At 45.5% G+C, this 144179-nt stretch overlaps 1 pseudogene; it reads right to left on the minus strand.

Annotated features, from left to right (window-relative positions):
* Window positions 1-35963: 35963 nt before the first annotated feature.
* Window positions 35964-96304, minus strand: LOC147708452 (uncharacterized; annotated as a pseudogene).
* Between the last annotated feature and the right edge of the window lie 47875 nt (window positions 96305-144179).

Here is a 144179-nt window from a genome sequence, read left to right on the forward strand (position 1 = left end):
TTACTGTGTTTAGCTGGACATCCTTTGGCCTCAAACATCAGCTTTTCTTGCGCTGCACACAATTCCCCCCCCACGCCACTTTACCAGTCCTGGGGATGTTGGAGCTTTCCAGTTAGCAGCAATGTCACTTTTGTCCACCATTATGGCGGTAGTCAGGTATTGTTTATCTGCCCGAAAACCATCTAACCTAGCTGTGAATTTCAAAAGTATGTGCAGGGGGCTATGCAGGACCTCCCAGCCCAGGATCTCTGTGAGCTCTATTTCTATGGAATGCGCATGATGCATTAGGTCTCATACCTGCGCTGTGGAGGCACTTGAGTGTTAGGTAGGCAGGGTGCAAATAATAGATCTGATCCAGACGGAGCCTGGCTGAAGTAGTGACAGTTTTGGGGGCCATCAGTGCATCTCTCCAGTCTTCATCTTCAAGCGGTCCTATCCATTCTTCCCATTGATTTCTTAACTGGCCAACTGTGTTTGGAGTTGAAGGAACCAAAATATTAGACTAATGGACTATACTCACCAATAGCCCATATACCATATACATAAATAATAAGTCAGTCAGCAATGGAGAAGTTTCAATCGTTTATTCTGCAGATATAGGCCCTGACAGGGGAGCCTCAGTCTACACGACCCTTGGAGGTGCGCAGAGGAGACTGACTACATACAAAAAGGGCAACGTATATATACATTTCACACATAGCACAATGTCACCTTACTTGGAAAGATACAACTTGTCAGTGAGCCAGCAGGAAGACCCATATAAGGCACAATTGATTGCTAGTAGCTGGGCCTAAGCTATTCCGGGGGTAGGTCAGTAAGGTGCCTCCCTGTCTATCTGTAGCTCGGGGAGTACAGGAACGGGCTCTGCTAGAATGTGAGCATCCCACAAAAGGGGCAGGTGTGACCTTGGGTTCCCCGAGCTACAAACTAGCGAGTGGAGCAGACAGCTAAGTCTGCCATAGTGGTTTCGTGCAGAAATCATAATCACATGATTTCAGGGAAACAGTACTTGACATGGAGAAACGAAACAAGATGGCTACGGTCATACCAATAGGTTTAAGCAGCGCTACAGTGAATCATTCCTTACTACAATAATACAATGTGAATGGTGCACAGACATAATATCGAGTCCAAAATATCGATTGGACATAATATCGAGTATTTAATATCGACTGGACAAAATATCGACAGGACAGAATATAGATAACAAAAATATCATTTTTAAGGTAAGTGAAGTAATATCGACTGTTAAAGATATAGATAGTTAAAATATCGAAGTATATATTATAGATAGTTAAAAATATCGATTTTTTAATAATATATAATTTTTTATAGTGTATTTTTATGTTATAATATGTGTGAAAAGTGTGTATTTCTGTTATAAATAATTTTATTTAATGAATTTTGTTTTTATAATTATTGCGTAATTTAATTCTGTAGCGGGTTGTGGGTTTATAGGGGAATAGGGTGGGAAGTAATTTAATTATAATTAATTAAATATGTAAATTTATTTATTGATAGTAATTTGTAATTAATTGTTAATTAATTTATATGTGTTAATTAATTTAATTGGAATTGGAAAATAATTATTATAAATTGATTAATTGGTAATTATGTAAATTTTACTAATTTAATTCTGTAGCGGGTTGTGGGTTTATAGGGGAATAGGGTGGGAAGTAATTTAATGATAATTAATTAAATATGTAAATGTATTTGTTGATAGTAATTAGTAATTAATTGTTAATTAAATTATATTTGTTAATTAATTTAATTATAATTGTTAAATAATTTTTATTAATTGATTAATTGGTAATTATGTAAATTTTACTAATTTAATTTCTGTAGCGGGTTGTGGGTTTATAGGGGAATAGGGTGGGAAGTAATTTATAATTAATTAATTAAATAATACAATTAATTTTAAAAAATGTATTTGGAAATAATTGTAAAATAATTTTTAATTATTGAATAATTAATTGTTAATGTTTAATTAATTTGTATTAATAGGTGATTAATAGAAATAATTATTGTTAATTAGTAATTTGAAAATATTAATTATTATATTAGATAACATTTTTATTTATTTTTAATTAATGATTAATAGATATTCATTTTTAGATTTTTGAATAATATATGAAATATTTACTTTCCCTAATGTTGTATTCTCTGGAGTGGGAATAGTAATTTTAACCCCTATGCTATCAAACGCTTTCCCTACTGTTGCATCCACTGGAGTTGGAATAGTAATTTTTACCCCTACGCTATCCAACGCTTTCCCTACTGTTGCACTCTTTGGAGTGGGAATAGCAATTTTAACCCCTACGCTATCCAACACTTTCCCTACTGTTGCACCCACTGGAGTGGGAATAGTAATTTTAACCCCTACGCTATCCAACGCTTTCCCTACTGTTGCACCCACTGGAGTGGGAATAGTAATTTTAACCCCTACGCTATCCAACGCTTTCCCTACTGTTGCACCCACTGGAGTGTGAATAGTAATTTTAACCCCTACGCTATCCAACGCTTTCCCTACTGTTGCACTCTTTGGAGTGGGAATAGTAATTTTTACCCCTACGCTATCCAACGCTTTCCCTACTGTTGCACCCACTGGAGTGGGAATAGTAATTTTAACCCTTACGCTATCCAACGCTTTCCCTACTGTTGCACCCACTGGAGTGGGAATAGTAATTTTAACCCCTACGCTATCCAACGCTTTCCCTACTGTTGCACCCACTGGAGTGGGAATAGTACATTTTACCTCTACGCTATCCAACGTTTTCCCTATTGTTGCACCCACTGGAGTGGGAATAGTAATTTAAACCCCTACGCTATCCAACCCTTTCCCTACTGTTGCACTCACTGGAGTGGGAATAGTAATTTTAACCCCTACGCTATCCAACGCTTTCCCTACTGTTGCACTCTTTGGAGTGGGAATAGTAATTTTTACCTCTATGCTAGCCAACGCTTTCCCTACTGTTGCACCCACTGGAGTGGGAATAGTAATTTTAACCCCTTCGCTATCCAATGCTTACCCTATGTTTGCACTCTTTGGAGTGGCAATAGTAATTTTTACACTTTTGTTATTGTACGTTAATAATATTGGCTATTATTTAATTATTATGTGTTACTATATATATATGTTTTAAGAAATATGAATTAAAAACATTTTTTTTTACTTTCATTAATTATTTAATTATTATAAGTTCATTTAAGTATTTTTAAGTATATTTTAGTAATTTTTAATATTAATTTATTTTAACATTGTTTTTAGTAAAGTCGATATTTTTGTAAACTATATTTTTGTAAACGATATTTTTAACTCGATATTTTTGTACTTACCTGTTTGTAGATAGAAACTCGATATTTTGTCAGTCGATATTTTGTCAACGATATTCTTGAAGGTCGATACTCTGTCTCTCGATATTATTTCAGTGATCCAATGTGAATAATGCTATGCTAACGTGCGGTTATAAGGTTATATTTTATATATTAGGCCAATAACATGTATTCATTGTATTTATATCCCATCAGACGGCCCTTTCGGCCTACTATAGCCAATATAACTAGGTTTATTCTACAAACACTCCCTCATCAATCTGCATAAGATCTGAGACCTCCTTCTGGATCATCTGTTTGTCGACTTTAACCTGTTGAGAAATTTTCGAGGCGGATGTTATTCTAGCTGCACAGAAAGAACAGCAAGCTGGGCCACAATGGAGACACAGGCAGCAAGTAAATATGACTCCAAAGGCTCCAGCAATAATCATGAATATCTTACAACCCCAGGTAGATAAAAGACCCCAGAACCATCCACTATGGGACCAAGTACCATTGTCGACATGGGCTTCACTAGCTAACCGGTGTAGTTTCTGGATTGCAAGGTGTATGGTAGGTGCTGAACCAGGAAAGAAAACACAACAAGAGCTGCCGATGAGCGGCAGGCTCCACCCCTATCTGCTAGGATGACATCAAGAACCATTCGGTTCTGGAGCGAAACGAGCCTCGTAGCCTGAAGCTCAACAGTGAAATTGGTCAGAATCCCAGCTGTGGTCTGAACCACGTTTTCCACTATTCTGGACAGGCGTCGTATACTTCGACTATTAAAAATCGGTCCCCAAAAGGGAGTGAGACCTTTGGAAATATCTTCAAACTGTTTCAAGGAGGTGTCAGTCTGATCAGTACTATCAGTATCGAAACTCCTAACGCTTCTATTAGATTCTATCTCTCGTCTAGCTAGTTGATGCGTCTTATGATAATTAGATGGGGCAAGATAGACTGGGGGGGTAAAGAAATGAGAGGTAGGACCGCCCTGCCCATCCCCGGGGAAGCCATGTATATGCGTTTTCACCGCATACAAAATATACGTTTGGGGGAATAATCACAGGAGGAGTACTGAATGTATGCAAAATTTAAGTATAATTACATTTACTGCACCCTACCTTAATATGACCTCGTCCCTGTATGCAAAAGGGGGAAGTACTATTTATAATTGGAAATGGCAAAGCTTTTTCATTAGTAATATTCTGTTCTTTAAAATGCTGAAAATACATGGTGGAGTTGAAAATTTTGAAATCCTGCATTTCCTCCTGTAGCCAGGTAGCATTCTAATTTTCAGTGTATACATTCATACAAGCCTTTGGATCCAAGGATCCTTCTCCTCCATTCCCCTCAGCATCAAATCCTTGGTGCCGCTCTATATATTTCAGAATGGCCTCATAGTCCTTTTCAGTATAAATCTTGGGGTCAGCTATATAATGGGAATACATGAATGACAATATCTGAAACCAGGCTTCACAGCTAGCTAAGTGGGACAAGGGCAGGGAAATGAATAATTCATGCTGATGCATTACTGACGGAAGTAACCCGCAGACCCAACAATTTGTCTTGTTGGTAGTGCTATGGGTCTGATGTAACATTTCAATAAAAACATTTTTTGTATAAGTCTCTCTGTGTCTAGCCTTATGTGGAGGTAAGGAAAAAAAGAGATGTTCTTCTGGGGCATGGGTAGTTCCTAACAGTTTCTGTACAGGATGCTGAAATTCTCGATACACAAATACACACATTAAAAGTACTGTAATCACAACAATAAAAGCAACGAATGTCACCTTCACTCTGGTGGTCCATCCGGAAAACGAGTACGTATTATCAATATACTGCCGAGGGGCAATTGGTCATTCATCCTCCATGACAAATCGGGCAAATGGAAACATGCTCTCTATAAGTCCAATTTCTAACTCGGATCCTCTCTAAAAGTCCAAAAACTAATCTTTGTATCCACAAAGCAAGCACACCACCAGAGGGTTCTTCTTTCCCCTGAGGGATCTTCTTCCTGTGTCCGTTAGAGCCTCACAGGAAGACTCCTATCGTAACAAGCTTTATATTCCAGTGGTACGACCGCGGCCCTTAACTCAGTCTTTCTTTCTGAACAGAGCTATTTAACACAGTGTTCCAAGCTCTCAACGGGTTTAGTCCAGTGTCTCGCTCAGTACCCCAGTAATTCTATCCGACGTTTCTCAACTCAAGTCTCTGTCTAGCTCCTACCATTGGAGGCTGGGGTACCGTGCTGTTTTCGGGGCCGCAGATCGTATTTACAACGGCCAGGTTGCTCTTGGTCAGAAAACAATTCAGCTGTACGGGCATCTGAGGCGTTCAAAACTTGTGGAGCCTCGAGAATGACAGCCTCTGTCGGTTGAGCTGTCTCGCTTTCACCTGTGGGCAACACCTCACTCGGTTGCCCTACTTCTTGGGCATCTGAAAAAGGCACAAAGCTTTGAACCTGCTCTCCTTCCTGGCTCGGAATTCCTTCTCGGTTTTGTAGATCAAACGGAAAAGGAAGCGGAAGACGTTTCAGATGGCTGACGTGGATCCAGTGCTTTCGTCCATGCACTTTCACCGCCGTTCTCGTAGCCAGGAGGGTCTGATATGGCTCAGACCACCTGGGCTCCAAACTCGATTTCCGTTGGTAGTTCTTCACCAGTACCCACTGGCCAGATTCCAATCGATGTCCAGGACCCTCCGGTAGTGGCTGCAATGTGTCCGATACCTGTTGATGAATAGAACACAAATCTTTAGTCAAGGCGTACAAGTAATCTGTCATTAGAGGATAATCAATATCTCTAAAGGATCGGGGTCTGGGGACTCCCCACACATTGGCGGGCCTGCCAAAAATCACCTCGTAAGGTGACAATACAGTTCTGGTGTGAGGGGCGGTTCTTAGAGACAACAATGCCAATGGGAGTGCGTCAGGCCAATTCAATCCAGTACTCTCACAGATTTTAGTCATTTTTAATTTCAGAGTACCATTATATTTTTCAACTAATCCAGCCGACTGGGGGTGTCTGGCGGCATGGAACTTCTGTTTTATTTGCAATCCTTTACAAATGCTCTGTACTAGCTGAGCATTAAAATGAGGCCCGTTGTCGGACCATATGACACGGGGCAAACAATATCTGGGCAGATATTCCTTCACCAGGGCTTTGGCAGTTGCAACTGCAGTGGCTTCTTTAGTAGGGTAGGCTTCAACCCATTTGCTAAAAGCACATACCACCACCAAAACATATTTTAAATTATTTACCCTTTCCATCTGAATGTAATTAATTTGTATTACTTCAAAAGGCAAGGACGGTGGGGAAAAATTCCCGCTCAAAACAGATTCTCTACCTCCAGGGTTGTGGCGCAGACACACCGGACAATATTTTACTATATGTGATTCAGTTTTGGAAATGTTTGAGTTGTTCCATACTGGGTCTAATATGGCACAAATACCTTTCGCGCCTATGTGGGCTGGTCCATGGGCCATTGTCACTACAGCATATACTAACGCATTGGGCAGTAACCATCGCTGTTTTTCAGATAGATCTATCCAACAATCATTCTTATCTAGTTTTCCTACTTCCTGTTCCCATCTCTGTACTTCATCTATTGTGGCATCCTTCTGAAGTTCTCTCACACTTTCAATAGTATTATCAAACAGGGATGTTTCTGCTACCCATTGGGCCGATGTGCTAGGGAACATGGGGTTCATTTTAGTCTGGGCTGTTTCTTTCGCTACTGCGTCAGCAAAAGCGTTCCCCTTTCCGGTTGAATCAACAACTTTTTTATGGGCACTGCACTTAATAATGGCCACTTTCTCTGGTAATGTCAAAGCAAATAACAATCGGTCAATTAAGGGGCCATGTTGGATTTTCTGGCCATGTATGGTAAAGACACCCCTCTCCCTCCACAGCCTCCCAAAACTATGGGCAACGCCAAAGGCGTACTGGCTGTCCGTAAAAATGTTCACCCTCAGCCCTTAACTCAATTCACATGCTCTTAACAAGGCTATTAGTTCAGCTGCCTGGGCTGAGTGATAGGAGATACTTGCGGTCTCTAGCACCGTCTTTAATGTCGTGATAGCATAAGCAGCTGTTGCAGCGCCATCTGGTAACTTAAAGCAGGAGCCATCCACATACAACTGTCCTTGAGGTTCAGATAAAGGGATGTCAGTAAGATCTACACGTCCCTTTGTTTCTTCTTCTTTTCTAAATATACTATCATGGACATCGTCCTCTTCGTCATTTGAATGGAGAGGTAGTAATGTGGCTGGATTCAGAGTGGCACATCTTTTAATCGTAATATGAGGTGCAAACAAGGTCAGCTCGTACCCTGTTAATCTAGCACTTGTAAGGTGCTGGGCCTTAGTTCTGTTCAAAAGAATGTCCACAGCATGCGGTACCATGACTGTGAGGTCTGTATTCAAAACTTTCCCCTCTGATTGCTGGATAGCCACCGCTACTGCAGCCGTGGCCCTCAGGCAACTCAGAAGGGCTTGTGCAACATTATCCAAGACTGCTGAAAATAATGCACAGGGTCTCTGTTTCCTACCAAAACCCTGTGTTAACACTGAACACGAACAACCGCCCACCTCGTGCACATAAAGTGAAAAAGGCTTTTGGTAATCTGGAGTACCCAAGACAGGTGCAGAACAAAGAGCAGACTTTAAAGAATCAAAGGCTTCTTGACATTCATCCGTCCAGGGTAAGGGTTCATGCACATCTTTGATTGTCAAATGCAACAAGGGTTTAGAAAGAAGTGAATAATTAGGAATCCACTGGCGACAGTAAGAGGTTATGCCAAGAAAAGCACGAACATCACGTTGAGTACGAGGGACAGACATGTTAGTAATTACAGATATTCGCTCTGGAGTCAATCGTCTCCCCGCTTTCGACAGTAAGTGGCCGAGGTAGGTCACTTCCTGTCGAGAATACTGGAATTTGGAAAGGGATACTTTATTACCCTTTTTAGCCAAATGATTTAACAAATGAACCGTGGCCTCCTTACAGCCTTCCTCTGTATCGGAGACCACCAGAATATCATCCACGTACTGGATGATCGTATTCCCAGGAGGCAAACTTAATTCATCGAGGACTGCTTTCAAAGCTTGACTATAAATGCTAGGACTTTCTGTATAGCCTTAAGGGGCGGGTGTAAATCTGAAGCTTTGGCCAGCCAATGAGAATCCGAAGATATGTCTGCTATCAGGGTGAATTGGAATGCTAAAGAAAGCATTCTTTAAATCGATCACCGAAAAATACTGAGCTGTAGGGGGAATCATTGTTAGAATAGCAGTAATATCAGGTACTACCGGATATTGTGGAACTACGATTTTATTGTCTGCTCCAAGGCCAATTTCAAAACGATATGTATTTTTATAATCCGGGGCACAGTCAATTGGTGTCTTCTTCAGGATCAATAAAATCGGGCTGTTACAAACATTAGCAGCTGTCTCTTCCACCACCCCCTTCTGAATGAGGTCACGAATAATGTGCAACAAGGCCTGTTCACCTTCTGGTGAAATTTTATACTGCGGAATGCGGGGCAGCTGGACATTAGGTTTCAAGGTTATTGACACAGGGGCTATTCTTAACAGGCCAACATCGGTATCTCCAGTAGCCCATAGTGTCTGAGGAATCGTTGAGAATTCAGGGGGAAGGCTGTCATTTTTGGCAAAATATTGGGCTGCATTCGGGGGTGGTTTCTGCATCGTCAAATAGACACCATCGGGGGAACAATACATTTGTGCATGTAACTTTTTCAAAATGTCAAGACCCAAAAGGTTTTCTCCACAATTTGAAGTTAACAGAAAAGGTGAATGTATAGAAATGGGACCTACAGTGAAGGGCAGAGGTTTAAAAACGGAGCTTACCACAGGTATTCCAGAGAATCCCACTGATAAGTAATTTTGGCCAGACAGAGCAGCCCCTGGGACCAGTGTATGGGCAACTGAACTATTCATTGCCCCAGTATCCACTAGAAATTTTCCCGATGTTCCCAACAGTTCCCCTTGTACATAAGGTCCCTCCTGGTCAACTGGTACTGCAAAATGTCCCCCGCTCTGTCCTTGGCTGTCTCATGCATAAACCTGTTTGTCGTACCCATCATCCCTGTAATTTTCGTTGTAGTACTGTCTGGCTTGGGGGTTGTCAAAATAATTTTTTCGAGAATCCTCACGGTGCATCTCTTCTCTTCTCATACTATTACGGTCTATATTCCCTCGACCCCTTCCTCGTCCTCTATTACCCCCATACTTGGCCAGCCACCGAGGGCAGTCTGCCTTCCAGTGCCTTTCCTGTTTGCAATAGGAACATTGATTTATGCCAATGATCGGGGGACCTCCTCCACCTCTTCCTGCCATTGCTCTCCTCTGGAATGAGCCACGCCCTCCCCGTCCTGAGTTCTGTCCTCTGCTAACCTGCTGCAACAGACCCCTAATCTTTAAGTTCTTTGTCTTCTTTTCTGACTTTTCTTTACTTTCATTCTCTCGATGTTCATAATATTGGGCCATACTAAGAATCACTGATGGCACAGCCGTAGTCCATGTGCTCTCTGCTGCCTGGAGACGGGACATAACTTCAGGAAGCAAATTCGTAACAAACCTATTCACAAACAACCGTATCCCACTTTCCGTGGATAGGTCTTGCCCACTAAAATCTATAAAGACTTTCTCAAACCTGGTAAAGAAATCTGACACGCTTTCATCCTTCTTCTGTCTACAGGCGGTCAATTTGTCCCAGTCAACTTTTCTAGGAGTGAGGAGAGTTTGTATATATGTAATAATCTTAGCCGGCACGGCTAGTACCTCGTCTCTTGGTTTTTCTCCAGGTTTTCGTTCTTTGTCCCAGGTTTTCAATTGGTCCCATGTCCTTCCCAACTCGGGGCATGGTCCGTGTCATGTATTTGTCTCCAAATATCTACCGGGATCAAAAGGCCAAAGAACAGCTCAATATCAGGTATTGTCATGATAGCAGAATTGGCGGCCTCAGTCAATTCCTTATAGTAAGCAGTGGGATTTTTACGGGGGTCAGGAAGCTAAGCTTTTAGCATAAGGACCTCGCTTCGTTTCCAAGGGGTATAAACCCATTGTTCCTGAAGCCTAGCGTCCACTCTAGCCCTAGTCACATGGCCACCGTCATCCTTTAATTCAGGGAGTTCAGGATGAAAGAGGGGATGCACCTCTCTCATGGGGTGCTGCACTCCCAATCAGCGCACTTCCGGTGCATTCATTCGCGATACTGCACCAGAGTTGCTACGTTCTGATATAGTTCATCAGCTTGCAATTGGAATTTAAAAGCTCGATCTTTTATATCGCGCAGTATCTGAGGGGGTATTCCCTCCTCGAAACACTGCTCCCATAGTGAAATCAATCGGATTGCCATATTCTCCAACGCCAGTTGCAGTGCAACTGGTTCAAAGTCTTTCATGGTACTCCAAATGTTCTCCAAGGTGTAAATGGAGTTCCACATCCACTGGGATGCCTGAATCACTATGGCCTTCCTTTCTTCCGTACCCAATGACGACCTAGTGTAGACTCGCTGATCACTCAAGTCCGGTCTAAGGCGTTTGGGTGTGGTATCTAGACAAGTCGAATATCAGGGGTCTATAGCTGCTAGAGTCGGAGGGGAGAGAAATACAGGGTGCAAAAGGGAAGGGACAGCCGCGTCCGGCTGTAGAGATATCAAAGGTGAGGTAGTTGGTCGAATAGTGGGAGGGGGGAGTAACGCACTTCATACTGATCCATCAGCAGGGGCCGTGGCAGCCGTTACCGGTGCTCCCGCGACCGATGCTGTTCCTATTTGACCCGTCCATAGCAAAGGCACGGCTGGGTACAATCCTTGTGGGGCATAAGGAGGGGGTGGTCGGGCTTCCAATAAATCCTCAATCTCATCTCCTGTCTCTAGTCGAGTCACATAACTTTTATCAGTCTCTAAGAGAAACTGCCTATCCATTTGTGCGATATTTTCTTCCACTTTTCCTTTATCATAAGCTATAGCTTTCTGGGTGACTGTCTGTCCTGATTTAAGTTTTCCCAATTTCTCTTCTCTTATCCGTCATCATTTTGCCTCCTTCAACCATTAGTTCAAGGAGTCAAACATTGACTGACGGCTTTTCTTCATAAACAGTTTACTTTGGATGTAATTAATCTTTTTCTCATCAAACGACCCCGTTAGAGGCCATTGCAAATCGGAATTATCTTTGGTGTACTTATTCCAAATCGTATTAAACAAAATTGGTGTAAGACCTTGTTTCACATACACATATCAAAACTGGGGCAGCCCTCGGGAGGGGCAGGCTGTCTTTCTTCCAGCCGTTTATTTTGCCGACAGCAGCACCCAAAACATATTTTACTAAAACAAGACATTATTGTAATGTTCGCACAATACTACTCATAAAACTCCAACACCATTCACATTCGGACGCGTCCTCTTCACCACTCACACTCTCATATTCTCGTATTTTCTCGCAATAAAGTGCTGTAAAGCGTCGCAAGGCAATAACTATTTCAGTACTGAATACTTATTCCATGCAGATGACATGTCTTCAGAACGAACAAAGCCCGTAGACTCCTGTTCGGGGAACCGATTCAACAGAATTCCAGACCAACAAAATTCAACAACAAAAGGAACAGTCGCTAGACTGCTTTGAGATCACCTGATAGGCGAACCACGAATCCTGCTCTGGTTGGGCCGGGCGTCTGGACACGCAGCTCCAGAACCCTAGCTTACCCAGTTGCTCTCAGGGCTTTCCCGAAGAGGATTCGGCTGAGCGAGTAACTCAGTACCCCGCTAAGGCATCAGGTGTAATCTCAAATTTTCACCAAATAAGTCTGTGAGGCGGCTGCCCACACAGCCACTTCGATGCAACGTCAGACCCTCAGATTCCCTTGTGGTCCGGCTTTCCCGGCCACCTTCAGAATGCAGTTAACCGCTACCGAGAAAAACACTTCTTCCAAGCGTTTCTTATCCGCATACAATCAGAAATTCACTCACCTGGTACACTCAGGTCGATTGTGGATTCTCCACTGCCGACTCCTAGACAGGCCGACACAGTCTGTTCTACTCTCGGGTTAAGCCCGTAGGACTCCGGCGTAGGGTCTTCAGCAGCTGGGAGGGATACTGGGCTCGAGAGTGGAATTTCTTGTTTTCATACCACAAAACGGGTGTTTCAAATCAGGATTCTCTTTCCGTCCACCCACTCGGCCAGAACTCCTCCCTGTCCCGTCTACTCCTGTTTACAGGAGGGGACGACCCTATCGCGGAGTCCCGGCGGAGTCGCCAACTGAAGGAACCAAAATATTAGACTAATGGACTATACTCACCAATAGCCCATATACCATATACATAAATAATAAGTCAGTCGGCAATGGAGAAGGTTCAATCGTTTATTGTGCAGATATAGGCCCTGACAGGGGAGCCTCAGTCTACACGACCCTCGGAGGTGCGCAGAGGAGACTGACTACATACAAACAGGGCAAAGCATATATACGTTTCACACATAACACAATGTCAGATTACTTGGAAAGATACAACTTGTCAGTGAGCCAGCAGGAAGACCCATATAAGGCACAATTGTTTGCTAGTAGCTGGGCCTAAGCTATTCAAGGGGGAAGGTCAGTAAGGTGCCTCCCTGTCTATCTGTAGCTCGGGGAGTACAGGAACGGGCTCTGCTAGAATGTGCGCATCCCACAAGAAGGGCAGGTGTGACCTTGGGTTCCCCGAGCTACAAACTAGAGAGTGGAGCAGACAGCTAAGTCTGCCATCGTGGTTTCGTGCAGAAAGCCTAATCACGTGATTTCAGGGAAACAGTACTTGACATGGAGAAATGAAACAAGATGGCTCCGGTCATACCAATAGGTTTAAGCAGCACTACAGTGAATCATTCCATACTACAATAATACAATGTGAATAATGCTATGCTAACGTGCGGTTATAAAGTTATATTGTATATATTAGGCCAATAACATGTATTCATCGTATTTATGTTCCATCAGAGTGAGGGAGCGATAGATACGTGAGACACCTCCCTTCCCCAAGTTACCTGCCATGGTTTGCACCTCAGGGGGACTGGGCTCTCGGATCGATCTCCCTTGTGATATGTGTGTTTGGAAGGCGTGACGCAGCCGCAAATATTTGTAAAATTGTGAGGGATGTAGGGAGTAACAGGTTTGCAAGTCTTGGAAAGTGCGAATATGGTCACTCGCACACACGTCTCCAAGTTGAGAGATGCCAATGAGGCCCCATGCCGGTAATCCCTCTAATCTGCTGACTTCACGAAGCCAAGTTCCCTGCTAAAGTGGGGAGTATTGGGTCGGTTTATTCTTCCAGTGGGTGTGATGCAGGGAGGCACGCAAAACCAGGAGGACCAACTGCATCACAGTTGGCAAAGGTTTGGGGATCGAACTCCCATACATCATCGCCTGGGTCTTAGGTAGACCCAGGTTACCCAGTTCCACTCTGAATGCTGGGTCTGACCAGCCACTATTGAATCAATCATGAAGCGTAAGTAAGCGGGTTGCCAGGTAGACGAGGTACAGGTTGGTCATGCCCCCATCAAAGGGTGGAATCCTTCATCGGGACAGGGCTAGTAGGGGTTGCCGCCCACCCCAGAGGAATTTGGTGATCAGGCTGTCAAGCTCTCTGAACCAAGTGCGCGGGAATTGAAACGGAGTGTTCTGGATCATGTAAAGTAACCAGGGGAGTATCATCATTTTAAAAAGGGCAATTCTTCCCAGCGGATTGAGTGGTAGCTTCTGCCATTTGTGGAGGTCATCTCGGGCTTTCTTCACCAGTGGAGAGACATTGAGGGACCACCCAAATTCCCAGATTTTTTAGAACTGCCTTCTGATAGGTATTGAGTATTGCCAGTCAAAGCAGTCCCTTGACAGGTGAAGGGGGACAAGCACAGATTTACTCGGGTTGAGCTTCAGGCCGGAGACCCGTCCAGAGAGGCGTATTGCCTTGAGGCAGTGGGGACTGGATTGGGCCAGTTCAGCTAGAAAAATCAAAACATCATCCTCATATAATGCGATTTTGTCTTCATCAGAAATTGGCCATCTCCAGCCTTGAATGTGGTCATCCGCGCATATAATGCCTGCTATTGGCTCCATCGCCAGGGCAAAAAGGAGGGGCGAGGGGGGGGCAACCCTGCCTTGTGCCCCTCCTAATGGAAAACACGTCTGAGAGTGCCCCATTGACTAGTACTCGTGCCTGTGTGCTGGAGTATAACACCTTTTTTAGTTTACATAAGTGTTGGCCCATGCCCATCTTACTCAAAACATCCTCAAAATAACTCCAGTCTATTGCATTGAATGCCTTCTGAAAGTGTATAAGAAGCAGTGCTAAATAAGGGGTCAGCAACCAGTGATGCACAAGTGCTAAATGGAGACGTCTGAGGCACTGTCTGGTCCCACAAGAAGGCATGAATCCACATTGGTCGGGGCGGACCGATTTGGAAAGATAAGGCCTCTGCCTTTGGGCTAGGATCGAGGTGAATATGTTAACCTCCATATTTATGAGGGAGATTGGACGATATTCAGCACAATTTGCGGAGGGAGGTTGTGTTTTTAGGATTACTACAATAGTTTCTGGTAGGAATGAGCCACTGTCTGCTGCTTCAGTGTATACATCTAGTAGATGTGGAACCAGTTTCACCCTATAGGCAGCTAGTACTCCTGTGGGAGACCGTCGGGCCCGGGGTTTTACCTGATGTGGAGCAGGAAATAGCGCTGTGGATTTCTTTTCGGGTGATAGGAAGATCAAGGTCTTTCACCTCAGCTTGGTTAAGGTAAGGGAGGCAAAGGTGTTTTTGGGTGAGTAAATCTGAGAGAGAAAGTTCAGGGCGTTGCATGGAATAGAGTTCAAAATAATAAGTGGCGAAGGCCTGGGCTATCATTGAGGGTACGCGATGAGTGGCACCCTCCAGGTCTGTGATCTCTGGGATGATACATTTGGCCATTGGATATGTAGCTAAGCAGTGTAGAAGTTTCCCATTCTTATCCCCCATCCATATACCCTGGCAATAGCGGATCGCCACCATAGGTTAAAGTTCTCCATGGATGTTTTTTTGATTTTTTTATGCAAGTGCATTAGTTGGTTCTCCTGTACATCGTCTGGCTGTAGAGTTGTCCGGCTTTCAAGGAGAGTTGCTTGGGCCTCTAAGAGAGTGATTCGAGAGTCCTGAGCTTGGCGTTTGAGTTGACCCTTGGTGAAGCCACGGTTAGTACCTTTACCTGCTTCCCATAAGGTACCTGGGGAGGGGACTGAGTTGCAGTTAGTAAGGAAGTATGCTTGAAGCTCTGTACCTATGGCTTTATTAAGGTCTTTGTCTTGGAGGAACCACACATTAGTTCTCCACATTGAGCAAAGTATATCAGGGGGGTCTCCCACCCTCAGGAACACAGGCGAGTGCTCAGAAATGCCTCAAGAGAGGATGTAATGTGTCCGACTTTCTAGCAATCTAGTGCAAGCATGAATATATAGTCAATCGGTGCCTATGTGTGGTGCGCAGCGGACATGTGGGTATATTCTTTAGTCTGGGGAGGGCCATATTCGCCATGTATCACAGATACCGAGGGTGCTCACCCTGTTGGTGAGAAGTCGTGCCTGAGCGGATCTTGTTTGTGGAAACAGAACCCATGATGTCAAGGTCCAGATGTACAACTGCATTAAAATCACCCCCAACTATCATCATCTCTGGGGTTAGTGAGGCGATGAGGTCTGTGGTGCCCTGTAAGGTTGAGGTAAGTAGTGATGGAAGTTAGTATATGGAGAGCAGATTGAGGGTATTCCCAGTATAGACCCTTGAAGCGCTGTGAAACACCCCTGAGGGTCGTTAGTGGCCACTGTGAGCATAAAGGGAAGGCTGTGTCACATGAGGATTGCCAAGCCCCATGAATCCCTGGTGATATCCGAGTGCCACGCTCTGTCATAGCCATAGCATGATAGAAAAGGGCAGTTATTGCCCATGAGATGTGTTTCTTGGAGCAATATTATGTCTGATGCTTGGGATTGGGCATATCGTAGGACTGCGGTTCATTTAACCCTGTCCTAGAGTCCATTGACATCCCATGATAGTACGCGGAGTGCAACTCCGCTGTTACAAATGGTTGTCATGGTGGATAAGGGGTCAGGTGGCGCCTGAGAAGCAGGCACCAGGTGTATAGCCGTCTATGTTGTGTGCAGGTCTTAGAAGCTTGGGTCTCATTCTAGGTCGCTGTTAGTGTCCGGGATCATCCTGGTGTTGAGTGAAATTGCTGTTGTGGTGATTACAATGCAACAAGTGAAACTCGGGACAACGGTCCCCCTCGCAACCCTATCCACCCCACCATACACTTCGAGAACAGAAGCACCTGTTGTCCCAAACAAGCAAAAAAGAGAAAGAACCAAACCAAACACGTGGGTGCGGGTTTGGATGGAGTGGACACATCCTTACATAAGGATTGTGTTACTACAATGGGAAAAAGTTATACATTACGGTAGCAGTCATCTTTCAGACAATGCACCATCTATACATCTCTGAGAAGATCATTTTAGATGTGTCGGACAAGTCAGAGTCCACGGAAACCAGGTGTGAAGCCTCGGGGGAGACATCTCCGGGGTGAGAGCCAGCCACAACATTGGATCTTCCCGGGGATCGGGAGCTGTTTGGTGGTGCATGGTCTTTAGGATATACTCTGGGGCTGATAGGTGACTCTGATCATGCTCAGAGTATTTCTCGCCCCTTCTGGGTGCACGTGCGTCTTCCACTTGGTTTGAATGATGTCGCTTGGGTGTCTCTGTTCCGTGCCCTGGCAGAGGGAGCCGGTGTATGTGCCCTCAGCGGTCGCTCTTCAGTCAACCAAGTCCAAGCCGCCTCTGGAGAGTGAAAGAAGATGGATTTATTTTGGAACACCACCTAGAGGTGAGCCGGGAAGCGCATTCAAAATTGAAGGTTCAAGGCACGCAACTTTTGTTTCACTTCAACCAATGATTGTCTTTGTGTTTTAACCTCCTGTGTGTAATCTGGAAAAATCATTATAGGCTGTTGTTGGTATAACTGGGATTTTTGGGTGCGCGCCTCAGTATGGATAAAGTCTCTATCTTTGAAGATGAGGATCCTGGCGATAATGGGTCTGTGTGGTGCTCCAGGTGGGGGTCTCGGGGCTAGAGAGCATTGACCGCGCTCGACCGCAAACCAAGTGGATAGGAAGTCTCAGGGCATCCAGGATATTATCCATCGTTTGATAAAGTTGCTGATTGGACCCTGCTACGACCCCTATGGGAATTCCACCAGGTGGAGGTTGTTACGTCTCAAGCAATTTTCTGCATCCTCTGCACTGCTGTGCAGTTCCTTGGTGGGGTGTGCAGGCAAGCAACCTGTTCCTTCAGTTGGCTTTCATCATCTTCGACCATGGAAATGTGAGATTCAGCATCTGTGATACGAGTAGTCGATTTGCGTAGGTCTTGCAGGATGAGAGCCATATTGACTTGGACCTCGCCAATCTTGTTTTCAACAGAGGTTTGTGAGGTGCTGATTACCTGCAAAATGGTGTTGAGGTCTGCCACAGCGGGCATGGTGTCTTTGTAGTTCCGCTCGTTGCTCTGGGATCATTGGTCTTAAATTGGTCCATCTTAGTCTGTGTAGGAGGAGGATCAGGGCCTCTATCCTTCACCTTTAAAAACAGCACGGCATGTACTGTGGTCACAGACAGTTTCAGGCCATCACTCGGTGGAACCAAAGGGCCCAAGGGAGAATTGAGTCTTGGTGTATCCCCACGTTGGCACAGGAGTCCTCTTGTTGCATTTAGAGACTACTAGTGAAGGGGTGAGAAGGCTTGTGAGTCTATAGCTCCCTGCGGTTCACCTCTGTTTGGGACCACTGATCGTACGATGGTTGGGCATGGACAGCTGTTCCAAGTAGTAAGGCACAGGTCAGCTTGGGGTTGGCTCTCCTCCAGGATTCAGCAGTGCATACTGACCGAGAGACGCTCCCGAGCATATATGGAGGTCCTTGACTCAGGTGCAGGCCACTGCTGCCCCCGTCGCACCTTTTTATTTGTCCAGTATTTTAACACAGGAGAGACAGCGAGAGAGGTATTCTCAATTGTGCAGAGTGACAGGTAGCAGGGAGTCACACTCTTCACGGGTGAAAGCCTTGGTTACCTGGAAAGGGAGGAGAGGAAGGGAAGAAACCCTGCTTCCCTCAGGCCAAATCCCCTGAAAGCCACCGGAGGATGATGACAGGCGGGTAGGTTACTGCAATGATTTTCACACTATCTGTGGGAAACACCATGGATCTTGTGGCAGGATATGCCCATAGCCAGACGCATCGACTTCCAGCAAGCTACGGAGAAACCCCTCTCCAAGTATTTGGTTTGCAAGCTGCGCCGGGGTCCCCCACAGCACTGACAGTTCTCTTCATGTTACTCCTTTCACCTCAGCGTCAATTGTGCAGCTGCACACCAGCTCCAATGGGCCGCTCCAGCTGTCCCGGCCGGGCAGCAGAGGTGAAGTCACCCCGGCCGGAGGCCAGTCACAGGCACTTGCAGTAGGCTTAGGTGCTCTCAGCAGGCCACCTCAGCGCGGGTCCATCCCACGATCCGAGTGCGCCCCGGCAGGCAGTCCTCAGACTCCTAAAACCATCAGTCCCTTGAGGTCTGGGCCTTTGTTAAGTCAGACCATGTGTGAGTCCTGCAGTGCTCTGTTGGTGCACCGAGTGTAGGTGGGTCTGGGATCCACTCCGGCCCCATCAGTCGCTAGGTGCTGCAATATGGGAGGGCCCCAAGGGGCCCAGATACCTCTGACCATGGCCGCTGCTCACCCTCACCTCCACCGTGCCCAGAGACAGCTTACAGATTTCAGTGCCTCCGAAATCCCGCATCCAGTGGTTTCGACAACGCCTCAGTCCACGAGCGCCAGCTCTCATTCAGCATTCGAGGACCCGTTTTACCGGTCTCACCGCCATCTTGGGTAGGTTACGACCTGTCGTGTTTGGATGATAGTGCTGGCTTCCAGTGGACGCACAGCTCACCTGAACTGCCGTTATTAGTGTATATGAGTTTCACTAGGCATGGGGTTATATAAGTCGCAACGATGGATAAGGATTGCTGGGGGGATGACGGGGGATCCGGAGCACTCTCTTAGAGTGAGACCGCTATCTTGTGGCTCCAAGCCATGCCCCTCCAGACCATTGTTAACACCATACATGGCAAATACTTTCAACATTAGATATAGAAAAAATCCGCCCTTTGCATTTCATTCTTGATTTTTTTCTATTAGGCAGAGAAATGGAAATATTAATTCAGCAGTTTTTAGTTATAAAATATAACATTCATGTACAATAAATTTACACAGACAGAAGATCAACATAACAACACAAATTGAGGCACAAAACATGCACAACCGACAAGCTTTTGGGTGGAAAGCAAAGATGTACTAAAAAAAACGATTTACCAACATTGATTTCATTTTTAATTGAAAGATAAATAATATAGCATAAATGTAAACATTAAAATATACATACCATAAGAATAACAAGCATTGGCATAGCAAATAGGTCTCGCTTTTGGGACCTTATATGTATTTAGTTATGCAGCACAATATCCTTGGTGCAATAACATCAGCTGTTGCATGGCTAAAAACTTATAAGGTCCCAAAGGAGAGACCTATTGGCTATGTCATTGCTTGTTTTCATTTGTAAACCCCATATTACATCTCATATGGAAACCAGTGTTACAGTTTTGTAGATGAATTAGGCATCTAGCTTCTAGTTTTATGTGAGCTACCTTCTCGGTATCAAAAAGAATCACAGGGAGATTGCTTTTATTCTTTGTGCTCTATGAATTTTTGTTTTTAAGTGTTCAATATTTTGCTACAATTTGAATGAAATATATATTTCTATGGATACTACTGTTCATCTCTTGATACTTTTTTACACTGGTATTACTATTTGCTGTGCCTAAACAAATAATACGACAAAATCTTACTAAGAATAAATATGCTGTTATCAACAACAACAATAAAACTGATAAAATAGCAAGATTATTATTATTAATATTATTTTTGTTAGTAGTATTAGAAGAATGACAAAAACAATGCTCAGAAAAATTCAGCTCAAAAATAGTCGGTATGGTTTTTGTAAGGCTTATGCCATACTTTTACAAATGCAATCGTTCACACAATTATCCCGTTGATTATTTTAAAATGATGCACCAATGCTTGTATTAACAAAATAACAACTTTATATAAAATGCTATATTTATTTTGCTCTGGCACTCACTTTTGATACCCCTGTTATGAATGTCTAGGGCTGCACATGTACCACACTATGAACCCACCTTGACTGTAAAACGGTTCAAAACGTTTGCTGGTTATCTCATAAAATAAACACATTAAATAGAAACCTTAACTGATAGCAGTGACATGCGCACTGAAAGCAGCCGGTTACTATTTCATTATCAACACCCATCTGCGATATAACTGAAGGTTGTCTGCAACTTCGGTATTAGCATGCTTGAGATCCACATGGACCTGACCTCTTTTGAGAGGATGCTATTGTAAACATTTCCAAAATTGAATTACTCTCTATAAATTAAATTAGGTTTTCGGGAATGCAACGTCCTTCTTGTATCACGAGAGGAAGCATCAATTATTAGGAGCAGCGTGTCAGATATGGTTTTGCTAAACAAGATAAAACAGGAACGAATACAGCACATGCCTGTGTGCATAAAGAGGGGTGCCTCATGGGCAACAGAGGTGTGTGTGTGTGTGTGTGTGTGCGTGCAAGAGAGAGATGCCGACTTAGAAATGGGGGAACAAGGTTTCAGTCTCGGTATGGGATCAGCATCCAGTGATCCTGGGCATATCTCTTAATCTCAATATGCTAATAAAATAGGAAAGAAAAACGAATGTGACCTTGTGTAGTGCTCATGTAAAGCTTCAGGAGAAGTCTGCCTATATAAAACCACAAAAAAGGGGGAATGTGAGAAACGGCTAGTAATTAGTAAAAGAAAGAAGGAGAGCATGAGGGTGAGGAGGAGGAGATGAAGGAAATACCCAGCAGGGTGGAAGATTATGGAGAGATACAGACTAGGGAAGGAAGGAGGGAAAACAAGAGACGGACGAAATGTAAAGATTATTTTTCCAGTTTTCATATAGCACAAATCGACCCGAATGTGTTGGAGCGCTTTACACGAGCAGCAGTTAGGTTGCATGTGAACAGTACACATTAATTGTTTGGTAGGTACGGGGAGATTACGGTGTTTGCCCAGAATCCCAGGATGTGCACCAGCCCCTAAGTCGGCAGCTCTGGCGGTTAGTGCCTGAGAGAGAAATTTGGCTGAGAAAGAAAAAGGATTCCGAGAGTCAAATACTACTCAGACAGCTCGAAAGAGACTATGCATGCATGGGGCTGAGGAAGAATTGTGCTGCGGTCAACAACTCAGGGTCGCGTGGTGACTCGAATGCTCTGCGGTGATGTCATTATCATAGAACCCTCTTGCATCACTATGGAATTGCGTGTGGGACCAATTGGCGTGTTGTAGAGGTGGCGACAGGCAGTTTTTGTTATCTGGAAGGCGCACTCGGTTTCTCATAATGTGCTCGAATAAGCTTGAAGACAGCCTTTCTAAAATGTCTGCCCGCTGCTTCTCTGTGCCAGTCTTTTGCCCCTGCCTCTTGCCCCTGCCTCAACAGATCCCCAAACAATAGCAACGCTACACAAGCATTATCAACAAGCGTAGGCGCCTCGCGTGGCAGCAGGGGGGAGGAGGGGGCGACTGCGTGATTCACTTTCGGAAGTGATAATTGCTACCATATGGTGGCGCTCGCTCCTGCAAGTGAATCACCACACGTGCATGCATTGCCATTGAAGACAATGGAATGCGTGCACGTTTTTGGCTGAAAAGCCGAAGCCATTGCTAAAAGTCTTTTTGCCTAGGCAGCGCATGAGCGCTGTATAGGCGAGACTAAAAAAATGACTGAGGAAAGTAGTTCACATTTCATGTACAAAAGCAAAACAAATAAATAAAAACTTACCCCAGGGATAACATGGTGAGAAAATATTGTTAATTAAGCACAAATATGTTAAAGTGGCAAAGCTTGGTTTCTACTCTTTATATTTAAACAATAATATTAAACAATGAACAGTCATTTTAAAATTGTAAACCTTTAATCAGTATCAACAAATAAAGACCAGACACACATAATAAGTACACAAACCCAAAAGAAGGAAAAATGAAAAAGTGTTCAAATCATTTTAGATTATTACAAAAAGTACATAAGAGCAATCAAATGTGGTTTGTAAAGAACTAGAACAAGAATGCAGAAAAATGTGTCATTCTGGTTTAGCTTTAAAAGTAGAAAAAAAGGTTATTGGGTGCCAATCATGGTCACTTTTCGTTCTGAAATGTGGTATGCCAACCGATCTTTAAGAGTGATAAACTTCTCTATAGTACACTTTTTAAAGTCTGCAATGTCTCTGGTAAGTTCCTTTTTTATGGACAACATGGCCAATGCATTCAGAAGAATCAATCATAGTATTCCTTAAGAATGTTTTTGTTCTCTTCAGAGTTGAAAAACACTGCTCAGACTGCTGTGGTCATAGGTGTGGTGATTGTAATCTTCTACAGATTCATAGTCTCTGAACATGGTTCTTGTAGATTGTTTTTAACAAATAAACCAAATGAAAGAATGCCCCTACTAGCTCTTTAAAATTCAGGCCTCTCATATATGATTGATAGTTCAGAGTTCAATTTTTCTTTGTTTGAATGGAAGTATTTCATTTGGAAATTATCTGTTATGTCTGTCAAAGTGGTCACTTTGGAGTAACACTTACAAGATGTTTGGCAATTCAAAGCATTTTTGGCGTGGACAATGATAGTATCACAAACTTCCTTAGCAACTTGGACTAAGACCTTTATTTCAATTCTGTGGCTTGAAAACACAGATTATACTGGCAGTCTGCTATCTAGATTGTCAATGGTTTCCCTGACATAGATAATGCGGCTGACAAAATCTGTTGTTGCTCTTTGTGTATATAAAGCATCTATGTTGCGCTTTTGTAGTTGGTCGTAAAAAATATCCACATGGGTCATTATGTCATGAAATAAAAAAAGGACGAAAAGAAACTCTTTGTCTTCCAATGTTCTGATGAATCCATGGGCTTTGTTTACAGCAATAGATTCAAAATGACCGCTACTTTCAGTTGTCTTAATGCATTTTTTCAAGTCTTCTCTGTAATTGTAGATCATATTGACAGTGTATTCATCGAAATTCCAGGGAGTTGAGGCCCCTTTTGGGAGTCCTCTACAAACTATATCCTGGAGAACTTCAGTTCTCTTTGGAGATGGAGAGAAAAATGCAGGAAAGGCACTTAAAATAGCAAACCTTTTTTTTCTTTTGAGTTTGTTGATACTGCTTGCTCCATAATCAAATTTAGTTGCTGAGTATAGTAATGCACATAATGTGCATTGGGTAAACATCTCTAACTTTTTTCTCGACTCCACCAGAGGCTCCACTCATCACACTAGCACCGTCCTAGCATTGAGCAATAACAATTGTTATTTACAACTGGTCTCTGGGAAAACATATTTCCTAAAACAAAGTTGTAGCAATTGTGTGAGAAGAATAACATTTTAGAAGATTGAAACAATATAATCTCTCAGCACTTTTATTGTTGGCATCAACATACTGGAAAACCAGTATAGACTGAGGTTGTGCGGATACATCGGTAATGTCATCTGTCTGAATGGCCACAAATTCAGTGCTTTTGTAACTACTGTATTAAGATGTCTCTTGTTACTTCCAGTATTCATGCGCTTGTTCTGGATAGTTTTGCAAGTGCTTTAAATTTTTTTGCGGATTTCAAGCGAGTGTCCATTGCACAGTCTAAGCTTGCAACAAAATCAACTGAGTTTACAACTCTGATGCGGACCACTAGACCATGCACATCCAGGTATGGAGTTTGTTGCTCCCAGAGTGACTAATATAATGCCCTGCGCATACAGTGTAATGATAGGCTTAGGCAAATAGATGCTTTACCATGGTAAGGATGTTTATTCTGTACAGTTTGATAATAACAATAACTGCTTTGCTTACTTTATTCAGTATATTATTCGCAGCACACTGGCTTCATATTAGACATACATTACTTGCAATAAGAATGTTGTGAACTTTCTTTGTGTCCTGCCTAATATTGACGATGGACATGTATGAGTGAGTCAGCAAATGAAAGGTGATGATCTGTTTCCATTGTTCTCTAGGGGACCAGAGTGTTGTGCGTCTAGTTTGACAAAATTACCCATTCCATTGGGACGTTAGGAGTTCAGGTAAAGCACTGTGAGCTAGCTAAGAATTTGGATTTGACATGTACACACTTGTGCACATACACATACACACACGCACACACACACATACGCGTACACACATGCACAGACTCAGGTAGCGGCACACAGAGAGACGCACAGACCTACAAACAACATAGACATGTAAACATGCACACATACACAGACAGTGACACACGGAGACATTCCAATATCTGTGCTATAAAAATTGCAACACCCTAGCACAGCATAAAGACAAAACTTCATACTTGCATCTGTACTGCAGTTGGGCAGAGTCTGGACAGGAGTCAGGTTGGTTTGAATTGTATAAATAGCTGCAGCAAATACCAGTGGGCTTCCAAATGCTGGCTGCAAGCCTGTCAAGGCTATAAAAAGCCCCCCCTGCTGCTTCCACTCCATGCCAGCAAATATTTAATGACAGTGAAGAGTGTCTGAGAACCACGTAGAGTTGACCCATAGTGAAGAGTACATCCCCCCATAGGCAACATCATTTCACGTAACTGTCATGTCACAAACGAATGAAGGAGGGGCGCCTATTATGGGCCATATGTATCATCATGCCAATTTGCGATTTCTAAATAGCGATTTTTAAGGAATCGCTATTTAGAAATCGCAAAATGGTATGTATGTAGGAAATCGCTTCTTTTTAGCGATTCCTTAACATTCCTAAATTGCGATTAGCAAATTGCTAATCGCAAATTTCTCATTCATTTCTATGGGATAGGAGGCCCATAGGAATGAAGGGGAAATTTGCGATTAGCAATTTACTAATCGCAATTTAGGAATATTTTCAAGGGTGCAGGGGTGTCACAAGAACACCCTGCTGCACCCCTGAAAATGACATGTGTGGGCATATGGCGCACATACATGCCCTAAGGGCATGTATGAGCGTCATATGCCACCTTTGGATTTTAAATAAATTGCTTTTTCAGAAGAATTCGCAACTTACCACCAACTTGAAGTTGGTGGTAATTTGCGATTCCTTAGGGGCTTTTTTGCATTAATTTTTATTTGATACATTGCATTTAAGGAATCGCTAAATTTGCGATTCCTTAAGTGCAATCGCAAAATAAGGAATGGCAAATTTTGCTGCAAAAATGTTTCATACATTCCATTTAGCAAATTAGCATTCGCAAAGGCCGAAATTCACAGAATTTCGGCCTTTGTGAATGCTAATTTGCTTGATACATGTGGCCCTGTGTGTCTAGAGCACAAGCTGGACACATGTGGAGGTAGCAATGCGAGGACTGGCGGCAGCCTGCCAAGGCTAGGACAGCCAATAAACTTTTAAAAACAAGATCACATCAAGCCAGCATTGAAAACACTTCACAGCTTCCCAGTAAATGCAAGGATCACAATCAGTGTTTCTTTACTCCTCTCAAAGCCTAGGGAAATCCCCAGAGTACCGACACTGTCCAGGCACCCACTACTCACCAACCAGTAACACCAAAGCTGAATAATCTATCACTCGATATCATTTACTCGCAGGTGTTTTGATCACTAAATGTATCTGGGCATACAGCCATAACTGTAAATTTACCTGGTTCGCCGTTATAGAAGACAACTTAACATACAACTAATAACAGGCCATATTATCAAGAAAGGGCGATACATTATCACCGCTTTTATCGGCAGGAAAGTGCAGATAAAGCGGCGATAATGGGCTTGATAATATGCCCTTGTGAATTCCCATAGAAGCCCAGGTTAACACCAGAACCTGGGCTTCTATGGGAATTCACAAAGGCATATTATAAAGCCCATTATCGCCGCTTTAGCGACAGTTTCCTGCGATAAAAACAGTGATAATGTATCGCCCTTTCTTGATAATATGGCCCAACGTTTTTAAAGAAGCAATGTGAGTTTACAGCAGCCTTTAAAAAACACTTAACAGTGAGAACATAATGCACACTTCAGATCAATGCCCAGAAAAAAGACCTCAAATCCAGCACTTTTGGTACATTAGAACAGCATGTGTCAGAGTCAGAATCTGTCTGGTTGGCCAGGCAGCCTGCAGACATCTGTTTCACCTTCATAAGGGCTGATGGAGCGGTATGGCTCGTTGACTCAAGAACTATAGAGGCGGAACGCGAGGTATGCCAGGCAACCTTCAGGGCTTTGCAGCACACTGTAGGAAGCAAACACTTTCACTACTCACTCAGGCAATGGCTTTTATCATGAGTTTTGCAAACGGTCTGCCAGAGAAAATGATTTGGATGAGTCAAATCTTGGTTACGTTTCCTGACATTTCACTTGAAAGCTGAGTCTGTGAAAAGCTGATGAGATTATGTAAAAAACAGCAAACTGTGCTTTTTTGCTGTGACAGAAAAAAATCGTGTATTTCAGAAATCTCCATTTGATTTCCCATTCTAAGGTGACAGTACAAAAATGAATTAATGATGAACGTGCCTAGGTTAGCCGTGCGTGAAATAATGTTATGTCAAACGCCCGTACTGCACGATGAATAGATATATGTGATGCTCTGATGAAATTATGTTTATTATTCATGATATTTATTATAATGTATTGCCATTCATCTTAAAATGTAAACTTTGTAGCAAGGCGTGTGTAAGGAGACCATATGTTTGTTTACACTGACACGTAAACACTGCAGAAAGCAACAGGAGAAAATATAACTCTTCACTATGAATGGGACCTGACGATCAAGGATGGTACTTTTATTTATTTATTTTATTTTGAAGGTTTTATAGAGCGCGAACAAGATCCTTGCAGATATCAGAGCGCTTTACATTGGATACCGAGGACTTCACTGTCGCTTCAGTTGGAGTGGTTACTAAGGTGGAGGTTACACTTTTCCAGAACACTAGATACCAGTTAGATAGGGGTCTCCAACCTGTTCTATAACAAGAGCTGCTTATGTTCAATGAAAATCATCCAGAGCTACTAATATCACGAGCGCTTTACTAGGGACCACTTCACACAAGACTGAATTAGTGGCCACCCACCAATTTCAATTTATAATCTTTATTCGGTTCTTTAAAAAGACACCATAAAAGCACAGATACAATATGTATACACAAAATTAAAAAACGCCGTAAGTGATATTCAGTTTAAAAAGTATAAATGTTAAAATTTTATGTACTTGAGGAGAGGGCCAGGGATTTTTAAAGGATTTAAATGTTCAAATACGTTAGGGGCCAATATCTCTGGTGTTCCTCAGTCTTGTTGCGATTCGAATGAAGTTTATCGTGCAAAATAGGGTGTAAGCGTCCTCAGCTTCCTGTAGGAATCTCAGCGCCAGTTTCGCGTGCTTGAATTTTAGCTCTTTCAGGATTCCCACCAGGAACTTGCGTCTTGGTGTCGTGTAAAATGGACACAGTAAAACAAAATGAAGGGTATCCTGCGGAGATCTAAGATCGCAGCCGCAGGTACCCTTCTCCTCCACTGTATGGGTAAACCCAGATGGCACTGCAAGGATGTGGTGTAACATGTTAATTCTGAATCGGGTCATGAGGTAGCGATCCTGCGCATTGTACATGACCCTCAGGTAAGGTTCCATGCCTTGCTTCGGTGTGAGTTCGTTGTAAGAGAGATTGGTGGTTTTATACTTCTCTTTTTCTGCCCTGGTTGTCTTCAGCTGTGTGAGGAAAAGTTTTTTGACCAAGGTTTTACACTCCGAGGTTAGAGAGTCGGGAGATAGGAAGTATTTAGAACAGCCTATCTCTGTTAGCGACTCCTTGACAAATTTCAGCCAGGGGATTGCGTGGCCTTTGTCTCTTTTGAGGCAATCCTCAATGATTTGTCTGGTTAGGGCCGCCTCGGGGTTGGTCCATACTTTCACCCATGCCAAAAGGGGTTTGGTTTTGATTTTGTCCTCTAGAAAGGGTTCTCCCAGCTCTTCGTGTATAATGTAGGCCGAAACACTCTGTGGGACTTTTAATATTCTTCGTAAGAATTTGTTTTCTTCCGTCTGGAGTGACTGTGCTTTTTTACCCAGGAAGCCCCACACTTCTGCCCCGTAACTTACTTTCGCACAGCAGATGGATCTGTATAAGGTCAGAATTTGTTCCGGGGACCATTTCCCTAGTCTCTGCCCATACCCCATGATAGCTCCTACTGCAGCCGCCAGTTTTGTAGAATGTTTTTCAATCAGGGGTTTGAACGATAGGTCGTGATCGAATAACACCCCCAGATATGTAAAAGACTTGACCTGGTCTATTTTGTGTGACCCGATGTTATATGTAAAAGTTCCTTTTGTGGGTTTCCCTGCTGTCATAATATAGGACTTTTCCAGGTTTGTTGCCAGGTCCAATTTGTCCATGAATTTGACAAACCCGTCAATTAGTTTTTGCAGGCCCAAAGGTGTTCTAGAGAGCAAAACCGCGTCATCGGCGTAGAGTAGTACGGGTACAGCTCGATGACCGATTTGGGGTGAGTCAACTTTAAGCTTAAGGAGGTCCTGTTCCAGTGCGTTAATGTAAATGGAGAAGAGGAATGGAGCAAGGATGCATCCCTGCCTTACTCCACTGTTGCAGATGAAGGGATCGGTCTTTTTACCTTCCTGGCTATATCTTACGCTTGCTGAGGTGTTCCGGTGGAGATTTTGTAAGGTGTCAACTAGTGATTGATCCGCTCCTAGTTCCTTTAGCATAGCCCAGAGCTTTCTCCTGTTTACACGATCGAAGGCCGCTGAGAGGTCCATAAACCCCATGTGTATTGACCCCCTCCCGGCGATGGTATATTTTGCAATCAGGAGGTATAAATTTAGGCATTGGTCGGTGGTAGATCTGCCTTTCCTGAAGCCGTATTGGATTTCGGAGAGGATTTGTTGCTCCTCTGCCCAGTCTTGCAATCTCGATAAGATGACTCGGCCCAGTACCTTGGCTGTCACGTCGATGAGAGAGATGGGTCGGTAACATTGGGGGTCATCTCGGTTGCCTTATTCTGTAAATGGGGACTATGGTCGCCGTTGACCAGGACTGGGGGAGGCCTGCCTCCACTGCCTCGTTTAGCACCCTCGTAAGTAACGGAGCCCATAGTTCTTGTCTACTTAGGAATAGGTCTGGTGGAATTCCGTCCGGGCCCGGCGCTTTATTTTTGCTGAGTCCGGTTATTCCTAGTTCGACCTCTTTTAAGGTGAAGTTTAGCTTAGCAGGCTGATGGGCCTCCGCTAGCTCCTCCTGGGGTGCCTGGTTTGAATGGTTATATAGGCTCTGAAAATGTTTCTGCCATTGCTCCGGCAAGATGGTTTTCATAATTTTTGGAGCCCCTTGGTCCTGGAAGCAGGGAGCATTGATCACTTTCCAGAAGGCAATAGAGTCTTTTCTTTCTGCGGCGTCCCTTAGGTCTTCCCAAGCCTGGTTTTGTATACTTTGTTTTCGTGCCTTCACGGCTTTTTTGTATTCGGCTCTGTTCCTTGCCACCTTCGTTTTATCCCTTGGTTGGGCATGGAGACTATCCTTCAGGTTTTTCAGCGCCTTTGTGCAATTTGAGTCAAACCAGCGGGGGTTTAGGGGTGTTTTATTATTAGCTCCTTTGGTTTGTAGGGAGTTATTTACAACCTGCGCGATTTCTTCGAATGCCTTCACCACCGCACCTCCGGTTACGCAGGGGTCAAGACATTTATCGATTGCTGCTGAGGCTTCGAGTAAGAGTTTTTTATAAAAGCTATTCCCATCAATTTTGGCCCATTTAATTCTTCTTCCCTGGTCCACTGCTCTTTCCAAGATGGCAGGTCTCTTTTGGGATGAAAAAACAAAACCTTCCATTTTAATAATCACCGGGTTGTGATCACTGAAGCTGCTGGCCTCTATGGTGATTGTGCTGATACTTCTTTTTAATTTAGGAGAGACTAGTGCAAAGTCGATGTAAGAGTGACAACCTCTGCCTTTGAATGTTGGAGTTAATTCTCCTTTCTCGTTTAAGATGACAAGGTCCAGAGTTTGGGTAAGGTTGTGCCTTTTCATTAGTCTTTCTAGATCCCAGCCCTCTGTTGAGTGGGTGAAGTGTGGGCCTTTCATGATCGTGCATTTTGACCAGTCGTTATTAAAGGGTATCAGGTTTTCACAGAGGTGACAGTTAAAATCTCCCATTAGAATTAAACTCGTGAGATTTGGTGTCTTAGATAAAAAGTTCAAACAATTTTCTAATTCTTTTATGGCTACGCCCTTCTCCGTTATAGCCGGTGCATTATACCAGTTCATTAGCAGGAATGTTAAACTTGGTGAGGTGAACCTTAGTACTTGGAGGTTGCGTGTGACCCATTTGGTGTTGGACCAGGTGCCCTTGATATCTAAATTAACATAGACCGCGAGCCCCCCACTTGCTCTCCCCGAGGTAGCTTTTTGTGCAGGGACAAAAAAGCTTTTATAGCCCTCCAGGCTGTAATCATGCAGTTCAGTGGCCCAGGTCTCTTGGAGGCATAGGATGTGAAATTTACTTATGTAGCTGAGCCAGTCCTGAGATGCAAACTTGGTCGCTAGCCCTGCGATGTTCCAGGTAGCTATTAGTAGGTTATCATGATTCATGACCTTGGGTGTGCTTTTTTTCTACGCCTGGCAAAGGGTTTGGTTGTTTACCCATTGCAGGTACGGCGCCCCGGCTTGATTGCGGCCCGTGGGGGGTGGCGATTCTTCTGTCGGGATTTGTCCCCTCCCCTTTACCCCGGGTGATGTTTGGTGGTGTGCTCCTGCCTCCTGTGGTATGCACAGGTCCCGAAACATCAATTTGTCCCTGGGCTGCTCCTTCTTCTATCCCTAGTGGTGGGAGACTTGGCTCCTTCCTGTTTTTGATCTTTGGTGGAAAACGGTCCATTCTCTGTCAGTCCACCCCTTCGAGTGTGCTGAACCTGTTCCAATGGGCGTACTGCATTATTGAGGAGTCATAGGTAGGGAATACAGGGTTTGGCCTTTGCCATTGAGGTGGGCCATATTGGAAACCCAGGTGCGGTGTTCTATTGTGGCCAATATTCTGCCTCGGCCTTTGAGGTGCAAGGGGGTAGAAATAGGATAGATGGACCGGGTGAATTTGTGATCGGGTGTAACTCGGGGCGGCGTTGCAGATGAAGTTAACAGCTGCCATGTCTCTAAAGTTCACCGTAATGATATCCCCTGCGATGGTCTTGGTACCTTTGCCGATCCACTCGCCCCTTCTCACTGAAAGGATTTCCCCGTAGATGTTTGGGGGCAGGGGCCTATGTATTTGCAGCCACTGTGCACATTTGTTTTTTAATTCGATTTGTGATTCCCTTTGGCCTTCCTTCAAAGGAGGAACTCCTGTAAGGACAACTACAAATGGCAATGCCTCAGGTGGAAGATTAATTGTCCTGAAGCGTGTTGCGGTTTTCTTTTCATTGGTGGTTGTCGCGGTGGGAATCCGGGAGGACTTAGGGTCCACCTTCGGGGTTAGGGCCTTATTTTCTTCTAACGTTTGTGGGGATCCCGGTGGAGGTTTATTGTTGCCGGTAGGTGTTTGCTTTTTATTTTTGCCTGCTTGTGGGGTGGAGGCGACCTTCTGTTTTTCCTTTACTCCTTTCTGCGTGACACTGGTGTTGTTGGTGTTGTTGGGCTTGGTCCCCCCATTGGTTGCTAAAGAGACCTTATCTTTTGGTAAGCTTGTTGTTGTAGGGTCCTTTGGTTTTGTCGAGTCCCGTTCCTGCACAGGATGGGTTTTCGGGCTGATCCCCTTGTTGTTAACCAGTGATGTTAGTCTATCTATTTTTGCTATGAGGGGTTTTAACAGCACCGTGATGGAATGCTCCAGGTCAGTTTTAAGATCCGCCACCATGTTGGTTATCCAGCATGGTATTCCGGGTGTAGGTGGGTTGATGGGCGTGATCAGGTTGTGGTTACTGGACTTTACATGACCTTTTTTCCTCCCTTGTTTGTGGCCTTCCCTGTGCGGCGTTTTCTCCTCGGGGAGTACGTCTATATCATTAATGTTTGTTTGAGTGCTTGGTTGTGCGCCAGGTCTGTCCCTGCTGATTTCAGCGGGCGCCTGGGCACAAGGGAGGTCAGCAAAAGATGGTGGGGTTAGGGGCCGGCTAGTGTAGGTCTCCTCTGCCAAGTCTTCGGAGGCTTCTGATAGGTTAATCAGTGATTCCTGAGTATCTTGGATGATAGTTACAGGTGGTAGGGACATTCTTCTCTCTGTATTAGCTATGGCATCGGAAACCGCCCCTATGGTCTGTTTGAGCATTTTATCGATGGCAGTTAGGGTCGGTAAAGGGGGAGGATGAACCGATTTGGCTTTTGTGCTCGATCTTAGGGTAGGCATCCTGGTCTTCTTAGCAGTTTTCCTCATTGCAAGGGGTACTGTGTTGGGGAGTAACGGCCGGATGTGGCTTGTATCGATGGAAATAGCCAGTGGCCAGGCTAGGTGCCGTGAGACTGTTAGCGACGACTTTTAAGAGGGCAATTTTTAGGGGGCTGGCCCAGCCCGGCCACTTCTGGCCCCTGAGGGCCACAGAGGGCCCGCCCTTTGCCCGGGCTTCGCTCGGCGTCCCGCTCGCGTCCCGCTACGCGTTCCCACCCTATGTTTGTAGAGGGTGTTGCAGCCGGGGGCGTGGCTTGCTGGGGGCGCGGCCGTGCACACCTGTGCAGCGCGGGGACTCCTGGTCTATGGAGTCCCTGCCTCACGCGCCCCCAGTTACCTTGCTCAGTTCTTAGTTCCTCCCGGGTGATGAATGCTGGGTGAAGACCTGCAGCCTCGACCCCACGCCTTAGCGCCGCGCAGCGGCACCCGCGAAGCGGGTGCTGCAAGATGTTAGCGCAGGGCTCAGGCGGTCAATCCCTCCTGGGACACGGGGAGGCCGCAGGGACGAGTGGCAGATCCCAGATCAAGGCGTCGGCGAAGTCGGCGTTCTCGGCGTTCTGAAAGGGTTTACTCAAGTAAGTCGATCCCACTGCACACTGTGAGGTTCCGCTCTTTAACAGAGCTTGGACGGCCGGGGGCGTGGCTTGCTGGGGGCGCGGCCGTGCACACCTGTGCAGCGCGGGGACTCCTGGTCTATGGAGTCCCTGCCTCACGCGCCCCCAGTTACCTTGCTCAGTTCTTAGTTCCTCCCGGGTGATGAATGCTGGGTGAAGACCTGCAGCCTCGACCCCACGCCTTAGCGCCGCGCAGCGGCACCCGCGAAGCGGGTGCTGCAAGATGTTAGCGCAGGGCTCAGGCGGTCAATCCCTCCTGGGACACGGGGAGGCCGCAGGGACGAGTGGCAGATCCCAGATCTTGGCGTCGGCGAAGTCGGCGTTCTCGGCGTTCTGAAAGGGTTTACTCAAGTAAGTCAATCCCACTGCACACTGTGAGGTTCCGCTCTTTAACAGAGCTTGGACGGCCGGGGGCGTGGCTTGCTGGGGGCGCGGCCGTGCACACCTGTGCAGCGCGGGGACTCCTGGTCTATGGAGTCCCTGCCTCACGCGCCCCCAGTTACCTTGCTCAGTTCTTAGTTCCTCCCGGGTGATGAATGCTGGGTGAAGACCTGCAGCCTCGACCCCACGCCTTAGCGCCGCGCAGCGGCACCCGCGAAGCGGGTGCTGCAAGATGTTAGCGCAGGGCTCAGGCGGTCAATCCCTCCTGGGACACGGGGAGGCCGCAGGGACGAGTGGCAGATCCCAGATCAAGGCGTCGGCGAAGTCGGCGTTCTCGGCGTTCTGAAAGGGTTTACTCAAGTAAGTCGATCCCACTGCACACTGTGAGGTTCCGCTCTTTAACAGAGCTTGGACAGCCGGGGGCGTGGCTTGCTGGGGGCGCGGCCGTGCACACCTGTGCAGCGCGGGGACTCCTGGTCTATGGAGTCCCTGCCTCACGCGCCCCCAGTTACCTTTGCTCAGTTCTTAGTTCCTCCCGGGTGATGAATGCTGGGTGAAGACCTGCAGCCTCGACCCCACGCCTTAGCGCCGCGTAGCGGCACCCGCGAAGCGGGTGCTGCAAGATGTTAGCGCAGGGCTCAGGCGGTCAATCCCTCCTGGGACACGGGGAGGCCGCAGGGACGAGTGGCAGATCCCAGATCAAGGCGTCGGCGAAGTCGGCGTTCTCGGCGTTCTGAAAGGGTTTACTCAAGTAAGTCGAGCCACCCACCATATGGTAGATTACCAGCAGTGATCACACTAGTGCATCAGGCATGGTAGTCCGCAGCAATGCAAAAAAAATGTTGCCAATGTGGAATGAGGAATTAATTCAACAATGCAAAACCTTCCAATTAAGTAGGCAGGGCTACACCCTATAGAGCTACTTAAAGGTAGCTGGAGAGCTACCAGTAGCTCACAATCTACTTTTTGGAGAAGCCAGAGTTAGATACTACTTGGTCTGTGTCTAGGTCAACATTGCGGGTTGGCCATAAGCACCGCTCAATATCAAAGCATACAAAACAACTTTCATGGTTTCATGTCATTAGAACAAATGATTCAGTCCGAGCTACTGCCTGTTCTGACCCACCCGGTACCAAAGGCATTTGTGATCAGATTAACTCAATGGTACTGGATGAACTCTCCAAAGACCCTCTTGCTTGCCAATAATTTTACCCATTGCAATGTTAGCCCTCATAAAACTGCTGCTCTATAACCATGTCATCAAAAACAATCGCCCCTTCCCTGAAAAGTAACATTGTGCTGTGGAACACTTTTCCAAGACAAACACTAAATGTTAAATATGAGCCGCCGCCATGAAAACTGCAGCAAAAGGTTTAGAAATAGGTCACACAGATGTATTTCTGTTGGCCCTTAGGCTTAGTACAAAAGAACAGCATCTCAACTCTGTTCAAGACCACAGACACTTGAATAACACATTTTATGCACATTTTGAGACTTTAAGTAATCGAGTTTTAACCAAGAAGACCATGTTTGCCCATGTGGTTGAAAAAGATTATTAGCTGGATATTTCATTACTGGGATAATCTTTTTTCAATTGTGTCCCACACTGTACCTACACTTAAAAGTTTCAGAATTGACCACCCCACCCTGAAAATCACTATATTAGCTTCAGTAAATTGCGCCATCCTTTCAGACTGGCAAAGATACACTGAAACCCCTCCTCCAGAGGTAAGAATGCATAATTAATAGTTTATAAGACCAACATAACAAGATGTATTTATATATCACTGCCACTTCATACAACTTGTTCATGGACTTCATACCACTTGTGCGTGCACTCCATTGAACATTTGTATACGCTTTAAAAAAATGTAAATATTAGCTGTTGCTTTCGTCCAGTGCTCTGGTAATCCGTCTACAGACCTAGGAAGCATGAAATACTGAACTTCAAGGGCCGGAGAGACCTGTTGCTGGAGCCCTGTATCGATCAGTGAAACCAGGAGCCATCCTTATTAAAAACCCTTTTAGGGCACACACATTTACCCGTCCAGATGCTACGGTTATGTCTATAGATGGCGGACTCCTGGGGCTACCAAAAAGCTAACCTCCATCTGGTGTGCAGACGATGCCAAAGAGGCGTTACCTCTAGGGGTGGGGTGCTGCTGGCCTGTGCTACCAACCTCGCCCTCATTGTCTCCCTCCTCCTCGACCCTCTGCACTTCATATTTGGCCCCACTATCCTCCACTCAAACACCTCAGTGGGTTCAGGCATCCGTGTTGCCCAGTCCTTGTCAACTCTCTGCTCTTTTCCTGCCCTCTGCACCTCCTCTGCCCTTTGCTATTTGGCTTCCCATGCATCTTTAACCCTGTGTACCTCCTCTGCATCTCGTGTTTCGTCTCCTCTCCATGCCTCTTCTACCCTCTATGGCTCCTCTGTTCTCTGTGCCTCTTCTGCCCTCTGTACCTCTTCTCCCCCGTGCCTCCTCTACCTTATGTGCCTCCTCTGCCCTTTGCCCTTCCTCTGCCTTGCATGCGTCCTCTGCTCTCTGATACTCTCTTGCCTTATGCTCCTCTTCTGCCCTCTTGGCCTCTGGACTAATACACCCCTTTTATAGTCTGCCTTCCTCTGCCCACTTCACCTCTTGTACCTCTTCTACCCCTTTCCCATCCTTCTCTACCTGTGCCTCTCCAATTCTTTGCCTGCCCTCATTTTCATGGACATGAGGCCAGGATGACGGCCAGCATGATGAACAAGAAGGGCACAGCAAAGTAAGACTCCCGCGTTGATAGTATTTACGTTTATATTGTGACATTTGTAAATGACACACCTGGAGTTGGTACATATTTTTGCTTGTTTGGCACATATTTTGAGTGGCACATCAGCTGGGCATAAGTGAAGTACACATGGCAAATGAAGCAAGAGCAAATGTATTTCTTCGAGAGATTGATCCCTATTTATTCAGTCCTATTGATGGGCACTTCCCACGGCGAATTAGCCAGTCTACTCATGGATATGAATGTTTATTCTTGCAGAATTTGACACGTATTGACATCCTTTGGATTGATTATATAGAATACTCTTGGATTGTACAGATATAAATTGGATACAGGGTCCCTTGAACATATTTCGCGCCATAGGAAGTAAGCCCACCATTGGCATTGATCCGTGGAATGTTGCAATTTTAGATCAAGGAGATCATGTGTGATACATTGTGCCCCATGCTTCATTCTATACTTTTCTTTTGGCCCTCGCAGATCTTGACCTTGAACACATCTAATACCCTAAGGTACAGCACACCTCCCGGGTCTATTCTTCATGGGAGGTTGTTTGATTCACGTGTGATCAGGAATCATAGACATTTACAAGTTATAGCCATAATTATATTTCACAACACTATAGGGGCATTACAACTACAGATGGTGTAATTTATTTATATTTCAAAAATATGTTACCATGTGTATTTTAAAACTAGGCATGCTTTGACACAGAACAGAGGGTCTTGAAACCTATGAGTTCATTGGTGTATGTTGCTAAAAAGTGCACTAAAGGGGTACATTATGCAATGATTATCTTGCAAAGGGCAAAATTATTGGCCTGCTTTGAGTTCTATGAATTCATGAATGTTTTGTGTATTACACAATTGTTTTTTGTATTACTTTTAGCCCATGAGGAAGCCGAAGGGATGTTGCCCCCAAGGAATGAAATACGTTGGCAAAAAGGAGTGGAAAAAATAAAAACACTAAAGAAGAAACAAAGTCTATATCATTGCTTGTAACTTACCTAATTGTACTATACTGTGACTTGAGTTGGGAATGTGTGTGTTTCAAATATTGCGAATAATGCAAAAGCATAGAATGCATTGCAATGAATTCTGTGTTAATTAGTACTAAAGCTCCAGATGAACTAGTTGCCATTTTGTACACTACTGCACTTATCTTTTAAATCTTTTCATCATTTAACATGTTCCCCACTGGTGGTATCACTGCTCCAAATATATGTCCTGTTAATGAAACGCCGCTTCCTGCATTTCACTTATGTCAATGGGGTGGTGTCAGATTTAATTCTTCTATACTATTGAAATGATGCATCTTTGGAATTAATAGCATGCCCCTTCCCAGTCAGCATGTAACAGGAAATAAAAATGTTGTCCACAAATGTAACATACCCTAGGAATAACATCCTCAGCTCCCTGAAAAATTTGCGAAGTTCCTCCCAATAACTTGAAGGTGTGGTCACAACTGCTAATGTCTACATGGCTTGTTTGCTTTTTTGCACATCTCTTGCAAAAGCAAACTTTCCCTTGGAAATAAAATCCAAGTTTTGGATATCTTTCTAAATTAATTTTCCTCTTTTTTTTACACACATTTTCTAATACATTTCCCTTTGATCAATATTCTTTTTCATGTTCATGTATCTTTCTTCTGACATCATGATGTATATGCCTGTTCTTCATTAGAGAAGTTAAATTTCTTTTGTAAGCTTCTACAATGTTCATGGTAAATGGGCGAATAAATAATACCAAGCAGCGTACATCATTGTTCTTTGTGGGTGTAAAACATACTTTCCCTTAAAGGTACTAGTGACAGCACTAAATCATAATTGGAGTAGAAATATTCAAAATGTTACACACTATTTGCGAAAAAGTGCCATGTTACTTGCTCTGGTATGCCCCCACTTTTTCCTGAACTGCTGATGTGCTTTGACTGAGTGTGCCCTGTGTTCCTGCCAACCAGGTACCCAGGGCCTGTGTTCCTTCCCTAAAAAGCTGTGTTGAAACTAAAACCCAGTTGGCATCTCTGGCCACCTGTCAGCCCCTAGTAAATGGTACCCTAGGTACCCAGGGCATGGTGACCAGAGAAGATCCCTGAGGACTGCAGCACTTATTGTGCCACCCTCAGGGGCCCTGTACCCTGACACCCACACACTGCCTTTGCAGAATGAGTGTCTAAGTACAGAATGAAACAAAGAGTCGACATGGCATACAACCCTGTGTGCCATGGCCACAGAACCCACTTCCCTGGCATACTTCAGTCACCCCTTTAGCCGGGGGGCCTATGCCAGAGGTGTGGGCACAGGTGCATGAGTCCTGTGCCCCTACAGTACCCTGGGCCATTCCTGGGCACTGTAAGTGCAGTGATGCTTTTAAGAGTATATGGTGCTGGGAGGTTGTCATTACGAACTCCACAGCACCATAATGGCTACACTGAAGACTGACAAGTTTGGTACCAAGCTTCTCAGCACATTAAACCCGCACTAATGCCAGTGTGGGATTTAATGTAAAATGCACCAGAGGGCATCTTAGAGATGCCCCCTGAAAACCTAACCTACAATCCACATCTGGGCTGAGTGGCTGCAGAGGCTGCCACACAGCAGACATGTTGCTGGACCCCTGGGTGGAGAGCCGCCCTCTCTCCTGGGCCTCCAACAATGCACATCCTGGGTGAGGTGCTAGGTCTCCTCCCCCAGGATGGACAGGGGGAAGCTTCAAAGGCATGCCGCCTCTGTGAGCTTCTCCAGATCATTTGCTGTACCCAGCAACTGGCCTCCACCAGTCCTGACCCCCCACTCTGGCTGGACGAATGGCGGGAAAAACTACGTCAGGAAGGGGGAGTGCCAGTCTGGCCCAACTCCATCCCTCAGGTGGGGGAGACGAGGTGAAGCACGACCCTGGTTTCCGGCCATCTTGAAGATGGGGAGCCCTGCCCAATCACAGCTAGGATCCTACCCCCCTCTCACATGAGAGGAGCTGGCTAGGGGGTTTACCCACCCCAGGACAGGGACTTATTGGTCCCTACCCTTGCCCTACATGTAACGCCCCCACATTCAGTATTTAGGGGCTCCCTGAACCTTCCTTCCTCAGATCTTGTACCAAAAGAAGAAAGAAGATCTAGAAGAAGAAGACCCACCGCGCAGCTGCTAACAACAGGACGATAACAAGTGACTTGGCCCCAGCCCTACCTGCCTGTCTATCCTGGAACCTGCTCCTGCCTAAATCCTGGCGACTCCTGCGGACAGCAACCTTGGGACACCCAGAGGACCTGCCTGACTTGACCCGCTTAAAGACTTGGACGCCCATCAACAGAAGCTCTGCTGCAACAACCCCACTGGTGCCTGACAGGAAGCCCCGGACCAGCCCACTCCGCACCCGATGAGCCCGGCCCGTGCCTGAATGATCAAAGACCACAAGGACATCCCCCTGGCAACTGGGACCAGAAGTCCAGTGCCCAAAGACCCTCCTCGATGAACCAGACGATGCCTGCAGACTCAGAACCAGTTGCCCCCCCAACCGCAACCAGCTGAGGGTAAGCTTTTTCGACACCCAAAGACACCCCTGCACCCGGTGCCCTTCAGCCCCCTGTGCCTCCCTTTGGGGTACCTACCTGTGCTCCAAGATCTCAACTTAACTCTTGACCTGCTGGTTGCCCCTGGAGAGTCTCTGCCCCCGAACCTGCAGCCTTTGTTCCCTTTTTACCTTTTCCAATGGATAACATTGAGTGCCCGGCGGCTCAAAGCACCCTGCACCCAGCCGCCTGAGTACCGCTGGCTGTACGACCTTTGACCTATACCGCCTCTCCCTTTGACCTGAGCAGGTGACCAGGAGCCCAGCTCCCACTGCCGTGTGGCCTGCTAGCCAGCAGCCACCAACTGGAGGCCCTCTGACACCCCTTGGATAACATTGGGCCTAACTACCTCTGCACCCGGCCACTCCTGCGCCGCTGAGGGTGAACCAACTGTACCTACCTGACCCTGGGGCACCCCTGAGTCTATGCCCAGAACCACAACTTCACCAGTCGAGTACTCACCAGGAAACCGGTAACTCACTTACCTGACATTGAATAACCTTGACTGGTTTTGACTCGAAAAATCTTCGAAGTGTCTACTTTTGAAAACTTAAAATATTCATATTAAATCATCTGAATACCGAATTCTGGAATACTCACCTGTGATCAGGAGAGGAGCCAGTACTGTACCTTGTAGCCCAGTACTGAACCACAAAAGTAATCCCTAGCAGGTTTACTAATAACTTGTATTTTCTCCATAGGAATCCATTGTCTGCTTTTCTATGACATTTCTTCTAAGTGTCTACTTTTAAAACTAGAAATGATCTTTAAAAATCATACTAAATACTGAAACATAATGACCTGTTTTAAGTTGAGACCCCAGTGCTGGCCCCAGGAGTCCAGTACTGGATTACAAAAGTAACAAGATCAAACTTTACCTGCAACCTGAATTTTCTCCCATTGGATAACATTGCCAGATTTCTGTTGAAAAGTTTCCAAGTGTGAACTTTTAAAATAGCTTTTTATTCCAGAAAAATCACTGCAATACCTAAATCGTTTTTCCTAAACTGTTTCAAGCTTAGACCCCATGATTGAATCTAGGAGCCAGTCCTGCAATTACCAAAGTAATCTACAAAGTAATCAACTGTGTTTATACAAGAACATCCATTGAGCTTAATGCTAAATTGTGTGTAGAATTGTGTTGCCTACTGCAACCCCTGTACATATTGTGTTTACAAAGTTTATTACCTTTCTGCAAAGTACTCACCTGAGACCCCTCTTATTGAGAACAGTATATTTTGATGCCTATTGGTTCTAGAAATAAAACAAATATATATTTGATATAAAAATAATTGGCCTGGAGTTCAGTCTTTGAGTGTGTGAAACCTTTTGCTGACTGAGTGTGTACAACAAATGCATTACACTGTCCTCTGGTACTGCCTTACTGCTCGACCAAGCTACCACTTTAGAGAGTAAGGTCACACATGGCTTTAACCACTGTTATACCTCTGGGGTTTGTGGACTCTATACACACTGTACCTTATTCTGGTCCAGTATATATAGAGCCACTTTCTCACATTGGTGGATCAGCGGCGGGATACAAACTTGCTTTTGTTGGACTACTTGGTTACCATCTGATCACACGATAGAACTCATAAATTGCCTTTAGAATTCTAAAATTGTTTTTTCCAAAATACTAAAGGTCTGATAGGGCCTTGCGTAAGTCCCATTAGAATTCCAGAAAAATAAAAATCACTATAGTTAGGGTAGAGGGTTAGAACTGTCAAGGTAGAATATCTCAACACAACCCAGCTGTTAGTGAAGATAACATGGACCTGGCTGAGGAGCTCGACCTCACACCTTACTTGCACTTGAATTTCAAGGAATTGAGTTCTGTGTGTAAACTTAAAAATATAGTCATGGGCCTGCGTCCAACCAAAAAAGGGCTCCAGGAGCTCCTGGCTGAGTATGCAAAAGGCCACCCTTCTGAACAGGGTGACACCAAGTCAGAGGAAGAAGAGGAGGAGGAGGATAATACCAACCCCCCCATCTCCAGGGAAGTAAGGGTCTCTACACCTTTAACTCCAAGAGTCAGCTTCCTGGGAGCCTGGGTACCACACAGGTGGACTAGGCCCCAGAGAACACATTGGGGAGAGCTCCAATGAAGAGGACAACTTTTTAGCAAAGTTGGCCAAGAGATTAGACCTGGAGTACAGACTCCTGGCTCTAGGGAAAGAAAGGAAAGAGATGGGCTTAGCCCCCATCTCTGGTGGCAGCAATACCAATAATAAAGATAAAGAGCAATCTTATGATCCCAAAATTTGAGGAAGGTGATGATATCACCAAGTGGTTCATACCCTTTTGAGAAGGCTTGTGATATCAGAAGACTAAGGAAACCTCTCTGTGGGGCACTCCTGTGAGAACTGTTCTCTGGTAACTGCAGAGACAGGCTTCTGACCATCTCTGGGCCAGATGCAGAGTCTTATGACCTCATGAAGAAAACTCTGATAGAGGGATTTGGACTCACTACTGAGGAGTACAGAATTAGGTTCAGGGGCTCACAAAACCCAGACCCAATCCTGGATAGATTTTGTAGACTACTTAGTAAAGACACTAGATGGTTGGTTAACTGGACACAATGTGCATGATTTTACTGGACTTTATAATTTGTTTATGAAGGAACACATTTTGAGTAATTGCACAGTTGCATCAGCATTTGGTAGACCTAGGTCTTCTTTCTCCCCAAGAATTGGGAAATAAGGCAGACCATTGGGTCAAGACTAGGGTGATAAGGACAGCCACTGGGGGTGACCAAAAGAAGGTGGTTACAAAACCTCCCCAGGGGAAAGGTGGTGAGAATCCCCAAGATAAAAATTATGAGTCTTCCAAAGGGCCCCAAAAACCTGTCCAGGTGGGTGAGTCCCAACCTGCTCCATATGTGCCTCAGCCCTATAGGGGGAGGAACTTTGATCCTAACAAGGCCTATTGTAACAACTGTAAAATGTTGGGACATTTAACTGTAGACAAAAACTGCCCCTACAATAAAGCCCCTAATGCAGCCAATACAGCTACTCCAGGGACAGTAAATCTACAGATGGGATCAGAGGAGTGCCCAGAGCAAATCTGGGAATACAATCAAGCTAGTCTAGTCTCCTTGGGGGAAATGGAGTTTGCCAATGTAGCTGGTTGGCCACCCAACTGTAACAAGTATCTGAAATACCCCTCCATTAATGGGACTAGAGTAGAAGCCCTGAGGGATACAGGTGCCAGCATCACTATGGTAAAGGAAAAGCTGGTTTCCCCAGCACAATACTTGGTTGGGAAAACTTACCCAGTCACCAATGCTGACATCATTACCACCCAACGTCCTCTGGCGACATTAGGTTGGGGGTAGGTTACTGGCCTGAAACTGGTAGTGGTCTCTCCACAATTGCCAGCTGACTGTCTGCTTGGAAATGACCTGGAAACCTCAGCCTGGGCTGAGGTGGAACAAGTAACCCATGCAGCCATGCTGGGTATCCCTAGACTGGTGTGTGTGCAAACCAGAGCACAGAGCAAAAAGAAGGGTGAACAAGTAGGTTTGGAGCCTGAAAGTATGGCCCAACCAACCAAGAGAAAAAGCAAGAAGACTGGGGAGCCAGCTTCTACATAGCAAGCCTCTCAGGACCCCTCTCCCTGGGAGAGGACTTGGAAACCCTAGAGGGAACTGAGCCCATGGAGCTTGAGCCTTACCAGGTTGGACTCCTGGGCCCATGGGGACCCACTAGGGAAGAGCTGTGCCAGGGTCAGCGAGACTGCCCCAGTCTTGAAAGCCTGAGGCAGCAAGCTGTTTCAGAAGCACAGAGAGATGTCAGTGGTACCCACAGAGCTTATTGGGAAGAGGGATTATTGTATGCTGAGGCAATAAACCCCAATCTTGGAGCTACCAGTAGGGTGGTAGTGCCACAGACGTACAGGGAGTTCCTCCTAACTTTAGTTTATGACATCCCCGTTACTGGACATCTGGGGTAAACCAAAACTTGGGAAAGGCTAGTTAGCTACTGGCCCCAGGTGAACCAAAAGGTGAATGAGTTTGTGAACTCCTGTGTTCCCTGTCAGGCCAGTGGCAAGACAGGTGAAAAACCACAGGCCTCCCTGATACCACTGCCAGTGGTGGGGGTACCCTTTGAAAGGATAGGTGTGGACATTGTGGGTCCACTTGAGCCTCCCACAGCCTCAGGGAACAAATTCATTCCAGTAGTAGTGGATCATTCTACTAGGTACCCTGATGCAATTCCCCTTAGGGTTACTACAGCTCCTGCAGTAGCCAAGGCCCTCCTGGGTGTCTTCACAAGGGTAGGGTTTCCTAAGGAGGTGGTTTCAGACAGATGTACCAACTTCATGTCTGCTTACCTGAAACACATGTGGAAGGAGTGTGGGGTGCAGTACAAGTTTACTACCCCATACCACCTACAAACCAATGGTCTTGTGGAAAGGTTCAACAAGACATTGAAAGGTATGATCATGGGTCTCCCTGTAAAAACTCAAAGGGAGATGGGATGTCCTGTTTCCATGCCTGCTTTTTTGCTTATAGGGAGGTGCCACAGAAGGGAGTGGGGTTTTCACTCTTTGGACTTCTGTTTGATCATCCTGTAAGGTGACCACTTTGTCTGGTGAAAGAGGGTTGGGAGAGGCCTCTCCAAGAACCCAAGCATGACATTGTGGACTATGTGCGTGGCCTAATGTCCAGAATGGCTGAGTACATGGACAAGGCATCCAAGAATCTTGAGGCCAGCCAGGAGCTGGAGAAGCACTGGTATGACCAAAAAGCTGTCATGGTTGACTTTCAACCTGGACAACAGGTGTGAGTTTTGGAGCCAGTGGCTCCAAGGGATCTCCAAGACAGATGGAGTGTCCCTTACCCTATCCTGGATAAAAAGAGTGAGGTCACTTACTTAGTGGACCTAGGCACCAGCAGGACACCCAAAAGGGTTATCCATGTGAAATACCTTAAACTCTACAATGACAGGGCTAACCTCACCATGCTGATGGTGACTGATGAGGAACAGGAAGCAGGGAGTGAACCTCTCCCTGATCTCCTTTCTTCAAGCCCAAAATATGGGTCTGTGGATGGAATGGTCTTTTCAGACACCCTCTCTCCTCAACAGCAGGCTGACTGCAAGCAAGTCCTGTAGAAGTTTGCTAGCATCTTTTCCTTGACCCCTGGTCTGACCAGCTGGTGTACCCATGATGTGGACACTGGGGACAGTAACCCTGTCAAAAACAAACTCTATTGACAGTCAGACCAATCAAGGAAAGCATCAAAACTGAAGTCAGCAAGATGTTGGAGCTAGGGGTGATTGAACCCTCTGAGAGCCCCTGGGCTAGCTCAGTGATTCTGGTCCCCAAACCTCACCAACAGGGTGGAAAGAGAGAGACAAGGTTCTGTGTGGACTATAAAGGGCTCAACTTTGTCACCAAGACAGATGCTCACCCCATTCCAAGAGCAGATGAGTTGATAGACAAGCTAGGGGCAGCCAAATTCCTCAGTACCTTTGACATAACTGCAGGGTACTGGCAGATTGGAATGGCAAAGAAAAGACAGCATTCTCCACCCCTGATGGGCACTATCAGTTCACTGTAATACCTTTTGGGTTAAAGAATGCCCCTGCCACCTTCCAGAGGTTGGTGAACCAAGTCCTGACTGGATTGGAGTCCTTTAGTGCAGCTTATCTTGATGATATTGCTGTCTTTAGCTCTACCTGGCAGGATCACCTGATCCACCTTGGGAAGGTTCTACAAGCCCTGCAATCTGCAGGACTGACTATCAAGGTATCCAAATGCCAGATAGGGCCGGGCACTGTGGTGTACTTGGGCCACCTTGTTGGTGGAGGCCAGGTCCAACCCTTACAGCCCAAGATCCAGTGCATCCTGGACTGGGCAGCTCCAACCACCCAGACCCAAGTCAGGGCATTCCTTGGCTTGCCTGGATACTACAGGAAGTTTGTGAAAGGAAATGGGTCCATTGTGACTCCCCTCACAGAACTCACATCCAATAACATGCCCAAGAAAGTAAACTGGACTGGTAGCTACCAAAAGGCTTTTGACACCCCGAAAGAAGCAATGTGCTCAGCACCCATTCTAAAAGCACCAGACTACTCCAAGCAGTTCATAGTGCAGACTGATGCCTCAGAGCTGGGGATAGGAGCAGTCTTCTCCCAGATCAATGAGGAAGACCAAGACCAATCTGTTGCTTTTATAAGCAGGAGGCTACTCCCCAGAGAGCAGCGTTGGAGTGCCATTGAGAGGGATGCCTTTGCTGTGGTTTGGTCCCTGAAGAAGTTGAGGCCCTACTTGTTTGGAACTTACTTCCTGGTTCAAACTGACCACAAACCTCTCAGATGGCTAATGCAGATGAAAGGGGAAAATCCCAAACTATTGAGATGGTCCATCTCCCTACAGGGTATGGACTTTGAAGTGGAACACTGACCAGGCACTGCACATGCCAGTTCAGATGGACTTTCCAGGTTCTTCCACTTAGACAATGAAGACTCCCTAGGGCAAGGTTAGTCTCATCACCTTTCGTTTGGGGTGGGAGGGTTGTGTGAGAAAGTACCACCTTTCTTGCACTGGTATGCCCCCACTTTTTTCTGAACTGCTGATGTGCTTTGCCTGAGTGTGCCCTGGGCTCCTGCCAACCAGGTACCCAGGGCCTGTGTTCCTTCTCTAAAAAGCTGTATTGAAACTAAAACCCAATTCGCCTCCATGGCCACCTGTCAGCCCCTAGTAAATGGTACCCTAGGTGCCAAGGGCATGGTCACCAGAGAAGACCCCTGAGGACTGCAGCACTTATTGTGCCACCCTCAGGGGCCCTGCACCATGACACCCACACACTGACTTTGCATGCTGAGTGTCTAAGTACAGAACTAAACAAAGAGTCGACATGGCATACAACCCTGTGTGCCATGCCCACAGAACCCACTGCCCTGGCATACTTCAGTCACCCCTCTAGCTGGGTGCCCTATGCCAGAGGTGTGGGAACAGGTGCATGAGCCCTGTGCCCCTACAGTACCCAGGGCCATTCCTGGGCACTGTAAGTGCAGTGATGTCATTAAGAGTATATGGTGCTGGGAGGTTGTCATTACGAACTCCACAGCGCCATAATGGCTGCACTGAAGACTGACAAGTTTGGTACCAAACTTCTCTGCACATTAAACCCGCACTGATGCCAATGTGGGATTTATTGTAAAATGCACCAGAGGGCATCTTAGAGATGCCCCCTGAAAACCTAACCTACAATCCACGTCTGGGCTGAGTGGTTGCAGAGTCTGCCACACAGCAGACATGTTTCTGGGCTCCTGGTTGGAGAGCCCCCCTGCTCTCCTCGGCCAGCAACAATGCACATCCCAGGTGAGGTGCAACGTCTCCTCCCCCAGGATAGGCGGGGGAAGCTTCAAAGGCATGCCGCCTCTGTGAGATTCTCCAGACCATTTGCTGTACCCAGCAACTGGCCCCCACCAGTCCTGACCCCCACTCTGGCGGGGAAACTGGCGGGAAAAACTACGTCAGTAAGGGGGGTGTGCCAGTGTGTGCCAACCCCACCCCTCAGGTGGGGAGACGAGGTGAAGCACGGCCCTGGGCTCCGGCCATCTTGAAGATGGGGAGCCCTACCCAATCATAGCTAGGATCCTGCCCCCTCCCACAGGAGAGGAGCAGGCTAGAGGGTGTACCCACCCCAGTACAGGGACCTATTGGTCCCTGCCCTTGCCCTACCTGTAACTCCACTAAGTTCAGTATTTAGGGGCTCCCTGAACCTTCCTTCCTCAGATCCCGATACCAAAAAAAGAAAGAAGATCAAGAAGAAGAAGACCCGCTGTGCAGCTGCTAACAGGCCCTACTGGCCTGTCGATCCTGGAACCTGCTCCTGCCTAAATCCTGTGGCGTCTGTGGACAGCAACCTTGGGACACCCAGAGGACCTGCCTGCCTTGACCCTCTTAAAGACTGGGACTCCCATCAGCAGAGGCTCTGCTGCAACAACCCCCCTGGTGCCAGACAGGAAGCCTAAGACCAGCCCACTCTGCACCCGCTGAGCCCGGCCAGTGCCCGAGTGATCCAAGACCACGAGGACGTCCCCCCGGTGACTGGGCCACGAAGTCCAGTGCCCAAAGACCCTCCTCGACGAACCAGATGACGCCTGCAGCCTCAGAACCAGGGGCCCCCCAACTGCGACCAGCTGAGGGTAAGCTTTTCTGACACCCAAAGACACCCCTGCACCCGGTGCCCTACAGCCCCCTGTGTCTCCCTTTGGGGTACCTACCTGTGCTCCAAGATCCCAACTTACCTCTCGACGTGCTGGTCACCAGTGGAGAGTCTCCGCCCCGAGCCTGCAGCCTTTGTTCCCTTTTTACCTTTTCCATTGGATAACATTGAGCGCCCGACGACTCAAAAGCACCCTGCACCCAGCCGCCCGAGTACCGCTGGCTGTGCCACCTTTGTCCTATCCTGCTTCCCCCTTTGCCCTGAGCAAGTGACCAGGAGCCCAGCTCCCACTGCCCTGTGGCCTGCTTGCCAGCAGCAACCAAACGGAGGCCCCCTGACCCCCCTTGGATAACATTGGGCCTAACTACCTCTGCACCCGGCCGCCCCTGCGCCGCTGAGGGTGAACCAACTGTACCTACCTGATCCTGGGGGACCCCTGAGTCTATTCCCAGAACCACAACTTCACCAGTCGAGTACTCACCAGGAAACCGGTAACTCACTTAACTGCCATTGAATAACCTTGACTGGTTTTGACTCGAAAAATCTTCGGTCTACTTTTGAAAACTTAAAATATTCATATTAAATCATCCGAATTCCGAATTCCAAAATACTCACCTGTGATCAGGAGAGGAGCCAGTACTGTACCTCGTAGCTCAGAATTGAACAGCAAAAGTAATCCTTAGCGGGTTTACTAGTAACTTGTATTTTCTCCATAGGCATCCATTGTCTGCTTTTCTATGAAATTTCTTTTAAGTGTCTACTTTTGAAAAACTAGAAATATTCTTTAAAAATCATACAAATACTGAAACATATTTACTTACCTGTTTTAAGTTGAGACCCCAGTGCTGGCCCCAGGAGCCAAGTACTGGATTACAAAAGTAACGAGATCGTACTTTACCTGCCACCTGAATTTTCTCCCGTTGGATAACATTGGCAGATTTCTGTTGAAAAGTTTTTAAGTGTGAACTTTTACAATAGCTTTTTATTCCTGAAAAATCACTGCAATACCTAAAACGTTTTTGCTAAACTGTTTCCAGCTTAGACCCCAGGACTGAATCTAGGAGCCAGTCCTGGAATTACCAAATTCATCTACAAAGTAATCAACTGAAAATCCATTGAGCTCAATGCTAAATTGTGTGTAGAATTGTGTTGCGTACTGCAACCCCTGTACCTATTGTGTTTACAAAGTTTATTACCTTTCTGCAAAGTACTCACCTGAGACCTCTCATATTGAGAACAGTATATTTTGATGCATGTTGGTTCTAGAAATAAAACAACTATATCTTTGATATAAAAACAATTGGCCTGTAGTTCAGTCTTTGAGTGTGTGAAACCTTTTGATGACTGAGTGCGCACAACAAATGCTTTACACTGACCTCTGGTACTGCCTTACTGCTCAACCAAGCTACCACTTTAGAGAGTGAGGTCACACCTGGCTTTAACCTTTGTTATACCTCTGGGGTTTGCGGACTCTATATACACTGTACCTTATTCTGGTTCAGTATATATATAGAGCCACTTTCTCACACTATTAATTAATGAAAGCCAAATACTACATGAAATGTCATAAGATAAAGGTAGGTTATAGTAGGTGACTTCTTTTGAAATGGAAGATGGCAGATGTGCACAACTATAACAATCCTTAACATCTAAAGTAGTTGTGTATTCCTACACTAATCTAGAATAAACATTAGTAGAGTAATCCTCTCCCTTATAATTTCTACCGTTTTGAGTAGAAGAGTAATCTCTAAAATTCTGTGCATAATCATTAGTAATGTTAAGTCTATATGTTTCGGTATCGGGTGTCAAATAAAACCCTTTTAGTATTATTGATATGATAACTCTCACTATGCAAATCACACACATCAGGCATTTACAATGCCTTTTAAGGCAGCACATTCTTCTGTCTGAGTCCATAGTTTAATTTATGTTCCTTTTTTCTCCTTTTCTTCTGGACGGGTCCCTGTCAGATTGTCCTTTACCCAACTCCGTGTTCTTCTAGTATGTTATCCCAATTCTTTTGTAACTTTTATCTAAGGCCTAGGTTAGTCTTTTGTAAAATAATTCACTAAAATAATAAACATCTAATAGACACAGATCAGTTTTGCTCTTGTTTCATTGAACTCTTTCCCTTACTTTTTGTATATTTTTCTGAGTTATAGTCTATTTTTTTCTCAAGGAGGTACTAACAATTCAGGGTGTTCCCAATGCTGGGTTCACATAATATGACTGTTCAGTAGCTGAATATATTCTGCAAGGAATTTGACTTCTCTTTTATCATCCTCTGTTTCACTTTCTTCAGGCATTGTTTCTGGAATACAGGCAATCAATGAAGTCTTTTTGATGTCCTTTTTTCTTGAATTTCTTGGCCATTCGGGTTTTCAGCACTGTCTTTTAGCTTCAGAGCTTGTCTCTTCAGTTGCGTTTAGTTTTTTTCTGATTTTTCTGTCAGCCTCTATGATTTCCTCATTGGAGACTTGGAGCTCATTGCGATGGTGGGCGGACTTGGTCCACCCGCCACCGTAGCGTTGATTGAGTCTAACCGCCATGCGTGCAGCGGTCCCGCATATACAATTATGATGGGACCGCCACCGCTGCGGTCGTATTCAGCACCTTTAACCCCTTCCCTGCTCATGACGAGCTCAACTCGTCATGCAGTACACTGGTCGTGTGCTTATGACGAGCTGAGCTCGTCATGAAACAATGGCAGGAGGGATTTTCCAGCACAGGAGAAAAATCTCCCTAGCAGCCAAGGTGTTAATGTTGCGGCGGTGGCTGCTGGCAGCAGCACCACCTTGATGTGAAGAAGAGCATGTTGTGCATTTCACTGCACTATGTGGCAGGCACTACACTATGCCTGCCACTTGGTGGTGTGAAATGTAGGGGGGTACCTCCCTAGAGCACCCACACCACCCCCAACACAAGGGGGACCACAACGGGCTCCTAAAGACATTCTCTGCCAGCCTTTCAATGGCTGTTCAACTGCCACGGAAATGCTGCCTTCAGCTGGCATCATAATTGTGCCGGCAGAGCATGCTAGGCTCCGCCACCATTGTGAGCATGCTGACCGCTCCACCTGTGAATCGTGATAATTGCTACTGGCGGAAAAGCGACGGACAGACTTTCCGACTGCTGCAATACCCACCACCATCATAATGTGGTGGGGGTAAATCTCATGACGATGGCAGAATGATGGCTACTGCCGGCCCGGCGGTGGCTCTTTTTCCGCCATCGTATTGAGCTGCTTGGATCCTACTTTGAAATATATTTGAAACTTGTACTTGTCTTTTGTCTTCACCCCTTACTTTTTCCTATCCTTCTGTCCTTTGTGCTTTTTGTTCGCCTGCCTTCTCTCTTGCAGGTGCCACAGGATGATCAGGTCTCTCCACTGGAGTTGCAAAAAATTGTGCTCTTTTATTCTGGATTGCTCACTCTCCGTGTATGTGAGGCATGAATCTGGTATGGGACTCCAGCACATTTAACACCAATCTTTATCATAAGCAGAATTTAGTTGGGGTCTTTCCATCTGTGTTTGCAACAAGTTTTCCAAACGTGCTTCTTGATCATGACCCAATCTTCAGGATTGAGGTCGTGGCACTGTTCATGATGAGGATTTGTGTAGCAGCTGACATCTGATGAGAAACAGAACAAAGCACATCAGCGAGGGCTTTGCAGTAATGCATTATCATAAAAACAGTGATTTTCACCAAGGCATTTGTTGGAAAAGCAGGCAAATTCATGGCTCTCCCCCTAGAATTGAATGTGGAGATAACCCAGTGTTTCGATCTCGAATTTTCGGACACTCATAAATACCAATGGCAATGCATCTGGCCATTTCAAGGAAGCACAAACCTTTACCAATCTGGACTTTATTGTTCCATTCATCTACTCAACTATGCTTCATGCTTTTGGTCTGTAAATCCAGTGTAATGTTTGATCAATTTGTAAAGAAGCACATATCATGTTCATGACTTCATTGTTGAATTGCATTCTTTGATCTGACTCAGGAAGAACTGGCATTCTGGGCTTAGAGATGACTTCCTGCAGTAACAGTTTAGCTACAGTGAGACTGTCATTTGTTCTCATTAGTTAGACTTCCACCTACAGAGAGAATACACAGATAAACACAAGGATACATCTCAGCCCATTTTGGACAGGCATTTTGATGAAACCCATGTGTAACCTGTTAAAGGGACAACTTGATCTCACTAAGTGTGTGCTTCTGACTGGCAACCTTTTCCCTACATTCAGCTTTTGACATGAGACACATCTTCAGAAATTTTCCTCAGCAATTATTCAGAATTGTGGATTGGACCAAATTTGTCTGAAAAGCCTTACCATTAGATCTCTCCCTAAATGTGTATGCCCATGATAATACCTGGTCATCGGAAACAACAAGATGTCTGGCAACCCTGCTCTCTCATCTTTGAATATGCAAATGCCATTTGCATGTTTGGTACAACCTGCTTTGATCCACCCATATTGATCAGTTTCTGTTACAGTTTCTTGCACTCCCTTTAGTTCTTCTCAAGTGTCAGTTATTTCCATCATCATTGCAAAAGCATATTCTTCATCAGTTCCATAGGTAAAAACCATCATTTACTGTAAAACCTCCATTGATTTAGCATGCTAGCAATGCACAGTACCTATATACTGAGCCAGTGTATCTCTTGCCTACGACAACATATCCACTGCCTGTTTGATGTCCCGGACACTTGACAACAGAAATCAGTTTCAATCAATCAATCAATCAATCAATCAATCAATCATAGCATTTGTATAGCGCGCTACTCACCCGGAAGGGTCTCAAGGCGCTGGGGGGGGGGGGGGTCTGCTACTGTTCGAGGAGCCAGGTCTTGAGTTGCTTCCTGAAGGAGAGGTGGTCCTGGGTCAGTCGGAGGTGGATGGGGAGGGAGTTCCCTGTCTTGGCTGCCAGGTAGGAGAAGGATCTTCCTCCGGTGGTAGCTCTGCGGATGCGTGGAACAGCCGAGAGGGCGAGTCTGGCAGATCGTAGCAGGCGGGTGGGAATGTGGAAGGTCAGGCGGTTGTTGAGGTACCTGGGGCCCAGGTCGTGGAGAGCCTTGTGTGCATGGGTGAGGAGTCTGAACGTGATCCTCTTGCTGACGGGGAGCCAGGGCAGGTCTCTCAGGTGCCCGGAGATGTGGCTGTGTCGAGGGATGTCCAGGATGCGTTGTGCGGAGGCGTTCTGGATGCGTTGGAGTCTTTTCTGAAGTTTGGCTGTGGTTCCGGCGTAGAGGGTGTTTAAGTAGTCCAGTCGGCTGGTGACGAGTGCCTGGGTGACCGTCTTCCTGGTTTCATTGGGGATCCACCGGAAGATCTTATGGAGCATACGCAGGGTGTTGAAGCATGACGAAGAGACAGCGTTGACTTGTCTGATCATCGAGAGGGAGGAGTCCAGGATGAAGCCAAGGTTACGTGCGTGGTCCGTTGGCTTGGGAGCGGTGCCCAGGGCAGGGGGCCACCAGGAGTCGTCCCAGGCGGAGGGCGATGATCCCAGGATGAGGACTTCCGTCTTGTCTGATTTCAGCTTCAAGCGGCTGTTCTTCATCCACTCAGCGACGTCTTTCATCCCTTCATGTAGGCTGGTTTTGGCGGTGGCGGGGTCGTTCGTGAGGGAGAGGATCAGCTGGGTGTCGTCGGTGTAGGAGATGATGTTGAGGTTGTGTTGGCGTGCGATGGCTGTGAGGGGGCTCATGTAGACAATGAAGAGGGTGGGGCTGAGTGATGGTCCTTGTGGAACGCTGCAGATGACTTCGGTGGCCTCGGATCTGAACGGGGGCAGGCGGACCCTCTGGGTTCTTCCGGTGAGGAACGAGATGATCCATTCCAGTGCCTTCTCTTGGATTCCGGTGTTGTTGAGGCATTGCACTAGGGTGCGGTGGCAGACCGTGTCGAACGCTGCGGAGAGGTCCAGGAGGATGAGGGCCGCTGTTTCCCCGTTGTCAAGCAGGGATCTGATGTCGTCTGGGGCTGCGATGAGGGCGGGCTCGGTGCTGTGGTTGGCTCGGAAGCCGGACTGCGAGTGGTCGAGGGATCCGTTCGTCTCGAGGAAGGCGGCAAGCTGACTGTTGACGGTCTTCTCGATTACCTTGGCCGGAAAAGGGAGGAGCGAGATGGGACGTTAGTTATTGAGGTCGGTGGGGTCCGCTGTTGGTTTCTTCAGGAAGGCTCTGAGCTCGGCGGGCTTCCAGCTCTCCGGGAAGGTGGCGGTGGTGAAGGAGGTGTTGATGATGTCCCGGAGTTGGGGTGCGATGATGGAGTCGGCTTTGTTGAAGATGTGGTGGGGTCAGGGGTCGGTTGGTGATCCGGAGTGGATGGTTTTCATCACGCGGGTGGTGTCTTCGGTGCTGACCGGAGTCCAGGCGCAGAGGGTGGTGGTGGGGGGCATTGGCTCGGTGGTTGGGTGCGTGGTCTAAGCACCGAAGCTGTTGTGTATGTCGGCGATCTTGCTGTGGAAGAACGAGGCGAGTGAGTCGCAGAGGTCTTGCGAGGGAGTGATGTCGTTGTTTCCGGCGCTGTTGGAGAGCTCTTTGACGATGCTGAAGAGTTCCTTGCTATTGTGGGCGTTGTTGTCCAGTCATTCCTTGAATGTTGTCTTCTTGGTGGTGCGGATCAGCTGGTGGTGTTTGCGGGGGGAGTGCTTGAGGGCAGTCATGTTGTCTGTGGTCTGGTTGTTGCTCCAGGCTTTCTCGAGGGTGCGGCAGTTCTTCTTGGAGTTCTTGAGTTCGTCGGTGAACCAGGAGGCTTTCTTGCTGCCGGGTCTGCTGGTGGGGGTCTTCAGTGGTGCGAGGTTGTCTGCGCAGTTGGTGATCCACTGTGTGAGGTTGCTGGCTGCTTCGTTGGGGTCCGTTGCGCTGGCGGGAGGGTTCTGGCTGAGGCTGGTGGTGAGTTGGTTGGCGGTGATCTTGTTCCAGCTCCTGCGAGGAACCTGTTGCGGGTGGTGGTGGGTCGTGGTTCTTCTGAAGCTGAAGTGGACGCAGCTGTGGTCCTTCTAATGAAGTCTGGTGGAGTGGCTGAAGGAGATGTGCTTGCTGGAGGAGAAGACGGGGACAAGCGTGTGGCCGGCATAGTGGGTGGGGGTGTTCACCAGTTGCTTGAGTCCGAGGTTGGCGAGGTTGTCCAGCAGGGTGGTGGAGTTGGTGACGTTGTTGTTCTCCAGGTGGAAGTTGAAGTCCCCTAGGAGGATGTAGTCAGTGGAGGGGAGGGCGTGCTGGCTGATGAAGTCTGCGATGTCTTCACTGAATTGTGTGCGTGGTCCCGGGGTTCTGTAGATGAGGGTGCCTCTGAGGGTCGTCTTGGGGTCGGTGTGTATCTGGAAGTGGAGGTGTTCAGCGGCGGTGAGGGTGTTGTCTGAGTTGGTCGTGATGTGGATGGTGTTCTTGTGTACGATGGCGATGCCTCCTCCGGTCTGGTTGACGCGGTCCCTCCTGGTGATCTTGTACCCGTCCGGGATGGCGATGTCGGGGGCTGAGGAGGCGTTCATCCAGGTTTCCGTGAGGAACGCGACATCTGGTGAGGTTGTGTCGAGGAGGTTCCAGAGTTCCACGGCGTGTCTGTGGACAGAGCGGGTGTTGAGCAAAATGCACTTGAGGTGGTTGTTGCTGGTGCTTGGCTTTGCGGGTGCGGTGCAGGTTCGGAAGCAGGTGAAGCGGCAGGCTTTGCAGGTAAAGGGTCTGTGGATGCGTTTCGGGGTGGCTCGGTAGCAGGCAGGGTTCTGGCCGGCATTGAGTGCGTTGAGGGTGGCGGCGTCGTAGGTCCATCAGGTGGTCATGCATCGGTGGGGGCCAGGGGTCCTGGCGCTGGGCGCGGGCCAGGCGCGGACGGGCACAGACGGGCTTACCTGTGGCGCGCCTTCGGGGCACAATCGGCGTGCCCGCTGCGCGTGCTCGCTGCGCGTGCACGCAAACTCTGCCATAAGTGGAGAGTGGGGGGGCGGGAGGAGGGAGGAGCAGCTGGGAGGTGGGAGCGGGGTGGCGAATGGGAGAGGGTCGAGGGAACAGAAGGGGAGGAGGCAGGGCCACGGGGGAGCAGTGGCAGGGAGCAGGGTGTAACAGCGGGGAAAGGGGCTAGAAGCGCTAGAGCAGGAGGACAAAATCAGGGGCACAGGCACAAGTACGAAATCACAAGACAGGGTGCTAAATGCAGAGGACACAATCAGGAGCACAGCAGTAGAAGAGATACAGTGGAAAAAAAGGCAACTACGATGACCTAATTGCAGAGGACACAATCAGGGGCACCCCAGCACAGGAAACACGGCGGGAAAAAGGCGGCAAATATGAGCGGTGGTGGCAGCAGGGGGACCGGGTGACTTCAGCAGGAGCCAGGCAGCGGGTTGAGCGACCGGCGCTGACGAGGTCAGGCTAGGTCACAGCTCCCCGTCGCCCGACCGCTGCCTTAAGTGCCCAGTGGGAGGGAGGAGCAGCTGGGAGGTGGGAGCGGGGTGGCGAATGGGAGAGGGTCGAGGGAACAGAAGGGAAGGGGGCGGGCTGTGGGGGAGCAGCGGCAGGGAGCGGGGTGTAACAGCGGGGAAAGGGGCTAGAAGCGCTAGAGCAGGAGGACAAAATCAGGGGCACAGGCACAAGTACGAAATCACAAGGCAGGGGGCTAAATACAGAGGACACAATCAGGGGCACAGCAGTAGAAGAGATACAGTGGAAAAAAGGCAACTACGATGACCAAATTGCAGAGGACACAATCAGGGGCACCGCAGCACAGGAAACACGGCGGGAAAAAGGCGGCAAATATGAGCGGCGGTGGCAGCAGGGGGACCGGGTGACTTCAGCAGGAGCCACGCGGCGGGTTGAGCGACCGGCGCTGACGAGGTCAGGCTAGGCATAGTTTCCATGGAGACAGAAATACTTTTTGGGCTCAAGTGGCTGACGGGGCTGCTTGATGTCAAGACTGCCAGACCCCCAATCTGTTCTTTTTGTATCCATTGTGTCTCTTGGACATCCTTCCCCCTGGGTGAGTAAACCTCCCAGGCAGTTCCCAGGGATCAGAAAGACTACTTGGGCTGTGGTTGTATGGGAATGTGACCTCCTGCCAGTACGGGCTATCCCCATTCATTCAGGGGTGACTCCTCCGCTATGGCAGAGGAGTGTTGCCCCACAGCTTTTAAGCCCTGCAAAGAAGAGAAACATAAAATGATAATAACTTTAACTTATTATCATTTTATGCTTCTTGATGTGTTCTGCTGCTTTGTGGGTGGGCGGGTGTGCCGGGATGTTCTGCTCATGGAGCATGGCAGTGGCCGAGTGGTTTGCTCACTCCTAAGTGTGCAATGACAGTTTGGTAACTAGTCATGTGCACTTCCCTGTTCTCCATGCAGTATGCATTACTGTTCTGACCGACTTTTTCGGCCCTCCTTAGAGGGAGAATGATTGAAAGTGACTCCAGCCTATTACCCTCCTAGTGCAGGGATTAGAACTATAAACAGTGTCTATTCATAAAGCACAGTAGTGCATTTTCGTACCCTTTTCGTTAGATCAGGGCTTATAAACTTAAGTTAGGGGATAGATTCATTAGTATTAGTGATAATCCGTCCTTTTGCAAGAGTGTTAGTATACCTTCTATGGAGTTAAGCTTATTTCGGGCATGTAGGCCTCAAACGGGAGAGACTCCATCTTGCTTTCTGCCCGGCAGCTTGAGAGGCTTCTAGGTCAAGTGTAATGTTTTAGTTTCGAAGTGTTGTTCGCTTGGAGAGAACCGGTTCAGGCTGGCCCTTATCGAAAGACTGTATTTTTCTCCACTCCGAAGACACAACTTCAGGCCGGCCGGCTGGGAACGTGTCCTTGGTACGGGGAGGTACAAGAATTTGGTGGGCAGCAGGTTACTGGCCGTAACTTTCCATGAAAGGACAAGCTTCCATATTAGCGAAAGTGTTAGGCAGTGAGTCAGTCAGTCTGTAGGCGGCAGCTAGCCGTTAGCATCTATGCCATTAATTATTTCTAGGCAGACAGTCGCCATTTTGAAGTCTGAGAAAGCTCATGAAACTGAGACTCTCTGAGAAAGACTGAAGGAGAAGGAGAAGTAGCGCAGAGCGCTCAGAGACAGAGAGAGAGAGACAGCAGCTAATAACGAGGAAGGTTCCAGTGACTTGGAGGAAAGCAGAGGAGACAGAGCATAGCGATGCAGACGTGTACTCGTGACTGCTAAGGTGTGATTCCGAGACGGGCCAAGGCACAGACAAGACGGGAACCTAGATGACTGCTGAACCCAGACTCCACATTACTAAGGTGATGCCGACCCTTTCCCCTATAGTGTGCACATTCTAACCTTTCACTTTTCTTTGCAGAATATATGTTATCGTATAGTATTGTGTTTATAATCATTGTAATAAAATACCCCAGTTCTTAGTGAACCGACATGTGCCTTGTATTCTTGTTCAATCAGGGTAACCTGGTCTTCTAGTCAGACATTGTTTGCATGAACGGATGTGAATCCCGGTCAGGTAAGAGGTGACTGAATAATGAGGGAGAGAGGGAACGTTTGATGCCAAGAGCAGAAGGTACATATTTTAATTTGGAAAGCCGTGCTAACTCCTATTATTGTAGTATCATCCCGAGTAGACAATGAGAGATTTCTTCCACAGGTGTTCATAGGAAAGTGATCGTCGTTGGTACGCGGCGTTAAAGAGAGCACCGGAGATAGACGGTGTGTAGATCCGCCGGATTGTGGATCATGTTGTAAGTGAGTGAGCACCGGAGGGAGACGGTGTATAGATCCGCCGGATTGTGGATCATGTTGTAAGTGAGCGAGCACCGGGAGGATACGGTATGTAGGTCCGCCGGATTGTGGACCGGATAAACAGAGAGAGAGCACTGGAGCTGCAGCCCAGTGTGTAGACACGCCGGATTGCGTGTCGAGTGAGCACTGAGGGAGATCAGTGTGTAAGGGTATATAATCAGACCTGCCCCAGGGTAGATTAGTCTGGGCCTAAGTGGCCGTGAGACTAGTTGGTATGAATAGGATATTGTAGAAAACCTATGCATGTTTATTGCTATTTTCCCCATCCTTAGGTACGAGATGTACATACATATATCTATACCCATTGTAAATACGTTCTAAGGAGGGAGGTGATTACGTTCCGACTGGGTTAGAGGGGCTCCTAGGAGCTGATTCCATCTGGTCCGAGAATCCGGTCGTTACATCTGGCGTCACGAACTGTTTATGAAGCCTGTATGCGCTGTATTGTTTTGATCTTGTTGGTTTGCGCTCGGCTCGTACGTATCTTATTTGTTGATAATTGTGTATATATTTTTTGTGTGTCAAAATGTTTTCGCGTAAATCGAAATCTACTTTCAAATTGCCTGTTGAAATTCCCGGCTGGGAATCGACGCCTTACGAGGCCTTGGCCCGTGAGTGGGCCGATTCTACTGGTTTGAGTGAGAATTGGACTTCTTGTTTGGAACAGGCGGAGCCTGCTGATGTGGTTTCTTGCTTGCAAAAAGCTCCAGTAGTGAAGGGTGATGAACTTCCTATTTTAGGACGCAGAGGTTGGATTGTGCTGACTGCATACAGAATGCTTCATGAGAAATTTGTTAAATTGCAGAAGCGGTTTGTGGATATGGAAGAGAAATTTGTTGAAGTGCAGAATGCGCATACTCTTTTGCGATGTCAGAATAAATTGCTTGCCGACAAACTTGAGACTTATCAGACTATAGCCGAAAGGGCTGCAGTGCGCATTGCGAAATACAAATACAAACACCGTCGTGGTCGTGTTTCTACACGGAAAGTACGTCTGGTCGTGGCGAAAGCCGGACTGGATTGGAACCCCGATGAGTGGGATGGTAATATCTGGGATTCGAATGATTCTGACTCCTCGGCTGAGGAGGGTGACAAGCGCGAGTATTCTCGCTCTGGACGTGACTGTAAATCTGCTTCTTGTGACAAAGACGATGTTTCTAGCGACCGTGGTCGCTCTTCCCGTTCTGATGACGTATCTCGTCCTGATTGTTCCTTTGGATCTAAGGATCGGGCTTCTTCGGAGGCTCTTCCGGAGGTTTCTGCTCACCCGGTCTTTTCGATGCAAATTGCAACAGGCTCCTGGTATGCCGAATGGTATCCATTTGGATAGTATTGAAGATTTTACTCAACAGGAGGTTAGTGACATTTTACAACGATTTCGACAACGGCCTGGTGAGGCTTTGCTTACGTGGATGGTGCGCCTTTATGAATTAGGTGCTGCAGGTATCATGTTGGATGCAGGTGATTGTTTACGATTTTGCTCTTTGAGTTCCGATTCTACTGTACAAGATCATTTTCGGAATTATAATGGTGCTGGCCAAATTAGTCTACTCCAGCTTGCAAATGATGGCTGTAACCATAAATATCCTACTGAATCTGATTGGCCTGTCAATGACAAGCCGTGGTACACTTTGCGCGATGCGTCGCAACGTTTGAAAGAGGAAGTGATGAAGACTGCGATTTTTCTCAGTACTTCTGACAGGTTGTTTGATGGTCTATTAACATCTTCTGTGCGCAATCGCATTATCCGTTCTTCCCCTGTTGCTTATAAGCAGGTTATGATGACTTTGTTAATCAATCAGACTGGCAATCCTTTGTCTATGGTGCTTGAATCTGTTCGTCAGCTTGGTGAGTTGGGTGAATGGTTTAAACCTGAGAGACAGTCCAGACCCGAAGCTCGTACTCCTGGTGAGCATAAATTCTCTAGACGTGATATGTTTCTTGCACTATTGGCTGATGGTGTGAAAAGGGAGGACATTGACGGTGAGCCTAATAATCGCTTATGGGATATTTTTCGTAAGCGTGGTTTGGATCGGAAGGAGGGTGCCCGTCGTGTGCGAAAGAATGATTGTGACCGTGGTTATTCTGATGACAGTGGTGATGAGAGGCGTCGTGTGGATTCTGATCGCCGTGATGACCGGCGCTATGAACGTGATGTGTCCCCTCGTCGTGAAAAAGTGAGAGCGAGAGAGGGGGAAAAAGAAAGGGGGAGAGATGATCGTGTTTCCAACAGATATAGAGATGAAAGGGATTATTCCCCTGAGTTGAGGAGAAGGGAGGATCGTCACAGGCTTTCTGATCGTAATTCACAGTACTATGAAAATGACAAAAATCCATTTCGTAATGGAGATGGATATGAACAGGACATTCTGATACCCAAGAAACCTGAGAGTATTTATCCTGATTTGTCTTGGTTGACAGAACGCAGTAAAAATGACTAGGAAATAGGTCAAGCTCCAGTACGCAGGTGGGCTCACAGAGACAACAGACCCTATGTAGATATTGAAATCTTTTGGAAACATCGTAATATCCAAAGGGCCCGAGCATTGGTAGATACAGGAGCGGAGGCCACTTTAATTCATGGTAAATCAAAGAAATTTAAAGGAAAATTTTTCACAATTACTGGTTTAGGTGGAAAAGAGACCCCCGCAGTGCAAACTACACTTGAGATGAAAATAGGTAGAATTCCCCGTAAAGAATATTCTGTGTTAGTTGTACCGCTTTCAGAGTATATAATTGGAATTGATATTTTGAAAGGAATGACTTTGCATTTGGATGATGGTTGTTATCAATTTGGAAATAAGCACTACATATCGTCCAGACCCGTACGGGTTGGTCGTTTACGGATGCCCCCCATAAAAATTCCCCAGGCTACAAAAGTGGTTTCTCAGAAACAATATCGTATTCCAGGTGGTCATGAAGAAATCAGTGCCACAATACAGGATTTGGTTGACGCAGGAGTTATAACTCTGGTTACTTCTGCCTGGAATAATCCCGTTTGGCCTGTGCGCAAGAGTGATAATTCTTGGCGCATGACTGTTGATTATCGAGAATTAAACATACACACACCCCGTTTGACTGTTGCAGTACCAGACATTGTTACTTTAATTCAAAGAATTCAAAAGCATCCAGGTACATGGTATGCGTCTATTGATATTGCTAATGCTTTCTTTTCAATTCCGATTGCCCCCGAGTGTCAGGAACAATTCAGTTTTACCTGGAATGGGCGTCAAATGACGTTTAGAAGTCTTCCTCAAGGTTATGTACATAGTCCTACGATCTGTCACCGGCTGGTGGCGGAACATTTGTCCGAAGTAACTGTACACCCGCACATTCAAGTGTGCCATGAATATTGATGACATTTTAATTCAAGGTGAGACACCAGATCAGGTCCAGACCCAATTAGATCAGATCCTTGACTGCTTACGTGAAAAAGGTTGGGAAATTAATCCTGATAAGTTACAAGGTCCATCCCAAAATGTCAAATTTTTAGGCATCAATTGGCATGAAGGTCACAGAGAAGTGATCCCGCAGGTTAAACGAAAAATGTTAGACTTTGCAGTTCCGAGGAATAGAAAAGAAGCTCAGAGTTTCATTTGGGTTGTTTGGTTTTTGGCGTCAACACATTCCCCATTTGAGTCAGATATTGGCTCCTTTATATCGAGTCACTCACAAAAAGAATGTGTTTGAATGGGGTGAACCACAACAGAATGCATTTAATTTGGCGAAAGAAGCGATTCAATACGCCTTGGATCTGTGGCCTGTGGGTGAGGGTGATGTGGATTTGAATGTGTCTGTACAAGGTCTGTATACGAATTGGAGTTTGTGGCAAAAGCAGGGCAGACAAAAGGTGCCATTAGGTTTTTGGACTAAAAAATTACCTGAGGCTGGTGAGCGTTATACACCTTTTGAGAAACAGTTGCTTGCATGTTATTGGGCTCTGGTGGATACCGAGCAATTGACTTTAGGTCATGCTGTGATTTTGAGACCTGAAATTCCTATCATGCAGTGGGTTTTGAGTTCGCCGAAATCTCATCGAATTGGACATGCTCAAGAGGCGAGTGTGATTAAATGGAAATGGTACATTCAGGACAGGGCACGTGTGGGTCCGAAAGGTGTGGCAGTATTACATGAGCGAGTGGCGCAGGCGCCATCGAACGAGACTGGAAGTGATTGCTCCGTACCTGTAGTCCAGGAATCTCCTGTCAAGTGGGGTAAGCCATTTGATGATTTGTCCGCGGAGGACAGAGAACATGTGTGGTTTATGGATGGTTCAGCGAGGTTCATTGGAGGGAAGCGACATTGGAAGGCAGTGTCCTATAACCCGATCACACAGAAATTGCTGAGTACAACTGGTGAAGGAAAGAGTAGTCAATATGCTGAATTATATGCAGTTTACCAAGTTTTGAAACAGGAGTTACCTGGCACATGTCATATTTTCACTGATTCCTGGTCCACAGCTAACGGACTGGCGGTATGGTTGCCAACATGGCATTCTCATAATTGAGAATTGCATTCAAAAGAATTGTGGGGTAAAGAATTATGGCAAGAAATTTGGGAAATGCTCCCGCAGAGTACTGTGACAATCTTTCATGTGGATGCTCATACCCCAATAGACTCCCTTGACAAATTCTTTCATAACATTGCAGATGAGAAATCTAAAATTGCTGAGGCAGTGGTGGACATGCAAGATTCTGATTTGGCGGGATTGGCGAAAGGGCCCACCAGAAAGCAGGACATTTTGGAGAGAAAGCCACTAGCAGGTGGGCTGCCGATCGAGGAATTTATATTCCCTTAAATTACATTAAAGATATCATTCTGCATTGTCCCATCTGTCAACATTCTAGAAAGCGGAAAGTACCACACATTGTTAAAGGCCATTTACATCGAGGAAAATTGCCCACTCAGATTTGGCAAATTGATTATATTGGCCCGCTCCCTATGAGCAAAAATTGTCAATATGTTTGTACAGCTGTTGATACCTATAGTGGCCTTTTAGTGGCCTTCCCCTGCAAACAAGCTACCCAAATCAATACCATTAAAACATTGGAATTAATCATATTATATTATGGTGTTCCATTTCAAATTCAATCTGACAATGCATCCCATTTCCGTGGAAGATTGGTGCAGGAATTTTGTGTGGAGAATAATATTGAATGGGTGTTTCACATTCCTTATTATCCACAGGCATCAGGCCTGATTGAACGAATGAATGGTTTGCTAAAGGAACAACTGCGAAAGTTAACTGATGAACATTACAAAAACTGGAGGGATTTTTTACTCAAAGCATTGTTGATCCTGAATAATCGTCCCTTGTTGCATGCTGAATCTCCTTTGATGCGTTTGTTTCCTCCAAATGTTGATGCAAAGCCTAACACCATTGGTAATACTGTAATGTACTGGGAAATTACCCCCGGAGCTTTGGCTCCATGCAGAGCAACCCCAGGTTCCGCAGGCTTGGACCTGCATGCCATGAATGATACTATTCTTAAAAGCAAAGATCGAATAATTGTTGAAACAGGCGTTGGTATCTGTATACCGGCTGGAAGTTTTGGACTGATTGCCCCTAGATCGGGCCTTGCCTTAAAAGGTGTTCAAGTTCTCGGAGGAGTGATTGACAGTGATTATCAGGGAGAGATTAAGGTTCTCCTGCTGAACAGCAGTGAGGTTGATTTATCGATTCAAAAAACTGACCGTATTGCTCAATTGCTAATTATGCCTGTTTTCAGTGGTGAGATTCAGAAAGGCATTGCCCCAACTTTGCTAACTGTGCGAGGCCAAAAAGGCTTCGGCTCTACAGACAACCCTGGAGCGAAAATATGGGTACAATCGCCTAAACATCCCCCTGAACAGGCTGAAATTATTGCAACCGGTCATGACAATACCATTTTGGTGATGAGACCAGGGAAAGATGGCTGGGAAGCTGTCCCGTCTGACAAATGTTATTTACGAGAATGAATAATGCCTGTATGTGATTTTCTTTCAGATCATTCTCTGGACTGCTGCTGCAGGATGTGCCGGCGTTGGACTCCTTTTGGTCTGCTACGCCGGGAGAGAAGAGAACCCACAGACTTCGGTTGATTGGAGAACCCGAGTTCCGCGTTCCTTCGCTGCGTGGGATTCCTCGTCGAACTTTTGGACCACCCTGGCTAAGCGGGTTACTAATTCCCCGCATTTTTGTCTGACCCCTATGCGTTCTGTAACTGACATCTTAGCGACCTGCTTGGTTGCTGTCCCTGCCTCCATTGAAACTTTGAAGCATATTTTTAATATATCAAGTGCCCGACCCAATATTGTTCTGGGCGATTTTGCGGCCCATGAATTTTGTCCTTTATGTACTGTTCTCTCTGAGTCAATTCCTCCAATTCATTCCCAGATCACCACCTATAACATCACGCAGGGTGATTTATGCTTTTTCTTGACTTGTGATCCTAAAGCAATTACTGAATGTGTAAAATTGAAGTTGAAAGCCGCCACTTCTTTTTCGGCTCATGAACGTTTGCTATGTTTACGAAGACCCCCGAATTCATGTGTTTCTGTTAAAAATAACATGACTTGCAAACGTATATTGGTTGCTCCTAGCCATTACCGTACAATGCTATTACCCTCTGGTTGGTTATTTTCCTGCGGGAATTCCTCCTGGCCCTATATTCCTGCAAATATTTCCGGAGGTCCATGTGCCATCACCAGACTGAGTTTATTAATGTTTTCTTCACATCCCAGTACCGATTCCCGTGTAGTCCGTGATTCTATGATGTTACATGAGGACTGTGATTCTTCCCTGCATCTTTATTCCAAATCTGAATATCTTAGTTTAGCCATCTCCATTATTGGTGTCCCGGCGTTGGCAGTTTACAACGCCAAGTCTATTGGGAAAATGGCTTGCTGGATGTTGAAATCGATTAACCAAACTTCTACTATTTTATCTGACATGTTATTAGATGCCCAGGGTGAACGCAGAGCAATTCTGCAGAACCGCTCTGCCATTGACTACTTTCTGTTAAAGCATGGACACGATTGTTCTGACTTTGAGGGTCTTTGCTGTTTTAATTTGTCAGACCACTCCAAATCAATCCAAGCCCATATTGACAAACTTCACGACTTGACTGCAGAGCTTAGAAAACATATTGATCAGGGTTGGTTTGACTGGCTCTTCAATTGGTTACCTGACCTACATTCTCTACGACAGATATTAGGGGGTATTGTGATTTCTATTTATATTTTAGTAGCCATTTGATGCTTTATTCAGTGTATTCCTTCTCTACTTCAATATTGTAGATTTGGCAAAAGGAATAGATCAGTTAGTTTTGTCTCCTATTATTCTTCCACAGATGTTAGTTCCATATAGAACATGGTTAACAGACTGGAGTCAAGGGTGAAGTGTTCTGACCGACTTTTTCGGCCCTCCTTAGAGGGAGAATGATTGAAAGTGACTCCAGCCTATTACCCTCCTAGTGCAGGGATTAGAACTATAAACAGGGCCTATTCATAAAGCACAGTAGTGCATTTTCGTACCCTTTTCGTTAGATCAGGGCTTATAAACTTAAGTTAGGGGATAGATTCATTAGTATTAGTGATAATCCGTCCTTTTGCAAGAGTGTTAGTATACCTTCTATGGAGTTATGCTTATTTCGGGCCTTGTAGGCCTCAAACGGGAGAGACTCCATCTTGCTTTCTGCCCGGCAGCTTGAGAGGCTTCTAGGTCAAGTGTAATGTTTTAGTTTCGAAGTGTTGTTCGCTTGGAGAGAACCGGTTCAGGCTGGCCCTTATCGAAAGACTGTATTTTTCTCCACTCCGAAGACACAACTTCAGGCCGGCCGGCTGGGAACGTGTCCTTGGTACGGGGAGGTACAAGAATTTGGTGGGCGGCAGGTTACTGGCCGTAACTTTCCATGAAAGGACAAGCTTCCATATTAGCGAAAGTGTTAGGCAGTGAGTCAGTCAGTCTGTAGGCGGCAGCTAGCCGTTAGCATCTATGCCATTAATTATTTCTAGGCAGACAGTCGCCATTTTGAAGTCTGAGAAAGCTCATGAAACTGAGACTCTCTGAGAAAGACTGAAGGAGAAGGAGAAGTAGCGCAGAGCGCTCAGAGACAGAGAGAGAGAGACAGCAGCTAATAACGAGGAAGGTTCCAGTGACTTGGAGGAAAGCAGAGGAGACAGAGCATAGCGGTGCAGACGTGTACTCGTGACTGCTAAGGTGTGATTCCGAGACGGGCCAAGGCACAGACAAGACGGGAACCTAGATGACTGCTGAACCCAGACTCCACATTACTAAGGTGATGCCGACCCTTTCCCCTATAGTGTGCACATTCTAACCTTTCACTTTTCTTTGCAGAATATATGTTATCGTATAGTATTGTGTTTATAATCATTGTAATAAAATACCCCAGTTCTTAGTGAACCGACATGTGCCTTGTATTCTTGTTCAATCAGGGTAACCTGGTCTTCTAGTCAGACATTGTTTGCATGAACGGATGTGAATCCCGGTCAGGTAAGAGGTGACTGAATAATGAGGGAGAGAGGGAACGTTTGATGCCAAGAGCAGAAGGTACATATTTTAATTTGGAAAGCCGTGCTAACTCCTATTATTGTAGTATCATCCCGAGAAGACAATGAGAGATTTCTTCCACAGGTGTTCATAGGAAAGTGATCGTCGTTGGTACGCGGCGTTAATGAGAGCACCGGAGATAGACGGTGTGTAGATCCGCCGGATTGTGGATCATGTTGTAAGTGAGTGAGCACCGGAGGGAGACGGTGTATAGATCCGCCGGATTGTGGATCATGTTGTAAGTGAGCGAGCACCGGGAGGATACGGTGTGTAGGGCCGCCGGATTGTGGACCGGATAAACAGAGAGAGAGCACTGGAGCTGCAGCCCAGTGCGTAGACACGCCGGATTGCGTGTCGAGTGAGCACTGAGGGAGATCAGTGTGTAAGGGTATATAATCAGACCTGCCCCAGGGTAGATTAGTCTGGGCCTAAGTGGCCGTGAGACTAGTTGGTATGAATAGGATATTGTAGAAAACCTATGCATGTTTATTGCTATTTTCCCCATCCTTAGGTACGAGATGTACATACATATATCTATACCCATTGTAAATACGTTCTAAGGAGGGAGGTGATTACGTTCCGACTGGGTTAGAGGGGCTCCTAGGAGCTGATTCCATCTGGTCCGAGAATCCGGTCGTTACAATTACACACTCCAGCCTCTGGCTGAGCACCATGTCAGGGCACTCAGACCAATCACAATGCTGTATTGCAGCTTTGTCATTGGCTCAGTGGAGGGAGCCTGGCTGCCTGCTTCCTGTTACTGAAGCCCCTCGCCCACCACCTCACCGCGAGCCATCCCGTCTGCCGCTGCATTCATTAAGCACAATTATATATTTGGTGTCAAGTGAGATTGCTCAACTCCTTATTTAAGCAGATTGGTAATCAACCCTCAACCAGCCACCAATCACTTGCTTCTTTGATGGTCCTTAAACAGGGATCCACTAGGGGTAGGTACCATGAGAAAGGAAAGAGTTTCCTATTTCCAACAGTAGCTCTCTCATTCAATTTAGTGTTCAGGTGGCTGAGCTGTGCCTCTGACTGATTAAACTGAAAGTATCCAGATGGGGTGCTGATCATCATAAAAAAGCCTTGGGCTGCAGGAAGAGCTCTTTCTTTGCAACCTGAGTTGTGGCGCTGAAAAGAGAATCCCTCTGTTGCAAGCACCAGAGTGATTCCATGCTCTGGGTGCAAAGGGTATTGCACTTTAGAGGGAGTATGAAGGATGTCGATGTTATGCCCTCAACCCTTTAGAGGTTAAGAATTGAATGTCACAATGGGCCTTATCAAACTACTAATTTTCATGGAGAGATTTTCATCACTATTTTAAGTGTGTTGGGTCGGATCACAAAATATTTTTCATTGGTGCTAACACATTTACTTGGTGGTGGGTGAGGAAGTGCTTGGTGCTACCACCTTTCACCTCACTGCCATACTTTGAAAGCTGATTAATGGAGATGGTAGTGTGCTAAGAGAAGGTTTGTGCATATTGGGATGGATTTTTCCTGTGGTCGTGATTTGCTGTATTATTTTTTGGCTGTTTTTTCTTTGCTGCATTTTTGTGCTGTATTATTGTGTTGCACTGAGTTTGTTGTGTTCTTTTTTTCTGGATTGCTCACACTCCGTGTATGTGAGGCATGAATCTGGTTTAGGACTCCAGTACATTTAACACTAGTCTTAATCATAAGCAGAATTTCTTTAGGGTCTTTCCATCTGGGTTCGCAACAAGCCTTCCAAACGTGCTTCTTGATCATGACTCAATCCCCAGGATTGAGGTTGTCGCACTGTTCATGATGGGGATTTGTGTAGCAGCTGACACCTGATGAGAAACAGAACAAAGCACATCATTGTTGATGTTATGCCCTCAACTTTTTTGAGGTTAAGCAATTGAATGTCACAATAGGCCTTATCAATCTACTAATTTTCATGGAGATATTTTCATCACTATTTTAGGTGTGTTGGGTCAGATCACAAAACATTTTTCATTGGTGCTAACACATATACACATATACTTGGTGGTTGGTGAGGAAGTGCTTGGTGCTACCACCTTTCACCTCACAGCCTTACTTTGAAAGCTGAAAAATTGAGGTGGTAGTGTGCGAAGAGAAGGTTTGTGCATATTGGGATGGATTTTTCCTGTGGTCGTGATTTGCTGTATTATTTGTTAGCTGTTTTTCTTTGCTGCTTTTTTGTTCTGTGTTGTTGTGTTGCACTGTGTTGTGTTGTATTCTGTTTTTGTGTTCTGATCTGCTATTTTTTGTGTTGTTGATATTCTGCTTTGTGTTATGTCATTGTGCTGTGTTCTTTTGTCTATCTTATAGATATCAACAAAAGCTGCTACATTTTTACTCCAAAACAGCACATTTCTGTAAAGGTCAATGGACAAAGAAACATTATCACTGTCTAAGATTGAAATTCTGTTGAAGACATCTTTTTTAAATTAACGCGTCCAGTGTTCACCTCAAGTGATGCATCTGAATAATAATAAGTAATAATCTAGATGGGGTGAATAATTACTTTGTTGACTTTGTAAGGGAAATAGAAAGATCAACATTTTCCCTCTTTCTCACTACCAATGCGATATAAAATATTCAAGAGGTGACTGAATTTGCCTACATATGAACTACTCTTACAAGGGTAATACATTGGGGTCTGTGAAGGTTTGGTTAAACAAATAGTTTTGAGTAGTTCCAGTTTATTCATCTGCATATAATTTGTGGAGTTTCCTACTTTTCCTTAACCAATGCCAGAGCAGGGTTTTGCCAGCTGGCCCTAAAACTACATTTATTTTTCTCACACATATTGTGAAACTGTCTAGTCTGTAACGCTCAAACATTGTATACTGTACTGCATAGTATACTTTGCTTAGTATTTCCTCGTGAGTGAGTCAAGCTCTGCTATGCTCAGATAAAAAAGCATTAAGCATGCTGTGAGACTGTGTTGTGCCGCAGTAATTTTGGTAATTGTGTAATTAATTATATTTGTGTGTGATACTTTTTATAGGTGTAAAGGGTGGGAAGGGTGGGAAGTAAATTATTTTTAATTGATGAAATAATTATTAGTTGCTAATTAATTTTAAATAATAATTGGTAATTAATTATGTTAATTGTGTAATAACTTTTATGTGTGTGTTCTGGTGTTCATAGCCATAAATGGTGAGAAGTAACTTGTGTTTAATTAATAAATATAGTTGTTAATTAATGTTAATTATTTGATGTTTATTTTGGGTAAATGTTTATTTTTGTGTTTTGTTTTTACTTTTAAAGGGGTAAAGAATGAGTATTTAAATAGAATTTAGTTATTTAATTATTAGTTGTTTTATAGTAATATTCTTTCTTTAAAAATTAATATGTAATTGTGTTTTTTTAATAAGATGTTTTCTTTATTTATTATTTATTACGTTTATTATGGCCATAAATGTCATTAAAAATGTTGAAGTGATTTGTTATTGGTGTGGTGTTATAGGGTACGAAATAAAATAAATGCATTTATGTTTTAAATAGTTTTTTGTTTATTAATATTTTCTACTTTTAAATAATTATTGTTATAAATGTATTTATTAATTTACTTTATATATTACTTGTAGGTTTTTGTAATATGTAATTAATATTATAATTTGTGTTCTTTTAATATATTTAATAGATTAAAATTTATATTATTTAAATATTGTTTTTTATTTTGATGAATTTATATATTTTGTAATATTCTTTGGTTTTTTCAACTGTTTAAGTGTTATAAGAAGTTTTTGTTACTCTGCTATCCAGCACTTTCCCTAATGTTACACTCACTGGAGTGGGAATAGTAACTTTTACCTATTCGCTATCCAGCAGTTTCCCTTCTGTTGGATTCACTGGAGTGGAAATAGTAATTTATACCCCTCCACTATCCAGCCCTTTCCCTAATGTTGCACTTACTGTAGTGGGAATAGTAAGTTTTACCACTCTGCTATCCAACACATTCCCTACTGTTGCACTCACTGAAGTGGGAATAAAATCATTTACTCCTCCGCCATCCAACACTTATCCTACTGTTGTATTCAGTGGAGGGGAGAAGTAATTTTTTCCCCTCTGCTATCCAACACTTTCTCTACTGTTGCATTCTTTGTAGTGGTAATAGTAATTTTTACCCCTCCACTATCCAATACTCTCCCTACTATTGCACTCACTGAAGTGGGAATATACATTTTTGCCCCTCCGCTGTTCAACACTTTTCCTATTGTTGCACTCTATGAAGCGGGAGTAGTAATTTTCACCCTTTCACTATCCAACATTTTCTCTACTGTTGCACTCACTGGAGTTGGAATGGTAAATTGAATCCCTCTACCATCCAACATTTTCCCTACTGTTGCACTCACTGGAATTGGAATAGTAATTTTTACCTCTCTGCTATCCAACAATTTCCCTACTGTTGCACTCTTTGGAGTGGGAATAGCAATTTTTCCCCCTACGCTATCCAACACTTTCTCTACTGTTGCTATCGGCGAGGTAAGAATAGTCATTTTGACCCCTTTGTTATTCAACACTTTCCCTACTGTTGCTCTTATTGCAGTAGAAAATGTTAGTTTACATTTTTTAACTAGTTTAATGTTTACATTTATTATAGAATGTTTTTTATTTAACTTTTTTGACATATATATATTTTATTTTTATATCATTTTAAAGTTTAACAATTAAGTAAAGATAATAGTTAATAAATTATTTTTAAGTAAATATATGTATATGTATAAATGATTATGTTTGTGTGTTTATATTTTTTTAAGTGAGTTTATTTGTTATATTCAGTTAAAATATATATTATATGTAATTGATTTCGGTATTTTTTTTATTATTTAATACATTTAATATATATTATTGTATTGTATATATTTTTTTTATCGATCTTTTTTACACCTATATTGTTTAAACAATATTTTTGAGTCATTCATTTTGTACTTACCTATTAATGTATGGGAGTTGATATTTTTGCAGTCAATATTTTTTAACCGATATTTAGAACATTAATGTTTGTCACTGGCATCAAGAAGAGGGTGCAAGTTTACCATGGTGACCTTAAATGGACAATGAGTTTGAGATGATTTTGGGTAACTGCATTGGTTACAATGAGGCTGATAAATCCATGCATGTTTCTAAGAGCCTGAATGCCCTCTTGACCATCTCGATGGACCTTGGTAAAGTTAGGCATGGATGATGTTGGGCCTATGTATGATTTGCTTGCAAACATGAGGTGTGCCTTGATGGTAGTGGATTATTTTTCAAAGTGGATGGAATGCAAATTAATGAGGAAGCCTGCCATGCATTCCATCATTGAATTCCTATCCAATGTATTCAGGAGGAAGGGTGTTCCCCAGGATTTGGTTATTGACAATTGGGTGCAATTTAAGTCCTGCGCCATGCAGACATTTCGAAATTCTTTTGGTATCAAGCATTTTTCAGTCGCATTGTATAGCCTACAAGGCAGTGGAATAGTAGAAAGGGTAAACAGGTTATTAAAAGATAGCATTCAGGTTGCATTTGTCTACTGGAAAGAAGGTCATGAATTTAGTTCAGGACAGGTTGTGGACTCATTGCAACACTACACACTCTTCAACTTAGGTATCTCTGTTTTTGTTGCTCAGAGGTAGGCATTCCTCATGCAAATGGTCACCCAATTGGGTCATGGATAAAACAGCTGCCACTGAGAGATTGCCTGACCTGAAAGACGTACATCGCAAGGTGACAGAAGTTCAGAAGAAGAACATGGGAAGGTATGGAAAGGTATATTATTTTGGAATAGAGTGAGGGATGTACAGTTTAAGGCAGGAGATGTTGTGAAGATTAGGAGACCTCATGGTCAAAAGAGAAACCGTTGAAAGATTTTTCCTGCTATGTGGGTGGTGAAGTCTTCCAATCATCCACTTTTAGGGAGAATGGATGGTCTGTGGGAGTTGGATGGTGCTTTCACAAGGAACCCCGCTGGAGATCATGCTTTCACAGGAGAATCTGCTAGAAGCACAAGGGATTTTGTGGATTGGTGGATTGGGAACAAGTGTGTACCTAACAATTCGGATGCAGAACAAGTTGTGAGGTTGGGCTGCCTAGTTGTTGGAGTGGAGATAGGGGTGCTGTTATCCTAGCAGGTGGTGAGGACACGAACACCACTCCTGATGAGAGTATGATTGGAAATACTCATGTTATTCATTGTCCGGTTCCCATTTCCTTAAGAAGGATGAGCGGAAGGGTCACACATTGTCCCAAACACTTGCAGCACTATGTTCTGAACGAATGCATTCAAGATCTTATCCTATTAATTTTGCCAAATATTGAAGTATTATTTCACAATTATTGTTGTCATAACATTACAGGACCTTGACTATGTCCTCCGCCATGTTGTTACATCATTTACAATCCTATTTTGTTTTAGTTTAGGTTTTCAATTTTTGTTTGTTACTTTTAAGGGGAAAGATGTGTATTGCATCCTATATTTGAATGTTCACTCTGGTTTGCTGGTTTACTGGTTGAGTGTTCCAGATCTTGACAGTTGCTGCGGGATCTGGAACAGTCAACAGGGATCAATGTGTGCTGTCTGTTATTTTTATCTAATACCCTTCTTTACAAGTTTATGTCTTTCTGACTGTGTTATTTGATATAACAAGGACTTTAACGATATTTTGAAAACAAATCACCTCAACTAAGGCGGCCCCTAGCAGACTCAAAAGCTTCATTATATTTAATTAAATGGGAAGTGTAGCTGACATGATCAAGGTACAATAACATTAGGTGTATATGTGTGTCTTTTTTTGCCCTTGTGCTATTGAAACAATGTACTACATGAACCTAAAGTAAAATAACACGATGGTAGGCATTAGAAGGCCCCATAATATAAACATCTCAAAACGATGTACAAAATTAAGAGTAATCTGAAAATATAAGTACAATGCGTAATAAAAAAGGATGCAGAAATCAAACAGTCGATTGAAAATAGTAAAACATTCTGAGGTAACTTTAGAATATGTGAAAACAGTAACAAGGGGTTGCAGCTGTTTTGCTCAATCTGCAAAATAGATGCCAACATTAGAGAACAAATACTCCAAACAACTATTTCAATTATGAAGAGGGTTAAGATGAAATATTGCTATTCATTGTTCATTTTAGATTTTGAATAAACATTGTTGAAAGCCTTTTGTAAGGCCAGAATGTGTCATTGTTGATCTACCTCGCAAAAAAGATAATCACAGTCTAAATTGTTCTGTAGAGATGTTTTTGGCACTGATGACTGCAAATGTATCCTCATGAAGTACAAGTCACCCAGGTGCACTGTGGTCCAGGCAAATTGTTAATGTAGAAACCACCTCCACTTGTAAACAGGAGTTGATATGAACAAACTGGAGTACAAGGTCTTAGGTTTACCTACACAATATCACACTCCTTAATATTGCCCCCACTACATCAGCATGGCACTTCATACCACTACATCAAAAAATGAAAATGAAAGGTGAATGCAGTACTTAATAGGGTTAGGTAGAAGAAGAAATTATCAAAATAACAAGCATTGGCAAACACAGTAGGTCTTGCGTTGGCTGGCATTCTTCTGGCAATTCTTGTTTTTTCATTGCTTTTGCCAAATCGTATTGTTTGAGAATATGCCAGGCCCTCATCAATCTAAAAAAAACATTTTTTAGAGGCAAAAAGGTTTTTTTGTTCCCCAAAACATTACCACAGTACTCCCTGGCACTGAAGGGAATTACTTTGTGTATGGATGTGTTACTTGTATAATGGGGGCAAGGAGTGAAGTCAACCAGCAGCTGAAGTTATCTGATACATTGCCCCTTAATGTATGCTGGATGAAAGAAGGAAAGAATCAAAGAAGTCAAGAGAAAGAAAGAAAGAAAGAAAGAAAGAAAGAAAGAAAGAAAGAAAGAAAGAAAGAAAGAAAGAAAGAAAGAAAGAAAGAAAGAAAGAAAGAAAGATGGGAGGCACAAAAAAGAAAGAATGATAGAGAAAGAAGGAAAAGAGAGAGGGAAAGAAAAAGAAGTAAAGAAACCAGGCATGGAAGAAGAAAGAAAGAAAGAAAGAAAGAAAGAAAGAAAGAAAGAAAGAAAGAAGAAAGAAAGAAAGAAAGAAAGAAAGAAAGAAAGAAAGAAAGAAAGAAAGAAAGAAAGAAAGAAAGAAAGAAAGAAAGAAAGAAAGAAAGAAAGAAGGATCAAAAGTAAAAAAGAAATAGGACAACTTGATATAGTACACTTTCCAACAGACACTATCTGGTATGCTGTGAAATAGAAGCAATCAGAAAAGCACAACACTACAAAAAGAGTTTAGAACAGTATTGGCAGGAGACAGGATCTGATAATGATGGACTATGTGTCAGAATTGTCCTGCTGTAACAGTAGGCTCTAAACATAAAGGCAACACTAAAGCAATGATAAAGTAAAAACGGAAACACTGGCACTGATAGAACTAGCTTCTGTGAGGATTTGCTCATTCATTCAATCAATCAATCAATCAATCAATCAATCAATCAATCACTTATTTGTAGAGTGCACTAATCACCCGTAAGGGTCTCAAGGTTCTGAGCGGGGGAGGGGGTGCAGCTACTGCTGGAACAGTCAGGTCTTGAGAAGTCTCCTGAAGGAAAGAAGGTCCTGGGTCTGTCATAGCTGTGTAGTGAGGGTGTTCCATGTCTTGGTCGCGAGTTAGGAGAAGGATCTTCCGCCGGTGGAGGTCCTGTGGATGTGCGTGGTGGCAGCGAGGGTGAGGTCGGCGGAGCGCAGCTGGGGTTACGATTGTAGAAGGTGAGCTGCTTTTTGAGGTATGCTTGTCCGGTGTTGTGTAGTGCTTTGTGGGCGAGGGTGAGGGGTTTGAAGGTGACCCTCTTCTTGACTGGGAGCCAGTGCAGGTCCTTCAGGTGGGCAGTGATGTGGGTGTGGCGGGGTATGTCGAGGATGAGGAGCGCAGAGGTGTTCTATATGCGCTGGAGTTTCTTCTAGTGTTTGGCCATGGTTCCTGCGTAGAAGGAGTTGCCGTAGTCCAGCCTGCTGCTGACGAGGGCCTGTGTTGCCATTCTTCTTGTTTCGGTGGGGATCCATCTGTAGATTTTGCTGAGCATGCGAAGGGTGTTGAAGCAGGAAGAGGAAATGGCATTGATTTGCTGGGTCATTGAGAGCGATGAGTCCAGGATGACCGCCAGGTTGCGTACGTGGTCTGTGGGTGTGGGTGCGGCTCCCAGGGTGGCTGGCCACTAAGAGTTGTCCCAGGCTGAAGAGGTGGATCCGAGGATGAGCACTTCTGTCTTGTCCGAGTTAAGTTTTAGGTAGCTGGTCTGCATCCAGCTGGTGACTGCCTTCATTCCTTCATGCAGGTTGGATTTGGTGGTGGCAGGGTTTTTGGTGAGTGAGAGCATCAGTTGAGTGTTGTCGGTGTAAGAGACGATGTTGAGGTTGTGTGAGCGGACGATGTTGGCGAGCGGTGCCATGTAGACTTTGAAGAGGGTAGGCCTGAGGGATGATCCTTGGGGCACGCCGCAGATTATCTTGGTGGCTTCGGAACGGAAAGGTGGGAGGAGGACCCTCTCTGTTTCTGTCAGTGAGGAAGGAGGTGATCCAGTCCAGGGTTCTGTCGCCTAATCCTGCATCGTGTAGGCGTGTGTAGGGTGTGGTGGCAGACGGTGACGAAGGTGGCCAAGAGGTCCAGGAGGATGAGGGTGGTTTTGGTGCTGTGATTGCGGCAGAAACCGGACTGGGACGGGTCCAGGATGTTGTTCGCCTTGGGGAAGTGTGTCAGTTGCTTGTTAACAATCTTTTCAATGACTTTCGCTGGGAGCAGAAGAAGGGAGATGGGCTGGAAGTACTTGAAGTCCTTTAGGTCCGCTCTGGATTTCTTGAGGAGGGCGTTGATCTCAGGGTGCTTCCAGCTTTCCAGGAAGGTGGCGGTCTCAAAGGAGCTGTTGATAATCTTCCGAAGTTGGGGAGCGATGATGCGGTTTGCCTTGTTGAAGATGTGGTGAGGGCAGGGGTCGGTTGGTGAGCTGTAGTGGATGATGTTCATGGTCTTGATGGTATCATTGTCATTGACCTGGGTCCAGGAGAGCAGGCGGTTGGTGAGGCTGGGGGCGGAGGTTCAGCAATGTTGGCAGCTGTAGGGAGGGTCTGGGTGTTGAAGCTGTCGTGGATGTCTGCGATCGTGAAAGGAGGTGGCTAGGGAGTCGCATAGGTCTTGCAACGGCGGGATGTCGTTGGAGTTGGAGCTGAAGTTGGAGAGCTCCTTCATGACGTTGAAGAGCTCTTTACTATTGTGTGCGTTGTTGTTGATGCGTTCCTTGACGGAGGTCCTTTTGGTGGCTTGGATGAGTTGGTGGTGCTTGCGGATGGCATTCTTTAGGGCTGTGTGGTTTTCCAGCGTCTTTTCGTGGCACCACTTTTACTTGAGTTTTCAGCAAGTCTGCTTGTTTCCTGAAGGTCGGTGGTGAACCAGCTGGCCTTTCTGTTAGTGCGTCTGTTTGAGGGTTTTTTGATTGGTGCAAGCGTGTTGGCGCAGTCGTCGATCCATTACCTGAGGTTGCTGACGGCTGTGTCGGTGTCTGTGGTGTATATCAGTGGGTCTCAAGCGAGGGTGGTGGTGAGCTGGTCTTCCGTGACCTTGTTCCAGCTGCGGTAGGGGATCCGTAGCGGGTGTTGAAGTGTATGCAGTGGTGGTTGATCCAGTGTAGTTCAGTGGTGTGGCTGAAGGTGACGTGGTTGCTGGCTGAGAGGATGGGTAGAGCGTGTGACTGGCAGTGTGGGTAGGGGTCGTGATGAGCAGTTTGAGTCCGTGGTTGGTGAGGTTGTTGAGCAGAGCAGCGGAGTTGCTGTCGTCGGCGTTCTCTATGTGGAAATTCAGGTCTCCGAGGAGGATGCCTGTGGACGCAAGAGCGTGTGTGCTGACGATGTCGGAGATAGTGTCGATAAACTGTGGCCGGGGACCGGGGGGTCTGTAGACGAGTGTTCCTCTGAGAGTGGTGTTGGGGTCGGTGTGGATCAGGAAGTGCAGGTGTTCGGCAGTGCTGGAGGTGTCTGTCATGCAGGCCAAGACACTGAGGGTATTTCTGTAGACAATAGCTATTCCTCCTCCTGGTTTGTTGGTGTGGTCCCTTCTGAGGGTCTTGTATCCATCTGGGTTGGCTATGGCGATGTTGGGTACTGTGTAGGGGTGCAGCCAGGTCTCTGTTAGGAAGGCAACTTCCGGGGAGGCTGAGTCGAGTAGGTCCCATTGCGAGAGAGCAAAATGCAGTCACTCAAAAGGAAATTAACCAGTGGCTTAAGTAGGCTGACCAACTGCCTCATGCTTTACACTGTAGTGGATGGAAGCAAAACACTAATGACACAATAGACCAATGGATGAAGAGAAGTGGCTGAAAACCCCAGTGAGTATATTATATGTATTTAGTCAAATCAAAAGGTCTTATTAATGCAAGAACTAATACTAATAATATATTTACTATAACAATGTAGTGTCAGGTCATGTCCTTGAGGCAAAAGAATTGTAGCTCAGTATGCTATACCACTCAATGTTGGATCCTCAGTTTTGTACAACCATTAGTTTGCATCCAGTATTTGGGACTGAGCACTAATATGACCCCCATATTTCTTTAGCAATCATTTTAGAATATAAGTATATATAGGGATTTCAAGAAAGACAATCTTTTGTGTGTCTTTACAATGCACCACACTGAACGAATTGGAGTGAATGAATCCAATTGAAAAAAACAAAGGTTAAAGGAAGATATAGTTAGGTTTGGTAACAAGAGCTAAGCGTACATAGAAAAAAACAGAATTCCCTAAGAAACAAAGTTTAAACATACTCTGCATAGTTAACTGAGCTAACTACAACTTGCGCCCAAACGATGCACTGCTTATGGCCTCATATATTACATCACTCATGACTTGTTAACATACATCATTGATGACATCTCAAAGGACATTACTGATGACTAACACTTATAACGCCAAAGTCATGCACAACACTGAGTTACTGTGTGAACATACGTGGGTGCATAGCATGGAAATAGTGTAAGACCTGGAGACAAGTGGGCTAGTGCATGTCAAAGTTCTGTGGTGCACCGTTTACAAATCACTTTGTGGTGCAAGTATTACTCCATGTTTGACAAGGTAAAAGCGTAGCCCACCTGATGTGAACTGGCAGAGGTATGTTTAAAAACAGGTTATGACGTAAAGCCAAAGCAATTTCAAAAGTTTTGTGACAAAGACCAATGTTTCTGTTGGTAATAAATCATCCACCATTGGCTATCTCAACAAATGCTTATGTTAAATAGTTATAATACAGTGCTCTAAACAAATTGTATGCAGTGATAACATGTATACAGTGTGAATAGTAATTCCCAAAATGTAACTGAAGATTTTGAGGCACTGCAAAGTAAAATACAGGGGTGCCTAGGGGTGTACCACTTAAAGATGGTTTACCTCACACTGGTATGAGCATGGCTTTAATGTTGCATCCCATTGTGCTAATCTAAAAATGTGTCTAATGTATTTTACCAAACTACAGAGGGCTGTCCAAAGGGCCTGGTTTAAGGTGTCTTTTCAGTGGCAAATGCACACCTGTCAACCTCTTGGCTTAAAATTAAGGAGGCCCAATTAATGTTCATGGGAGTACTTTGTGTGTAAAGTGGGTGAATAATAGCAAAAAGAAGGATACCATCCACCAAATGTGTGTGTTAAACCTATCATCCTTGGTGCAGACGTCCCCCAAATGTGTGTTAAATATAGTTGTTGTCGACATTAGGACACTGCACACTTTACCAATGCTAACCAGTGCTGAACTGTACGTCCCTAGTAAATGGTACAATATATGCCTAGGGCATGCAAACTAAATTTTACCCAGGGAGCCTGCAGCACTCATTGTGCCACCTTCTAATGTTGCCTTTTAAAGCTTGTCTGAGGCCTTCCACTGCAAACTATAGTGTAGCTTTAAGCTGCTGCTTCAACCTTTCAAAATTGATCATCAATAACACACACCACTGTCTTTTAAGGTCAACTCACTCATACCTTTCGCAAAGGCACTGGTGTATTAGTCTGATTGCCAATGAGTGAGTTGACCTTAAAAGACAGTGGTGTGTGTCATGAAAAGTATTGCCATTTTCCAAGTTGCTATACAAAAGAGTACAGCATCTTTAGCACAAGTAGCTCTATGTTTGTGTTTGTCCTACACACAGAACCCCCAATACCCTTGTATTTTCATGTTTTTTTATTCATTACACGTACCTACGGGACCATTAACAGAGAAGGATTAATAGATCCTTCCCCAACCACTACATCTGAACATACAATCCTGTTCTAGTGTTATCACTGTCACTGAGACGCCCTTGGTCTCTTTTTGCACTTCACTTTGGTCCTGAAGAAAGCCCACTCAACCCATGCTGGCGAATTAGGGCTGAAACATGTCTACCTTTTTAGAACAATAAATACCAGTGTGTGAGATACCTCAATTGTCTCAAAACACACACCTTTAATTTTAAATACAGTCTTGCACCCTGTTTGATTAAAGTTTGAAATACAGGGTATACAAGCCTTTTTAATTTTTTCACATCACTGCACTTCCCTATAACTAATCATTACTGCTGTAACCAAGAGTTTTCCTCCTGGTGGAGGTTGCATAACCACTAACCCTGGAGAACCGCAGCCTTAAGGCCCGGCAGCGCAGGGTACGCCTGAAATCCCCGGGATTTACTTGCCTTGTCAGAAACAGAGACACAGACTCTTTGTCTAGCGTAGAAGATGGTATTTATTAACTGCAGCTAGTACAGTGGTCTTAGAAGTCTTTGGTATAACGAGGTTCAAAAGAGACTGCCACTTAACTCCGTGGCACACAGGCTTATATACGATACAATACAATGCAAAATGCAATCACACAAGAGCATGAGCTATAGGTAAATGTTATAGACAATGTTTTAAGACCAAAGTAACTCAAGTTCCCTGTTCTGTTTGTCACTCGACCCCTTAAGTAAATTACAAATGAATCCACACAATTCAATTTACAAGAAGAGAAAACACAGCTGCATGTTGTAGAAGGGCAGTCGTGAAACAGGAGAATGCATGAGACATGTAGCGAAGGACAGCAGATAAGATAACTTAAAGGAAACAATGGTGTGAACCAATATGTAGTCCGGACGGGGATTAATCAGCTCAGACAGGAATTAGTGTACTCGGCCCGACCCTGACACTCGTTAGTAAACATAGGCGAAGAAGCCACCTGACACGCAAAGGCAGAAACGACAAAAACATTGCGTTCGCCGAGCTGCCTGAGTGAGGGCAACATAAAATGGCGGCGATCACAAAATGGAGGCTGAGCACGAATGAATTCGTAATTTACAGAACCTCAGACCCTCCTTTTGCCATTACTCAGGCAAAAACAAACCAACTCTTGCTAATCTGAGTCGGAATCAACACTGATGTTCATGAAATCCTCAAGCTGTTGCTGCCCCATCATCCTAATATTTTCTGTCTTCTGAGTCGCAGATTGTGGAACACATAAAGTACCCAATAGGCCACAAACTGCAGGACCACATTGGACGCATAGGCAACAAGAGAATATGATGGCCAAAATTGCTCCAAGGAGCGTTAGTATCTTCCATCCCCAAGTTGACAATATTCCCCAAAACCATCCCATAAAAGACCAATCTCCTTCGTCCTGATGAATCGACTCAGAGATGGTATGCAATTTGGAAATGGTTTGGTATACCGCCGGAGCATTATCTGGAATATAAATGCAGAAACTAGATCCGATCAATCTACAGACACCTCCTCGGTCTGCTAAGATCAAATCTTGCGCAATCCGATTTTGCAATGTCATAAGACGGTCAGCCTGAAGCTCTGCTGTAATGTTACCTATCGCACCTGCAGAAACATTCATAGTGGTCTCAACCACTTGAACCAGTTGCCTGATGTGTCTGCTGTTGACCATGGGGCCCCAAAAGGGAAGGAATCCTTTAAGGAAATCTCCTCCCTCTTGTTCTGCCGTGTCTTTGGCATCAAATACACCTCTGCTATATCTAACTCTGTGGTGGTCTGACGGAGCCGTATATGTAGGGGGAAGGAGAAAAGCTATGTAACAGGTTCCAGAAAAGTTGGAAGGGAGCCAAGTATAAGCTCGATCGTTACAGACAAAATATGTTCCTTGAGACGGAACTAACGGAGGAAAATCAGAGGACGAAAAAATGTACGTGTATAAACATTTCTGCTTGATGTCAGCTTTCTTACTGTTGACTTGAAGACAAAAATTACCTTAATGGGGCACAGTCCACACTGGAGAAGACTCACCCTTTCTAGTTTTGTCACCAAGGGTAGAAACATAGTGGGTAACATTACATCCATCATAAGCTCTCTTCTCATCTAACGGAATCTTGTTCTTCTCTATAATCTTAGCCATTACCACTATACCTTTAATCAGAGAGCTGTGACTGAAGTCTAATCCATTCCCAGAAGTTCTTACAGGGCTTCTGAGTCTGTTGTGGTATGCATCTGAAAACATAGTCAAATAGGCCCAAGCTGAACCTTCGCATGAGAATGGAAGAACCAGATATGGCATTCCCTTTTGCGTATTGTGTGGCATGAGTCCGCACACCCAACAGTCAGTCATATTATTAGCTAACTGATGTTGGTACAACAACTGAATAAACGTATTATTCGTATATTCAGCTCTCCTTATCTGTTCATGAGGGGGTAGAGTATGCATTTTGTGTGAAAAGACAGAAAGACGAGAAGGCCAAGAAGTTGTAGAATTAGCAACATTTCTTAATGGAAAAACATGTACGATCCAACCTGTGCAGGCTAATAAAATACACAAAAACATAGGAACACACAAAGTTATGCCAAATCGACTACGCAATAATTTACAATACTTTGATCTCATTTCCTGCTTCCTATTTTCCCGACCTACGATTGTTGTACCATCCATCTTTGTCTAAAAAAAATGTCGCTCACAGCAATCTTCCTCAGTCACTCAGCTACTCACTTCTGTATATCCTGAGGCACTAGCCACTTACTAAAAGAACAAAAATCAGGTTACAGTCTGAGTCTCCTACCGTGACCCTGCGACGGAGACAGATGGCACATCTAATACTAGATATCATACAAAAACAAAGAGGCAAAAAGACCCAAAAAGAATGTCTTTAAATAAAGAAAAAAAAGTGTTCAAAGTGTTCAGTTCCCTTGGTTAGCTCTCGGTCTTAAGTTGTAACGTGTTTTGCTCGGCACGGTCTGGTCTTTGAATAGAGTTTCTGGATTAGTAGTGTCTAATCGAAGATGCACAGGCACAGCAGCTTGAAGGAAGTCGTCATCTGTTTTCTCAGACGGAGTTCCATAAATTTGGGCATCACTGAAAGGAACAAAACAAGGAACCGCTGCAGTGTCCGATTCCCTTACACCACTGCAAATCCACTGGTCGAAGGGTAATGGCAGTGGCACCTTTTTACAGTGCACGCCATGCACCCAGTTACGCTTGCCGACCACTTTCACGGCCGTGCGGGTGACGAGCAAAACTTGCGTAGGCGTAGACCAGCGAGGCTCCAAGTTCTTAGTCCGTTGAAAATTCTTTATACAGACCCAGTCGCCGGGCAAGATGGTGTGACCTGGGTCTGTGGAGGCCTCCGGCAAAACACTTTGTACCTGTTGGCGAATAACACTTAATTTAGTAGTCAAATCATGCAAATAGTCAATTAACAGAGGGTATGGTATGTCTGAATATCTTTTGGGGCGGGGGACGCCCCAAACATTAGCTGGGCGTCCAAATACCACTTCTTATGGGCTAAGTCCATTACGAGAGTGCACAGTAGTTCTGGTAGACAAAAGAGCTAGGGGCAAGGCATCAGGCAAGGCAAGACCTGTGCTAGCTTGAATCTTGGCTAGTTTAAGCTTGAGTGTACCATTATAACACTCAACCAAACCCGCTGACTGTGGATGGTTTGCCGCATGGAATATCTGTCTAATACCAAGACCAGAACATACTTTCTGCATAATCTGGCCCACAAATTCACTTCCATTGTCACTCCAGACAATGCACGGCAAACCAAATTTGGGGAAGAACTCCTTAATCAACACTTTAGCAGTCTACAGAGCAGTGTTATCTTTCAAGGGGTAGGCCTCTATCCAACGGGAAAAGGCACATGCCACCACCAGAACATACTTAAGGTTGTTGCAGTGATCCATATGAATGTAATCGATCTGCAACACTTCAAAAGGATATGACGGGGGAGCAAACTGACCTGTAGGAGATGGGGTACCCTTTCCTGGGTTATGCATTAAACAAACAATACAATGCTTAACCACATTTTCTGCACATTTCGGAATTCCTTCATTCTGCAACACAGGAGCCAAGAGCTTACATATGCCTTTTGCACTAATATGAGCTGAACCATGAGCCATAGTCACAACCAGTAACACATAAGCGTCCGGTAACAACCATCGCTGATGTTCCGACAACTCCGTCCAACAACCCATCAAATCTAACATTCCCGTACTTTCTTTCCACGTACTCAATTCCTTCTCAGTAGCCTCTCCCTGAATCGTTTTCACACTCTCAATCGTGTCTTCACACATTCCAATTTCCCTAACCCAGTTTGCAGGACCTGCCACATACATTCAACTAGCGGTGTTTCTAGCTGTGGTTTTCGCTACCTCGTCTGCAAACGCATTTCCACGACCCACATCATCTGTGACTTTTTTATGTGCGCTACACTTAATGATCGCTATCTGTGCAGGTAAGGTAAATGACTCAAGGAGATCAGTTACTAACTGACCATGCTGAATCTTTGTCCCGTGGGAGGTAAAGAATCCTATCTCCCTCCATAACTTGCCAAAACTATGTGCAACGCCAAAAGCATACTGACTATCTGTGTACAGATTCACTCTCTTTCCCTTTGACAACACACACGCTCTAGTCAAGGCTATCAATTCAGCTGCTTGGGCTGAATTATGTCCAATACGTGCCGTCTCAACAATTGTGCATAAGGTGGTGACAGCATAGTCAGAAGTCGTTTCTCCATTTGGAAGCTTGAAACAAGAACCGTCCACCCATAGGATCCCGTCCGGGTCCTTGAGCGGAGTGTCCTTTAAATCATTCCTACCCTTCGTTTCTTCTTCTGTTCGAAGAAAACAATCATGCTTTTCCTGATCGTCTTTCTCATCTGGGAGCGGCAACAGTGTAGCTGGATTTAACGTGTTACATCTTTTGATATGTACATGGCTCGCTAGAAGTGTCAGCTCGTAACCAGACAAACGAGCACTCGTGAGATGCTGCGTCTTGGTTCTATTCAGCAAAGTATCCACTGCATGTGGAACCATAACAATGAGTGTTTTATCCAACACTAATCCGGCAGACTGTCTAATAGAAATTGCCGCAGCTGCCGTAGCTCTAAGACAACTGGGCAAAGCTTTAGCTACTGGGTCTAGTGTAGCGGAGAAATAGGCACATGGCCTCTGCTTATCTCCCAAGTGCTGTGTCAAAATAGACAACACGCAATCCTCTCTCTCGTGAACGTACAGTGTAAAGGACTTGCTGTAATCCGGGGTACCCAACACTGGAGCAGAACACAGGGCAGTACGTAAGTCAACAAAACTTTTCTGACATTCATCCGTCCAAGGGAGCGGATGGGGCGTATCTTTCAACGTAAGTGCCAACAATGGTTTAGCCAAAAGTGAAAAATTGGGAATCCATTGTCTACAGTCGGAAGTGATACCCAAAAAGGCACGCACTTCTCTCTTTGTGGTAGGTACAGACATCTGTGAAATAGCATGAATACGTTCTGGGGTCAATCGCCTTCCCTCCTTCGACAAGAGATGACCTAAATAGGTAACCTCTTGTCGGACATACTGCAACTTAGAGGGTGATACTTTATGATTTAAAGCAGCCAGATGATGCAACAACGCAACAGTCACACTCTTACACACATCTTCTGTATCAGCAGCCACCAGCAAATCATCCACATACTGAACAAGCATAGCGCCTGGAGGCAAAGAGAAAACGTCAAATTGTGACTTAAGAGCCTTGCTATAGATGGAATAACTTTCACAATAACCTTGAGGTGCTCTTTTAAATCGGAAACTTCGGCAACCTAAAGAGAAACCAAATATATCCCTACTTTCTTCAGCAATGGGAATACTAAAGAAAGCTTTTTTGAGGTCTATCACTGAAAATCAAGTCGCCGAAGCAGGGATCATCGTCAATAAGGCTGTAATGTCCGGGACAACAGGGAACTGTGGCACCACTATTTTATTGACTTCTCTCAGGTCAATAACAAATCGATAAACAGGAGGCTGTGAAGGATCAGTTCTCTTAAGGATCGGAAGAACAGGACTATTACAAACGTTGCCTCTCGTTTCTTCAACCACACCTTTCTGAATAAAATCATCAACAATAGCCAACAGTGCTCACTCTCCATCACTAGAAATACGGTACTGGGGAACGCGTGGCATTCTAACATTCTCTTTAACTGGGACAACATATGGTGGGATCGCAAGACGACCCACGTCATTTGGGCCTGTAACCCAAAGACTTTCAGGAAGAGAAAGCAACTTGGGTGGGAACTGGTCTCGGGATAAATACATAGTAGACGTCAATTTCTTTCCCAACGTAAGATGCACACCAGAAGGAGAACAATACAAATTTGCATGCCATCTTTTCAACAAATCCAGACCCAGCAGGTTCTCACCACAACCAGTCGTCAAAATAAGCGAAGCATCCAATTCATGAGGTCCAATCGAAACAGGCAAAGGACAAGAAACAGGATTACGAACAGGGGCGCCAGAAAATCCTACAGAAGTATTTATTAAGCCAGACAAAGGTGCCCCAGGGAGTTTAGAATGAATGATAGAACTTCTCATCGCACCAGTATCCAAAAGAAACGGTTCTGAAACACCAATAGTATTGACAGTGACATACGGCCAATTTTGATCTACTGGAATCGACACAACTCCCTTACTTCGTCCATGGCTGTCCTATTCAATCTGAAAATCGTCAGCCCTATCTTCAACGTGATAATCGTCATTGTAATACTGCGTAGACTGAACTCTCTGCTGATCAAAGAAATTCGAAGTAGATGGAGAAAAAGAACGCTGCTCCTGAGAGGACGCACCTCGTCCTCTACCTCTAGATCCTGTCTGAGAATTACCACGACCTCGGGGAGCGGACATCCCATTATTACGCTGTAATAAAACCGGGCAACTATTCTTGAAACGTCCATCTTCCCTACAATATGCACATTGATTAGGACCTAACGAAGGTCGTGGCGTAAAATACTTGGGCTTCTGCAACAATCTCTGAAACTGTGGGGGCTGCTGAAACTGGGAAGGTTGCTGATGCTGATTCGAGCGAGGCGGATACGCCTGCTGTAAAAGAACCTTTGTTTTCAAATCTTTGTTTTTCTTCTCTTGTTTCTCCTTCTCCTCCTTATCTCTATTCTCATAATACTGTGCAGCAGCCAATTTTGTAGCAGGGGAAGAGACAGCCCATGCGCTTTCAGAACTCAATTTGTTTGATAATTCGGGAAGCAAATTATATACAAACTTGTCCACAAACAATCGCTGACCACCCTCTACACTCAGATCCTGACCACTGTGGTCAATAAACATCTCTTCAAACCGAGTGAAGAAATCTGAGACGCTTTCGTCTTTCTTTTGCTTGCATGCGGCCAGCTTATCCCAATTTACCCGTACCGCAGGCATCATTGTTTTCATTAATTCAATTATTCTGCCCGGTAAGGCCGTAATCAGATCATCAGGTTTCGCACCGCCCACTTGACCCGCATCTGCAGCTCTAATAGCAGCCCAATCACCACCTAATTCAGCCACATGATTTTCCCTACAAATCCGTGCCCATATGCCTTGCGGAACAACATTTCCAAATAACATATCAATGTCGGCCAAATTCATAATACAGGCGTCAACTGTTTGGGACAATTCTTTGTAATATACAGCAGGATTTTTACGGGGGTCTGGAAGAGTCTGTTTAAGCGCCAATACTTCAGACCTATTCCATGGTTCATGAACCCATATGCGCTGGAAATGAGCAGGTATCTGTGGTGGACCAACTACTTCTTCTCTCCATACAGGAGGAACTTCACGCATCGGATAATTCTTAATGCCCTTTTTATAAACAGAATCAGTCTCGGAAAGAGTCAGGGACAGAAACATTGCCCGAAATGCAACGAGTTTATTCACTGCGTCCGCAATCTGTGGTCCTACAATAAAACCCTTATCAAAATCAGCTTGTAACTTCAGCAGCTCCGAAGGAACTGAATCTATTTCCATATCTTCCTATTGCCTAATAAGAGTTTGACACATAATATTAAAAACATATCTCTGAGTGGGCTCCATCCACTGATGAAAGGAACTCATAATGTCCTCTGTACTATATTCCAATCCTTTCTCAATCCATTTACGAGCGAGGGAACCCAAAACTTCTTTCTCGTCCGTAAGAGGAGGCTGACAACGAGATTGTCGTTTAGAGAAAGCTGGAGACAGATTTAAAGACCCAAGAAGAGGAGAAAAGAAACTCAAAACAGCATCTGCTATCCTCCTCTGTGAAGTAGGAGAATCCCTCAAGACGATAGGAGGCATTACAGATGTAGAAGGTAACGGAGACTGAAATGTAGCTGACTGAAGAGTAAGAGCAGGAGAAGGTGGGGGCTGAATTACAGACTGTAAGGACGGAGCAGAAGCAGGCAAAGAAGCATTAAGAAGCTGAGCCGGTTGTTGGACAATCGGCAATTGAGCAACCACTTGTTGAGCGAGGGGAGGGGGTAACGGAGGTGCATTAGCATTTTGGACATAGGGCGGAGGTGAATTTAATAAACAAGACATTAGGGAATCTTCTTCCAGTTCCTTATTCTTATCTGGAGAGGAGGTAGGCAACATTGGATAGCATCTATCTATTGCCATACAATGTTGTCTCTCCAATATCTCATTTGCACCATCTACTTTGTTATTTTTAAACTGTTGGGCAGCCTGTATAATCGACATGTCTTGTGCTTTCTTATCCTTCTTCGCTTATTTGATTTCTTTCTGTTTGGCTTCTTTACGCCAAAGGCGAAAAGAGTCAAACATTGCCGGACGGGCTTTTATTTTAAACAGAATCGTTTCCAAATTATCTAGTATAGCGGGGTCAAAGCTATCATTCTGGGGCCATCTCAAAACTCCACTATTTTTCCTGTATCGGACCCATGTCTCGTTAAAGGTAATGGGACCAATACTGTGTTTCGAATAGAGCTCATAAGTGGGAGTTTCAACTGGAGGGATCGGACATGATTCCTCCAACTGGGAATCCCTTGTACAACCTAAACAACAACATCTTTTAAACTTACTCAGCCCAGGCATCGTCACTTCTTTAGGCTGATCACAAACAACAAGGGGTGTAGATCAATGAAACAGTACAAACATACCTACCCCTTCGCTTCAGCTATTGCAATACCTGAATAAAAACCCCAAAACAAAACAAAACAAAGGTCTGTGGGATCGACCCACCAAATACTTAACTAAGGATCTTTCTACACCAGTGAAGGTCCGTCTATCGTCTCGCTTTACCAAACATCATCAGAAGGGTCCAAGGCAGGGCAACAGTCAGGGCAGCAGTCGTCAGCAGCCGCCAGAAAGGAGTAGCCGCGCCGTAAAAGACCTTCGGTCCACTTTCGACATACAGGGGTCGATCACGTGGTGCGCTTCCTCTGGAGTTTTCTTAAGGGGCTCCTCACGACCCTCGGGCTCAACTGCTACCGCTGAAGTCGCCCTACGTTGGGAGCCAGTTGGAGAACCGCAGCCTTAAGGCCCGGCGGCGCAGGGTACGCCTGAAATCCCCCAGATTCACCTGCCTTGTCAGAAACAGAGACACAGACTCTTCGTCTGGCGTAGAAGATGGCATTTATTAGCTGCAGCTAGTACAGTGGTCTTAGAAGTCGTTGGTATGATGAGGTTCAAAAGAGACTGCCACTTAACTCCGTGGCACACAGGCTTATGTACAATACAATACAATGCAAAATGCAATCACACAAGAGCATGAGCTATAGGTAAATGTTATAGACAATGTTTTAAGACCAAAGTAACTCAAGTTCCCGGTTCTGTTTGTCACTCGACCACTTAAGTAAATTACAAATGAATCCACACAATTCAATTTACAAGTAGAGAAAACACAGCTGCATGTTGTAGAAGGGCAGTCGTGAAACAGGAGAATGCATGAGCCATGTAGCGAAGGACAGCAGATAAGATAACTTAAAGGAAACAATGATGTGTACCAATATGTAGTCCGGACGGGGATTAATCAGATCAGACAGGAATTAGTGTACTCGGCCAGACCCTGACACTCGTTAGTAAACATAGGCGAAGAAGCCACCTGACAAGCAAAGGCAGAAACAACAAAAACATCGCGTTCGCCGAGCTGCCTGAGTGAGGGCAACATAAAATGGCGGCGATCACAAAATGGAGGCTGAGCATGAACGAATTTGTAATTTACAGAACCTCAACCCAATGATTACGCACACACGGGTCTAAGGGGCGGAAAATCAAGATATACCGATTTCGCTTAACATCAGACACGTGCATGAGGGTTTTTAATTGGGACAGAAGTACGCTATATGCTATTGTTTTGTCAACTGTAATTTTGTTAATATTTTTTATGTCTCTATTCACATAGTTGCTTTATGAGAAAGCGTATGTGGACTACAGAAGGACTGAGCTGACTATGGGGATAAGCCAGTGATAAAAGCTATAGGACTGATTGGTTCGTTGATAAAAAATACTTGAGAGGCCAACGGCCTAATCTTTAAAATATGAGATTTATGGCACAAGCAATAGGCCTGCCTTATTTATCATGAAAATATTATGTTGAAGCTAGTAGGCCTTCAAGTATGGATCATTACATTGTAGTAATGCCTGTTGACAGGTGTGTTACGTGGACTCTCACAGATTACTGTAGTAGTAGGCATGGGCTTTGGTTTTGATTTTCCCTTACGGTCTCCCCGTTTGACAAGTCATGTGGGTAGAAGATTTGCACATAAGTAATCGTTGCTAACCCTCCTGGGGGGGGGTGGAGGGGGGTGAAAATAGTTTTGCAAACTGTAATTTTGTAAATATATTTATAATTTTCTGGCTGTATGCCTGAGCCTTGCCTTGTGGGTAAGGTTGTGCATATTTCAGTAGGCTTGAATTGATTATATTGACAAGCCAATGTTAAAGACAATAGGCCTGATTACCTTTTTTAGAAAATGTATGTCAGCTGCCATAAGTCTGATGTTTATTATGGAAATGTATGACAAAGGTAGTAAGCATGTTCAATTTATTGTGAAAAATTTTAAAATTTTCTTACAAGTAAAACAAAGGCCTCATGGAGCCTGACAAGGTTGAAATCCCCTCGGTTCCATGAGGCCTTTGCTCACAGCAATAGCTGTGAACGACAAAATTGAAATATTGGCGTGCCGGGCTTCTACCGGCGATTAGAAGACTGGATTGACATTACATCATGTAAAATGCTTTACACACACACATATATGTTTTTACATACAATCTCACAGAATACCTAAGAAGGTAGTGGTTTGGGTGTTTTTTAGCTCCCCTGGAATTAAAAATTTGCAACATGATATTCATAGTTAGGTCCTTTTCACAAGGCTTGTATATTGTTTTGTCAACTTTAAGTTTGTATGTATCTGTAATTTTGTGGCTGTGCCAGATGAATAAAACAAACACAATAGGAAGATGGACAGAGCGCTGAAACTTTTCAGACACTCACCTTTTCACTATTAGATCTGGGTTAAATTCATCATCATTCTTCTGCTCACTTCAGTACCCAAGTTCAGACCCAGCCCATATGCAAATCAGTCTTGACCCTGTTTCTCATGGGACACTGTCCAGCCTGAATTACCAGGCTAGCCCCTCCCTGGACCAGAAACAAGCAGCCTGTGACTGGTTTCAGGGTAACATCCCTCATCAGCTAGGCAAGCCTGAACCCTGTGGCAAAGCATGCAAGGGACCCATGTTTCAGCATATCCAACATAGGTCGAACAAAACAAGCACAATAGGATAATTTACGGAGCGCTGTAGCTTTTCAGACACTCACCCCCAGTCACTATTAGTCCAGTTCATACCTAGCCATACGGAACTCAATCTTGACTCTGTTCTTCTTGGGAACAGTCCAGCCCGAACTGCCAAGCTACTGCCAGCTGTATGAATGCCAGCTTGTTTACAATACATACTTTCTCAGTTTGTTATGGCGACAAGCCAATGATTAAAGCTATGAGCTTAATTGGCTCAATTTGGAGCGGTTATGACAGATATCATAGGTCTAAACTTTTTATTATGAAAAGTACAACAAAGGTAGTAGGCCTAACGTGCGTATTGTGAAATGCATTCATTAAATTCAAGAAGTGTTAAGCATAGATTATTATTACACTTTGCTGAATGCTGAAGAATTGTATTTTGTATATGGAATCTCATGGAATAATTTAGTACCAGGATTTGTGATGGGGTATACTCACTAGGATAAACCCTTAGGGAAGAAGCTTTTCATTGTTAGACCATCTTAAATGGGGTTGTCTTTTGTTTTCCCTATTCTCATTTTATACATCTAAATGTATGCTCAACATGGTAGGCCTGAGGTTTGAATGAAGACAAACCAACAACAAGAAAGGCTATAGGCCGGATACTTCCTTTGGGAAAGTTATGTCCGATGTCATAGGCCAGGTCACTTTATTGTCAGAAGTTACTATAAAGACAGTAGGCCTGATCTGTTTATTGGGAACGCATATGTTAAATTAGATAGGCATTTTGGGGTGGATTATCATTACAATGAATTAAAGACTGTAGAAATATATTTTGATACATCCAGTCTCAGTTTTATCCAAAGTAGGTCAGGCCTTTGGTGTTGGTTATCTTCTGTGATAAACCCTGGGAGTAGGCTTGTGATTTGAGAATCTTTGTCATGCCAGTTTAGATGGGGTGTATATTGTTTTGCCAGTTGCAATTTTGTACAAAGTTGAAAATGTTTGATTATATATTGCTGGTTGGTTTCCGGCAAAGCTGGTGCTTTAAACAGTAAGCCTGAGTTGGTTATGGAAACAAACCAATGATAAAGGGTGTGGGCCTGATGGGTTAGTTCAGAAAAGGTTTGTCTGATTACATATGTCTGATCCATGCACTATGGAAAATTATAGAAAAGACAGTAGGCCCAACTTACCTAATGTGAGAATCAAATGTTAAAGCCAGCAGGCCTTCATCCATTGATATTTCACTCTCTTAATGCATATTGACATGAACTTTGTCACATGGACGTCCACATCTTACTGTAGTAAGCATGAATTCTGGAGTGTGGTACTTCCTCTGATAAACCCTGGGGGTATAACATTTGCAGTGTTTTGCTTAGGCCTTTATGTAACTCTTACAGGTGTAGTTGTCTGCTAGTTCCTCATAATACAAACATATTGTATTGTATATATTAAACAAAGAACTGAAAGAAAATAATGGGAAATACAGCATGGTGTGTGATCACCTCCCCTTGCCTGTCCAATATGAGTTAGTATTTTCAAAAGTTTCAAACATTAATGGGTGGTACTAGCATACAGAAAGGTATAATTGACGTAGTTTAGTTAGTTAGTTATGAAGTTCCAGACGGAGATGCTGAAGTCCAGAACGGGATGCTGTCGAAATGACGAGTGATGCTGAAGAAGAATCAAATTACAGAGCCAATTATCTTAAGCAAATTAATTTGGAAGAAGATCGCGGAAGAATCTCGAGGTGGATGAGAGTTTCAGAGAGGGGTGCTACGCAAGCATCAGTGATAGAGAGGTCATCTGTCCTGTCCTGATTCCTGTCCTAATTCCTGTCCTGAAGCCTTTGTTCGCCAGACCTTTCCAGGGGACCCTTACCAATTCCTAGGCCTGAGAGTTGGTTTTCACACCATTCTAGGTAAATATAAATATATCTGTTTATGCGCGCATGTGCTTTTCTCTCTATCCTCTCCCTTTCATGCAGTGTCATTGCAAAGTATAAATTAATGCATTTGATTGATTATTTGAATCTTTCTTCACGTGAGAGACGGAGTTTGTTCTGTACTGTGTAAGTGGTTCACATAAATTTAATCTGAGATAAAATTGAAAAATACATCCCAACTCTGTGATCATTTCCAAGGTGTAAGTATATTGAAAACATATGTCATTTCACCATCAACCAGTTCCAACTAATGGTCCATTGACCAGAGGAAATAACTTTTTAATTCAATCAATCAATATAGTCTTTATTTCAATTTGTTTCAATCATAAAAGACAATGTACATCTATAAGAATAATTTAAAATGAGCGTAGTACAATTAATCAGCGACAATCAAGAGTTCAATCCATTAAAAACATATAATGTCCACAAAATTTTTAAAACATGATTACGATAAGATCACAAGATAAAACACAAGATAAAATAATTTGATTGAATATTTAAAATGCTAAGAACAGGAAATGAAAGACAAACATGTACTGCTTATCTGATACAGAAACTGCTAAACCCATAATTCCACAGGAAGCAGACACGAACTTGCAACCTGGAGGCACTTGCCGGCCAATTCGAGGAGTAGAGTTACAATACCAGGACATATTCATTATGACCTCCTTTGGACGGTCTGACAAGACAAAGTGCAATCGATTTATTGGCTCGAGTAACCCACATCCAACTTAGAAATTTGGCCACTGCGATCACAATGGGTTCCTCAGTGTTTGTCTTTAAGATCCTTAGGGCCACCATAGCACATCTTGTGCCCAAATTCATGCAAATTGGTTTAAGCCATCTGCTCCTGGGTGACTTATAGGCTGGCCATATACACAGTCAGTCAGTCAAATTTGCTTTATTCGAGATAAAAACTCATAAAAGCACAATAAAACATTTTGGTCCCGTTCAAAACAAGTTAAAAAACTCCAATAAAATGCCATTATTAGTAATACAATTACAAGTTTATAAAAGAAAAAAAAGAGAGCAATATTTTCTAAAATTCAATATTCAAAGCATTTTGACAAACTATTTAAAAACTTCAACAGAGTCAATAAAATCACAGTTCAATAAAATCACAGTTCAAGGTGCAAATTTCCTTCTAATTGCCCAAGCCCACCCCAAGAATTTTGCGGCCGGTACTGAGATGACCGGCAAGGAGCTAGTGCAAATTAATCTTAATGCAACCTTGCTATCCCTTGTGCCTAGCATTTTGAACATTGCTGTTAGCCAGACACGTCAGGGTTGAGTAAGCCCTACAGACAAAATGGAGATGGGCAATGGATTCAACACCATTCTTGCAAACCGGGCAAACACTGGAATTGAATACAGCCCATCTGCCCGTTAGAGATCTTACTGGAAGAGACCCTACTCTGAGCTGGAAATAAAGTTTACGGTCCCCAGGCTTTGTAATCACATCCCAATAGGGTTCCAACCTGGGGAGAACTTTCGCTTCCAGATATCTACCCTCCATAGATGAAGGAGCAGCATCGTTCCATTTCTGGTAGGCAACCATTTCCCAATACCTAGCTTTTAGATCTTCTTTGGAAGGGAACTGGGCTGACTCTGGATTCTCCCATAGTCCCTTCATGCCCATTTTGATTTAGACTTTGGACAGTTCTTTTAGCCAGCTTATCTTGCGAAATGTGTCTGTTTTAATTACGTCCAGGAAGCCCTGGGCATAATGCGCAAGCTCCGGGTTGGCCCAAATACAACGCCAGTATAGAATTGGTCTCAGTCTGGCCATGTCCGAAACTGCTTTCCTGCCCAATTCATAGCACAACGGTCTCATGGGTGTGCTCTTAGGGACGCCAATAAGATTATGCAAGAATTTATTTTCAACAAGTGTCAGTGACCCTAAATTCTCATAGCCCCATAATTTGGCACCATAAAGAGCCGAACTGATGGCATTTGCCTCATACACTTGGAATGCTGGCTGTATCAGCTTTGTCAAGGATTTTCTATGCTCCACAGTTATGGCTCCTGCATTTTGGCGAAATTTGAGGGCCGCCATTTCTATATGCTGCCCCCAGGTAGCTCCCTTTGCTACGTGGATGCCCAGGTAGACAAAATCCGATACCTTTTCCACCTTTCCATCGTCCATAAAAAAGTTCACTTTAAAGCTATGGTGCGGGTTAAAAACCATGAGCTTTGTTCTGGTAACGTTGACTTCTAGCCCACGGTCAGTGCAAAATCACTCAAAGATCTTTAGGGCTCGCTGCAGTCCACTGGGGGTTTTAGAGACAATGAGCGTATCGTCCGCAAATAGTAAGATCGGAATCTTCGCTCCTGCCAATGACGGGGCATCTACATCACCTGTCAGCATGCGTTTTGCCACCCCATTGATATACAAAGAAAAGAGCGTGGGTGCCATAGCGCACCCTTGGTGCACACCCCGCTCGACAGTAAAGTGTCACAGTTGTTCCTCCTCAGGATCAGGGTGATGCTGAAAGGGGTCCACCTCTTGATTTCCCCGCGGTCTGACTGGTACAACTCACAGAGCATAGAGGTAATCAAGCGAGGGAAAGGTAAGGGAAGGGACAGGAACTGAAGGGATAGCTGAAACGACAAAAGGAGAGTATCAAAACATATATCCTAACTACTCTTGTTTCATTCTTGCAATGAACCTCTACCTACCACATGAATCAGGAGGTGAGCCCTTCCTCTCTTCTTCAATCCTTCTCTATATATATTTGCTTCCTAAAACAAACCAAGGATTACTGTTTGTTCACATTCATACTGAATGGTGATATCACAAAATACATACACAGATAGCTCACCCTTATTTCCTTTCCCTTGAAATTATAAGAGAACTCTCTTCAGTAACCCAGAAGCTTGCACTTCTTTGTAGTAAACCAAATGTCATTCCAGGGCTCTGAAGCAGAAGGATTCAGTATAGTCTGTAGAACTATACCAGTTCATCCAAAAGCGTGAATACAAAAATAACAAAATCAGTATTCCTAGCTGGGCCCAACTAAACGGAACACATAAAAATAAGATCTGAACAGGAACAAGTCCAACCTCATCCGAGGCTTACCAGCTTGAAGACTTGACTCCCATTAGCGCAAACCCTTCTGACTTTTTAAAAAGTCCAGTGAAAACAGTACTCAGTAACTCCCCAATTCAAATCGTACTGCTTTCAGAGGTAGCCCAACAGACTTCAATGGAAAGGGTACTGCTTGTAAGGAGTTCCAATGTTTTCACTATGCAATACAAAAAAGACCGTCCTTCCTCACTGCAGCAGCAAGCGATGATAGCGGTAGGCAAAAAACTATATTTGCAGCTTATTCCTGTAAACATAGTCCAAATTCCAATCGTGTCCCAGCCAGCAAACACGCAACACAAAACCCTTCCTTGCTGCAACCGCAAGCGAGAAGGGTAAAAGAGCGAAGTCGTAGATGAATAATCCTCTGCTTACTGATTCTCCAAACAAAACGTGTCTCAGCCGAGAACACTGTATTCCTTTCCCGCTGCAGCCGCAAGCGAGAAAGAACGGAAAAGAAGTTCTTAGTTTAGCTGTAAACCTTCCTTGTAATACACTCTGGTACATGTACTAGAAACCACAGACTCGTGTTCCCAAACTCCAGGGTTCTGAACGAGCAGCTCATCACCACGGAACCATTACGAAAACACACAAGGTTCAGAATTCAAAATCACATACAGCGCGCCCCAGTGGTCTGCTGTGGTATATACCCTGAACTCCTCCCACTAGGATTGCATTCTGGGAGATGTAGTTAGGTAGGCGCCCTGTGCCAGATTATGACAATATGTCCTCCCTCCTAGCGCCTCCTAGCACCAGGCTTACCCGGGTTCCGTGCATAAAACAACCGCACCGCACGAGGGGCATGCACTCCGGTGCATGACTCTCACGAATCATCCTCGAACGAGTAACCCTTCCAGGAAACTAAGAACCACACCTGCCCGTTCCGTATACGGGAATCCAAGATTCGCCTCACCTCATACTCCAGTTGGCCATCTCTCATCACAGGGGGAACCCCTTTCCGCCTATCAGCTCTAGCAAGTTTGAGCAGGCTACAGTGAAAGACCGGATGGATGCTCAATGAGGCGGGTAACTTCAGTTTATACGCCACCGGGTGTACTACACGAACAATCTCATACGGCCCAATGAAACGCGGATGGAATATACTGCGAAGACGGAAGCGTATGTTCTTAGCAGACAACCATACCCGATCTCCCACTTGATACGCCAGGCCCTCTTGTCTGTGTCGGTCTTCCCACTTCTTGTAAGATGTTTTCGCGCTCACCAAGTGCCTCTGTATGCGTTCATGGATTTGCAGCAGGGCTTTCATCTGGGCTGCCACAGAGGGGTGGTTCAGCACATCACTAGGGATGGTAACTGGCAGTGTATGTGCGTGATATCTGGTATTTGCTCGAAACGGAGTCTCTCCGGTAGAACAATGCCAAGCATTGTTGTAGGACAATTCAGCTAACCACATCAAGGACACCCAGGACTCTTCCGCCTCTTCAGCGTAGCATCACAGATATTTCTTAAGAGTCTGATTCAGTCTCTCTGTCTGACCATCAGACTGAGGATGGAAGCTGGTTGACAAAGCATCCTTCATGTGTAACGCCTTACACCACATGTGCCAGAAACGAGCTACGAATTGTGGTCCTTGGTCAGAAATGATGATTTTCGGGATTCCATGTAACCGAACCACCTGCGTCAATAGCAATTGAGCGGTTTGTGCAGCCGTAGGAAGATTCCTACAAGGGATTAAATGTCCCATCTTCGACATGCTATCCACCACAACCAGAATAGCATCACAGCCCTTATCCAATGGCAACCCCAAAACAAAGGCAATACTAATCACTTGCCATGGTCTCGAAGGGGTCGGAAGTGGCATCAGAAGACCCTTACTCTTTGTTTGTTCACCTTTCGCTCTAGCACAAGTTTCACACTGATCAATCCAGTTCTTCACATCTCTTATCAGGCCTTCCCACCAAAACTGTCTCTGTAAATCATGAATTGTTTTTTGATGACCCGGATGACCTGCCACCATAGCGTTGTGACACCAATTGAAGGTCATTAGACGGAGAGCATGTGTGGGAAGGAACAGTTTGTTCTCACGCATCGGTAAACCATGTTTAAGGGACCTTTGCTTCTCCTTCACGGCCCACTGCTGCCATTGTATCAACGAACGATAGTTACAGACAGTATCCAAGAAATGTTCTACTGTAGTGGAACACAACACCATCTCTGGGGATAATATCGGCAATGGCACTCCTTTTACAGGTTATTCAGAGTCAGATTGTCTAGACAGGGCGTCCGCCTTTCTGTTTTCCGCTCCAGGGCGAAAAGTGATGGTAAACTCGTACTCCGCAAAAAACAACATCCAGAGCTTTTGCCGTTGTGAAAGTTGCCTGGCTGTCTTCAGATACTGCAAGTTGCGATGGTCTGAATACACTGTAACAGGATGTTGACCCCCCCAAAGATAGTGCCTCCATTCTTGAAACGCTCTCTTTACAGCAAGCAGTTCCTTCTCAGCCACCGTGTAATTCACCTCTGCAGGATTAAGTTTCTTTGACAGGAATGCCACAGGGTGTAATTGGCCAGTTCCCTTGTCTCTTTGCGATAGAACAGCCCCTATCGCCATATCAGAGGCGTCTGCCTCCACCACAAAGGGAACATCTGCTTGAGGGTGTCTGAGAATGGGGGCTGAGCAGAAGGCCTCTTTCAACTGATCAAACGACACCATGGCTTCAGGGGTCCAACAAAAAGATACACCTTTTCTCAACAACCGGGTTACTGGAGAGGCCAGCTGTGAAAAATGTGAGATAAACCTCCTGTAATAATTGGAGAATCCTAAGAAACATTGGACATCTCTCACACTCCTAGGGATAGGCCACTCTCGCACAGCTACCACCTTTCTGTCTGCCATCCGGAAACCCTGAAGGCTCAAGATCACCCCCAAAAACTCTACTTCAGTGACCCCAAACTCACATTTACTGAGTTTACAGTATAAGCAATGTTCCTGCAATAATTTCAGTATTAACAAAACCTGACTAACATGTTGAGCTGGGGTATTCGAGTAGATCAAAATGTCATCAATATAAATAACTACGAATTCGTCAATGTAATCTTTCATGATGTCATTAAGAAAGTACTGAAATGCCGCCGGGGCATTACAAAGCCCCAACGGCATGACAATATATTCAAACAGGCCAAAACGAGCCTTGAACGCTGTCTTCCACTCATCCCCGGCCTGAACGCGCACCAAATGGTACGCGCCTCGCAAATCCAACCGGGTGTAGATGCTGGCCTCCTTTACCTCATCTAGCAGGACGGGGATGAGTGGAAGAGGATAGCGATTTTTTATCCTGATCTTATTCAACTGTCTAAAAACGATACATGCCCTTAATTCACCATTTGCTTTCGCAATAAAAAAAGAGGCGAGGCCGCCAGGGAGCGTGATGGACGAATAAACCCCAGTGAACAGAGATGGTCTAAATAAGCCTGCAAGTGTTTTGTTTCGGAATCCGACAACGCATACACTCGGCATGATGGTATCTTAGCCCCCTCTACCAAATCAATACGACAATCATAGTCGCAGTGAGGCGGGAGCCTCTCTGCCTCAACTTCACTGAACACGTTCTGATACCCATGGTATTCTAAGGGCAAAACAACCTCCTTCTCTGCTGCCGTAGCTACCTGGAAAGCCTGAGCCAATGACAGCATGTGCGGTTCAACATTTCCTTTCAAACATTGAGCTACACACTGATCTGATTCAAACCGGATGGTTTTTAACTTCCAATCTATGGTTGGGTTGTGTTGCCACAACCATGGCATCCCTAATATGATCTCATATTGTGGAGCCGCTATCATGTTTAACCTGATGTTCTCCACATGATCCCAAGGTTGTCCCAAAAGAGACATTTCCAACAACTCAGTATGCTCAAAAATAGGACCAGATTTCAAAGGGGTGCCATCCACTGCCAAAACTGTTTCGGGTCTATGGGTGGGCACTCTAACAAGACCCAAACGCTTCGCTAAGCCATAGTCAATAAAGTTCCCGGTAGCACCAGAGTCTATCATCGAGCGTACCAGATGTTGTTGCTGACCTATAGTCAAAAACATGGACAGCACAACATGTGACTCTGAACCCATCCTATCTTGCACCTCTAAGGAAGGTATCCTCCACTCTGTAACAGACGTTTCATCTCTTGCCACCCTCTCACTACTTTCCTGTTCCTCAGAAGTACCCCTAGCTGACCTGACAGCCACTTTTTTGACGGGAAAGGAATAACTCCTGTTCTTTGGTTTCATAGTGCAATCACGCACATAGTGCCCCTTCTTCCCGCAGTACATACATAAACCTTGCGCACGCCTACTTTCTCTTTCCGCCTTAGTCAAGGGGGGATGAACAGCCCCAACCTCCATAGCTTCTGGCCCTGTTTCTTTCCTGACAGGTGGACTAACAACCTCAAAACCACCACTGATGTTACCACCCCTCCTATGCTCACCACCCCTCTCCGAAAGACGATGATCCAACCGCAAGGTAAGATTAATAAGATCAACACAGTTTGTGGGCTGAGGGTCAATTTGGGCCAATACATCCTTGATATCCACATTCAATCCCTGGTAGTACAACGCCATCCTCTTCTCTTCAGGCCATGCCATTTCCACTACCAGACGATTGAAGGTGGTCATATAAATCACAAGGTTCTTTCTTCCCTGACGCAAGCCCATCAGATCGCGATCTGCACTGAGAGTGTTTGCCCGCCTATCGAACATCCTCTCAAACTCCCTCTGAAAAGCTGCCCAGTCTGTCATCAACGGATCATCATTTCGAACCAAGGGAACCGCCCAGTTAGCATCATCTCCTGTAAGATAGGAGATAGCAAAAGCTACCCTAGACAGATTGGTGGGAAAAGAAGCTGGTCTGCATGAAAAATACAATGTTATCTGGGTCAAAAAGGTTTGTATTTTAAGAGGGTCCCCAGCATATCGTTCAGGGCTGGCCAACGGAATAGGAGGGGGCACCGTAACCTGTATTGGAGGAGTACCCCCGAAACATCAAAAGGATTACATGCTTGCCTATCTACCCTCTCCCTAAGGGCTGCAGTTTGAGCACGAGAATTCACCAATTCTTGCTGTACTACCAACAAAGCCTGCATCACATCATCCAAGGAAGTCATCTTTCAGCACCCCCTGACCGGGAGGGGTATTTTTCTTGGGTATGTGATTCTCTCACAGTTGTTCCTCCTCAGGATCAGGGTGATGCTGAAAGGGGTCCACCTCTTGATTTCCCAGCGCTCTGACTAGTACAACTCACAGAGCATAGAGATAATCAAGCGAGGGAAAGGTAAGGGAAGGGACAGGAACTGAAGGGATATCTGAAACGACAAAAGGAGAGTATCAAAACATATATCCTAACTACTCTCGTTTCATTCTCGCTAATGAACCTCTACCTACCACATGAATCAGGAGGTGAGCCCTTCCTCCCTTCTTCAATCCTTCTCTATATATATTTGCTTCCTAAAAACAAACCAAGGATTACTGTTTGTTCACATTCATACTGAATGGTGATATCACAAAATACATACACAGATAACGCACCCTTATGTACTTTCCCTTGAAATTATAAGAGGACTCTCTCCAGTAACCCAGAAGCTTGCACTTCTTTGTAGTAAACCACATGTCATTCCAGGGCTCTGAAGCAGAAGGATTCAGTATAGTCTGTAGAACTATACCAGTTCATCCAAAAGCGTAAATACAAAAATAACAAAAACAGTATTCCTAGCTGGGCCCAACTAAACGGAACACATAAAAATAAGATCTGAACAGGAACAAGTCCAACTTTATCCGAGGCTTACCAGCTTGAAGACTTGACTCCCATTAGCGCAAACCCTTCTGACTTTTTAAAAGGTCCAGTGAAAACTGTACTCAGTAACTCCCCAATTCAAATCGTACTGCTTTCAGAAGTAGCCAAACAGACTTCAATGGAAAGGGTACTGCTTGTAAGGAGTTCCAATGTTTTCACTACGCAATACAAAAAAGACCGCCCTTCCTCACTGCAGCAGCAAGCGATGATAGCGGTAGGCAAAAAACTATATTTGCAGCTTATTCCTGTAAACATAGTCCAAATTCCAATCGTGTCTCAGCCAGCAAACACACAACACAAAACCCTTCCTCGCTGCAACCGCAAGCGAGAAGGGTAAAAGAGCGAAGTCGTAGATGAATAATCCTCCGCTTACTGATTCTCCAAACAAAACGTGTCTCAGCCGAGAACACTGTGGAGAACACTGTATTCCTTTCCCGCTGCAGCCGCAAGCGAGAAAGAACGGAAAAGAAGTTCTTAGTTTAGCTGTAAACCTTCCTTGTAATACACTCGGGTACATGTACTAGAAACCACAGACTCGTGTTCCCAAACTCCAGGATTCTGAACGAGCAGCTCCTCACCACGGAACCATTAGGAAAACACACAAGGTTCAGAATTCAAAATCACATACAGCGCGCCCTGGTGGTGTGCTGTAGTATATACCCTGAACTCCTCCCACTAGGATTGCATTCTGGGAGATGTAGTTAGGTAGGCGCCCTGTGCCAGATCATGACATAAAGTCGTTGGTAACTTGCCCATGTCCCCCCCACTGAATTTTAGCACGGTTACCCTCGTGCAATCTCATCACGAGGGATAAAGTTTCCAGCGGCATGCCCATCTGGCTTAGAACTTCCCAGAGCTTTACCCGAGGTACCAGATCAAATGCGTCTCCCAAATCTATAAAGGCAGCATAAAGGCTGCCTTTCCCGAGCAGGACCGTCTTCCAATGAAGTAAAGTAAAACGGAACATCTGGTCTATGGTGCTGGTTAACCTACGGAAGCCTGCTTGAAAAGGGGACAGTATTTTTTCTTCGTCCGCCCAGACCATTATTTTCTCTAAGGTCAGTTTCCCTACCACCTTTTGGACTGTATCTATTAGGCTAATTGGCCTATAATTCCCCGGCAGCGCTTTATCGCCCTTCTTATAGACGGGAATTATAACCGCCCCTTGCCAAGACTTCGGGACCGGGGGCCCCTATTGCCACTGCATTGGCCAGCTTCATTATATAGCTGCCCCATCGGGCTTTATCATGGAGGAAAACATCTGCTGAGACTACGTCGGGTCCGGGTGCCTTCTCCCGTGAGGTTGAATTGAGGCCCGCTTCTACATTGCTTATGTTAAAGGGGGGAGCTGTGTAGAAGATAATAGCTGGAACGTCTCCGGACTTATCCTCAGGTCAGCATGCATATTGGGGGCCAAAGTATTCTATCCAACTACTCTGGGATACATAGTTAGTTGGTGGTTCAGGATATTTAGGTCCCCTGCCACTAATATATTATTCTCTACGGGCTGAATGTCAATCAACAGGTCCAGAGCAACCAATACCTTTGACTTCCTACCTCCCGTCCCTCTAGCGTACAGATTGTAGATCTCCAAGAAACTCCCTGCTTCAGTCATGATCCTTATCAGCTGAATGTCGCTGCTGCCAGACGGGAGCTCTAGCACTCTGGTAAAGAGTGCTTGTCGCACCCAAATGGTTAACCCCCCTTTTGGGCGACCCTTGGGACCCTTGACAGCCGGGACAAAAAAGTTCAAAAAACCCTGAAGAAACTGGGGCTCACAGGCCCAGGTCTCTTGGAATATACAGACATCAAATTTACTTATAAAAGAAACCCACTCTGGTGATTGTAGTCTAGTGCCCAGTCCAGCTATATTCCAAGATACTACACTTCCTCCTTCCCTGCAGACTTCACACACCGGTGGTTGGTTAGCTAGATCATATGTACTTATACCCTTTGTTGGTGGGACGAAGTCACCAGAAACCACCCAGGCATTGTCCTGTTGTATCCTGTCATTTAGCTGGCGACTCCCTGTCAGTTCTATGTGGGCCGACACATTATCCAACCTACAATTGGGGCCATGATCGCCATCTGCAACCCACACTTGGTCATTGACGACCCCTATTCCACTACTGGGTAGTCAATCAATGGAATCCAGCCTGGAATTCCAAATCCTAGGTCTAGACTCCCTCTGAGACATAACAGGGACCAGTTTAAAAGGGGACAGGAGCAGCTTCCTCAGCTGGATACTGGAGTAAACCGGGGGGCTGGATCTAAATTCCATCTGGAAAATTCCATCTGGAAAAGGTTCTCGGCTAGATCATTAGAGGACAGGGTTAATTCGATAACATCATGGGTAGCCCTAGGGTGGCTTACTCTCCTTGCTCTAAGGATGTCATCCCTTATGACCGATCTGCACCCTCTGACGTGCCGTAGCCAATGGATCGCCTTATTCATCAGAGAGTCAACCTCTTCACTCGTACCCCCAGCCTTCCTAACTAACTTGGGAACGTTGGTCATAAATATTTTGTTTGTCGAAAAGTTACCATTATTGTAGGTCTGACCCCTGCTTTGCACTGTACTAGGATTTGGAACCACTTGATTCTGTATTATGGGGCTACTGGAGTAGGTTACCCCTGCCTTCGATCTTATCACATCTGGACGAGGAACCCCATCTAGGCCAATAGCCCCACTAGAGCCCCTTTGCTTACATAAACCGCTCTGAGTTGCTACCTTATTTACCCCCTCTGGGCCAGATCTCTTTGTGCTATTAGTTCTAGGGAAACTAGCAGAACTATTCTCTCTCACTATTACAGAACTTGCCTGAGATGCCTTACTACTATTGGGATCGCTTTTCGCCGTAAGCTGGCGAACACTTTGGTTTGGTTTGGTTGGATAGGCAGCTACTACCTTAGAAGGACCCCCAATCTGGGGCCAATAATTGTCGTGGTGTGATGGGGTGGCTACAGCTAAATTAATAATTTATTTTTTCATTGCGACTATCTCGTCCCTGAGTAAAGAAACTAGTTTGGCAAGATCCCAATAGTTTCTGGGCATTCATTGATGCTAGTAACAGAGTCGACATTACCTACATCAATAGGTAAGGGAGAGTTGTCTACACATGCAACAATAGAACATGACTCCCCCGGCAGGACCTCTCCCAGAACTGAGTATCTATTGGAGCATGGAATTGAATCAATGACATTGTCAGTATCAAAAACAGCTATATGAGAGGTTTTACCAGACTCCGCATCTCCCTCCAGAATACCCTGTTGGCCTTGGGGTGAAGGTCTAGCAATTGGAGTGAGTGGCCTAGCCGCATCAGGTTTAGCCAAGGTTCGAAACATTTCAGGGATGGTAATAGGTGGGTCCCTTGACTCAAGTGTAACAGGCTTCCATGACCCCACCTTTACAGGTGGAACAAGTGCCTCCACAGGCCCCAGATCAGCAGACAGGATTTCTTGGCAATCATTCACAATGGCATCAATAGCATCTATTCGGTCCATAACACAATTCATGGCCGCATGTTTTGGTCCTCCCTTTGTTTATTGTTTTTAGACTGTTTCGGACGCTTTGCGGCCTCGATGCCCCCCCTCCCTCCTTCAATAGTTTTACATTTCCCCATACTTCCAGTTGATGAATTTCTAAGTGTAGGCAGGCCACAAGGTGTTTCAGAGTACAATAGGTCTCGCTTGGGAGCGTACTAACCGTGAGCTAGGACCAGATGAAAATAGGGTTGCCCGGCCTGTCCTCCGTCATCCCCAAACAGCCACAGACGGCCCGCCCTTTGTCCGGGCTTCGTCCAGCTTGTCCTGCGCCCGTCCCGTGCTGCGGAAGCCGAATGCTGGTATTAACGCTGGTGGGCGGGTGGGCGAGGCTCCGCACAGGTGGGTCAAACACGGGCTCCTGGTCAATGGAGTCCCGTGCGGCGTGCAGAGAGAGCCCTCCTTGGCAGATGTCAGGCACTGGATACAGAGCCCCTCCGAGGGCGGCGGCAACAAGGGTGCCGGAGGACTTTGCCAGCGATGCGGGACCCGCGCAAGCGGGTCCGGCCAGAGGTTATGAGGTGCCGGTGGGCGGGTGGACGAGGCTCTGCACAGGTGGGTCACGCACGGGCTCCTGGTCAATGGAGTCCTGTGCGGCTTGCAGAGAGAGCCCTCTATCCTCTATCCTCTGATGCCCACTATAAGCGGATCTCGAGATGCCCTGAGGAGAACCTGAAGCGACAAATTTTAACAATTGTGACAGAAGCGGCTGATGAGGGTATAATCTGTACAAAAGAAGCAGAGTACCTGACCCCCACACACACAAGAATGCCCATCATTTATGGGCTCCCTAAAGTGCACAAAAGCCAAACGAACCCTCCTATGCGTCCAATTGTGTCTACTATTGGATCTGCTACAGAACCATTGCCAAAATATCTTGACAAGTTCTTGAAACCCTTAGTATGCAAATTGAAATCTTACATCAGGGACACTGGTGATTTTATTGGAAAAATGGAAAATTGTGTATTCGATCCAGACAAAGAACTCATGGTTACCATGGATGTGGAATCGTTATACTCTAACATTCCACAAGAAGGAGCCATCATGGTCCTAGAAGAACTGTTACTCAAAGAAGATGTCTTACCCAATGCCCAGCTCCTTATTGCATTTTCGAAAATTGTGATGAACGAAAATTACTTTGAATTTAACCAACAGTTCTACCACCAAGTGAAAGGGGTGAGCATGGGGGCTTCATGCGCACTGAGTATAGCTTGTCTATACATGGGCCAATTTGAAAATAAAAACATCTACAACGAAATGGCCCCGTTCTCTGAGAATGTGAGAGCCTGGTCGCGCTTCATAGATGAAATTTTTTTCATCTGGAGTGGCGACCAAGACGCTCTGGATGAATTTATCAAATGGATCAACCTAGCGGATGACCATATTAAATTCACTGCTAAGGCGAGTAATACCCAAGTAGAGTTTCTGGATGTATGGGTAAGGCACAATGGGGAGTGCCTGTATGTGTCATTATACACTAAACCCACTGCCAAAAACACGCTCCTAGACTATGGAAGTTACCACCCCCGCTGTCAACGGGATTCTATCCCTTTCAGCCAGTTCTTAAGATTAAGAGGGAACTGCTCTCGGATGAATGACTTTCTAGAACAATCTGACCTACTGAAAGTCAAACTCATGAAACGAGGGTACCCCCATCGTTTAATCAAGGAGTCCTTTAAGAGGGCCAGATATTTTAACCGTGAAAGCATGTTCCAAGCTCAAACAAAGGATGAATTAGACAGACTGGTTTGCATCACCAATCATTCTACGGTGAATGACAAAATCCGTCAAGCCATAAATTCGCAGTGGCACATCCTGAATGGCAATGAAGGAGAGGAAATTCTAACTAAACCCATCTTTGCCTTTCGGCGAAACAAGAACTTGAGAAACCATCTTGTACAAGGGGCAGTTCGGAGTCAAGTTGGCCTGAAACAAACAGGCATATCTGGTCTTCCACCTGTAAGAGGCAACCATCGGTGTGGCAATTGTCACACATGCCCTAATGCCATTGTGGGCGAATCTCTTAGCATTGGAAACCGCCAGATAAAACTAAATACCATGAGTAACTGCCGATCATCCAATATAATATATGTTATCATCTGCCCCTGTGGATTGCCATATGTGGGCGAAACCGGCCGTGAATGCAGAATCAGAGTTGGCGAGCACAAAGGAAACATTCGGAATGAAAGGCGGGGAGCTCCCCTCGTTGCCCACTGGATAAAAATGAAACATACTGAACATGATATAAAATGGTCCATCCTGGAAAAGATCCGAGAAATTCCAGGCAAAAATACTACCTCCATCAGGAAAAAGAGGGAGGTTTTCTGGATTTTTTTACTAGATGCGGCTAATACAGGCCTGAACGAGGCATGCCCATGGGAAAATGCCATCTACTGAATCCTGTCTGTACTTCGAGATAATAGCACTATGTAAATTTAAAGAAAAACACGAAGCGGCTTATTCCATCTCGTGTTTTTGGTAAAATATCGAATCCAGTCCGGATTTTTCCTTTCCCTTTGCCGTTAGCTGTTGAGCACACCTGAAAGACATCAGGCGTGTGCAGTACTTTAAAAAGAGGGAAGCGGCGGGTTGAGCTGTCGCCCACCGGTTGCCAGATGTGAAGTGAAGAGGAATCCTCACAAGTACCGTCTATGTAAGTACTCTGCGCAAAAACTCTTACTAGCTAAGCCTTAGAAGCTTATTCGAAATTCTTTCCGAAAGTGCTGCTTGTACCTTTACTGTATAAAGAGCAACACCAGCCCCAGAGTTTACGCTGGGCCACTATATAAAGTTGTTGTTTTTTTATAAAAATCTCACTGCCAAAACACGCATTTACCGTGCAGCCTAGTTTGAAAGCGTTTTATCGATAGAGCTAATGTTGGCTTTATTTGCGCCTTCTACCCAGCAGACCCCGACGGCACCTATTGTTGAAAACATCGTTAGAGCTGATCCTGTAGCTGAACACGGGTGTTTGCTGAGAGCCGTGAATCGCTCGAATCTTAAAGTGTGTAAAATAAGGAAAGCCGCTAAGCGCGAAATCGCTAACGCGATCAAGTAGGTACTTTATGTTATTAGTCGCCCATGCCTTTAATTTCAACTTTGGAAAAGAGGTGCCTCAAATTGTACTCTTCCCTTTTTTATGCCGATTTTGGTTTCCGGCCCCGAACCTTCTAGCACGCTGCGTTATTCGTATATCAGGACGCCTCTGTACCTAGGTAAGAAGTGACGCGTGTGAATCTGAGAGAGGAGTGGCATATTAAATCGTAGTCAGGCTACTGAAAGGCCATTATTATTTCATTGTTCAGGACTTCAGGAAGGTTCCGAAATCTTGTTTTTAATCTAAAAAGACCTGTCATCACCCTCTCTCCTGGGCGGACTACTTAAGCGGATCTGGGCCTGAATGTAAGGTAATGCCCGTACAAAACATGACTTGTCATGGGACTTTTAAGCATGTTTAAATGGCTTTTGTCCTAAAAACTAGACCTCTGTGACGGATCATATGAAATAAATGCGTATATATATACACAAAAAAAAACAAAGAAATGGATAAATGCTTAGTGCAGAGAAGCATAGAGATTAAAGAATGAATATGTGTGTGAGGGTCCACTGTATGGCTGTTGAATGTACCTTTGACGTTAACTGTTTGTTTTTAAACTTTATCTAATTTGTCACCCATTTTTTGAGCTCACCAATACCCCCAATGTGTGATTAAATCACTGTGATAAATTACTATGTGATCAGCACAATTGTATACAGGTTTATAGGAAAATTGTTTGAGAGAAAAAATATGAGGATAACCAATGAGTATCTCTGTTAAATGTTTTTTGGAATGGGGGCTAAACACTATACTAAAAGATATGTTCTTTCTACAGAGTGCCTGGATATCAGAAGCATTTGTTATACTGTCAAGTACCACCCCCTCTCCTTTCCTTCTCTTGCCCTGACGAAGGTGCGGCCAGTCTACAGGCCTGGCACCGAAACGCGCGTCGGCGTTGAAACAACTTGCACTGAACCTATAATCACCAATCCCCGGCCCATGGCTGAGAGGACTGTTCAGGATGTTCTCAGAGCATTATTTCTTAAATCTTACCTGAGTTGAATGAATGAATGAATCTTGTACGAGAATGATTGCTTGTGATTTATGAATGTGTTAAAGTTTGAATGCCGGAAGATTGGTTGTTGATGGGGTGTGTGTTTTTTACCTTGTTATATTGAAATGTTCAAATAAATGATTATGTCTATATGTACTCTAAAACCATGAAGAAAATAAGAATAAAAATGATATATTTTTGATAAATTTGCTCCTGTCTGAATCTAATGTGGCACTGACTCTTTGGTGAGCGCTGAAATGGGTGACTATTGAAAGAAACTGGACTCTATAAGAGCCTATCTTTGATTAAAAACGGGGCAGATCTATCCTTTTCTCTATTTATTCCCTCCTTGGCAGATGTCAGGCGCTGGATACAGAGCCCCTCCGAGGGCCGCTGCAACACGGGTGCAGGAGGACTTTGCCTGCGATGCGAAACCCGCGCCAGCGGGTCCGGCGAGAGGTTATGAGGTGCCGGTGGGCGGGTGGGCGAGGCTCCGCACAGGTGGGTCACGCATGGGCTCCTGGTCAATGGAGTCCCATGCGGCGTGCAGAGAGAGCCCTCCTTGGCAGATGTCAGGCGCTGGATACAGAGCCCCTCCGAGGGCGATGGCAACACGGGTGCAGGAGGACTTTGCCTGCGATGCAGGACCCCATATACACAGGATGTGAGAAAGTGACTCAATTTGGGCTGGACAGAAAGAGCATTTGTCATCCGTTGGGGGCTGCCATCTACTGGTGAGAGCTTTAATTGGAAGCTAGTCCTCTCTGAACTGATGGCATAGCTTCCTATCGTTCGGTCTGATGATACGACCCCAATAGGACTCAAGCTTGGACTTGTCTTTGTGCACCAAGAATTCTCTCACCATAGTGGGCCTTGCGACTAATTTAAGACACTTGGTTTTGACCATATTCCAATATGCTGCCTTGAGGTCCCTTTTTGTTATGTTATGTTATGTTGTTATGTTATTAAACATTTATATCGCGCACAGATACTCAAGAGTGTCCCGGCGCGGAGGTGAACCATAACAACGAGCAATACATTTAGGAGGGAAGGTTAAAAAGGAAGGTCTTCAGCTGTTTCTTAAATTAAGTGGTATCTTGGATGTTACGCAGCTCCAGCAGGAGAGAGTTCCAGGCCTCCGCAGCCTTAACAGAGAGGGAGATACCCCCTAGCCGAACCCTGCGAAAGCGGGGGACGTTGGTCAGGCGCAGAGTGCAGAGCGGAGGTTTCTGCGAGGCGTGTAGAAGGAAAAGCGCCTCTGGAGGTAAACCAGGCGGAGACCATGTAAGGCTCTGTGCGCCAGCGTAAGGGCCTTAAACTGAATCCGATGGACAACAGGCAGCCAGGGCAGGTCTCGCAGATGCTGCTTCATGCTAGTGCGCCCAGGGATTTGCAACAGAACCCTGGCCGCTGCATTCTGAATTACTTGCAGTTTCTTTGACTGGAAACCCGGGAGACCAACGTACAAGCCGTTGGCGTAGTCAATACGGGACAGAATAAGTGCTAGAGTGACCATTTCCTTGGCAGATCGAGGTAGCAGAGGAAAAAATTTCCTGAGAGATTTTAAGATACCAAAGCATACCCCAGCCAGTCTCTTTATTTGAGCAGTAAATCTAAGGTTCTCCTCAAACCAGATCCCCAGGTTTTTAACAGGATTGCCGGATGACAAAGGCTGGGGGTACTCTGGAGGCCACAGAGTCTCATTAAAAAACAGAGGAAAAGAGCCATAGAGGAGAACCTCCGACTTACCCTCGTTGCACTTTAGTTGTGCCCGGCCAGCCAACCGAAGACCGCTGCCAGGCAGCTTTGGGCTGCTGAAGAAGATATTTCATTTTCCTTCCAAGTAAAGAGGAGCTGAGTGTCATCTGCATAGGTGATGACTTTTGCACCCAGATCCTCTGCAAGAAAAATTAAAAAGCAGGGGGCTCAAAGTTGAACCCTGCGGTACTCCAGTAGCCACTATCCGAGGGGTGGAAGAAAAAGGAGGGATCCAGACCTGCTGAGAGCGGTCAGCCAGGAAAGATTCGAGCCACTTCCAGGCTTGACCAGACACGCCAATGTGAGAGAGCCTAGAAAGGAGTAGTTGGTGAGGTACCGTGTCGAAGGCCGCAGAGAGGTCTAATAGAATCAGGGCCGCTCTGCCGCCCCGATCCAAACACTCCCTCATGGCTTCTGATATTTCCACAAGAGCGGTCTCGGTGCTGTAAGAGGCTCTAAAGCCAGATTAAGCAGGATGGAGGGCACCTGATGACTCAACAAGAGTGGATAGCTGCCTAAAAACTGCTTTCTCACATATCTTGATGGAAATAGGGTGTCCTCTGGGGTCTCTCATAAGGAACTCATCCCCATGTTGGTCAGGGTGATTTTTAATGTTGGTTTACCAAGAAATCTTGCACGAACAGCCCAACGCCCTAACTTCAGACAGGGCCTTGGCATATAATGGGAGCTCTAGGGTAGTCCAAACTCTTCTCCAAAATGCAATGGGTCTGAAGCGGGCTAAGTCCTCTATACTACAAACCAGGCCTAGGTATAAGGGCAAGAGTGGAGTGGAGTGTGGGAGACCTATTAAAGATCTGAAAATTTGTTTTGTGCTAGGGCCAGGGATGATAGTTTTTCGTGGGCCCAAAGTTCAGCGCCATATAATATATAGGAACTGATTTTGGAACTGTAGATCTTCCGGGTTGGGGTGATGGGTTTGGACTGTGAAAACCTCTGTTCTTTTATTAATACACCAGCCAGTTTAGCATGTGTAAGGGATAGCATATCAATCTGTGGCTTCCAATTCAGTTTCCTACCAAGAGTTATCCCCAGGTATGTGAATATATCTGTCTGTTCCAAGGGGACGTTGTCATGTACACTCTCCCTTTTATAGCTTTATGTTTGTGGAGCACCATGAACTTCATTTTCTCCACATTTACCAATAACTCATGATCTTGGCAATACACCTCAAAGTGGTAAAGTGCTGCTTGAAGACCCTGTTTGATCTTAGATATAATTAGGGTGTTGTCCGCAAACATGAGTAGGGGTATCTTCATACCAGCTAATGTTGGAGAATCTGTGGGATATGTCGTATAATACTGAACTACTTTGCTTACAAATAATGAAAACAGGGTTGGTGCTAGAGTGCACCCTTGTCTAACCCCCTTGTTGATAACAAACCTATCAGTGACCTTCCCCTGTGTTTTCCAGCAAACCTGAACAAAGTTTGATTTGTGCAGTTTTACTAGGAAGGCCAGCAATTCTAACAGCATCCCCATGTCCACAAAAGCTCTCCATTTTTTGGTATGAATGACTAGATCAAACACGGATTTCAGATCGACAAATGCTGCTTAATTTGAGCCCCCTCCAATAATATCTACCCTCCAATAAATAAGTACAAACCTGAAGACCTGATCTATAGTACTTGTGCGAGCCCCCACCTTGAAATCCCACCTGCAATGGTGTAAGAATGTCCTTCTCTTCCATCCAGACCTGAATTCTGCCTAAAACCAACCGGGCTACTACCTTCTGGAATGAATATATAAGGCTTATTGGTCTGTAGTTGCCTGGTAGTGAGCAGTCGCCCTTTTTGTATATGGGTAGGATCTCAGCTCCTGCCAAAGTATCTGGGATAGGAGTACCACTGGTTATAGCGTTGGCAAGTAACTTTATGTAGGTAACCCAGTGTTCCCTATTACATATGAAGAGATCCGTTGGTATGCAATCAGGACCTGGGGCCCTACCTCTTGGGATAGAGCGTAGTACAGAATCTACCTCAGCACTGGTAAAGCATAAGGTGGTACTTGAAGTAGCCCACTGGAGTGGTTCGTCGCAATGGTTAGTGGCAGTAAACTGTGCCTGAAAATGAGAAACCCACAGTTCAGGAGAGACATGATTGATTGGGGTCTGGTTTAGTTCGCCACTACCCCATTTGACAAGTTGCCAAATTTTGACCATATTTTTCCCTTCGCTGGCTTCTAGCAAGTCTTGCCAATGAGACTCATGGTAGTCCTTCTTGGCTTGCAATTCAGTTTTCATGTACCTGCCCTAGCCATTTTAATGTCGCCCATAGCTTTAGATCTAAAAGCCCTTGATAATAACTTGTAGGCCTCTACCAGGAAGCTGCCTTAGCACAGGGGTTTTTCCTGGGTTTGTTAGTTTTTATTAAAAAAAAATTTAGTTGATAAAACAAATCATTGTGAGACTGGTACAATAATCTGGTTGATGCCCTCCTGAGAGTTACAACTATAGAGAGTGTTAATAGAGCAAGCTACCATTGCCTTCATCTGCTCAAGTTCCCCGACATTATCGGAGATCCTAGCCCATCTAACTCTCCTCATGTCATTTGTGAGCCTGGTATCAGCTGTTACATACTCAACAGCATTATCATTAAAACCTGTTAAACCTGGCACCAATAGGTGTAATACCAACAGGTTATGATCGCTTTCGGTCTGCTCCTGCACCACCATATCTAAAAGAGAGGACCAAAATTTGACGTTTAAAAATATATAATCTATACGATTACTTCTCAGACCATTGTTACAGGTGTGTACACCCTTTCTATCTGACTGTGACCTCCTGTTCGTTGCCCTCAGTCCCCTTTCCAGGCACAGCCCTTTTAGTTGAAGCGCTGCTTCAGTCCATTTATTGATAGGGCATAGCCCTAGTTGCGGGATGTTCCATTGAGCATCCTCCTCAGCGCTAAGCAAGCCGTCGTCATTATCCAGTGGCTCAAAGGAGCAGTTAAATCACCGGCTAGTATCAAATTACAGCTTCCCCGATTACATTCTAGAAAGCTATTAAAGAGGGTGACTACACTGGATCTCCTCCCCCCAGGCAGTCCCCGAGCGTTGACATTGACAATCAGGACATCAAGTTTGTGCGCCTTCCGTAGGCACAGGGCCATAATGTCCGGGCTATTAATGTATACATCTTCTACCATATAACCCACTTGCTGTCTGACCCAGAAGGTCAGGCCACCCTTCGGTCTACCTTCCTGTCCCCCTACTGCTGCTTTGGAATAATTTAGGAAACCTGGATGGTATATTTGGGCCAGGGACCATGTTTCTTGAAATACCCAAACATCATGGCTGTCAATATAAGCTGATCAGTCAATCCAGGTGGTTTTGGGGGCTAAGCCTGCTATATTCCATGAAACTATTGACATGCATGGGTTTGAGGACCATGAATTACATTACTGTTTATCTCCTGTAAATAAGATAAATAATCATTAGCTGGTGATGTCAAACCAGAGGAACAATAAGGTATAATGGATTTTACTAGCGGAAAACTAATATGGCCTATCACCCCTGCCCCCGTACCAGTTCTCTTGTCCCCCTCCATTTGACACACATTCCTCAGTCATATCAGACTTGCAGATAATCACAGACTGCTCCTCAGCCGTGACCCCGTACTTTATCAGTCCAAGGGGTCATACATAAGCAGTCCTGGCTCAGTCCATAAATTAATGCCAAGGCTATGGGTTACTGTAGAGGGGGACACCCCAATTTGCAATCAATCTATGTCTTCTAACGAAGTAAAAATCTTGAAGCGATTGCTTGTAATAGCAGGTTGATTATAGTAGCCTTGTACTTGGGGTAACCCTCTACTCTCGCTACACCTAACACTTTTTAGTTGGTAAAATAAGCCCAGGGGAAGGATGTTAATATCGTCCGCCTTGATAAAACTATTATCAGTACTCTTTAGAATATGCAGAACCAGCATTGGCGACCGAAAACTCAAGACCACACAGTCAACAGGTAGAGACTTGTGAGAGTTCCCGACCCAGGGTACTCTACCGACCATTTTAAATTCACAAAAAAGATGCTTTTTTATGCCGGTCCTATTACTAAGTAAGTGTAGAGCCTTGTTTCTCAGTGTGGACCAGTGCTCCCGAGCGTTAGCAGGGAGCACTGGAACATTAGCCAAAACAACTGCGTGGGGTGTAGCTTCCGGTGGGAGATGTAGAAAAGTATGTGTGTTCAGGGTGGTGTCAGCAGGACACACAGAAGGCCAAGTGCAAGTACCCTGCTTCCCTTGCTGCGATGTCGATGGTAGAGATGTGCCCCCTTGGGGTAAATTAGTAATTTGGGTTACCTCTGGAGTTGAACCTACTAGGGGCGGGGGGAGACATACATTAGCCGGAGCGCCCTTTGGCAAACCTTCAACTCCCCTCACTGGTTGTATTATAGGCCCGCCATCCTTCAGCCAGTTAAAATTATTGGGGGAACTGTTGGATATACCCAGTTCTATTTAACAGAGTCTGTCTTCAATCGAAGTGGGTCAATCAAAGCTGAGAGTTTCTGTTCTATCCATGTACAGAGCTCGTCCATGTTGGTGGGGTGAGGTGGGTCTATGATGCCAGTATGGGGGCAAGCAAGACGGCAGGTGCTGATTGGGGTGTTTTTGGATTGTGAACTACCAATAGTGCCTTTTACAGCTATTTTATGCTTGACTGCGTCTTTTGTGTCCCTCGAGCTTTCCTTTTTTGCGAAGATTCAACTTTTGTTGCCTGACTGGACTTCTGACCCCTAGTAGTAACCATGTAAATACTGGGCGGACTTGCCGGGCTGGGAGGAATGTGAGGCACCACGGTTGAGTGTGCTAAAGGCAGCTGGCTGGGCTTCAGAGTAAGTCCATAAACGCTATTGGGTGGGGATTGGGTAGAAGAAATATTGGAGCTAAGTGTACCAAGAGATGTTAGTGGTTAAAGTGATAGCCTACGCTCAGTCAGTTGGATGTCATGCATTAACGCAGATTCTGCTCTGGAAAGAAAAGCATCCAATGTACCCACAACCCCCTACCCACTCCTGCTTTATGCTTGCTCATATTACTACCCCAAAGCAAGTAAAATACATGATGAACCGTTGGTACTTTTGTGGCACAGAGTCTTACGGTTCAGAAGTTAGTGGGGTGGCCCAGCCCAGCCTTTTCCAGGTTCTGGTGGGCTCAGACGGGCCCGCCCTTGGCCCGTGCTTTCCCCGTGCACGGCCAGGGTAAGCCCACGCACATCCCACGTGGCAGGAGCCCTGGCCCCCTCTTAAGCACCTCCTGGCATGTATGACGCAGTGCGTGGCTTGGGGACCGCAATACCTGCTTGGGGATGTAGTCCCAGTGCTCCCCTTGTCCCTGGCAGGCTTGTGGATTCCGACGGCAGCAAAGATGATGTGCACAGTGGTGTGTACAGTGTGCTGTGGGAGATAATAGTTCAGGTAGGGTCCGTACAGGTATGGCCAGCAGCAGCGATAGATAGGTTAATGGACTCCCATGCGGCAGGAGCCCTGTCCCCCTCTTAAGTGCCTCCTGGCACGTATGACGCGGTGCACGGCATGCGCAGCGCAAGACCTGCTGGGAGATGTAGCGTCCCAGTGCTCCCCTGTCCCTGGCAGGGTTGTGGATTCCGGCGGCAGCAACGATGGTGTGCACCGCGGTGTGCACAGCGGACAACAAAGCCACTGTGTGCTGTGGGAGATAAGAGTTCAGGTATGGTCCATCCAGGTATGGCCAGCTGCAGTAGTAGACAGGTTAACAGGCTCCCTTTTTGATCAGTGAAAGATTAGTTAAGGACTAGAGATAACTAATCTAGAGAATTACAAAAACATGACCCCAGCGGTTATTGCCAGTGTCTTGTGAATGAATATATGGGCCCTGGTGAGTGTGTGGTGTTAGATGACCTGTTGCTGGTAACCCGCTGGATCAGTTTTATGGTAGCATAGCTATGGTTAGTATTGACTAGTTTGGTGATAAGTATTGATTATTGTTGTATTACATTTTGTTTTATGTTGTCCAGAATTTCCCGGGAAAATTGAATAGCGGGTAGCAAGAGAAACCACACTGCAGTGAGGTTACTCGTCTGTTGGAATAACACTGAGAAGCTAAGTAGGACTGGCTATTTCATGTGAAAGTGAGAGTGACTGATAGCAAAGAAGTTTGCTGATGAAACTTTGTGTTATATCACCTAGTAAGGATAACACAGAAGGAGTAGCAGGTTCTTCTGAACTTGATTGAAGGGTAAACGGAAGGTTTAATTTGCAGTATATGAAAAGTAAACAGAAGGTCCTACTCAAGAGAAGAGTGAGCGGAAGGTTTTACTTGCAGTGAGAAGTGAATTTGATTTAGTGGAGCAGACAGAGTAAAAAATATATTTGAGAGAAAAGTAAAGGAAAAGAAGTTTACGCATTACATTGTAAAAGGAGGGTCTGTTGCCGGAGTTGCACTGAGGTCACAGTGAACCACGCTAGGATTGGTGGAAACAGCTGGTGTGTATGATAAACGCTGATTGTAAAGGAGGGGTAAGTAGTAAGGAGCAGAACTGATGTCAATAGAAAGGCCACGCTAGCATTGGTCAGATTACGAGCATAACCTGAAGTCTGAAAAAGAACTACATTTTGTTTGGTTGGTGAAATTTTGGTTGCCCGATTCTCATTTGCTTTTGGTGTAAATTGCCCTGATAGAAAAGCTTAAGGTTTTGCAGATTATTTATTCAGAACATTAAGAATTTCTTGAAGAAAGATAAACCCATTCTGACCAGATAAGGAGTTCCTATTCTGCCACCTAGAACGCCTGCTTCATTTATAATGATGCAGAGAGGTTATCATACATGTGTATGGACGGCGAATTGGATGGAGTACACAAAAGATGATGGTGTTTTAGCTTTTCCAGAGCATGGTACCTTCCATGAAAGAATTTTACAGACTTTGAGGATGCAGATGTATGAATTAGAACCAAGACCTAGATTAACCCAGTATGAGGCATTAGAGGAATGGAGATAAAGTAAATTGTCCAAAATCACCAGCTACAGTAATGCCTTTAAATAATCCTAGAAAAGAAATCATGATAAATGATGGCCCAGCCATTGAGTGTGATTCAGTATTTTCATTAATTGATCTACCGATACGAGACAATGTGAGCGAAACCCCAAAAATAGTTATACCTAGCAGTTCAAAAGAAGGAAGGACAGTAACGTCCTCAGGGGTCAGGGGTGCCACATCAGTAATACCAGAAGATTTAGAGAGATGGGCACAAGGGAATGAAAAACAGATATTATATATTTACATATTGAAAGTAGAATTGGAAAAATTGATTGCTGGAAATGTGGGAATAGGTAGATTGAACACTTATGATGAAGAGGAATTGGTGTTTGTATGCAGGAGTATAACTAGAAATGTGAGACTATTACATGAGAAATTGACAGAACTATCCTCGGAGATGGCAATAGATATAGGGAGATCAAAGGTATTACTGAAGCCTTACCGAGTAGATTTTACTGACAAGGATTTGGAAAATATGAATGTGTCTGGAAAGAAGTTGCAAGTGAAAGAGTTACTGAGTATCTTGCAGAAATGGGGAGACCTTGCTAAATGGAGAGTGAGATGGCAAAATAAAAAGGAAGAAGCACAGGCTAAGGAAGCATCTAATGCATATTTGGCGAAAGAAACAGGGAAAGTAGAAAGATTGTGTCCCATGAGGGAGGTACCTGATGGTGATATGTGCGTGTTCCACGGAGTAGACAGGATATTTTGTCATTTACAAACAAGTTCCCAAAGTTGAGAGAGAAGCCAGTTGAATGGTATAGGCAAGTTGAAAGTTTTGTGAAAGTTTCAAAGGTTTTGTTGAAAGATTTAGATGGTTTGTTTGAAATAGTGGTGCCTGCAGACTTATGGACATAATGTAAAATCACAGTTGATTGGCCTAGTGAAGAATATCCAAGAGATTCAAAAACAGGAGCACCTTCAGATGACGTGATGAAGAAATATCATCAAGTAATTACATTTTTGAAAGGGAAGATACCTCCAAAAGAAACAGATTGGAAAAACATAGATCAAACTACCCAAGAGCCAAAAGAGTCTGTCCATGCCTATTATGAAAGGTTATTACAGGTATTTAAGCAGTATGGTGGATTTGAAAGTATTGGAGATATGGATATGGGACATTTTGAGTATCGATTTGTTACCGGATTAGGACCTGAGATTAGGCAGATGATTCAACAACATAAGATTTGTGTGCAGAGTAAGACCATAGATGAGATATTAAAGTATGCTAAATATTGTGGTGATGATATTGAGGATAGACAGAAGAGACTAAAAGAAAAAATGATGTGGTCACAAGTGAAATTGGCAAAACAACAGGGAATAAATGTAGATGGTCAAACCGGTAGACAGACAAAAGAACAGAGTCAGAGTGATAATGTGGCAAGTAGTGGTAAACAAAAGGGTCAAATGAGCAGAGAGGATGCGAAGAAAAAGTTTCCTTGTCATGGATGCGGAAAGCTTGGACATTGAAAAAACGAGTGTAACAATATTCATAATAATAATGGCCCAAATCAAAACCTAAATCCACAGACGCAGAATGAGGGATTTATGAATCAATCGCAGCAGGTAGTTAATCAGAAGTATCAGTTGCCACCTGCCCCTATGCCAAATTTTATGAATCAGGCACAGTGCTGTGCGGATGCCGGATTTCCAGGAAGCGGTAAGAAAAATTCTGTGGTTTCACAATATTTTTTGCAGAATAAAAATGAAGAGGATATGTTTATGCAATGACGGTGCCTGAGAGGGGAGGAAGAGGAATGCATACTTGGCGTATCCTCACCGGCAGACCAGTCAGGTCCATTTTTAGATGGGACAGTAGAAGGTAATGATAACACGTTTTTTGGGATACTGTTGCTACCCATTCTACTGTGAGAACAGCAGACATCTCAAACCTACCCCTCTCATGAGAATCAATGCAAGTGGTTGGAGTTACCAACCAGCAGATCAGAACCCCAATTACAAAGCCTATGGAGGTACAAATGGGAACCTTCAAAGATATGCATACATTTATAGTCTGTGATGTGATTCAAGTCCGGTGAATTTGTTAGGTAGAGAACTTTTGTGCAAAAAGAATTGCACAATTTATTGCACACCGAATGGTGTTGCTTTCCCAACCCCTGACAAGACGTGGTTTATAAAATAATGCTAGCTAAGCAAGGTGCTGAAGTTGACGAAATGTATGCATTAATGACAGAAAATGACTTACCAGAAGAGTTAACAGCTACAGTAAATCCAGAAGTTTTGGATTTCACTGGAAAAGAAATAGGTCTAATGGTAAATGTAGACCCAGTAAAAGTGACTGTGAAAGAAGGTGCAGTTTATCCAAACACCCGGCAATACAACATGAGTCCAGAAGTTAAAGCAGAAGTAGCTTCTGACATTGATCGAATGATTAAGCAAGGAATTTTAAAAGAAATAATGAGCAGTCTATGTAACTCACCTATAATAGGTCTCTAAAAGTCTAGTGGGATGTACAGGATAGTGCAAGATTGTAGAAAACTAAATAAAATTGTGGTACCATGTTGTGCAGTGGTGCCACATCCAGCAGTGATCTTGTAACAGATACTTTGGAATGCTGACTGGTTCACTGTAATTGGTTTGTGTCAAGCCTTTTTCTCAATTCTTTTATACCCTGATAGCCAGTATCTTTTTTCTTTTAAATTTGAGAATCAATTTTGGCATGGAATCGAGTTCTACTGAAAGTCCATCTATTTATTATCAGATTTTGAAAAAGTGTCTAGAAATGTTAGTTATGCCCCAAAACTCAGTCTTAGTGCAGTATATTGATGACCTGCTCGTAGCATCAAAGTGCAGAGATGATTGTGTCATTGATTCAATTGCACTGTTAAATCATTTGGCTGACCGAGGACACAAGGTTAAAGTTAAAATTTTGCAAAACAGGAGTGAAATATTTGGGTCATCAAATTGAAAGAGGAATGAGGAAAGTGACCAGAGAAAGAATCAGAATAATAAGACAATGCAATTACCTGAAACTCAGAGAGAGATCAGAATGTTTCTAGGGGTAGTAGGATACTGTAGACAGTGGATTCTTCGATTCTCCTTACTGGCGAAGCCTTTAATCCAGATGACACGAAAAAGAGCAACGGATCCAATATTTTGGGTTGATGAAAGTGTAGAAGCCTTTGTGAAATTAAGAAGCTGTTTATGTGAGGCCCCAGCCCTAGGAATGCCTGACTATTCAAAAGAGTTTGCTCTGTTCTGTTGTGAGAGAGAATGTTGTGCACTCTCAGTCTTAACACAGTGATATGGATTATGCCAACGTCCTGTAGCCTATTTTTCAGCTACTTTGGACCCTGTGGCTTCAGGATTTCCTGGCTGCTCAAAAGCAGTTGCTGCTGCTTGTTTGGGCATAGAACAGAGTGAGTCAATTGTGATGGGACATCCAGTGATAGTTTATGTTCCACATTCAGTAGAGCTTTTATTAACAAGAAGTCGAACACAGCATCTTACCCCTGGTCAGGTGACTAAGTATGAAAGAATCATTCTAGGAGCAGAAAATGTAACAGTGAATCCAGCCACACTATTACCAGATCCCAAATGTGAAGAAGTGAAAGAGGAGGTAGAACATGACTGCTTAGACGTCACTGAAATGTGCACCAAGCCACATCCTGACTTACAAGGAGAACCACTGAAAGAACCAGAACACAAGTTATTCGTTGATGGTTCCTGCCTAAGACTTGAGGAAGATGGACTGAGCGCAGCCTATGCTGTATGCAAATTGACTGGGGTTATTGAAGCATCTTGTTTACCTGGAGTAAAATCTGCACAAGTAGCTGAATTGATAGCTTTAATCAAAGCATGCAAAATTGGGAAAAATTGGAGAGTGACCATATTTACTGATAGCCAATATGGCTACGGGATTGTGCATGATTTTGGCCAATTATGGTCACAAAGGGGATATATGACTTCATCAGGATCCCCTATTAGAAATGGGAAATTTGTGAAAGAACTATTGGAAGCAATACAATTGCCAAAATAACTAGCAGTGGTTAAGTGTGCAGCTCACCAGTCAGGAAATGACAAAGTCACAGCTGGTAACCGTTACGCTGATCAAGTTGCTCAGTATTGTGCTAGAAACAACATGTCAATAAACAGAAAAATGGAAACAAGTGGAATCAGCTGCCAACTTATGTCATTTTCAGTTTTTGAGACATGGGAAGAGGCTAGACAGTTGCAGGAGGAATTGAAAGAAAGGGAAAAGGAAAATTGGATAAAGCAGGATTGTAAACGAAGAGAAGTGGATGGTGTGTGGGTGTACTACGATGGCAGACCAGCTATGCCAGATTATTTGCTCTCATAAATGGCAAGAATGTACCATGGAGACACACATGTAGGTAGGGATGCAATTATACTCACCCTCTGAGGACGGAGGCGCAGAGATACGTGGCTTTCCAGCGCACGAGGATACTTTGAGCAGCTTAGAAGGCTTCAAGGCAACCCCTCGCCGCACCCGCTCCGCGGGTGCCGCTTCGCTGCTGGGTGTCAGCATCAGCAGCCCTTGGGAGGAGACGCGAGGGAGTGCTAGCGGCAAGGCGGTAAGGGGCGCGAGGCATCAGCAGGGCTGCGAGCGTGCAGGGACTTCATTTCCCAGAAGTCCCTGCAAGACCAAGGAAGAGCTTCCGGTCCGCTCTCCCTGCTGGCCCGCCCCCCGCCCACCCAGGGTCTTGAAAAACGTTGTGGTTCTGACCATCTGTGGGACACTCACCCTCTGAGGACGGAGGCGCAGAGATACGTGGCTTTCCAGCGCATGAGGATACTTTGAGCAGCTTAGAAGGCTTCAAGGCAACCCCTCGCCGCACCCGCTCCGCGGGTGCCGCTTCGCTGCTGGGTGTCAGCATCAGCAGCCCTTGGGAGGAGACGCGAGGGAGTGCTAGCGGCAAGGCGGTAAGGGGCGCGAGGCATCAGCAGGGCTGCGAGCGTGCAGGGACTTCATTTCCCAGAAGTCCCTGCAAGACCAAGGAAGAGCTTCCGGTCCGCTCTCCCTGCTGGCCCGCCCCCCGCCCACCCAGGGTCTTGAAAAACGTTGTGGTTCTGACCATCTGTGGGACACTCACCCTCTGAGGACGGAGGCGCAGAGATACGTGGCTTTCCAGCGCATGAGGATACTTTGAGCAGCTTAGAAGGCTTCAAGGCAACCCCTCGCCGCACCCGCTCCGCGGGTGCCGCTTCGCTGCTGGGTGTCAGCATCAGCAGCCCTTGGGAGGAGACGCGAGGGAGTGCTAGCGGCAAGGCGGTAAGGGGCGCGAGGCATCAGCAGGGCTGCGAGCGTGCAGGGACTTCATTTCCCAGAAGTCCCTGCAAGACCAAGGAAGAGCTTCCGGTCCGCTCTCCCTGCTGGCCCACCCCCGCCCACCCAGGGTCTTGAAAAACGTTGTGGTTCTGACCATCTGTGGGACACTCACCCTCTGAGGACGGAGGCGCAGAGATACGTGGCTTTCCAGCGCATGAGGATACTTTGAGCAGCTTAGAAGGCTTCAAGGCAACCCCTCGCCGCACCCGCTCCGCGGGTGCCGCTTCGCTGCTGGGTGTCAGCATCAGCAGCCCTTGGGAGGAGACGCGAGGGAGTGCTAGCGGCAAGGCGGTAAGGGGCGCGAGGCATCAGCAGGGCTGCGAGCGTGCAGGGACTTCATTTCCCAGAAGTCCCTGCAAGACCAAGGAAGAGCTTCCGGTCCGCTCTCCCTGCTGGCCCGCACCCCGCCCCTTCTGCCCCTCCTATAAAAAGCTATCTAACTCCCGCAGCGCGGGACGCAGCCCGGGCTAAGACCGGGCAAAGAGCGGGCCGTTTGAGGCCGTTCGAGGACGGCAGAGGACGGCCCTGGCCCACCCCCCTTATTGCCCCTAACCTGCTTGTTATTGTATCACCGTGCTGAGACAGGTTAGTTGAAACTGAAGATCCCTATTTAGTGAGTCGAGTGACGATCCAAATAACATTGTAAGCACAATGAGTACTAGGATGACACGTAGCAAAGCTTCCAAAGGTGGTTCGCAAATCTGTGGTCCTATGGACGACTTCATCACCCGCACAAACATAGCCATTGATGAGGAAATATCCAAACTCCAATCCCGGGTATCCCTAGAATTGGTAGCTGCACGCAGGCTGTCTGAGGTAATTGCCCTTTCGAAAAAATCATCCCTAGGACATATAGCCTCTGCTGTCACGCCAGCACGCTCCGCTCGTCCAAATAGTATTACCACCCAGGTTGACCTATACCAGCCCCCGATCACTTCCAACCTCACTCCGCCCTTAGAACAACCACGTATTACAGAAGAGCTAAGTCTCCCTGCACCTCCTCACGTCCAGACCCCCACCCCTAATCCCCCTTCCCAAGTATTCCCAAATACTTCCCGTGTTAGTGGTGCACAACCCAAAAGAAAACGACAATCACGCTCAGCTTACTCTCGTAAAAAGGCAAAGGTGGCAGTCTCCCACCAGCTCACAATGACCAACGCTCAGGCTTGTAATGTTTTACCTGAGGGTTCCCCGCGCACGCAGTCAACATGCCAAAGTATGGGAGAGGGTCCAGCTAACACAACTCCAGCAGACAATGGGGGGGCTCAGGTACAGGACCAGGGAAGGAATGATAAGGAATTTTTAGATCAAGTCTGGGAAACATTAAAAAAACTTCTCTCACCACTCGACTTAAGATTGTCTAGGATTGAAAACAATCTACTCGAGATGGAGAAGAGCATTATTGCTCTGGCCACTCTCGGCCTGAGAAGTCTCGAAAACCAGGGCGTGTCCTTATCTGATCCACATTCGTCAGCAACTGTTTCGCAAGCTGAACAGCACCCCCCACCAGTACCTGTTGCTGTAAGGCCTGTGCCTAAGCCGAGGACTGTGGCTGTGGACCAAGCTTCCATAACCGCTAATCCTCAGGCCACCAAACCGCAGATTCCCCCACGGAACTCTAAGCCTGAAAAAGCAAATCCAAACCTGGTAGCTCCCTCCAGACCCCATTCTGCCGAAACACAGGGTTCTCGTCCAAAAGAAAATTTTAGAGGAGGTTATATAGATCTTCCTCCAGAGGCCAATGACTACGTGGTCGTGTTGACAGGAGTCCCTGTGATCGGCACTGACCAACACGAAAACCAATGGTCATTGAAAAACAAAACTATGCACTGGCTTAACGTCAACAGACCGATTCCGAATGGCAACAGAAGCTGAGTGATGATGGTCCGTAGAATACCCTGGGTGGGCCCAACCAAGAAATCTAAGCAAGGGGACTGTGTAGTTGTAACTTTCGAAGACCCACTCACGGCGCACCATATCTGTTCCTGGCCGACTAGCTAAGATTCCTTAGTTATACCAAGGCCGCTATCCTATTTCTATCCCCCACGCCAAGTACATACCCAAGTGGATAACTGGTCCTTGGTGCAGCACCATCCGTGGAACGTCCACCCCACGAGGCAAAAGAATAATCTTTTGCACTGGAATGGCCTTTCAACCTACAATAGATATGGAGGCCTGGAGGAGGTCGATTGACTTTCTATGTTCCCAGCATGCCCACAACTAGTAAAAGTATCGTCTCCACAGGTTACAGACATAGTTGGAAATCCAACTAACGGCCCCCCAACAATCCAAGCCGGGCTTCTGACTGTTCTGCCCCGGGCCATGGAACCAACCAAAATGGCTCTTCTAGATCACAAAAGAGTGGAAACGAGGCCAGATAGCCCCTGTTTGATCTCCCCTCTTCCTGTACAATCCAATCCCATGAAGACTGACCTGCTTGTTAGTGTTGCCTCTCCAGGCGATTCTTCATTGAAGGTCTTATGCTGGAATGTGGCGGGCCTTGCACGCAATTTTGACAATCCGGAATGGAATACTTTCCTGGCACCCTATGACATTTGTTTGTTACAGGAAACATGGTGCCAGGAACCTAGACACAGAGTGGGGTTTTCGACCTTCTATGTACCGGCTGTATGTCACCAAGGTTCTAAAGGACGTCCATCCGGGGGCCTTCTTATTTGGATCAACATTGCACTAGACCTCAGTGTTTCACAAAGGACCACCGAAACACCTGACCTTCAATGGCTAACACTCCATTATAAAGGAGGAAGGAAACTAGAACTATTTAATCTTTACTTAAGGGGCAACAGGAACAGAGGGTCTCTAAACTCTTTAGGCCTAAGTAACAACTTGTCTGCCTGTGACGCCAATTCTCTCGTCCTGCTGGCAGGCGATTTTAACTGTTGTTTTGAGCCTTTAGCCAAAGAAGACATTCTGGACACCAATGAGGAGGACAACAGGAGGGGCATCCCTACCTTGAACCTTGAACCGATCCCTAAATGGACACAAATGGCGATCGACATAAATGCTCTTTGTATGGAGTATAATTTGAGAGCAACGAATGGGCGTTCCAAATCAGATCCCATGGGTGCCCATACATACAATAGGACGGGCCACTCATCCAGAATTGACTTTGTTATGCTCAACTATAACCTCTGGCCATATCACCAAGACATGGAGGTTATAGAGACCTGTGACAGTGACCACAACCCTCTCGTTCTAACCATCTCTGCCCCTTGGCAATCTAGGTCCCAAGAAACTACCAACCAGTTATGGAAAGCTTCACATGAGATTCTTCCATCAAACTGTGGCAGACGTCTCAAATGGGCAAGAGTCTCAGCGGATGAGGCTAGGATGTCACATGCCGAAACCATCTTATTAAAGGCTGAATCTAGGCTTGACTGCACTAATAGCGATAGTAAGATGTTTTTATCGTTATTTACGGAGACTGTTACGGCATTAAGTGGGCTGTTCATTGTTCCCAAATCCAGCTCCAGAACTGCTTCAAAGGGGACCCTGAGAACAAGTGAAAAGTGGTTTACAGCCAAATGTCGACTTGCTAAGGGTAATCTTGTTGCGGCAGTAAAAGGAAAAGACCAAGCTACCATCAGGTCTGCAAGGCAACTTTATAGGAAAACTGTGACTGAGGCTAAGCGGACACATGACCTCAATTTTTGGCGTGACCTAACGGAGGCGAGCACAAGGAAAGATGCTAAGGGGTTCTGGGACTTGCTAAGATCGAGAGACAAGCCCATTGATCAACAACTGACTTGTAATATCCCTGGTGCTGCCTGGTTTGCCCATTTTTCGAAACTGTATTCGGCTCATACAGGGCCCTTGAAACCAGACCCGCTCCTAAGGCCTAGCTCCACAGATTTCCTACCAAATGAAGTCCCATTTACCACCTTGGAAGTAGAGAAGGCAATCAGGTGTACTGTTTCTAACAAAGCGGCAGGCCCGGATGGGATCCCGGGCGACCTGATAAAAAATAATCCCCCATTCTGGAGCAGACTAATTGCTGCCCTTCTTAATGAGGTTATGATGGGGGGGTCTTTCCCTGACTCTTGGAGGGGGGCTGAAGTAGTCCCCATTTTCAAGAAAGGTAGCAGGGAAGACCCAGCTAATTATCGCCCCATCAGTTTGCTGGATTCAACGCAAAAGATAGCGGGGAAAGTGGTATTGGGCAGGATCCTGGAGTGGGTGGAAGAAAATCAGATATTGTCTGATTTCCAAGCGGGTTTTAGATCAGGGACAGGCACCGTCGAGCAGACATTCCGCCTTTTAATGCTCTATTGGAAGGTAGTGGTGCTAGGAGGGGGCAGTTTATACTTAGTCTTCATAGACTTAAAAACAGCCTTCGACCTGGTTCCAAGAGCGTTATTGTGGAAGGTCCTCGACGAGTTAGGTCTACCACCTTACCTGTTGGCCTTGGTGATAAAATTTCATGAAAACAACTTTGCCCAAATCAGATGGGGTGCCCAGGGCGAAAAAACCCCGTGTATTCCAGTAGACAGGGGCGTCCGCCAGGGGTGTGTGCTTGCCCCCACTCTGTTTTCGCTTTACGTCAATGGAGTGGTGGAGCACCTTCTTCAACATCCTGCAGATGCACCATCCCTGGCTGGAAGGAAAATCCCGACGCTCCTGTTTGCGGATGACACCCTCCTGATTTCGAAATCACCTGCAGGCATACAGTCACTACTTTCCAGCTTTAAGGCCTTCTGTGACACCAAAGGACTGGCCATAAATATTGGCAAGACCAAATTTCTTGTCCTCAACCCGCCTAAGAAATCTGTTAAACCCCCCACTCTTGACTCTGTTACATTAGAACGGGTCAGAGAATTTGACTATCTAGGCATACGTCTTTGTGATAGTATGAGCTGGAAGGCCCATCACCAAAAAGTGTTCCTAACCCATAAGAGGGTTGTTGGCGCTTTACTTAAAGAGCAGCGTGCTTCCTCCATAAAACCTATTGGGGCACTTCTTGATATTTACAGGGGTAGGATTGTGAGCGCAGCACTGTATGGTGCAGAACTTTGGGGTACCCAGAGAGTGGATACTTTGGCCCACCTAGAAAATAAATTTCATAAAGATCTGATGAGGCTACCCCAGAGCACCCCCACAATCCCCATCTTGCTTGACGCAGGTACTCGACCAATCTGCGAGCAAGCTAAATTACGCCCCTTACTGCTATGGTCTAGAATCTGGAACGTCCCCGAGCTCCACAGTTATGCAGACGCCCTAAAAGATGTACTGTCCTTACCTGGCTGGCATAAGATCGCCTGGCTCAGAGAGGTTAAGAGGGCATTGTACAAGCTCGGTCTAGGAGCTGCGTGGGAAAATAAAACAGCACCTCCCAAACAAGAACTGAAGAAGGCCTACTGGTCTTGGGTGGATAATGAGAGACTTGCTAAATCAAATCACCCAAAATCTGTTGCAAATTTCTTAATGGTTAAAGACATCCCCTCCAGAGAACCATACTTGGATTTGATTTACAGCTCACATGACAGGGCATTATATTTTAAATTCAGGGTTGGGGTCTTACCTCTATGTCAGTTTACCTCTACCTGGAAACCACCACTTCAAACTGTACCGCATTGCCCATTCTGCGAGTTAAAAATTGAATCTGTTGCACACTTTCTATTTGAGTGTCAAGTTTATATGGCCCCTAGACGGAGGTGGTTGAAGCCTCTTTGTAGGAGCCTGGGAACCCGCTCACATCTGGAAGCTATAAGAATATTGCTCTCAGATACAAGACCCTTTTTCGCTATTTGTCTGGCTAAATTCCTAGGCTGGGCTTGGCGCATAAGATCTGCTAAACAACTGATGTTACAGTAGAGTGTCCCTTTTTCATTTTGTATAAATTTTACGTTTCTCTTGTGTAAATATGAATGTTTTAACGGTAATATGAATTGTAAAATGCTTTGTTTCGACTATTGTTTTTATGTTGTCATGTTTTGCTTTTATGATATGTTTCTATATCGAAATAAAGCTTTACTACTACTGCAATTATACGATCATTCAGACAAGATTGGTACAATCCAAGATTTAGGGAAGTCATAGAGAATCTTTGCCAGAGTTGTTTAACATGCCCGCAAATAAACCCAGGAAGAAAGATAGTGATTAGTTGTGCCAAATTGGGAAAGCAGAGGGACCATTTGTGAGGCTACAGATAGATTTCATAGCACTACCAGCATGCAAAGGGTTGAGGTATGCCCTTGTGATTGTTTGTTGCTTTGGAATCAGATAGAGGAACTCACTTTAACAATAAAATGATTTGAATAATCTGTGAAGCATTCAAAATTGAACAGAAACTGCACTGCGCATAACGCCCAGAGGTTGGCAAAGGTGTGTGCATCCACTTCAATGAGCTGGCCAGATGCATTGCCTCTTGTTCTGATGGGACTCAAAAGTATTCCTGACAGGAACACAGGATTGAGTCCCAGGAAGATATTATGGGAAGAGCAATGAGACAGGCATTCATACCAGGACATAGATTGCTGAATTTAACTGATGATCTGGTATTGGAATATTGCAAAGGATTGGCTGACTGTTATATCCTTATATATTTACTTGTATATGTAAATCCGCCTAGGTCCTCCTAGCTGCTCAGCCAGAGTGAGAGATAGTGACGGAATGTTGGTGTGACTGTGATGAATGGAATGCCTGGGTGCCTGTGTGGATGAGTGGTGACAGTTGGAGATGGGCTGATCAGCTAGGCAGGCTGCTCCTGGTGGGGCTGGCATAGCAATTATTAGAGCTAGGTTAAGAGTTGTTACATGGCTGATCCTTGTTTGATACTGCAAGACATGGATTAATAAAGAAGACTTCAGAACTTACATCCTGGCTACCAGAGTGTTCATGTACAAAGCACAACATATTTTTGGCGACGAGCGGACCTGGACCTAAGCGTACATTAGGACAGAACAGAAACCTAGAGACTACAAAGAAAACATTGTAACCAGTGCAACTACAAAGAAAAAAGAAAGAAAAATACATGAAGCAGAATGGAGTAAAAGGCAAGTCAGCCCCACCAGTGTCCTGTCATCGGACGGCCCCAACTAGTGTCCTGCCTGATCTTACTCCATTGACTTGACCACAGGTATGGTCTGTATGTTAGGGTATGAATGTTCTGACGTACAACCCTACCACTTCACTTTGAACCTGCTGTATGGATGTATCCACTGCGCAAGGGAACTGTGGCTGATCAAGATATGAGTTATGGTCTAACTCAGTGAATGTTTTCACATGTACCACACAGGAGCGGTGTGGTTATGCCAACTTTGGTGTTTTCTTTAAGTAAGGAAAGCTGCATTTACATCTGCTCCTAGTCAGTTTGGAAATACTGCTCGGCAGAAGGTCCAGTGAGTTGGAGGAGTAGTCATTACAGCCTTATCTGGTGTTATAACCACAGCGTCCTCTACTAAGGTTCGGTGTGTTAGAGTAGTAGGTACACTACAGCCAGATTTGGTGTTCCAGTCACATTTTTCAACAAAGACCCTGTGTCATCAAGGTAAACAAACTACCTGGGATACTTTTTGCATGTTGTTAAAAGTCAATACAATCTGCATGCAGTTTCTGCACAAATTGAGTTATTAGACTTGGCCCTTCTGGCAGGTTCACCCCTGAACCATTTGCCTGGTAATATTAAATAATTATAGTGATTTCTCATCTTTGCGCACTTTGACACTGTGGCGCAGTGTAAAGTGTGTGCGCTCCCTGAGTGCGTGTGTGAGATTGGCCTGCCCTCCCTTAGGAATGCATGGGGAATATGTGTGTCCCTGGTAGTTCCTGATGGGGAGTGCAGATGCGAGTTTGGTATGTGCGGACTCGTGTGATTAAATGCTGCGCAATTATGTATGCGGCATGATTGTGTCTAGTGTGGAAGTGCCACTTCTAGAAGTTGGCATGTTTGTGTAATTTGTGTCTGGTTGTGATTGGATGGAGCTGGCTGGTGAGCCTGGCTCCATGAGTCATGATGGGTCTGCTCCGGTGGTGAGTGTTGAGATTAGCATGAGTGATGTAAGGGAGGAGTACACCTGGGACCTGAAAAGGGCTGGGCTTTCCCCACACAATGCTGGCTCCGCCCCCTGTGGTGCGACTGGTTTTTCCCCCACCCTGCACCCTGAGACAAAGGGATTCACTGTATAAAAAGAGGCAGTGACCTCTTGTAAAATGTCCTTGTTCCCAACTCGAATCTTCCAGGGGCGTGCTGCTGCTGGGACCCAGGGGAAGGCTTGCCTTCCTGGGCCCTGCCCAGCCCCTGGAAATCCTGGATGCCTGGAGGACTTTTCTTTTCTGAGGAGCTGGTTGCTCCATTTCCTTGCCCCAGGACCTTGCTGCATCTTCTTAGCACCCTGAATGTGCTTTCCTCTCTATCCCAGGACCTCTGGTTACATTTAGCACCCTGGGAGCGCTGTATGCACCATGCCCGCTTATTATTCCCCTAAGCATGTGCCCACCCTGCCTTCTGCCAGACTATTTGCTTTATTATAATTTACGGGTTGCACCCCTTTATCTGACCCCTCAGCGAGTGCCCACCTCACTGCTACGTTTATTTTGCCTATCGAGGGTGCCTACCCCCATTATGCCAGAGAGATCACCGCCGTGGCCCTCCGCGAAAACCGGAAGTCAGGCAGGCCCGCCGGGACGGAGGCGGGGCCTGCACCTAAGCCGGAAGAGGCCGACGTAGCTATGGCGCGGGGCTTCCGTGCTCTTGGGAGAGCCCCGCGGTTGCTGCCAGGAGACGAAGTCCCGGTCCCAAGATGGGGGACCGGGTGAAGGCGGGCGCGAAAAGAGAGAGCTGGGCTCCCATGAGGTGAGAGAGCCCCGCTCACTGCCTAAGGACGTCTGCCGAGGCCCCCGTGAGCGAGGGAGAGCCCGGCAGACTGCCCACCGAAGACAGCGTCCCCCACTGCCTCCGGACAGCAGCCGGTGAGTAGAGCTGCCCGAGGGGGGGCGGGGGGGAGGGAGAGTGCGCACCTGATTCCCGCTGCCCTGGTGACCAGGGAGCCCCACCGTTCTTCCCGAGCCTACCAGGCTCCAACGAGGGGCATATCTTACTTGAGAGCCCATGAGATGCTCCAGGGGCATTGTTCGTATTTCGAGTCCCCCGAGTGGAGCTCCAACGATGGCATTATTGTAATATAGAGCCCACGAGGCTCCCGGGGGCATTATTGTATTTTTAGCCACGAGTGCCCCAGGGGCCACATGCTGATTTTCAGAGCCTAGAGGGCTCCAACGATGGGGGCATTTATTTCCTTAAGGAGCCAGAGTGCTCCAAGGCACCCAGTTGTTTCTGAGCCAGAGGGCTCCCACGCGGTGCACTGTTCATTCCTCGAGCCTAGAGGGCTCCCAAGATGCACCTATGTTTGTCCTGGGGGCCAGTGAGGGCCCATGCCGCAGTCTTGATTCTACAGCTGCCCAGCAAGTAGTGGGCAGCTGCACCGTTTAGGTTTTGCTTTCTAGGGACTTGTTCTGCGGACTTAGGAGTGAGTCGCACTCCTTCATCCCTACCTTGGCCTTCCCCAGCTGCGCAGCACTTAGTGCCAGCTGCAGCGTTTAGGCCCTGTTCTGTCCCTGTCCTCAGCTGCCCAGCAAGTAGTGGGCAGCTGCTACGTTTAGGTTTTTGGAGCAGTGGCGCAACCTGGACTTTGTTGGGAGTTATGTGCTTCTTAGGGTGCTAGGAAATGTACTGTGTTTTGTATGTTTTGCGCACCCTGTTTTCTGGTACCTCTGAATGTGTTTTTATGCATCATGTACAAAGTTGCTTTTTCCCTACACCGCTGAATGTATGTTTATGCATCATGTGTTTTTCCCTACACCTCTGAATGTTGTGATGCATCATGTGTAATGTTCTTATGCCTATACCCCTGAATGTATAGTGATACTTAGGTGGTTATTCTTCCTAGTACAGGTGTTGCTAGTGAGGTCCTGGTTCCCTTCGTGACATTCTCCTAAGGTGGTTAGGGTTGCGTAGGCGGTAATTAACTTTTGCCAGTGGTTACTGGTTGTGTGCTCTATTTTCTATTTTTGTGCTACAGTAATTATGATTCCTACCAAGTGCAAGTTCTAAAAGTGCTTATTCCTGACAGTGGTCCATGTGGCCCTGTCCCATGTATATAATCCCTTGTGAATTCTGCCCGTACATCTGGCGCATTGTAAAGTGTGTGTGTTCACTATCTAATGTGTTTTGTAATACAAAGGCTATTTTTACATATGCCTTGTGTGTAGTTCCTTTTGTGGGGGGCCTGGGATGTTGTTGCTGGTGGGTGCGTGCGCAAATGCTTTACACATAGCCTCTGAGATAAGCCTGACTGCTCGTGCCAAGCTACCAAGAGGGTGAGCAGGGGTTATCTTTGTGGGTGACTTCATTGCTCTGACTTAGAATGGTGGTTTCTGCCTGGTTTTGGCGCAAGCCTTAGCCAACCAGAAATATCCATTTCTAACATTGTTGGCCAGCGGTGGGAAATGGACTTGTGTTTATGCAGTACCACAGCGATAACTGGCCTCACTACAAAACTCTGCATTATAGATAGTCAAATTTTGGGGATTATTGTTTCTAAATTGTTCTGAATGTCATTTCTATGGAAATATGTTTCTTGTGCACTGTGAGTTAGGTGTCACTAGCTCTGGGTGGTTTTCTATCCCCTAAGCGCAGTTTTAATTTTCTGGATTCACCAGAGGGTGGGATTCAGTGGTGGCAGCATAATAGTGTCCAGTAAATTTGTTCCCCGCCCCGCTCCCAGAGTTTGGTACCTGTGTTAGGTGTGGTCAGGTTGAGAAATCAGGGGTGGTAGAAACTGCCTTACAAGTCCGAGGGGGGGTTGTGTGTGTGGATGAATGGTGTGTGGCACTAGGCAAGTAATGTGAGTTCTCTCGGATGGGGAGCTTGCTGAATAAATGGATGTGTGTTGGATTTCAGGGGTGGGCCTGAAGATCAAGGGAGTTTCCCCTGCCCCTGTGCCATTGTGTTATTTGTTGGGGAGTGACCCTAAGGAAAGTTCTGGTCTTCCAGCCCGGTGGTGGAAGTGGCTCAGAGGAGCACAAGCCCGGTCTCCCTAGTCTGGGTGTTTTTTTTTATGGGAACACCAGGTGAGGGAGCCTAGCATGTCCATATGGAGCGTCCTTTGAGGAGGATCCCCCAGTGTGGAGAGAACGTGGAGCGCCTGTAAGCAGGGCTCTAGTAGTTCTGTTGTCTGGCAGTACTGCTCCAGTTGGGAGGATGCAGAAGTCCAGATGGAGGGGTGCAAGGGGGATAGGCTCCCCAGTGGGGGAACCAGTGGGTCAGGGGCCAGCCAGAAGGGTTGTGTCGCCAAGGAGTGACCATGGTGATGCCACTTCTGTCCTGAGTGACAGGCAGACTTGTACACAACACATTAGTTATGTATCATCCTCAAGGAAGTCCTGGTGCGCCAGGCATCTGACCAAAGGGTACGTCCCTCGGTTGGGGAGTCAGTAGCCGATGTTTCCGGGTCTGGACGTAAGGGCAACTGTAAGTAGTGTCCTGAAGTTACAAGAAGGAACTTCTGCCTGAAGGAGAAGGAACCGGGTAAGATGTATGGAGGAGTACTGTCCCTGACCTGGGGGATTGGCCTGCAGTGGTTGCCTTTCTGCTGAAGGAGGAGAGAAAGTTTTAGACTTTATTTTCAACTTGTAGAAGTCCTGGTGCGCCAGGCATCTGACCAAAAGGTTGCGTCCATAGGTTGGGGAGCCAGGTTCAGTTGTTTGCCTGTCCTGGACGGCAGGGCGACTGTAGCCAGTGTCCTGGCTGGTTTGTCTTCTACGGGTACCCCTGTGATCACAGGTGGGGCTCATCTTAAGTGAAGAGACCCTGTGTTTCCCAAAAGGGGTGGTACAGGCCTAGCATGGATCTTTAGGGTCCTTGGCTGAGTGTTGTGGTACTACCCTGAGAGCAGGTGGGGCCTACCTTAAGTGGAGGGACCCTGCTCTACAGTGGGAGGGAGCAGAACTCTGGAAGGGGGTCAAAGTGAGTCTGACCCCTGTGCATCCGGTGAATTTGGATCCCAGGTGGTAGACCAGTTGAGGGAGCTGTGACCGTCTGTCATGACCAGCCTGGTGTCCTGTAGGCACCGCACTGAGCCGTGTCTACCTTCGGCTATGCAGCCTATGCCGCTCGCCGTCACCGTCTCGACGCGGTCCGCGAGCCGCCGCCTGCGCCACATCTGGCAACCCACAAAGTGCAATGCCTCGCTACACCGTTCTTGTGCTGGTCTGACCGCGGTCACTGCTGCTGAGGGAGTAAGGTCCCGAACTGGTGAGAGAGTTGTGTCCTGGAGGGTGCTTCTCCTGGGAGAGTGCGCAACCCCAGAAGTAGAGGTAGGGTGGGGCATTCTTGCCCGTGACCTCTGGTCAGCCTGAGGGTGCGGACCCTAGGTTGGAGGATCAGTGGTAGTTTGGAACTACACTGAGAAAGGGAATGGAGAGTGGCTAGTGTAGGCCAGGGGTTACTACCCTCCCTGTGGATGGGCATGGACCAGTGGTATCTGGGTGGCCTAGGGCCTGGTCCTAGCCGTGGACAACTAAGGAGTACCAGTGGGATAGCCTGGTTGGGCCTGTTTTTTTTAAGTATGTGCTTGTCTTGTGGAACAACAGGGCGAAGAACCGGAGGGTGTCCCTGCAGTGCCGGCCCGCGTCCGTGTTCGAAGTCCATCACAGTGGTGATTTGGCTGGAAGGGGGTTGTGTTGGACTTGGCCCTTCTGGCAGGTTCAACCCTGAACTTTTTGCCTGGTATTATTAAATAATTATAGTGATTTCTGGTCTTTGCGCACTTTGACACTGTGGCGCAGTGTAAAGTGCGTGCGGTCCCTGAGTGTGTGTGTGAGATTGGCCTGCCCTCCCATAGGAATGCATGGGGAATATGTGTGTCCCTGGTAGTTCCTGATGCGTGGGGAGTGCAGATGCGACTTTGGTATGTGCGGACTCTTGTGATTAAATGCTGCGCAATGATGTATGCGGCGTGATTGTGTCTAGTGTGGAAGTGCCACTTCTAGAAGTTGGCATGTTTGTGTAATTTGTGTCTGGCTTGTGATTGGCTGGAGCTGGCTGGTGAGCCTGGCTCCATGAGTCATGATAGGTCTGCCCCGGTGGTGAGTGTTGAGATTAGCATGAGTGATGTGAGGGAGGAGTACATCTGGGACCTGAATAGGGCTGGGCTTTCCCCACACAATGCTGGCTCCGCCCCCTGTGGTGCGTCTAATGACCCTAGCCTACCTAGTGAATGTAAAGGGTGGCTGAGGAAAACAAAGTGCTCCAAAACCATCTGCGACTGGTTTTTCCCCCACCTTGCACCCTGAGACAAAGGGATTCACTGTATTTATTTTATTTGGAGCATTTTGTATAGCGCACAGATACGTTAAACAATAAATGGGGGGTGTGTGAGGGAAATATTTATTGACCTGGCATTGCTACAGTCCCTGGTTATAGTGAAACAACAATTAGTAACAATGGGTCAGGGATAACACAAGCTATCTGAAAAAAACGTACATTTATATTAGGATACAATCCAAGAATCCCAGGTATTCATGGTGAAAAATTGTGTTCCCATCAGATACCCATCCTGTACCGCCCTACATCATTTGGGATCCTTCACCCGAAGGAAGTGGAAACATGTCCACTATGGATTAGGTAGATTGTAGCCTAATCTTATGGGAGGATACAAGGATGTGATGAAGGAAGAGTAGTATCAGGGGGTAAAACTGACTAGCAGTGCAAAGAAATGTGCTATGTGCAAAAATATATGTGAATAAGTTAATATTGGGTTGCAGGAATGGAAAAAGAACTTTAATAAGATCCTACCCACACCCAAAGTTAAAAAACAGTACACAGTAGTGTAACAAATAACTACTTAGGTGTTACCGAGGTCGACATGTTTCTGCAGTATAATAGGGTCTAGAGATCCCTTTCTGCTTCTTCAGGACCTTTGCAAAAAAATGTGCTACTGCTGGTGTGTAAGACGTAGTGATTTATAGTATCAAATCATATCACCTGAAATCGCCCATGGAGATAATCCAGATGGTCAGAATATCGTATTCGACAAACAAACACACAAAAAAAAAAACATACAGTTAATAACGATAGCTTGTGAGGAAAAACAAATTTCTCGTGAGAAATTTATCATGCCAAATAATACTGGTCAATAGTTGCTAAATAGTCAACTGAATCATTCAAAACAAAATGATGATGTGAAAAGGATAACACTGTACCCACTCACCCATAATATGGGGAATGGACTCTCCACCTCACCCGGCTACAGCTCAGGTAGAAATGAAGCACCGCTCTATTGAAAAGAGAGAAGAAGAAACACTATTGAACGAGGAAGAGCTAAGGAGCTAATAACTAAACACGCCCTGTCTCGGCAGGATCATTCCTTGCGATGTCTTTAAACCAAGCAACGCTCTGTTTGGTCTACAAACAATCTGTGTTTTATAGGCAATTTGTCTCACGGCCAACTCTCGAAATGCATGCGTTTCAGATTATCAGCACAAGGAAGGTGCATGTAACGCTAATAGCATTTTCGTGCTAATACTTTATAAAATAGCAGATAATTGCAACCTTCCTCATTATAATTTTAAATAGCGCAGGGTAGGCGCTGATGATTACTGTAAAATATCATGACTTACCTTACAGAAAGGAATGATCCTGCCGAGACAGGGTGTGTTTAGTTATTAGCTCCTTAGCTCTTCCTCGTTCAATAGTGTTTCTTCTTCTCTCTTTTCAATAGAGCGGTGCTTCATTTCTACCTGAGCTGTAGCCGGGTGAGGTGGAGAGTCCATTCCCCATATTATGGGTGAGTGGGTACAGTGTTATCCTTTTCACATCATCATTTTGTTTTGAATGATTCAGTTGACTATTTAGCAACTATTGACCAGTATTATTTGGCATGATAAATTTCTCACGAGAAATTCGTTTTTCCTCACAAGCTATCGTTATTAACTGTATGTTTTTTTTTGTGTGTTTGTTTGTCGAATACGATATTCTGACCATCTGGATTATCTCCATGGGCGATTTCAGGTGATATGATTTGATACTATAAATCACTACGTCTTACACACCAGCAGTAGCACATTTTTTTGCAAAGGTCCTGAAGAAGCAGAAAGGGATCTCTAGACCCTATTATACTGCAGAAACATGTCGACCTCGGTAACACCTAAGTAGTTATTTGTTACACTACTTTGTACTGTTTTTTAACTTTGGGTGTGGGTAGGATCTTATTAAAGTTCTTTTTCCATTCCTGCAACCCAATATTAACTTATTCACATATATTTTTGCACATAGCACATTTCTTTGCACTGCTAGTCAGTTTTACCCCCTGATACTACTCTTCCTTCATCACATCCTTGTATCCTCCCATAAGATTAGGCTACAATCTACCTAATCCATAGTGGACATGTTTCCACTTCCTTCGGGTGAAGGTTCCCAAATGATGTAGGGCGGTACAGGATGGGTATCTGATGGGAACACAATTTTTCACCATGAATACCTGGGATTCTTGGATTGTATCCTAATATAAATGTACGTTTTTTTCAGATAGCTTGTGTTATCCCTAGCGCACAGATACCCCAACGGGGTGTCCCGGCGCTTCTGTGGGTAATGAGACTGTGACTGGCTCAGAAAGGTCTAACAGAAGAGATAGGTTTTTAGAGCTCTTCGGAAGGGGAGTTCCTCCTGGATGGTCCGGATGGTCAAGGGTAGTTTGTTCCAGTGAGTGACGGCACAGACTTGGAATGCTTTTCCCCTAGAACAAACTTTTTTAAATCTGGGGGTGGTTAGGAGATGTTGAGAGCTGGAACGGAGAAGTCTAGTGTTGCTGTAAGGACGGAGGCAAGAGGATAGGTATGCAGAGCCTTTTCCCTTGACAGCCCGGTGGGCTAGGGTAAGTGGCTTAAATTCCGCCCTTCTGTGAACTGGAAGCTAGTGTAGCCTATGCCGGTGGGGAGTGATATTTTCACGAAGGGGGAGGCCGCAGACCAGACGAACAGCAGCGTTCTGGACTGTCTGGAGACGCCGTTGAAGGTCCAAGGAAAGTCCAAGGTACAATCCGTTGGCATAATCCAAATGGGAGGTGATTAGAGCCTGCACGATTGTTTTCCTAGTATGACTGGGAAGGAAATTGATGAACTTTTTTATCATCCTCATCTTGGAGAAACTGGCCGCGGATACCCTCTGAACTTGTTTTTGGAAAGAAAGGTTGGTATCCCAGATTACCTTGAGGTTTTTAACTGAGTCTTCAGGCGAAGGGGGTGCGCTCAGTTCGATGGGCCACCACAAGTTGGAGTCCAGAGGTGCGGGCTGATGGAAAAATATGACCTCGGTTTTACCGGCGTTAAGCCGGAGGGAGTTGTTATCCATCCAACTTGCGATGTTGCGGAGACAGTTTTTCAACGGGTCAAAGGTGGATTGGGATGGGGAGTCATATGAAAACAGTAGCTGTATGTCGTCAGCGTAAGAAGTGGCCTTGATTCCGAATTTAGCGATGATCTTGGCCAAGGGGGAAAAATAAATGTTGAACAGAAGGGGGCTAAGTGAGGAGCCCTGAGCGAGTCCCCACCTGAGCGGACGGCTGTCCGAGGTAAATGGGGGTGTGAATACTGCCTGTGTCCGATTGGATAGGAAGGAGGCAAACCATTCCAGGGCCTTGCCTTGGATGCCTTTAGCTTGCAGATGGTCAAGGAGGAGGGGTTGGGAGACGGTGTCGAATGCTGCCGACAGATCGAGCAGCACCAACACCGCTCTTGACCCCTCGTCCAGCTTCCATCGGATGGCATCAGCCATCTCAATGAGGGCGAATTCGGTGCTATGACCAGGTCTGAATCCGTGCTGTGAGTTATGGAAGGCGCCGTGAGTTTCCAAGAAGTTGGCCAGTTGTCGTTGTACGAGTTTCTCGAGTACTTTAGCAGGGGCGGGCAGCAGCGAGATGGGTCGGTAGTTAGCTAGTTCGGTAGGGTCTGCATTCGCCTTTTTAAGTATGGGCACTAGTCTGGCGTGCTTCCAAGAGTCGGGGTAGATGCCAGTCTGGAGGGAATCATTCCATATATCATTTAAGATGGGGTTAAGCAGGGGGGCTAGGGATTTGTACTGTTTAGCCAGCCAGGGCTCCATGGGGGAGCCATATTTGCATTTTAGTAGTTCTGCCAGAGATTGCTCCGGGGTAATCACCTCAAAGTTAGAAAAGACATGAATGGGGTTAGAGCTGGCTATGCACGGTTCGTGACTGATAGAGTTAGTCTTGCTGGGAAAAGAGTTCTGAATAGTAGCAATCTTGTCTTCGAAATAGTTAGAGAGACGATCGCGAAGGGTCTGGGACACCGGGGTTTGACGCTTGAGGGCTAGTGGGTCAGTGAAGGTTCTAACGGTATTGAAGATCTCTCTTGACGAGCCTTGTGCCCGGGGGATTTTTTCCTCTAGATGGAGTCTTTTGTGATGTATGATTTTCTTCCTGTATTCTTTAAGGGCAGATTTATATTTGAGTTTGCTGTTTGGAGAGTAAGATCGTCTCCAGCATCTCTCTAGTTGTTTACAGGCCGATTTACATTTGCGGAGTTCATCCGAGTACCAGGGAGGGGAAGGGGTGGCTCGGGAGGATTTCATAGGCCTGAATGGTGCTACAAGATCGATTGCGGAGGAGATCCAATGATTGAATTTGGACAGTCTGGTATCTCGGTCTGTAGCCTCCTCAAAGACGAGCGAGGTCAGATGAGTGGCTAGGTTGTCAGGAGAAATCATACTCCAGTTGCGGCCCACTGGATTATGTGGGGGACTAGATCGATCCTGATGGCCAAAGGAGATGGTAAAAGGGATCATATAGTGATCAGACCAGGTTACGGGGATGGGGCACTTGAGGAAATGTCGGTTAAATTGGTGCAGATAAGGTCCAAGGTATGTCCTGCCTTATGAGTGGGGCCAGATATTATTTGGTTTAGCCCACCATCCGATAAGGTGGAAAGAAAATTAACGATGGTGGGGTCTTCAGCGATGTCTACGTGAAGGTTGAAGTCCCCAATCAGGGTGAAGTTGGCGTAGCGGGTAGAGGCTTGTAAGGCATAATCAAGGAGAGCCGGAAGATGGGTAATTTTAGATTTGGGGGGGCGGTATACTAATAAACCTGAGTAGGTGCAATTGGGTGCTAATTCAATGCAAAAAGGTAATGCCTCGATACAATCTATTTGAGAGTAAAAGAAGGACAAGATGGACCAGATAGATCTATAGATTATGGCCACACCTCCACCAGGATAGATATTCTGTCTGTTGGCGCACAAGATCTTATATTCTGGCGGAATGGCGAGACAAAGAGGAGGGTTGGTTTCTTTCCCTAACCAGGTTTCAATGAGAAAAAGCAGGTCCCACTTATTTTCCTCTAACGATTGAGCTACGTCTAGAGAGTGTTTCACAAGTGAGCGGTAGTTGATCAAGCCAGCTTTAATGACAATTTTCTTGGGGGCCAGGTGACGAGTGGAAGCCTGTAGAAAACGACAAGGTGTCGGGGGGATGATGTCTCCATTTTGTGCACTACAGGGTTTGTAGGGTAGTGACAAGGGCCCCGGAAGATGCGGTGAGCGGATAGCAACAATTGAGATGGAGTAGGGCTTCCCTACCGTAGGAAATGATGGAGGAGGGGCAAGGTGGAGCAGAGATTTGGCTTATCGCGGCCGCGTCCTGGTCGCGGACAGGCGCAGATGGGCAGGACTCTGGCACGACTCCGGCACGCTTCTGGCGCGCCCACTGATCGCGTCCGCTGCGCGGAGGCATGTCCTTCCCTTTTTATGCTGGCCACTAGGAAGCGTCAGACGCTTCCCCCTTCTAAGATGGCTGCTGCGGTATTTTTGGAGCTCAGCCAGGGGTGTGGAGATGTCCTCAGCGTTTACATCGGCTGGGACTTGAC

The sequence above is a fragment of the Lissotriton vulgaris genome, chromosome 6 (assembly GCF_964263255.1).
Source record: "Lissotriton vulgaris chromosome 6, aLisVul1.2, whole genome shotgun sequence".
In the NCBI taxonomy this organism is placed as follows: domain Eukaryota; kingdom Metazoa; phylum Chordata; class Amphibia; order Caudata; family Salamandridae; genus Lissotriton; species Lissotriton vulgaris.